General features: G+C 41.1%; 1 protein-coding gene and 5 long non-coding RNA genes across 13 annotated transcripts in view; all 6 read left to right on the top strand.

Moving 5' to 3' along the window:
* PRDM5 (PR/SET domain 5) overlaps positions 1-9,568 on the top strand; it is a 57,835-nt gene extending 48,267 nt beyond the window's left edge. For 2 of the 3 annotated variants that reach the window (XM_027659017.1, XM_027659014.1), the window contains exons 15-16: positions 3,891-3,995; positions 7,794-8,404. In XM_027659017.1, coding sequence (XP_027514818.1) covers positions 3,891-3,995; positions 7,794-7,958 — 270 coding nt within the window. In that variant the 3' untranslated portion in view covers positions 7,959-8,404. Of the gene's footprint in view, positions 1-3,890; positions 3,996-7,793; positions 8,405-8,515 lie in introns of those variants that run through there. The other variant, XM_027659015.1, reaches the window with a different exon arrangement.
* Positions 9,569-53,244: 43,676 nt separating this feature from the next.
* LOC113954498 lies at positions 53,245-55,438 on the top strand. Its single transcript, XR_003530241.1, has 3 exons — positions 53,245-53,390; positions 54,785-54,877; positions 55,226-55,438. It is a non-coding gene; the product is annotated as an uncharacterized LOC113954498 (long non-coding RNA).
* A 1,721-nt stretch (positions 55,439-57,159) lies between these two features.
* LOC113954496 lies at positions 57,160-93,831 on the top strand. The gene is made up of 8 exons (XR_003530236.1): positions 57,160-57,273; positions 62,263-62,421; positions 63,722-63,870; positions 64,261-64,428; positions 79,548-79,680; positions 89,253-89,346; positions 91,476-91,608; positions 93,622-93,831. It is a non-coding gene; the product is annotated as an uncharacterized LOC113954496 (long non-coding RNA).
* Positions 93,832-97,228: 3,397 nt separating this feature from the next.
* On the top strand, positions 97,229-111,850 carry LOC113954497. Of its 4 annotated transcripts, XR_003530239.1 has the most exons (6): positions 97,229-97,321; positions 102,980-103,091; positions 103,501-103,654; positions 107,556-107,645; positions 110,451-110,992; positions 111,579-111,850. It is a non-coding gene; the product is annotated as an uncharacterized LOC113954497 (long non-coding RNA). The 4 variants fall into 4 exon arrangements; XR_003530240.1 differs by lacking the exon at positions 97,229-97,321 and having other exon boundaries at positions 101,764-103,091; positions 103,505-103,654; XR_003530238.1 differs by lacking the exon at positions 97,229-97,321 and having other exon boundaries at positions 101,764-103,091; positions 110,451-110,640.
* Positions 111,851-112,578: 728 nt separating this feature from the next.
* LOC113954495 lies at positions 112,579-121,401 on the top strand. Of its 3 annotated transcripts, XR_003530234.1 has the most exons (6): positions 112,579-113,438; positions 115,349-115,543; positions 116,423-116,527; positions 116,845-116,950; positions 119,441-119,595; positions 121,373-121,401. It is a non-coding gene; the product is annotated as an uncharacterized LOC113954495 (long non-coding RNA). The 3 variants fall into 3 exon arrangements; XR_003530235.1 differs by lacking the exon at positions 115,349-115,543; XR_003530233.1 differs by having other exon boundaries at positions 115,349-116,527.
* LOC113954494 lies at positions 121,396-126,533 on the top strand. The gene is made up of 4 exons (XR_003530232.1): positions 121,396-121,437; positions 122,870-122,984; positions 124,106-124,222; positions 124,899-126,533. It is a non-coding gene; the product is annotated as an uncharacterized LOC113954494 (long non-coding RNA).
* The last annotated feature ends 17,646 nt before the right edge of the window (positions 126,534-144,179 follow it).

The following is a 144,179-nucleotide window of genomic DNA, read 5'->3' as shown; positions in this document are numbered from 1 at the left end:
TCTGCATCTCATGAGCAGGCATTAGAAGGCTTTCTGGGAGCAAAGGAAAGCTTTATTTTAGAATAATGAGAAGAAAATATTATTTTAATTTTTTTTTTGGTGTGTGTGTCCTGTAACATCATCATTATTCATGTCTGGCAGTGTCTTCTCACATTCATGTCACAAGTGTAAATGTTTACAAATAATATAAGATTTTATAGGCTTTTCCTTTTTTTTCTGCTGAATTCAGTAGAATATAAAAATACTAGCTTGAGAGTGATTAGATCCAGGATAGCTCTGGGATTTTCAGTGTACTTTGCATGTCAGTTAAAAGGGATTATTGAGTAACATTTTTGTAGTCAGGTTCACTTTCTGAGTGGTATAAATCTGAAATCATGTTAATAAATTAGCTTAACCAAAAAGTAAAGAATAAGGTTTCTTGAGTGTGACTTCAGCTCGATTTTAAATTGCTCTTTGAAAGAATTGCTAGAACTGTTTTTAACTCTCATTTATTTGAACCTTGAGCCAAAATTTATTTGGATATAATAGTGTCTAGATTATATGTACCTCGCCACTGCTGTTGAGCTCATGTAACAATTCTAAATTCAGATTGGATAAGTAGGTTGGAGACACTCCTCCCAAAGTCATTCATGTTTTACCTGCCTAAGGCATTTTACCAGGTTTCCAGGAACAACCACATGCACTAGTGCTAAGCTAATACACATAATGTACTTACATTTCTTAAGGGAGATACAGTCAACTACAGAGCAGTTCAGATATTCTGCATTTAAATGTTTCCGTGTGCCGTGCTTGCAGGATGCTCTGGACACGTGTTCTATGGAGCCACTGAGGGTGGTGCAAATGGCAAATCAAGGTGTGGTTTGTGATGCAGCCACGCACAGAGGAATGAGTGTGTATTGTAGGCACTGTTTGATTTGTCAGAGTTTTGAAAATGTTGATTTCCTCTCTGTTTTAACATAGTGAAGTGAAAATCATCAGAGATGGGAGCTTTTAAGTTACATACCAGTCTTACTGCAAAGCACCTTCCAGAATACCATTTGGGCTCTGCTTGGCCTTTCCTCATTTAGAGGCAGGAAGGTTGTAAATCCTGACTTACCTACTTCTATTTATACCTGCCATGCTTAAAACTGTGATATTAAATCACTGCAGTATCAGCTCCATCCTGCCTCTCTCGCTCTCCCCGCTCCCCTCCTCGTTTGTATCATCAATAAAAGAAAACACATGCAATCCTTTGGCTTTGCTGCCACCACAGTCATGGCCTGGCAGATGCTTTTTCAGCAGAGGGCAGATTTATAGTTCTAGCAGTTGCTGACTGCTCTGAAGTCAGACTTGGATGATCTTCGCGATGAGCTCCTGTTTTGTTGACAGTTAGCAGGTTTTTCCCTTTGCTTCGTGTTTTAAATGTGTCCAGCTTCCTTCTAATCTCATCTCTGGTCCCTGTTGTCCTTCTGAGGTGGCATTAACTTTTTCAGACCTTTTGGTGTGGTTTTTATCTCTTTTTTGTTTTCTGTTCACGTTTAGAGCAGCGGTGGTTATGCCAAGCAAACATCATCTTTTCCATGTTACACATGTTGCTTTCTCCAAGTATTGTGCAATGGGAATTTGATACCAAGGGGGGAGAAGGAGGAGAGAGAAAAGGAAAAGGCACAGAATGTTTTGGTTTTAGTCTGTGACAATGATGTCTTCTTTGAAACCAACAACAAAAAAAGACTTTTTCTGTGGAGATAAACACAGGGCCAAGTTTTGCTCTGGGCAGCACTGCTGATATTACTGAGACAGGCACAGATGTGAGTGGAGGGCAGCTTTGCTTTGGGAAGAGGAGGCTGCTGGGAATTACAATCATGTCTGCTGAACTCACTGGAATATACAGATGTAAGGGATCTAAAATTAGATCAAAGCTCTGGATGTGCTTAGTGCACTACATATGGGAGTTGGAATACAAATGCCAAGGGGGTGGTTGGATACACCTTTTTTTGCCACGGAGCATAAAACAAATAGCCAAACAACCTGGGGGAAGATATCCAGCCCAGGTTTGTGGCTTCAGCTTCCCAGAGCGTATAAGGGCTCCTTCTCCAGAATGGAATCCTGCAGTCCCTTTACCTCTGAAATGGATGAACCACTCATAACCCAGTCAACTCCTGAGGCACCTGAAGAACCAGGTGATAGAAGGGAGCGAGTCCACCCAGTGCAGTTTGTAGGAGTGAGTGTTTCCAGAGGTGTTTAAGATGTACACGTCCTATACTCTGCTTTGCACTTTCTGTGCAACAACCTACTCACAGAAAGGCTGTTTTTGGAGAACTCACAGAAATGTGGTTTGTGTTAACCCCAATGCAGAACCAATTAAGGGCTTGTTGCACAAACCTGCTTTTCATATGACTTATTCATACAATTCCTTTGGAAATGCAGTCCTGCTCCATGAAGCCTTCAGTCAGTCTAGCAAAGGTCCCTGTGACATGAAGTTTTTGGTCTAGATGATGGTTTTTTTTTTTTTTTAAGGTAGTTTGTTATGTTTTCCTTTATACTGAGGAATCGTGGGAATGACGCTGCCTCTTCTAGGAGAGCTCATGGGAGGGGACTCCAAAATGAAGAACCCTGTGTTCACCCCTTCTGGGGTCTCTGGACCTGCAAAGAGTGGCCCTAAAGAGAGACTGGGATATCCCCAGAAGAGCCCTAATTTATAGTCCACTGTGTTGGGTGTGTGGCTCGTGCTGGTGAATCCTGGCAGGATTCAGCAATATATGGAGACCTGGTTGTTCCCAACATACTGAGAATAGGGATTCAATAACCAGAGGACTTTTTCTCTTTGTTGCTTTAACACCTGAGCTGAGTTGTTCTGTCTCACTTAATCCTTGAGTTCCACATTATCTCCCAAAAGGACTTTGAGTTCACTGCCTGTTATTTTTTAATTCATAGATTTAACATTTTCATTGCCTGTTGATTTTTCAGTCATTGCTTTCAATTTAATACAGTAAAAACTGTTTACTTTGCCTAAAATACCCTTCTTCAGAACTTCAGCAATACAGAATTAGAGTCCATAGGAAACAGTAGAATGAAAGAAGTATAGTTGATTCAAAACTAAAGGTGCCTCTAGAGCATTAAAATTTTAATGAGACCATGTGCAGTGCCATAATGCTAACTCTTATGTTTGATTTATTTTGGTGTTGATTTCCATACAGTTCTTTGGTAACTTTTGTGGAATCAAGGTGGAATTACACCTTATGTAAATTTCTATATTCAGGAAGAACTTTAAAGAAAAAAAATCTTTACCTAAGTGGTTTTCCTTACATATTTCTAATTCTTTGAGGTCAGTGAGACTGTAACTTTTATAACATCATGTGCTACAGTAGCTGCTAACCAACAGCTCTAATAAAAATACAGATGGCTTGGTTGCTATCTGCACTTCTTTTGAGATTCTGCAGTGAATATGTGATTAACCTTCTGTCACCACTTCTCAAAAGAAGTTTTTGCTCTGCCACAAGCTTTCCTTGTACCTTCTCTTCCTCTCTTCACCTCTTTCCCTGCTTTGAAATCTACTAACAAACCTGAAGTTTGGTGGATAATTTTAAGCATTTGTGGAGGATGAAGGAAAGTAGACTGGAACTGTACGTTTCTGTACCTTTCAGGTGACAAAAAGCAGACTCCCAAAATGGCTGTGTTTGAAGGACTGGAACAGATAATTAATTCCTAAGTGGGTGTTGAAGTGGAAACTGTCAGGCCCCAGCTTTCCCAGCTTTCACTTCATCATTTGAAAGTCGTTTTCTGTTGTTTTCACTGACTGTAATCCCTTAGAGAGAATATAAAACTTGCACCATCCAGCATGGAATTCCACCCCTTTAATGACTCGGGCTCTGTGTTGACTCACTTTCACTCCCTGTTGTCATTCCACGCAGGAAAAGCCGTACCAGTGCTCGGAGTGTAACAAGGCTTTCAGTCAGAAGCGGGGCCTGGACGAGCACATGAGGACCCACACCGGAGAGAAGCCGTTCCAGTGTGATGTGAGTCCAGCTGGCCCTTTGTGTCTTCCTGGCTCCAGTGCAGCAGAGGGACCTAATTCCAGGGAGACCACGGCCTTGCACCTCTTGGCTGTGGCATAAAGTTACACTTCATCTGGCCTTTGATTAGCCAGACATTGAAAGGCCATTCAGGGAATTTTATGTACCCTCTCCGGTTGCCAAGAGCATTGCACACCCTCTTATTTTATGGGTTTGGATCCCACAAGAGTTATTTTCACCATTATTAATGCAATTTGGATGTTACAAGTTACAAATTCACGCTGGTTGGGTTCCCATATAAATTTGTACAACAGGTTAGTAGTTGGAGATTAGCTTATGTAGGAAAAGGTATCTAATTTATTACATGGAGTCTGAATGATTCTGATGGTGAATGACACAAATATTTCCAGTTTCTACTGAAACCTGGTCTGATATTTTCAACATCTGCTCATTTTTCTGTCATTCAGTGGAGCAATCTGGGGTGCTGTGCACACTCGCAGTGCTGAAATGGAGCCTATCAAGTTACAGTCCATAGATCACTGTCAGGTACCTTTCCTTCACACACCCCATTTGTACACGACATCTCAGCTTTTGGGAGGTAGTGGGGAGGCTGAATGTGCAGAAAATGGTGGGAAATTATGTCTTGCAGAACTGTTAAATGCCAAAATGTAAGCTGTTGCTCAAGGATTTAGGGGAAGGCATCAGAACAGGGTATAGAATTAGTATAGGAACTTTATGTTGTGATACTGGCTCTTAATGAATCTGTCACGGGGCTGCCAGGTTTCAGTTATGTCCTAGATGGCTCAGCCTGAGCAGTTGTAAATTTGCTCAGAAACTTCTGAAATTAGATGCGAAATTAGAATAACAGCTTGGCAGGAAGAGTTGCAAGGGTCTGTTAACTGTTCTGGTTTTTAGTGAATAATCTGATGTCATTTCATTGAGAATAAAATATATTAATTTCATGGAAAAGTTCAGCTAAAATATTTTGCTGATGTCTACAAGTGAGGAGATTTGCTGTATTCTTTTGGGATAATCTCAGTCTGGATCTAGATAGTACCTGGAGGATTTCTCTAACTCCACATCATTGTCAATAACTTCTTCAGATTGCTGTACTGTTTATCAGCTGCTGGCCAGCTTGCAGTGTAAATGCAGTTTTTCCCACACTGTGGATCCAAGATTCACTGATCTTGGATTCACTGTGCTTTTTTCAGATTGACTTGATGCGGTGTTTCTATATTATTCCTTTTTACTTTCTTTAATTTAAAGTAGGAGCTGCATGAAAACATACCTTCCTGCTTCAACTTTTCCGTCCGTTTTCCTCATTAATTAAATAGAATGTAATTTCTCAGATCACAGTATTTCTAGGAACAGCTGGAATCTGTGTCTAGTCCTAGTCCTTCTCTTGCACAGTGCATGTTACCAGATGTTTCAGTAGAAGTTACAGGAAAACCAGTAGTGGACAATTACAGAAAAATGTACCTATGGGAGACATTTATTGTGGGCTACCTGATACTGAATTTTCTTTTTACACTCAACTATTCTCACCTACAATTTTTTATCCTGCTCAAGAAAGCTGTAGATGTTATTTTTCTTATAATGACTTATGCCATAATAACTTATGGCAACAGCCTCCCCAGATTCTTAACTGTGGAATACCACATCCCAATTTTTTTTAGGCTGTGTTTTTGCTTTAAAAAGATTTGTTTCCAGAATCAGAAATAAAAGCAGTGTTTTCCTGTCTCACTCTCTCAGGCACATGGAGCAGGCATTACCATCCAGGACTGAGTTACATGTGAGACTAATCCTTGTACCCTGTTTGATGAAGGTGCTACAGTTTATTTATGTGCCTATTGCTGTGTCAACAGAACTTGGTGTGTCAAAGCTCTTGCACCCCACAGATAATAGTGGGAATTGAATATTCTCATTTTAAGATGAAAGTTCTAATACAGGTCACGTAGGAAAGTGAGAATAACTGAAATATGAAGGTACAAAATGCAGTTTTTCCTGATATATTACATTTCTGTCCTCTCAAGACCAGTCTGTTTTTTTACTAGAAGGCCAATTGAACTTCAGTTACCTCAGAGACAACAGATGATTTTCTGGGGGCAGCAGGGTCAAGTGCTGCCTGTCCTGGTTTCTGTCCAGTACAGTATTTCCCTGCACTCTGCCTCCAGTTGACCCTACACTTACTTTCAAATGTCAGTATTTTCCATCCTCCCTACTTGACAAAAACTTTGATCGTTTTGAAGAGACTGATTAGAGTTCAAATGCACATTAGCAAGAGTGGTTGTAAATCTACAAAATACCAGTCTTGCTTCAAAAATTGATATATGGAGCAAACTCTTAAAAAAATCCCCAAAACTTTTATGCATAAGCACAGCACAGGATGTGCCATGTCTTTAATAATCCTGTGCATTCCATGCTCTTTTCGAAGAAGGAAGGTAGCACAACATGCCAGAGCCTTGAAGGGACAGAAGGACACATAACAAAAGGGTGGCTGTTGCTTGGGTCTGAAAGAGGTGATTATACAGTGGGGGGAAAAAGTTGGACAGTTAAAGTTGCTGTGTAAAAGTCCTCGTTATTATGTCATGTCATAAAGCCAAAAATGTTCCATTGCAACAGCACATACAGTACCCTTGTCTGGGGAAACATTTTGGGGACAAAAACTTGCCTCTGGCAATTGCCCTTTTTATGGTCATTGTATGATTTTGCCTTAATTGGCATAAAATACATGTACTGGAGGTCAAAATTATCCACTCGGCTCTAGTGGTCTGTCTCGGTTTCCGAAGGAATCAGGAATCACTCAGCATTTTCATTAGTTTGACACCAATATGAATTTAAAGCTTTGTTTTTCTGAAGAGGGATTGTCCTGGGTTCCCTGGCAGTTGTGTTTTGTTTTTTTTTCCTGCATGAAAGAGATTTCTGTCTGGAATTAACCTGGAGTTTTAAGTTTGCAAGCCTATGGGTGTTCATTCTTGTTTAATTATATGAGTCTTGCCTGTTCCATTTGTCAAATCAGCAGCATACTTCCTTGTTGTTTTTTTTCCTTTTCCTCAGAAATTCATGCATGCAAATATATCCTTGCACGAAAGGTGAATATGACAATAACAGCATGGTTTTAGTTGAGTTGATGCCTTAACTTTTAATGCTAACTTTTCTTGGCTGAGCTCGTTCTTAACCTTTCATGTTGTTTTTTTTAACTTCAGCACTGGTATTTTTATAAGAAGTGATGGCTTTAGCATGGCAGAGTCCCTCTTACCACTGTACATTTATTCAAATGGAGAATGAACTGGACAGCTTGGAGGAAGGGAAGCAGCACACCAGATAACAAACAAAAGAGATTCCCCTTCATTTGCTAGATGTCTTCCATTTTCTTGGCCAGGCAGAGAGACACTGGAACAGTGAGGTTTCCTTCTTAATAATTATTAACCTTTTTTGCAATCTTCAGAGCCTCTTTATTCTCACTCCTCACTCCTTGTAACTGAGTGAGCTCAAATGTCCTTCTGGAGGTCAGGAAGGAAATATTTCATTTGAAGTCCCACTAGCAGAGGCCTGTGATGTTTTGTCATAATTTTTCTCCATCCCAGATAGAAAAATAGGTTTAAAAAGAAAACAAACCAGCAAACAAGAGTAATAATCTTTAAGGTGCTCTCTGAAGGAGTTGTTCTTCCAAAGACCAGCTCATTTACTAAACACTGCAGGTATGTGTGGCTGTGCCTTCAGTGATGTCACGTGAGGTGCATTTTATGTGCTCCAAGTTCTAACGCTTCGTTTGGCTTTGCCTTGCCTTCCCTGCCCCAGGTCTGTGATCTGTCCTTCAGCCTGAAGAAGATGCTGATCCGCCACAAGCTGACCCACAACCCCAACCGGCCCATGGCAGAGTGCCAGCTGTGCCACAAGAAGTTCACGAGGAATGACTACCTCAAAGTGCACATGGAAAACGTCCATGGGGAGACCGACAGCTGATTACGGCCTCGGGGAGAGGAACAGATCCAAAGCGCTGCATTTGGACATGTGCAGACTCCAGGCTTTTTGCCTGCCTTGGAGGAATAGTCAGGAGAAACAACTGGAATGTGATTTTTTTTTCCCCCCACTTTTTCAAAAATACTCTAGTAGAAAAAAAACAAAACAACAAAGAAAGACGTCCAACTGATTGATTTATAACATAACTTGAAAATAAAAAGTTGAAGATAAAAGAACTCGGGGAAAATTTTTTATCTTCATTCGAAAAAAGAAAAAAGGCAAAAAAAAAGCTTTAAGCAAACTTGTCTTTGTTAATTACATCCCTAGAAACGTAGATATTAATAGCATTACCTGGCAATCCTGGACACTTGCAACTGAACCCTTAGCTGTCTGCAATTATATTTCTGTATCTAAGCTGCAAGGCTCCATTAAAATTATTTAATATGAAACCACACAGAATGTGTCATTCCAATTGATTGCCGATTACATCCAGGCTCATTTTATCCATGTCATAATTCTGCATTTTGTTGTAATGTGATTTTGTCTCATTTTATTTACAGCTTTCTCATTGCTGTATGAAAGTCATTAACTTGAATTGGCTCTCAAGGTGCCAAAATGTACAAGTACAGAAGCTGTGGAATTCTGTCAGCATAAAGTGTGAGATAGAGGAGGATTTATTTCTTCTGGTTACATGAAACAAGAACTAAAGTGAAAACTTTGAGCAGTTCAGTTTGAGTGCTGTATCCATACTCCTCACTGTGGCTGGCAAGGCAAGTGGAAAGACATCTTACCAGAGTGGCTTGAGCAGCTACAGTTGCTGAGTTAACATGTGCTTGATTTCCTGGTGAACAGCTGGTTCTTCCTGCTCAATCAGATGCCCTGGATTTCTTCATCCCACTTAGCCACCTTTTTTTCCCCCCTTATTTATCTTCATGAGCACTGGGAAAAATGCTGCTTTACTACTAAGTAAAAATCAAATTCTTGTTATCAGTGAGTTTTTTACTGCAGAAAACTCTTCAAAAGAGTTCCCACAGGCCCTCTCATACCAGCCTGATAACCAAGAAATCTTTATCTACAAGGACAGTAAAACTGTAACTTCAGAGGGTTACAGTGAAATTCCTGAGTTATCAGCAGTTAATATTAAGGCTCTGGCATTAGCAAACTGTTCATACTCATTTTGGACCTGTCAGTGTTTTGTAAAATGTACTTGCAGTGGGACATTTTGCTTCTAGATTTCATGGGAAAAGAATTCAGCTTCTTTATGAACTGTAGCAGGGGCGTTTATGTGAAATGGACAGCATAGTTCTTTATCTCAGGGTAGATTCTACTCAAATCTTTTTATCACAGGGGACATTTGCTACTCAGAAGAGCAAAGACAGTGTTATACAGTAACAGTTGAATATTTTACTGCATTTAGTTTGCCTGTTGAAATGCATATGCTTAATTGTTTTAAAATTGTATAGGATTACTGCAGATTTTTGGGGAAAAGTGGGATTGTAAGTAATTCTCTTGTTTGTGAGAACATGCTAAGTCTTCATGGGACTTTTTGCTTCCTGAGAGGTGCATGAAACCTGGAGACATTGCCAGTTCCATACAGATAATTTGTTCCTATAAATCCAGTGTATTGTATGTGTGAAAGACAAATATAAGCCTTATGAAGTGGAGTAGAGAATACTTCCTCTCCTTGTTTGTGGAGATTTTGTTTGAAATGCACTGTTCTGATAAATTCTAAGTCCAGAAGACTTTAATTCATTGCTACAGTTATTATAAAAATTAATTTAAGTGTTGAGGTAGCAAAAGCAACCAGTACCATATACTGAGATGTGAGGTGGTGTTTTAGGTATATTTTTGTAATATCTGCAAGGAGACTTAGGTTGGTGACGTTTTGACACATCTGGGTGGCTTTTTTTTGTTGTTGTTTGTTTTTTTGACATCAATGAAATCAAGAATTCAGTTCTGGAAAAACCAAGATTACAGTTCTTTATATTTTTCTGTCTGTATATTTTTCCTTCTTCCATTTGGTTGATACAAACTAAGGCACGGAGGACAGCAGAAGGAAAAAAAAACCACTAAAAAAAAAAAAAAGAATTCAGAAGTGAAAGTTTCCTGAGCAGGGAATTTTGAGGGACAATGCTGTTAAAAAAACAAAGAAGGCTTTTTTTTTGGAAAGAAAAAGGATCCTGTAATATATTTAAAAATTTTGCATGAGGGTTTTGCCAGAGATTTTTACTTCAAAGTTATTACAAGTTTAGGGTTAATAACGGCTTTTGAGAAAAATAACTAATTGCTGAAAGTCAACTACTAAAGAGGAGAATGTACCTTTGTTTTAATTATTTCTGGATAAGTGACTGTAGATATATATATTAAGATTAATCATGCTGTGTGTAATCAGCAGCAGCAGTTAAATAACTGAAGCTTTGATCTTGGTAATGGCTTCAGTAGAAGAAAGGACAGACAGGATCCACGTGGGAGTGACAGAGCTCTGTGGGAACACCAGGAGGAGGTGCAGGAGGCTGCAGCCCTGCTCCAGGTGAGTGTCTCTTCCATAGTGTCCTCCAGGAACTTTCCCTTTGGGCTAAAGCAGCTCCTGCAGAGCCAGCACCTGGCTCAGCACCTGCAGGTGTTGCCATGGCAAGAACTACCCTGTTCTTTCCATGAGGGCCCGGAGTTTCTCACAGTCAGAGGTAATATGTTTCAGATTACTGAATTCATGGGCTGTGTAATTGATTCTACATGCAATGCAGACTTCCCATTATGCAATATATTTCTATTTGATCATAACCTTCTTTAAAAAAAAAAAAACAAACACAAACCAAAGAAACAAAGAAAAAATACAAACCATCAAACCCTTTTTCTTTGAATAAAAATTTCCACTGATAGCCTCCCACTTGGTGTTGACTTTGGGAAAAGTAGAGGATGTTCCCTTCACCTGATTTTGAGAAATGATAAACTGAAACCTGTTGGTTTAAAGGTAATTGTTAATTTTTTTAGAGTTGTAGGTTGGTTTGTTAGTCATTTATTAAAATACTGACTTTTCTATAGTAAGTTGTACCTTACTTAATAACATGAAAAGCTAGAGAGAGAGAGATGTTCCTGAAGTAAAGTGTAGTCACTGCCATTTTAGAAGGCTGTGATACTTTTCCCCACTTTCTATAATTTTCTGCAGATCATAAAATTCCATTTGTTCTCTTTACTTTTCCATTACAGTTGGCCCCTCTTGGAGAGAACTCGATCTCTGGTGTTGGGAACAGCGGCAGTCTCACTAATTCCTTTTGCTTTTCATTCTGATCAGATGTGTGGCCAAAAGGTGATACAATTTATTAATGTGATAAATATCCTTTCATTTGCTAACATTACCATTCTAGTTTGTCTGTATGACTCTGAAGGACTTGATGCATCCTTTTATTTTGAACTATCAAGTCCTGGTTAGAAATCAGATAAAGGAGGAAATAGTGTAAGTTAAAGTGTGACAGGCATTTTATGTTGTTTTAAACTGCAGCCTTTAATGCTCTGCTTATGTGTAAGTACCAGTACTGTTATTCTTCAAAGATCTCTGATTATATTTTAATATTTTAGTTTAGAAGATAGAGCATAACAGTCCTTCTAAAGTATCACTTTGAGTGGAGGAGCTCAAGTGTGCTGCTGTCAGTGTGTGAACGTGGTACAGGAAAATGTTTTCAGTTCAGTCACATGCTCATGGCACTGAAGTGTTGGGATTTTCTTCCCAGTGAGAGCTGAAATTTGCTTATTTGGTTTTTTAGGCAAGTGTGAGCTCAGAATACAGCAGCACTTACAGCTGTAAAGCTGTGTTCTTGAACACACTTGAATTCTGACAGCTGACTTTTGTCTCTTGTATGATCTGTGGCACATCAAGAAGATGGAGTAATTGAAAGATGTGCAACAACAGCTGAGAAGTTCTCACTGATCAACAGTTTCCTTGACCTGGAAAATTATTCATTGAATGTTTCAATCTGGGACTGCCAGTCTTAATTTTATTTAATTTAGTTATTGTCTACTTTATGAGTCTCTTTTATCCCCTGTCCCCTTTCCTTTGTAATCTGTTACTGAACCTGTAGTATGCTGTGAGCAAAGTCAGAGTGAACTGGCAAGCTCAGTGTTTGCAAAGTGTTTGCAAAGTGTTTGCTGCTCCCTGTCCCCCTTTGTTGTGTTCAGGTCCGTGCCTGTGGCTTTGCTGACATCAGCTCCCTCTCATGTTACACCAGGAGTGGCATCAGAGGCTGTGCATGGTACAGGAACTGTCACCACCCTCCAGTGACAAGGAAGCGAGGGGGAAACACCCATCCATGTCACTTGGTGGTCCAGTTGTCTCCATGGGCTCCAGCTGAGGTAGGCAAGACAATATCCATGGATCTCCATCACTGAGCACCTCAGAACAATCTAGACAGTGAGGTGGAGAAATGGCAACAAAGCCACTTAGTGTTTGGCTTGGTGGTAGAAATATATGCAGGAATGTTTTGATGCCCTCCTTGAAATTGGAATTATTATTCGATTTAGGAAAGAGAAAAGTAGTAAGAGTTACCCCCTAGGTTTTTGACAGGGTGTGGTCTCACAAGCCTTTCACCAACAGCAATGTGTGCACGTGCATAAGCTGTTAGATAGGTCAGATATATAAAAAGCAGTCTAGAATGGAAAGGTGACACCACACTTCTGTAGAGCTCTGAAACCCAATTCTGTGCCCGGTCCTGGAAATTAGCAGAGTTTAACTAAAGACTGGAATTTAATTCCATTATTTAGGTTTTCCTTAACGAGACGTCTTGGTAAACAGAGACTCCCTTCTGTACAAATGCAACCAGAAAATGTTTCAGTTTTAGTTTGGTATTTCTTTTGTTAAAAACAAACTGAAGAACAACAGCGAGACAAAACCATGACCTTTTATTAATAAGTTATGTTGCTTCTATGTAAGATAAATTTCCCATAAGCACCTTGATCTCAAACAAATACATGATCAGCTGTGGAGTTTCAGCTGTTGAGCAATGCAGTTAAACAGCTGCACTTCAAATATCATTGATCATGTGTTCATAACCTTCAGCTCTAAAATCCCTGAAGTAATGGAAGTGTCTCTTGGCATGTTTGAACAGCATCAGGTGCATCTAGCAAGTAGTAAACTGGGAGTAACTGGTTCACAATTTTCTTGTTCCATTTGTTGCATGTGAAGCACCTGTTCTTTGCTGAACAGTAATCGAAGAGAGGTTGTTTTCAGTTCTGTTTTTCTTTGAGAAGGACATTCAGCAAAAAGGAACCATTAATAAAAGTTGTTTGGGGATTTTGTGGTTTTGGAGTTTTTTTGGTTATCCTTCTACAAGGAAAAGACTGTAAGCCCTTAAATCCACAGGTTCATTTCCAGTTTAACAGCTGTTCAAACAAAACTAGGAGGAAGTGCTACAACAGGTAAGGTTGCTGCTGGATTAGAGACCTCCACTGCAGCATCAGCCAGGTTAACTCTTTGGTACTAATACTGGGATCGTTTTCTGTGTCATGCCTGAGACTTTAAAATATTCTTTAACAACCTTTACCTGCCAAATTCAAGATCATAATCCACTTTGCAAGAGACAAGAAGCACCAAAGTTGTTTCATGAAATCATATCTTGTTCTAAATATTTTAAAACATTCAAGCTCTTTTGTCTGGTATGGTCTGACTTTTTTAACATAGGTCAATCCTACTGTGATAAAACTGAGAAGGATTGGTCTCTTTAGTGGCTTCTATATCTGTATGCAATTTTTTCAGTTTCATAGGAGGTACACTGGAGATTGAATCTGCTGAGATGAAATAAAAAAAGCCCCTTGGGCATGGAAGAAAAAATTCGTTATTACAGATCTCAGTTTGTTTTCTTCCTTTATCACTTAGAACTATTAAAATTGTTAAAAACTTTGAATAATAAAACTAAGGCTGAAAATAGTTTTTTAATCAGATTCAATCTAGAAGGTGCAAGAGGAGGATGAATTATTAAATTAAGATACACTAATCTTAACAAAAAGACAAGATGCACACAGTTTTGTGTTTGCTTATTGGAACTTGCTGTTTCTAACCAGGGCCACTTGCTGCCTTTCCTTCTGGTATTAAGCCCAGAATTTAGTTTCTAACTAAATCTTGCCAGATGACAGCTTATGCAGAGGACAGTTTCTACTGTTTTCCTTTTACAGAAAGAAAAGGTTGTTGTATTACTCAGCTATTCTGGACAGAGGGTGCCAAGGTCTGAGCTTTCATATCCTTCCTTGTGATTAGAGCAGCCTTGAGCCATGTAAGGACACCTTCTGTGAAATCTCTTCCTATGCTTTTGTTTTCTCTACTCACTGTGTGTCTGAGAGCAAGTCCTGCAATTTTGAGTGACTTGGGATGAAAGTCTTTCTCAAATGAGTGCAATGGAAAGTTTCCTCTGCAGTGACGGTGCTTGTTGGTAAAACAGGCAGGTGAGGTTATCCCTTTCTAAACTAACTCCTCAACCATATCCAAAATACCTTGTGGGATAACAGGACTGGGTTTAGCTCTTAAAAGACAAGAAAATGAGACCAATGAGTCCTCTGTTGGAGCTATGAATGAGACCCGCAAACCAAAGCTGCTGTAAGTTCTCCTACCCAATCCTTTACAGTGCAGCAAAGATGGCTGGAAGCAGTGATTCATCTCCTTGCTTTGATACTTTTTGTCAGCTTAACAGTCATAGTAGGAGAAATAAGCTTGGAATGTGGCTTAGCATTCACATGAGCATTGGTGTAGAAAAAAACTATGAAGTCAATTATTTTGATTTCTTTTTTTGTTGTTGTTGTTCTGATTCTAAAAATCAGTCTGTAGAAATTAGGCCTTCTGTGCCATCACAAAGCTGAACATCACTCAGTCAGTCACTGGAGAGGTGGCAAAGGGGCTGCCTCTTGGTTAAGAGTTAGTTGTTCTCAGTTAAAGATAAACTACTATCATCCTACTTTGATTTCAGTCCAATAACTACCAGTTCACTATGGATGATGAAAAAGGTTCTTTTTTCTGAGTCATATTAACATTATGTATAGTAGTATATCTTTATCTTTTAGGATTAGCTCATGATTGGATTCCTTTTAAAAGACTGACAAGAGAAGATGGTATTTAGCCATTCAGTCACATACCATTCAGCAATATTAAAATGCCCTCAGGAAGCAGAAATACAGCTCTTAGCCAGCAAACAACCAGTTTCCAGTTAAATGTTCCAAGGCAAGATTTTTCCAGAAATAGAAAATTAATAGTCAGATTGTGGAGCCCTTATTGGTGATTGTAAATTGTTACTCCTGAGCATAGTACTGATCATTGTGTCAAGTTATTAGTCAGGTGAACACATTTATTAAACCTAAAAAGCCTAACATGTGTGTGTTCCCCAGCAGACTTGTTCATAATTGCTGGTGAATATAAAAGCCCAGTCAGTAGCCAATCCTGTAATTACAAATTTCCTGTGATTAACTGTGCTGCTTCCTAAATTAGAGTCTGGCAGATTCTGCTCAGGATATGGGCGACTGTCATGTCCACAAGGATGTTGTCCATTTTAGCCACAGTTCATCCCTCTGTCAATAAAGGATGAATACTTAAATGTTTTGCTTCAAAAGGTATTTGCAGAAAGATAAAAAGCAACTTATGAAGGCTCCTACTCTTAAAGAGTCTGGGGCTACATATTTGCTGTGCCCTCAAAATGGCTGTGGCATTTGGCTTTGCTTTTTCTGAAAGCACATCCTGGCTGGATAAACTGCTTTTACCATCTCTTTTTCCACTTGGTGTTCCTCATGCCATAATTTGAGAAGGCCCAGACATAAAGAACAATATTTTCTAGAAACCAAGCAAAATAGGTCAGAGATGAATCCTTGGGTCTGTGTTTCATTTCAGCCTTACCTTGGGTGAATCCACAGCTGCTGTAGATTTTGGCAATATATCTTCTGAGAAAACGTAAAATGTTTTCTTGTTCTCAATCTTGTACTTCCTTAATTTTTGCTTTGGGAAGTTGATTTATACTCATGTTAGAAGAAATGACTATAGTAAATACAAGTATGTGGTTGTGGAGTTCACCGTTTACAGCAAGCACAAGCAATATATTTAAATTTAAAAGTTGACATACGTATGCATGCACATGCACAGATCAGAATGTGAACACAGTAAGAAAGACATGTCTTGTTTTATTAATTAAACCTTTCATAATGACTGAACAAGACAAATCAGCTCCACCTTTATATTGGAAAGGATGAAAACGTGCTCTGTTCAAATTCTTCTTACAGAAACAAACCAACAGGACCAAACCAAACCACACATATTTGAGGTCTTGGGCTTCTTTTCATCTACTGTCTATGTGTGTCTTCTTTACACTCATCAGTTTACCTGTGTGCCTGCCCTCTTGTGGATTTTAAGTGTATTAAGTGCTGTAGGTTTTATTACCAAAGTTTTAAGACTGTGGGTCTTTGTGATGATCTTAAAACTAATTTGCATTATCTAGAACAAAAAGGGGCATAAGAATTATAGGATTCTTGTGCATTTCTTCTGAATGCATTATTTGACTAAAAGAATTGTTCTACCTCCACCCTGTGGTTTGGGAAGTTCTTTTGTTCTGTTTCTAAGCTGGATTTGTCAAGCTTAGCTGCCAAATCTATTCCATGTTGCTCTAATTCCCCTGCTGTCACACAACTGCTCTTCAAATTTGACTGTCTCAGGAAACCCTGAATCAAAAGGTAATGACAAGGCATATGAAATACCACTGATTTATTCAAAGCTTTGGGAACTTTTTCTAAGGTCGTAAGGTGAACAGATCAGAGCCTTCTACAGCATAACACTCTGCCAATGCCACCTGTAATTTCTACCTAAAACATTGCTGCGTGTGCAGAAGCAGTAAATTGCTTCAAAGCTGGAGGCCAGGGATCAGTCCTGTGCTGAATGCATCCAGCAGGATTAGTGTGTGTAAGCCTGCAAGGTAGAATATAGTAAATAACATAAAAATGGAAATCCAGCCCACACTTTGTTGTGTTTTTAAGCCAATGCAGTTTTGAATTTTGCTACAGAACTAGGGGAAAGATGTGTGTGATGTTCCCAGTGTGCAACTGGGAACAGAAAAACTCACCTAATGTGGAATGACCTATCAGACAGTATGGCTGTGACAACACAAAACACTTCAGAGAGCCTCTTGCATTAGATCTTGTGAAACACAAACAGCCAAAGGACAAGGAAGGAGAAGTGTATGGCATGGGGCCAAAGTTGGGAATGGAAGAAGTGGATTCTTGAGCAGAACTTTGAAGGAGGTTGCTGTTTTCCTCTCACTGTCCAAGGTGCTGATGGCACCTGAGAGATGCAGATGGGCTCTGCATCACAACGTTGGGGACCTGCCTTCTGGGACCAGTAAACCTGTGGGGAAGGTGGAGGCAGAAACTTGTTCTTATGAGTAGTGAGACAACAGATAGAAACAGAGTGATAAAGTTGTTGAAGTAAGTTTATGCCATTTCTTTGGCAGAGATCGCATAGACCGCAACTCCTGGACCCAGGAAGGTGCTGCTGTCGTGCTGTGACATGTATGGAAATGGAAGGAAAACGTTACTGGTTGTGTTTGATATTGTTTGTATTTGACAGTACAGACCATTTACATTCCTTGCTGTCCTTCTGTCCTGTGCTTTTAATTTAAGGCTGTTTTTGATATCCTTCATGCTAAGTAACAATTTACTTTGGAAATGTCTTGGGAGTTTTTCTGAAGTGCTACTTATTCTGAATTAGTGATAAAAACTTCTCCACATATTTTAATGCTGACAACAAATTCCCTTATTCTGCCAACATAACATTCTTATTTTGCTGAAAAAAACATAGTCTCTTGCTCGTTTTTGCGTCTCAGCTTTCAGCTCTACTAAATCTTTCAGTCACTTCTCTTTACATCTTTATTTTCAGCACATATAGGTAATCTGCAGGGTTTTAAGTTGTTTTAGCTTGGGTTCATTGTGGGACATTAATATAGCCTTGACAAGGTCCATGGTGTGGAACGCTGTGGTCCACAGCCCCAGTAAAGCAGCTGGGGGAGCGGAGCCGTGTCTGACGTAAGGCACACAAAAACGCGGGTCCCGCCAATTAATCACGGCACGCTGCCGACAAACGAGTGACAGTAATTGATGCAGCCCTTTGAGAGACAATCTGGAACCACTGCAACCTGGGAAAGCTCATTCATTTCTGTTCCTTTGCTGAGTTAGGGGTGAATAACAACCCTCACTTAATTGCTGCCCAGCGTTGCTTCATACGGTGACAGTGTCAGTGACAAGCCAGGAAGTCAGAGTCTAGTTAGAGCACTGTCTGGCTAAGTCTGCTCTACATTCTGTGCAACTATTGATGTTTTGTTTTCACTATATTGGCTGCCAAAGGGCTGATGCACATACATCTGAAGTGCATTTGAATGCCTAAACTTGTTCTGTTAGGTGTTCAACTTGACAGTCTGTAATAATCAAAATGTTTTCATTATTTATATTATACTCTTAGACTGGAGTGTCAGGATTTCTAAGATACCCCATAGAGTCCAGCAATAAAATGTGTGCAGTCTGACTAGATCTGATTTGCACTCCATGCTTTGTTTCAGGTGACTTTGTCTGGCTCAGGGTAAAGCCAGAAGGTCTTATGGCTGTAAGAAAATGTCTGACTGTTTTAACAGGCATTGTGCCAGACCAAGGCAACATATATTCCAACTATCTGTACTAAGGTCCTGCTTGCTGAGTATTCCTTTTCTTGACAGCAGGGAGGGAAATCAAGGCTCAGCCCAGAATCCCAGAACAAAGAGAGATTTCTGCTGAATTTTCTCTCCAGTAGGCAGTGGCTGCTTCCATCACATTGAGCAAACTTTTCTTCCAGAACAACAATAACCTGCCTTGGTTATTACTGGAGCGAGGCCAAAATATTTCACTTTAGTGCAATAATATTGTTGCAGCAAAAGAGCTGCTGAATAGAACCTGATTGGACTGTCATATTTGTGGGTTAGGGCCACCTCCTACCCAGTTTTGCTTTAGGTCTGCTGTTATTATCAGGCTGGCTAAGATAGTATTCACATCCCTGTTACTCCTGAATATGTTCTCTGACAGTTGCCTTTCCTTGCTTTCTCACCTCTTTGCTGCTGCAGCAGGACTGGTGTCATCCCCAGATGAGAAAAGAAGGAGGTACCGGGCAGGGGTGACATAAATAGCTGTGTGGGAAGATGGGGGAGTAGGAGGAGTGTTGAGGGCTTCCAGCTCATTGCTCTGGATGTTCCATTATGGAGAAGGACAGCTCATCAGGCAGTAACACTGGATAAAGGAACTGGCATGAGGGCAGACCTCCGTGGACTGTAGGAAAGAGGATTTTCTGCAGTTGTCTTGTAAAATTCTGCTGGCATTTTCAAAAGAAGGAAGAATTGCACCCACTTTATGGACCTGGGAACTGGAGCACAAGGCAGTTCATTGCCCTACTTGCTGATAATCCAAACATTTGCATCTTTCATTGACTGGAACAAGACCTGCAGAAATTTAGGACCTCTGTAAACCAAGGTGATTTCCCAACCTCTGTACTGATTCAGTGACAGAACAGAGTGGATGTCTAAGTGTAGATGTGAGGAGGGGAAAAGAGCAAAGCTGCTACTGGATCTTGTCTTTCCTTACACTAGAATCCCTTGCAGTGGCTCTGGCAATTTAGATCTTCCTAGCTAAGAACTGCACTTCCTCTGTGGCCACAAATGACAGATTTATTTTTTTTTTGTGCTTCATTTGGCCATATTTGCTTTTTGAACACAAATTTGCCTCCTCGGAGCCTGAAGTGTTTCCTCACACCACTCTTGTTGCTCTGATATTGCAGTGCAGTTGCTGGAATAACCAGTGAAGATGTGCTGGCAACAGGCTATTAATGTTGTTCTTCTCTAGCAGAAATGGTCCAAAAGTGGGGCTTTGCAGAGTAGGGTATGTAAACTTAGGAGAGAATATCTCAGTCTAGGAATAGAGCAGATGAGATGCACAGGGAACTCATTTCATCTAAGTTGAGGTGGTTTTCATATGAAATAGAGGGAACTTTAGCTGTTGCAAAAGTCCTGGCACACGTCAGGAGTGTTTCCGTGGAAGATTTGACCGTTGTGTTCTCAATTCCACTGAACCTTTTCTCATATTTGAGTGGAGTTCTTGGAATAGATTAGGTATGATCCCAAATCTGTTTCCCTCTTAGTCTTTTTTTCCCCTCTTTGCCTTTTCCCTTCAGGTTACTGTTGCTGTTGCACATGTCAACTTCTCAACCCTTCCTTTCCTGACTGTCTTTCTCTGTGTTTAGATCTTTCTCCAAGAAATCTGGAAAGATGCATTCATCTATTTTCCTTCCAAGCGCAAGAACAAAAGTGCAAAATGAGTGGTGTATTCCCTGCTGATTTCACAACTTGAACCAATATTTTTCCCAGTGTTTTTGCAGGCTTTCTCCAGAGGCACCTGCCAGATCTTGATCCCTACTCAAACTCTCAGTGCTGTGGCTATGCACTGCTGTGGATTACTAGGATAAGATGTGACCTAGGAAAATGTGACTGCCAGTGGTAAAACCAGGAATATTTTTCTGTAAAGGAAAGTTAACACTTTCTTTGCATCAGAGTTTTTTCTAACGTGAGTAATTATGCAGAGCTCAAGATACCAGAACATAGTTTTGTAGGGATCTTTGACACACCTTGTAATGTATTTTTAACTTTGATGCAATGTAGTTGTCACTATTACCTGCAGTAAAATATGCCTATTTTGCTGAACTGCTCAAATGCTGGGGTTTTTAAATCACATTTTTCTGACGTTTTCAGAGCTGCATGAACAGAGGCAGTCAGTCAGCATCCTTAGGTTCATTCAGAAGAGCACTGGAGACTGGCTGCTTGTGATTCTGTGTCCAAGCAGAAACTGGGAACACAGGTATCAGGACACTTGGTTCCTTGCTACATTTGTAGTTATCCAACATCTCAGTATTTCTGAAAGAAGCATAATGAAACCCACAAGCATTCATGAGAGAAGGAGATGTTGTGTCAGATGAGAAGGTATCAGGTCCCTCAGTTTGTACCTGAAACTAAGTGTGGCTCCACGTAGAATGTGATTTTGGTTTTTTTCTCAATATTATAGTAGTTCATTACTATGCTAAAAGACTTTCATTTGGGAAAATGTATTTGCTGAGTGATTTGTGCACTGAAACCTCACTGTCAACTGAAAATGTTACTCTTAAGAATTACACTTTTATTTGATGTGTGCACTGTGGTCTTCTGCTTGTTCTCTTTCACAGCCTTGGGGTGTTGTTTTTACTTTCTAGTGTAACTAGTTAGTCATTCCAAACAGTGGAATAGCTAAAACAGTTTAGATCAATAGTTAAGAAAAATGAAGATAAATACTGCTTGTAGTTTGTGGTTGATAAATGACGAATGAAATAATGGATTGGCCCTGCCATGCTCTGGAGGCTGTGGTAAAGCAAAAATGGAAGCTATTCTGAGTCAGCTGTTAGTCTGGACTCCTTGGGAAGAGTTTCAGCTGCACGAGATGGTTTTTTATACACAGTAGTTTGGATGTCACCTAACAAACCGAGTTCTCTTCTTGTTCTGACATGAACAACCGAGATTTCCTCCATTGCTGGCAGACTTCATTAACTCTGTGGCTTTTTTAATCACCCAAAATAGCCTCCACATATTGCAGTGTCCTTATTGGTGGGAAACATGACCTTCTCTCTGATACTGGGCCATCAAAAAGAATATAGTAAATTTTAATGTGTTTGTAACTTAGCCAGCATTTACATGAAGGAAAACAATGATCTTCTTGTTATGGAGATCATTAATGAAACATCAGCACTGGTCTGCAAATGCTACCACGTTGTGATCCAGCTGAAAAAACAGCCTTGTGTAACTTGAGGACGTTGCATAACACAGGAAGTGGAAAAACAAACTGAATTTTCAGTGGTTGTTTACATTTTAACTAGATCCCAGTGAAAAGTCTGCAGTGAATAGCTTTTTGAGTCATGTAACTTCTCTGTCCTCTGAAAGAATATCTGTGAGGCTGACTATGTTCCTTCTCGCCTGCTCAGTGCTGGTATTTGTGCTTGCCTTTTGTTGCCTTTCTCAACGCGTTAATCTGCTGTTTGAAATTCAAACAGCGTTGGGTTTTGGGTCGGTCATGTGGCACCCTTTGTGTTTCCTATTGGAGAAGGAGGCGAGTCCTTGGTAGGTTGGGATTTGTAGGTTATTCAAAATTCATCTTCCCTGTGCAGTCAGGCATGGAACTTGGAAATTTGCTTCCCAATTAGTCTCTTGAAAGATAAAAGCAGTAAGTCACGTGTTCCACTGAACTCATGGGAACATAATCATTTACAGAACTTTCTTGATATTTTTTATCTAACTGTAGTTTCAATGCCAGTACATTCAAGACAAACTCATTTCCCTCCAGTTCTTCAGTTCTGTCTCACTGTAGAAAGGCAAAAGTTGCAAAACTCAGCAAGATTTCAGGAAGAGGCAGCCAGTCAAAAAACTTTGCAGCTATTTCTTGTAAGGGCTGCCATTTTCAAGTGTTAAATTCCCATGAGGATCAAATGTGATCTGAGCCAAGGTTTTGGCATTCAAGTGTGGAACGTTTGTTAACAGCTTTAAAAGTTGATACTTTTAAACAGATTTTTTTAGGATGAGTTACAGCCCGTGGAAGTGTATCTTGTTATAAAGTTTCTGAAGGAAATTGTATCCAGGTAAAAATTGAATTTAAAGACTGAAAACTCAAAGATCTGAACTGCAGAATGGAACTGTCAGCTCTTGTTATGAGTGGTGTGTAAACTAACATATGCACAGAGTTCAGGAGAGCTATGTTGACTTTTTCTTAGCAGAAGATCTGATTCTGTGACCCAGCAGAAGGGGCACAAACACTGTTGGCCAGAAAGAGATTGCTTGGCATTGCCCTTCAGATTGATGTTGTCCTACATGTGAATTATTAATGGATAGAATTGTGAACTGTCTTTAGTGGAAGGCAATGGATATAACTGCTGTAAGCCATGGGGCTAACCCAACACACTCAGCCTGTATTATCTGCTTTCTTAAACTATGTAATATTCCATTTGCATTAAGTACTGTGGTTTATTTGATCAACAGAGCTCTCCCATCTCTCCCATCCCTGCCCCTTAAGCCACAGATGCAGCAGTGGCTTTTCAATTGAGTGAGGACACCACATAATTAATGGTTGCCTGGGGATTATTATTTGGATTTGGTTTAACTTAAAATTTGGCTATGTTTTTGTAATTATTTTTTCCTTTTTCCCCATGTGAGAAAAATCTGCTTTTGATATATATTGTTGCCCATGTATTTAAAATATGTGACAATATGCAAACTGTATTTCCAATGGTGCAGCACTGGCCAAATTCCAACCTGGGTCAGATTTATAGGATAACAGTGTATTGCATTGTTTTGTGTCAAATTCTTGGAGTGACATGACACTTAGTTAATTTTCACACCACCCCCCCATCTTTCTGTGTGTGAAAAAAATGTTATGAAACTCGGCAAAAAGGTGAAAGCTGCATGCTGCCTTTAAAGGGCTGATTGTTTCAGGGCAGATACTTGATCTTGAGATTTGCTGAGATTAACTGTGTGTGGGTTCCATTATCTTATTTGTCTTCTAGATTTCAGTCAACTCTGGAGTTGCTTGACAGCTGTACTAAGGGCTGTACACTCATCATAAGACAAGTGGTCTTCCCTGCAATTGAAGGAGAGAGAAACAAGAGCTGGATGTGAAGAACAATTGTATAAAGCAAAACATGTGCTTTGTGGATGTACATTTTGCAGTGGTTTTATTTTTACCTTTATGACATACACATTATATGACTGAATTTTGCCCTCTGGTTGTCCTATTTTGCAGAGCAATGGCCTGGGATAAAAGAGTTTGTTACAGCTGGGGATGTGCCAGTCTGAGGAGAGAGGAAGGGAAGGCAGGTGCATGTCTTTAAAGTATGTTTTTTTGTGGTTCTCTTTATCCTTGGAAAAACTGGTTTTATAACCCAAGTCTCTGAATCCCGAAGTGGCAAAGGAAGGACCCCTTAGTTTCCTCGTGAACCTTTGCTTCTGACATTACAGCAAAGAGAGTGTCTTAACAGTCAGATGGGACAATTTTCAGTGAAAAAACAGACAGTGCTTTTGTGCTGCACTCTTTTATTTATTTGTTGTCTGCTCCTCAGTTAATTCTCCTCTATTTCTCTGTTTCCAAATCTGAACAACAAAACAAAGCCTTAAATGATTGCTACACTGGAAAGTAACACATCAGAAATTTAGACCAAAAAATGGCTGCATGGTTTGTTTGTCCTGTAATTAATTAAAGGTGGATTTTTCTTTAAAGTATAAAACCAACCTTTTTTTTTCTCTTTTTTTTTTGTTATTTCGAAGAAAGAAAAAGGTATTTTCAGTGCAAAATATTGTTTGAGAACTGTAAACCCCTGAATGCCTTTTGTCCTCAAGTTCTTGGGAATACTTGGGAAACAGCTATGATCTAGAACTCTGTATAATTTACTGTGGCTATTTGATTCTGTGATCTATCACAAGCCAGGCTGCAGTAATTGAAGCTGAAGTTGCTTAGCCACTGGAACTGCATAAGACAATGGGGGTGAATGTATTTGAACAGAGTATGAGGGTTTGATCAAAGCTGTGTGCCTTATCAAAAGTAATTCCCTGTTGTAACAGGAGGTTGCCTGCTGGTACACATGTTTCTAACAGATACCAAAGCCTATTTTCTATTATTTTTGCAGGAGGATGTACTTCTGTTCACCAGCCCATCCTTCAGTAGAAGTAAGTTCAAAGCGATGTCGAGCAAGTGTCGCTAATCCTTTTGAATTAGTGCTGGGAGTTCATGAGGTCACTTGTAACAGTGATGTAATATGCAGAAAACCTCTAATAACTGAACATATGTTGTATGTAAAGCCAGAAGCAAAGTAAACTGGAACACTGACATGAAGTTGAGGGGGGTGTGTTCTGTATCCACATCAAAGGTCTCCCTGCCTTCCGCCCAGACAGCGACATGGGGCTGGAAATGTCTCTGTTTTTCTGGCTGTAGCATCAAACATCAGACTGTTGGAATACAGCACATTCAACTTGAACCTCTTAAAATGGGTCCAGGCTTGAGGAGATTTAGCATTGATGGCACTGTTGCAAGTAACTGGCTGTATTTTGCTTGCTTGTTTACCTCCCTTATTGTCACATTTATTACTGGTGCTATGCATTTATTGAAATCCCATGTATTGAGTACCATTCGAAGTTTTTGTGTTTTTTACTCCTGAATGGGCTCAGAGGTTGTATGTGGGAATCCCAATGCTTGTTGCAGTTATAGTAAAACACACAATGTCATTCTGCATTAGTTGACACCACTAGAAATTAGCACACTCTGAATTTATCATCCGTTGAACTAAGCAGAATGCATCCTCAGTGAACCTGATGCTTGATGGCATTCAGCCCTCTGCATTTGCTGCTTAGGTTTCTTTATAAATCTGCACGTGTAGTTAGGACAAAAGTAACTGCAAAAGGAGAGCCAAGACCTTTTAAGTTTGCTGTGATTTGGAACAGCCATGAGGTGGAACTCAGTAGCCTGTAGATAAACCAGCACTGACACTTGAAGCAGCAGAGCCTGGCTCTTGGCCTGAGTTAGCAAACCCACTGTTCAGGTCTTCTAAACTGGGAGAGGGCTGTGCAGCCCCAGCTAATGAGGTTTGCAGGTTGAAAGGTAGTTCAGTGCATCATTGCTTTGGGTGTTTGCTTTGGAGTCCTTTCTGCAGCGTAAATTCCTCTGATTTCCTTGGAGGGGGGACAAAATGTTGTCCTCTCCCAGGAATGAAATGAGATTCCCTTGACTGTAAGATGGGTCCTGTTGTTTGAGTACAATGATTCTTCGCTCGCCTGTGCTGGATGGAACTGTTTTATAACACTGCAAAAGGAGTGTAAAACCCATGGCTTACGCTGGGAGCTGTTTAATTGCACCTCACTGCTGTATTTATGGCTCTGTCTGAGTTTAGTGGAGCTTCCACTGCAAAGCAGCAATGGAATGCTTCTGGGAGTTTATGGCATATAGATGTGTAATACCTGTTTTCTCAGATGTGACTGGCAGTTTAACTGAGGACCTTTTTACGCATTGTTTGCAATTTGATTTATTTTGACTGTCAGCTGTGGTGAGCTCTTAGAAGTCATTCTGAACTAACTCAGGAAACACTTCTCAGGAAATCAGCCCCTTGATATGTTTGAGACATTAGTGTTATTCTCTGTGCTCAGAATGAACAAAAGAGATAGATTCTTTACGTTTGCTGGAATCGCTTCCTTTTTTCCAAGTGCAGGAAGAGCACTGTGCCTCCAAAATGGCTGAGCATTACTGTGTGCAGAACATGTTTGGAGAGCAGAGCATCAGTTGTCCCTAAATACATCAGCTGGAATTGGGTGGCTGTGGAGTCAGTAAGATTAAAATTCAGAGGCAGCATTGGCATAGGATGATTTCTGGTCCTGGAGCCTTCACGCAAAGAGTACAATATTCCTCCCCTCTAATCAGAAGCAGATCCTCCCCTCCCAGCTGTCTTCCATACTCTTGCTCACATTCTTACATTAGGAGTGTGGGCCAGGCAGTGAAAACTTCATTTCCCATAATATCTTCAAGGAAATCTGTGGGATTATCACCACCTGTTACCACCGTGCAGCACTCGGATGCTGTTCCACTCTGCAAGGTGAGGTAGGAAGTGGGTGCAAATGGGAATGACAGCTGCAGGAGTAGATGGCTGTGAAAGGGAGCCTTGCAGGTAGGATTTCTTGCCTTGGGATCACTATCTGGATATCTCAGGACTCTATACTTCAGTCCGTGTTCTCCGTTTATTTTCCAAGAAAAAGGAACATTTTCCAAGCAGTTCCAGAGCAGCAGCAGCTCACACTGGTGACTCCTGTGCTCTGCTGTACATTATCACCACTTAGAAAGCCTTGCATTTCAATGGAATAATGTGCTGTTTGGAGGATGGTTTCCACTCTTTGCGGATCCTACTTTTTTTACCAGAAAAATAAACAAAATAGGAACAATTAACAGCATAGCAAGTAATAGCAGGAATGTTTTGTCTTCCTGTCATAAGCCTGAATTGTTATAGTACAAGTTCATCTGGAAGTGGAATAGTTGTGTGTTGCTTAGTGATCTGAGAGCAAGTCATGAGAAGGTAAAGAAGACTTGAATGTTTTAAAACAAAAGAGGGTATATTCTTGGAAGAATATAGAACAAAATGCTGTTATGACCCCTTGCTTTTGTTCTCTTTGTTGCCTTGTGGAGGGTGCATAAGGATTCATTCAGAGATGCTGCCCCCAGTCCTGTGATCATCTCCACGTGGGGGCAGAGGTTGGTCTCTATCATTTTTGCTGGGGGGGGGGTATTAATTTTGGAAAGGTCTGGGTAACAGACTGCTTACATGTTTCTGGTCTTTCTCAATGTGATTATGGTGGGTTGTGCTTCCCTCCTGTCGCTGAGGAGGGGATTTTCAAAAGTGCTCTATTGGCCAGAGTCTGTTCCCATTACAGACAGTGGGGAGACTCTCCTGGGTGTATAGGGATAAGGTGTGCTGGTGGGGGAAGTCCACCAAAGTGAGCTAGAACAGGTAAAGTACAGAAGAGACCTGGAAGTGCTTTTATGTTTCCTCTCAGTCACCTGACATTAGCTGTGCCATTGATTGTAGCTGTCCTGGTTACCTGGCCATCACACCAGCAGTGTTTTATCCATAGCATAAAACATGAGCTGCACATAGGATGCATAAGTAGTGCCTGTCTCCACAGAAAAGTTAAAAGGAGAGGAAGCAGACAGCCTTGAGGCACTCATGGCTTTTCCTGGAAAGGACAGGATTTATATCCATCTGTTCTACCAGGGCACTTCATGCAGTATTTCAAGCCTTTTGGATGTTGTTGGTCCCAAGCAGCCTTTGTTTGAGAACTGCTCAAGATGTTCAGTGCTATCAAATGCTTTCTGAAAAGCTCTGAGAGCTAAAGGCTATTCAAATGATCAGACCTCAGGCATTAACCGCATTATTCCTTGAACATGCTTTTAACACCCAATTCATGAAACCCATGTGACCTTTCTGTACATTTGTGGAAACCTGGTAGTGCAGTCTGACAACCAGGAGTTTTTGCTGCCTTTCCAATTTTAGTTAGGGAAGCTATTAGCTGGAAATCCCTGGTATGGTTCCTATTTTTGGGATTAGTGTAATCAGATGAGTTTTCTGATTGTCTTGGACAATGAGAGTATTGAAGCATTTCTCTTCCAGCTTTCCAGTGTCATCAGTATTTGTCAGTGATAGTTGCACATTAACACAATATTCCAGATTATCTATGTTTTTTACTAGGCTCCCTACATGCATAACGAAGTATATCTCAACTGTTTTATTCATTGTTAGAAAAAATAGCACATTTATCAATCTACACTAATAGATTTCCTAGCCAAAGGATCAGAAGAGGACTTTTATTTTTTCCAGCACTGAGCCTGCAGATGTTTTTATTAATCAAGTTAATCTTCCAGGAACACTTTTTGTCTTCATCTGCTGCCTTGAAAGGCAAGAAGAAGTGATGCTGAGTTTCAGATTTGCTCAGTCACATTTATCTTGTATAAAGTTTCTGCGCACGACTGGGAGTTGCTGTGACAAATGTGAATAAAAGAGGGAGAGATAATTACTACTCTGCAATATTAAAAGGTATAATTGCAGAGTCAGTGCTACTGTCTAAATAAGCCAAAAGAGAGCCAAAAATATGCTCATGCTGCAGGGTTTGGTTCCGGATGCCAAAAAAGGAATTTGATCTTCCCTGTTGGTATTCCAGTATAATATTCTAATCCTGTCTCATTCCAGAGAGAACTGTGGTATTTTGATTTATTTTTCCTCTACAATAATAATAATCTACATTTCCCTAAGCTAAGCAGAGTTCCTGGAGAAGGATGCGAGGCCCTTGTCAGAGGACATAATTCCCAAGTCTCAAAGTGGTCCTCTGCCTACCAAAGTGAACCAGGCATGTTCTGGTTCCTAGGGACCTTTTTTCATTAGGCTCTGTGACAGAAAAATATTACCTTTGTCAGGAAAAAAAATGAAAGAAATCGTGTAATCCACCTCTGACCATCTCTAGTCCCAGCTATAGGTCCTTGGTTAGGTTTGCTAAGTCAGTTGTATCTGTCTGAAGCCATTTAATGCAAAAGCTGCCAGGATTATCTTCCCCATAGCGTGGCTGTGTTGGAAATAGGGATCCAGTTTGTCATCTGTCTCCGGGATGAGGGAGTTTGGGGAGTTCCTGGACTGCCAGCTGAGATTTAAACCTTGCTTGCTTTGGTGACAGCTCTGCTCCATCTGTTAGCAGTGGTGACAATCCCTGGGAATCGTTCCTTCATGCTCACAAGGGCTGTCTCTTTGCATTGAAGAGAATTAAGTTCTCAAGCAGATTTCAGGAAGGAAACACACACCTTTTAAAAATGGGCAGAGCATTCACTCATCATCTATCCTGATCCACAGTGAGAACTCCTAAAAGAAGTTAAAGCCAAAAAACTCACATCTTGGAACCATGCAACTGATGGTTGTTGTGAGGAACTGTGAGCATGGAGCGTGTTTGGGATGGGATTGTGACAGCGGTGACTTGCAAGGCCACAGAGTGACCAACATGTGGGAAAAAAGATTTTTCGTGTTCCTTGACCCTGAACTAATTTCCACACTTACAGGGACTGCAGACCTACTGGTGCTGACAGCAGATGGCTCAGAATATGCTCTCAGGAGAGTGGGAAGTAGAAGGAGAGATGGGATAATTGGGTTCATGCTGTTGGCCCTGGAATCCAGAGCTGTTACAGGCTGTGGAACGACGCAGAGGAAATGGTCGACCGCGATGGATGTGCGGCAGTAACGAGGTGAAATTGCATTGCCCTTTTCACAGAATTGCAAGTGTGTTAAATATTCCACTGTAGACAGGAGCAAATGAGAAGTCAGGGGGTCCTTGGATGTCTGGTAGAAATGTTGTTCATTCAACTCTGTAGCTGGGGCTGGACGAGCAGCGCAAAGCTGAGAACTGTCTTGAGTTTCTTTTGTTTATCTTTAAAAGTCTGCGCTTCCTCCCATTTGGCTTGGCCATTTTGGTGAATATATTCCACAAAGAAATAGGAACTGTGTGCAGTTGGAAGCATTTCCAGATGGGCTCTATGTTACAAGAGGGAATATAATCTGTGGGATATTTGTGAGAAGGAATATATGCCAATATACAGAAACAAAGGGTATACCTATGGCTTTTAAAGTATGTTTAGCATAGTAAATCCCCAGAATATGCCCGAAGGAATGGAGTGCACTCATCATCAGCACACATTACTGCTACTGTCACCCTCCAAATAAAATTTTCAAGGAGGCAGGATATGTGGAGTGACAGTATACCAAGGAATGCTTTGCCATCTCTCAAGCCACGTGGCAAAATTTCTGCTGGAGAAGTGATCTGTTTTGCTTCTAATCTTATATATGTAGAGCTGGGAAACACATACAAAGGGTATTACAGAACACAACATCAAAAAAAAACCCCAAACCCTGATGTTTTGGCTCTCTAAGCTTCCCCTGGGGGATTTTACAGAAACCATAGCTTCATGTCTCATTGCACATGTCTAAATAAATAGTCAAGACAAGCATTTTGCATAAGAGATGCTACGGTACAACAGCAGGATTAATAATTTCTTTGCTCCTGGCAAAAGCATTTCATAGCTCCAGTCATCAGCTCTAATTATTTGCTATAGTGTCTTGACTTCTTTGAGTATTGTTTACCCAACAGTATTTACACAGGAGCTCGTTTGTGAGAGGGTTTAGCATTTTTAGAGGGTGAAGTTGGTGTGTGTTTAACATAAATACAAATTATTTCAGAAAATGAGGGCAAGACACACAGATCAAAACTGGCTGTAAACTGCTGCTGAATTCACAACAGGGAGCTGGACTTACGTGGGGTTTAATACTTCAGATTCCTTCCCAATCCTTTTATTTTCTCTGTAGCAATTTCCAGCAAAACCTCATCTTATTTCCTCTTGCCGAGACAGACCTAAGCATTCCCTTTCTTTGAGAACATCCAAATTCCCTTAGGCAGACACCCAGGAATGTGTAATTTAAAAAAAAAAAAAAAGGCAGAGGAGAAAAAAGAAAAATTAAATAACTCAAGGGTAATCCTGCATTCATAACCAATTAAAAAAAAAAAAGAGACAAATATAAAATGTCCTCTTTAGTGTAAAAACTTTGTGGGTAGGTATTTACACTTGATAGGTGTTTGCACATAGTTGTACATATTTGATAGGTGAACATTTGCTTTACCTCTCATATATGCATACTACTACAATTTTACCATGTCCTCTTGCAACAGATACTGGTCTATGGAATGAGAAATCCAATTTTCAAAGTCAGTCTATCAAATTCAGAAGTCTTCTAGGATGAACATCAGCTAGAATTTCTCTTGTGACTGTTATCTCGTTATTTGTGCTTTCTGTTTCTGGTCTAAGCAGCAGATGATGTGCTTAAGCCCTGGAGAAACCTGCCATTCAGAGTTCTGGTCTTGATCTGGTATAAAGGAATCCTTTAATGGAGCTAATTGATTTATGAACAAGAGAGTATCCAGAGAGGCAAAAAGCAGGGAGAACTTTAAAACAGCAAGATTGCCATTTTTATATTCTTGTGTGCAGAGAGGACTAACAAGGCTCTTCCTCAGTCTTGGTTGCCTGCTCTTGTTTTGAGGGAGGGTTGCTGTTTTCATAAATCCACATGACCTGGAGGAGCCGTGGTGACAAAGATTCTGAGATCATCCCCTAGAGCCCTCTTTGTTCTGTCTCTAACAAAGGCCAAGGTATTGGATTATAACATAGTCCCTGCCATAAATTTAGTATTTCCTCTCTTGAAAGCCATCAAGTTAGGTCATACTGCCATTGTGTTCCTTCAAAAGTCTTTACAGCTGAAACCCTTCCAGAAGGTGAAAAATTAAATTTCCTGCCTGAGAAGTGCTGAGAGATAAAATCTGCCTTGGTTCCTGTTTCTCCTCAGAAATCCTACCACTGGATAAAAGGTGCCAACTGAACTTCAGCTGGTAATATTGGTGTCATGAACTGTTAAATGGAAGTTTTATTTCTTCAACCTCTGATGAATTCTTTTGGTGATGTATCCATCATTTTAGAAATGGTTTTGTATGTGAGATGAAAAAGAAAAGTTGTTGTGCTGATGAGAAAGGCATGTGCAACACCCCTGTAGAGCAGTTCAGATTCTATAACTCCAGATATATCCCTGTTTGCCTGGTCACTCCCTGTGTTATGTTGTTCCTTGTATGATGTGAAGAGCAAACTTTCGGAGCATGGAAAGTGTCTCCCCTGTACTAAAGTCCTGTCCAAGCTGGAAGCACTACAGTGACTTAAGTAGTCTTAAAGCTTAGGGTTTGACTGTCACTTGGTGCTGGAATTGTAGTTCTTGGATGTGTGCCTAATTGCTCCATTGTGGAAGACACGTGTCATGAAGGTGATGTTCTCCTGCCAGCAAGTTTTTGGCTTCAAATGATACAGCAGAAGTAAAAGTGTGAAGTAGATTCACAAAATTAGTCAAAGAACGATAAAAAGGTTCAGTTCCTCAACCTGCTGTAGACTTGCACACAAAGTGAAAAGTGGATTTTTTTCCCCAAAGCTGAAAAATTGGCCAGATTTTCTAAAAATACTTTTAGCTGTGATTTTGTGAAGCAGACATGTAAAGCAGATAAATTAATGCTCCAAACAATCAGCAAACATGATGCCCAGCAACACTTTTTCTGTGTCAGTGATATTCCTGAAAAATGGAAGGTGCAGTTAACCTCATATTGGTGGTTCTTAGCATCTCTGAAGTGGCTCAAGCAATGGCTTGGCTCCAGTGTGATGTACCCTTAGAAATGAGAGTGTTCTGTAATCCTGTTGTTTAGCGATGAATATTTGCGCATTTTCTTGGACTTGTTCCCATAATTTACAAGGAGACTGTGGAAAACCCCAGAAAATTTCTTGGCTGGGTTCACTCAGACAAAGTGAAATAAGCCTTTCAATTCCAAGATATGATACATGCTATTCCTGCTTTGAACACTGCACCTTCATCACATGTGACCTTGCTGTTTGATGACTTGGCACAGGGCTGCAGCATAATTCGATGATCCACTGAAAATCGTGATTCTTTCATGTGGAAAACAATAAAACGCATATGGGATCAATTATGCTTTGCTATTTCTCTGAGAATTCAAGCACCAGAAATAAAAAATACTGTCTGAAGACTTTGAATTTCCATTAACTGGAAACAGTTGGTATAAATTATTTTTACTGAAACTGCTCTACTGGCCCTGGGTAGTAAAAGAAAAAATAACATTGGCATTTGATTGACTTCATAGGTGCAAAATATGTCATGCTCAGAGGGAGCATAAAATTCCAGGTCGGGCAGTGGAATTATTTTATTAAATACCATGTTTGTCATGGAGAAGGTTGGAAAAATGGGTTTCCTGTTACCTTAATTCCTACTGCATCTCTACTGAGCATGGTGATCAAATATACTGGGTAATGAATATGATGAGTAGCTACCCTAAAAGTAGGAGGTGAGAAGGGAGGCTTCTAGAATAATAAGAATTTTGGTGGAAATCAAAGCCGAGTTATTCAAGGGAACAGTTTTACTGGCAATGTATTTCTAAGGCATGGCTTGGACCTGGGCTTTGGAAGTTTCAGAGCCATGTGTCCTGTGGTGCCTCACTCTTCCAGGGAGCATGTTCATTATCACTGACCCTACAGAAGTCAGGAACTCTGCAAACTGGGGGATTTTGTTTCTTTGTTCTTTGGCTTAAGATTGAATTACTCTGCAGAATCAAGGGTAATTCTGAGTGGCAGCATCTCAAGTCAATTGCAATCAAATTTATATTACTCTGGGTTTGTCTCAAGATTTATCTTTATTGCATTTGGTAAACAGCATTTTTTCTACAGGCTCTGTGATAGGAACAACTATCAAAGTAGTAGCTTGTACTCAAATAGAAAGTTAAACTGAGCTGATAGTAGCTCTCAGATAGAAATTTAAACAATGCCTCTGGATTTATGATGATAAAGCAATAAGCAATAAAGTGGTTGTCAGCCAGGAACTGAAATAGGAAGTTAATTTCCAGACTTCTAAATTTTCTCCACGAGGAACAGACTCTTATCCCTGTTAAATATGACTTGTGTAATTAAACACCACCTAGTATTAGGAGTTTAAGTGCCTATAGAGTTACAGTGTAGGTTTATTAAGCAACAGAAAGGGGCACAGATAACTCACCTGAGAGCAGCCCTTCTCCACCCTGTCCCTTATTTGGGTCAGTTGGTGAGAGAGAAATGTCATAAAATTAAATTACTTCTGTTTCCTCCAGCTGGTTTTAGCTTCAGTCCGGATGGCCCAATATACAAATGCTTTCACCAACATACCCAAGTTTAATGCTAATAAGAATATCAGATGTATTTGGAAAATGTTAGCATTTTATTTTCTGAAATAGCATCTGATAGTTAAAGTGCCATATTTTTTCCAGGCTTCTTTCATTAGAGAGACTGATGACTATTACTACAAATATCCCACAGAGCATTCAGTTTTGCTGGAAGGAGGGTGCAAATGACATGCCAGAAGCTATGCAAGAGAGATGATGCACATTATTCTCATTTTATGAGGTTGTAGATCTTGGGAAAAGCAGAGATTTATAATGCCACTCCCTCCAATAATTAAGAAAGTGTGTGTCTGATTTATGTATCTGTGGTGGGAAGCTGGGGTAATTGACTGAAAATATCACGGAAAACAATCTCTGTATTAAAATGATCTGCCCCAAACTCCACATCTTCTACATCAGTCAGGAGATAAAAGTTTCTTCTAGAAATGGAAGTGTCTCTCTGTGCTTTGGTAGTCAGCTGTTGTTTTGTCTTTTGTTTACAGTGGTTTGAAGGGAGCTAAAAATACGTGTTGTATTCAGTGAGAAGCACCCCATGAGCCATCAGCACGATATTTTGTAAATCTTGCCTTCTGAACGAGAACAGAAACCGGGTCGTGTTGCTTTACTTCAAACAAAGGGTTGGCGAGATTCAGGGGGTAAGGTAAGTGTAGTTTGCTGGTAGTTCATAAACATCATTAAAATAACTTGATTTTAAGAAATAAGTTGTTTTGTCTTTGGACGAAGTCCTGTTTTGATAACTCAGGAGCTGAGAACAGCGGCAGGTTTATGTTCTCTGTTGACTTGAGGTCAGGGACAACTGTGTGTTTGCAGATCTTGAGGGACAGTTTGGCAAGACCAAGTTATTTTTCAAGATCTTTGACACCAGATCTTGTGGTTTGTTTTTTTTTTTCCCTTCAATTACAACTCAAGATTCAGTTTCAAATGACTCGACAGCAAAATCCTGCAAGTAATTTGAATGAAGTATATTTTTTGTATTTGTTGAGTTACTTTGATAATTTGCCTTGTGCTTTTTTCAAGAGCACTAAAGGAAAGCAAGCCCTCAGTTTCTAGGGGAAATTAAAGATAAAATTCATCTGGTTTCAAGTGGAAGTGCAGGGACAGTAAGTTAATACTTCTTATTTTCATAACTGTTAATTAACACATCAGTCTGTGTTGTAGGATTGATAAGACCATCTCATCTGGTGATGTTTTCAAGGGAAAAACAAGTCTTAAGGTTGTGGATTTTTTTCCTCAAGTCCTTCTCCATTGTCTTCAGCAAATTCTGGATTTGACTCTGATCTCACTTTCAGTTGTTTCAGACCAGGAAAACTCCACTGATGCTAAATAATAATATATTGTCTTAATACAGGGTTCAGTCAGAAAATTAAAAATGGAGCTGCTGTGTGTCTCATATTTCCCACTGTTTGTGTCCAGTGTAAGTATCAGGAGTGCAGATCTGGCTTTGCCTTCTTTTTATGCAGCCTTACTCAACTTTTTATTAATTCTGACTTTCTAACAAATTTTCACAGGCTTCTTCACCTGATTCATAGTTCATGGGCATCAGTGATGGGATTCCCATTAATGGCAGTGCTAATCAAATATTAATTATTGCTAATCTAATAGCCTGGCCTTAAAGTGTGCAAGTAACCAACAATCTTTTTTATTGCTCTCTTTTTTATTTCTCCCCCGACAAGATAAGGGAAAAGAAACATCAAAAAGTTTTTGTTACTTACAAGAGAGCAGAGAGATTAAAACAGTGTGTATGGGTATCTATGTATAAATATGAAAACACAGCACCTGAATAGTCAGTTCTTTCTAAAAGGAATTCAGTTTGTATGCTAATAACTTCTCAATGTGCTATTTATATTCTAAAGCAAAAATCTGTAGCTGGCAGATACAGATTATTATAGTGTAGGTAAGTCTTTTAAACCCAAGTAGGGTAATCTAATTAAAGTGAGGCAAGAAAAAAATAAATGTTGCTTTGCAAGTTCATTTTCTTACATGCTTCTCTAAAGAAAGAAAGTATCAGTAAATATCTCTTAGATACATGATATGGCACTATCAAGTTTTAAAGGATTTTTTGGTTTTTTTATGGTTCTCCAGCATTGTTACTTTTTATTTCTACAAACTCCATCGAATTTTTTGACTGCTGTTACCTATATCTGTATTATTTATTTTCAATGAAGTGTTCTATTGATATTTTATCAGAGAAGGAAATACTTTGTGAAATAGTATGTGAAAACCTATCTGCCTTGAAATACATTTAAATCATGCAGACATAGTGGTTTATCCATACATAGGTGCCAGTCTGGCCACTGGCATAAGTTGTCAGGTATAGAATGCATTTACTGGGTGATCACAGCAAATTTCCCTCTTACTGTGACTAGCTCTGAGTTTCTCTCTCTGTCTTACCAGATGTGATCATCCACTGGCAAATGAAAAAAATTTAATGAAGTGGACTCCAAAGATAATATTTTTATGATGATGTACTTGTGTAAGTATAATTCTTCATTGTTATGAAGAATTTTCTTTCCTAATCTTCCCCTGATCTCAATATTTCACTTCAGATCTGTGCTCTCATAAAGATGTTGCTGGGCTGTGCCAGAAAGAGAAACAGATTTGTTCATCTGGTAGCACACAGACAACGTTACCAGGTATTCAACACAGAATTGGGACTCTCAAACTCTTGTGTCATTACAAATGAAGACAGACTTTTTCTTAATCACCTCTTTGTTTTCAGGACTGCTATGTGTCTTAACAAAGTGACAGAAGTAGCACATTATTCCAAGTGAAGTTTGTATATAGCCATGTCAAGTGTCTGTATACTGTGTGTTTTGGGTATGGCAGGGAAGGAGCCTGTCTCCTCTGAGCCCCAGCAGCCCAGCTCTCCTCACAATCCTGTAAATAAGAAATGCCAGCCATTAGGAATGTTGTGCACAATGCAAAGTACTTAACAGTACTTACTTAACAGTAAGAAGTTTCTGTCACAGGATCCCAGGGCAGCCATGCATGGGAGGATGAGACCTCCCAACAACTTGGGACCGGGTTTTATGGTCACCTGGACACAGTTCTGGGTGTTAAGCAAGGACACAGGGACTGGTGAGTACCTGTTTTGCTCCTTGCCCCGAATTACCTGCAGGATTTTTCTCTGGTGGTATTTTTTCCCCTCTTTCTGACTGAGATCCTTCTAAAGGTCGCAGGTGACAGACCCCTTTTCTAAACCTGTATTCTTGTGTGTCCTGAGACAGAGGAAATTATCTGAGGCAGGGGAGTGAGCTGAAGAGAGACAGGAATGCTGTGCAAGTGGGGTGAGGTTCCATGTTAGTCCTTTGAGAGAGAGAAAATACTAAGAAGGGCGGAGGGTTGTCAGAGCTGTACGAAAGTGCACTTCTGGGAAAGAAGGAAAAGGCATCTCATTGAGTAGTCTCATCTAAACATGTCCGTCTCTTCTTTATTTGTTCTTCTTCTGTATTTTATGTAGGAGTCAAAAGTATATTTGGACAGCTTGAATTAAATTCTGCTTTTTAGCTGGAGCAGTACAGCTGAATCCTTGTACATTATGAATTGGCACTGCTGCACTGAAATCAAGAAAGCTTTATTGATTTACATCAGCTGCTGCATATTCTTTACTAGAAAAAAAGTGTAATATATGTTGTAGATGTCCAGATCCACATTTTTTTCAAGTCAGTTCTTTAGACAGCTTCTTTGGGTGACTGAAATAAGCTGAAAAGTACATCAAAAAAATAATTCTATGAATTTAAAAGAATCTAGTCCTCCATGTGTCTCTAATTGGGCTATATGCTGTTACCACAGTAATCCTAAGGAATGCTTCCCTCATATATATATGTTCTAAACATTATAATATTTAGTATAGCTCCTGTTTTGAGGAAGGATTATATGTACCTAGTCTTGCCCAGAGAAACCACAGGATATGTATAAACAAGTGGTGTTTAAACTGAGGCTGAGACACAGAATTTGACCGTGGTGCTGATGGCACAAGGAAATGCAAACAAAGTTCACAGCTTTACAGGGTTTACTTACCAGGGCAAAAGCATCACACCAAACTGATTGCATTGATTGCATGCCAAAACCCACTCAGAGTCAGACCTGGAATTACCTGCCACAGTGCTGTTTTGGCCACAGACTTGGAGGAGCAGACTTTGAGGAAAGCGTCTGAGAGAGCTAAATCTAAACCCTGAATCAGAATTGGGGGAAACCAGAAGCTGTTGACCTGGAACAAAATGAATGTAATTGGTCTCATCTTGGGAGGAAGATCTGTTTTCACTGGCATGTTTCCTCCTCAGGTTGGCAAAGACCAGTATGTTCTGGTCAAAACTTGGAAGACCATAGACGGTCTGTGGGCTGTTGCCCATCTTTCATATGATCCACCTTCCATACCACAACAATTTTCTTGACAAGATAGCAGGGTTGCAAAAAAGGACTTTTTTCTATCATTAAAACAGTTCCACATTCCCTCCCCAGGCCTGGTTATCTCTTGGGCCAAGAAAGCTTCAGTTTGGGTGCGTGGAGCCAGGCACACGCTGCTTTTGGCTGCGTTTGCCAGGATTTGGCATTTATATTTCTGTCTGATTCTTTGCCTCCAGTGGTAGCTTTTCCTATTCTTACATTTGCATGTGAAAGGTACTCTGTGTCTTTTGCTGCTATCCTGCACCTTAGGCAGTTTGATAATGGCCTTTAGAAGGTATAAAAGAGGTTTCTTGGCATGGTGGATCATCCACACTGTGCTGCCAGGGCTGCACCTCCAGTGACAGCAGCACGGGAGGGCTTTGTGTCTTTACGTGTTTAGCCATAACTTCAGAGCATCATTGTTTCTCTGCTCCTGAGTGAAAGGGATGTGGGTTACAATGTTTTGGCACCCATTCCATCTTCTGAAAGATTCCCAAGGGTAAGTGAAGTCAAGAGAAGGATGGGCTTCTGTGGAGAGGAACAGTGTGCAAAGTGTGGAGAAGGGATGGAAGTAAAGTGTTGGAGAAGGCTTAGGTTAAACATGGCAGTGACTTAAGAATTTGCAGTTCCAACCTCTCTCTGTTTCCCAGAGTGAAAGACGAAAGGAGAGGTTTAACTTTCCATTAAAGCAAAAGCTTTCTAGTGATCTACATCTGGGAGCAGGCACTGGTGGGAGAACAGGGCTCTGAGCCTTGCAGGCCAGGAGGAGCCTGCTGTGCCCACAGAGGTTGAGGAGGATGCAGGACCAAGTCCCTTATTGATAAGGGTCATCTGCTCCTCAGAATACAAAGCAGAGGTGAATACTGGAAAAAAAAGCAATCCAAAAGATTGCAAAATGAAGGTTAATCCTACTGTTGAACAGAAGTCCTTCTGGCAGGTTGCATAAGCTGCCTCCCTTATCTGACAGTAGAACTGGCAGAGGAGGACAACTTAGGGGAGAATGAGAGTTTTGGGACAGTCCAGCATGCCAAGGCACTGCAGAGCTTCATGCAGCTGATTCCATCTCTCTGAAAAGAAAGAGGAAAAAAGACTCATTTACCTAGAAGCTTGGAAAATACCTCACAGTTACTAGTCCTGCAAGAAAGAGGAGATCAGAATGGGCAAGTGGACTTTCAAAACTCTAGAAAAGTTTGGCTTGCATTTTGAGTAAGGTTTTCTTCTTATTTTAGCTTCACAATGTCCTTGATCCCTGTTTATTTTGGCCAGTTGCTAATTAGTAATGTGATTCTTGCCTTGGATGGTTTATATAAAGTATCCTGCATTCTTGAGTGCCCAAAACTCTCACTGGCTTTAATGCAGGTTTGTGTTACAATTGCAATTCATAACTAGGTTTCATTTTAGGCATTTATATTTAGTTTTCTAAGGCTCTGTTGAGGGAAAAGATTCTGCCCCAATAATCTATATCCAAGGAATTCTGGTTGTATGGAACTCTGTATTTATCAAACAACTCAGCACAGTGGCAGAGCAAATCAATGCTGGGTATAAATGCAGTTCTTGTAAAGTATATGTTTCACTAAGTACCAAGATTATATGTTGCATCTCTGTGCCCTCATTTTATCTTGAATGTTACAATCATATCTGTTAGTTGTTGCATTTAGAAACTGGAGGGGGGGGAAGTCACATATAACAATGGGTCTCATGATTGTGTTAAGCCAGCCACAAAAATGAGGTCTAGCTACAGATTAGAAATCAGGGAAAACTGCTTTTAAAATATAGTAATAAAAATGCCATTATAATTTGAATCAAATCAGAGTCCTACCCCAAAAGGGCTACATTTAAACTCTTGGGTTTTTCAGTCCTTATCTGTACAACGTAATTGGAGGCTGGAAAATGGCAAATGCAATTCAATGTTAATTGTAGACAGTTAAGGTAAGATGGAACAATTAGTTGGAGGTTATGCCTATGTTGAAATATATATTTTTTATGTTATTATGAAAAGGAAAAAAAATGTGATTTGATCTATACTTTTACAGCCAAGTGACTTCTACAAGTAAAAATGCACTCACAGAATGACATGACATGATTTATTCCTTTGCAGAACTGCTGCTGTAGATATAAGCATAATTAGCCAGGATCTGAACTACCTGAACAAATAGTTAATTTGTCTCTATTTACACCTTCTCACCGAGTTTCAGCTGCAGACCCATGAATGCTGCCTCAAACTGGTGCAAAGTATAGGTGCAAATTATTCTGCAAATGAGAGCACTGAGCTGAATGCAAATTTAACTAATAGAATAGTCTGCCTCCATCATCTGGCTTTTTGTATGTTGCTTATTTTAGACTGCCGTCTCTTCAGAGTGGGAAGAGATTAATACCAGTTAATATACTTTATTATTCTGTATTTCAGTGCGTACCTTAAAAGACCAGTAAAAAAGCCTGAAGGATCCAGGCAATAATATGATGCTGTAACAACTGTTCCAGCTGCCCAGCTACTTTATTTTCTAACATAGAACCCATGTTTGTCCCTGGAAGATAAGATCTGGGTTTAATTATGCCCTTGGACAACCCAGTAAGAGAAGAAATGTCAGGAAGGGGGGATACTTCAGGGAGCAAAATATTTGGGTGAACTTTCTCTTGTGTATTTAGGGAAGCATAGGACTTGAATTTCTCTGAAACATAAGCAGACTTTCCTCTCCCCCAGAAAAACCTTGAGTAATTGCCATGCAGAAGTAGTAAATAATATATTCAGGAGCTTAATCCACAGTATTTCAGAGCACATGGCACTTTGCTTGTGCTCATGTCTCATCTTTGAAAAGCTGTGTGAGGAATTAATGTCAGCCATCAGAGTTCTTGAACCCACCTATATTCCTCTGGAAAATGTGTTTTCCAAAATGCCTGGGGGACAGTGACTGCCTGTAGGCTGTGTGCTCACCCCAGCCAGTGGCTCAGCTCCAAGGCACCCAGGACAGGCAAGCACAGAAGTCTTACCCTCTCCTCAGAGCCAAAGAGGACCAGCCATGCCCAGGAATCTCTCCTGCTCAGCAAGAGCCAATTTCCTATGTCAGCCTGCATCCCAATACACATTTGGACTGCCAACCCTTTCTTGTGTCAGAGGTTTGCCAGGAAAATTTATGGTTTCAGCCAGAGAACCATGTGTTCTGTGCAAATGAAAGCAAGTAGTCCTGGTGTTAATCATCTCACTTGTCACTGAGCAAAACAAAGCTTTTGAAGCTGATTCAGAAATTATCCTCACATCCAAATGCAGTCTTTGCTGGCCCTGCTTACCTGTGTCATGTTATTCCCAGACATACACAGACACGGGACTGCCTTGACTCAAGATCTAACAAGTACGTCCTGATTTTGTGAAAGTCGCTTGGAAGGTGGTGTTGAATCCAGACTATTTTATTTGTTTCGAAATAACTTGCTGGATAAATGCACCAAAACTTGGGAAACATGAGCGGGCACTGACGGCAAACTGCCCCTGGCTGTGTGGAACAGCGAGCCCTGCTTTCAGCCCTGCCAGTCTGCCTGGCTCTGGGACAACCTGCCAACCATCTTTAGCATCTTTAGTCCCTTTGCTACACACACATTGCCTTATTTTTGAGATGCAAACCAAGCACAGTTTAAAAAGCAAAGGATCCTGAAGGTTCTAGGGATTTACATCTACATTGCTCTTCCTCTTAGGGAAGCTCCAAGCCTTTTCCCATCTCTGAATAGCAATGCTTTGTGTCTGTCACTGTACCTGTCATTAGCTCATTGTTGGGGTTGGTGTGTTTGGTTAGTAACACCTGCTCATTCACCTGATTAGCACCATGCTTTAATTTCATTTAATAAGTATATTTTGGAGTCAGAATGATCTTCATCAGCCAGAATAATTTAACTTTGCCATGTAGAATTAATTAAGATGAAGACTGTCAAATGAAATGTAAAAAATAATCAGTGGTTCTCATTAAGAGATAATAATAAGACCTTTTTTTTTTGTTTAGCAGTTTTGTTTTGGTCTCAACATCAAATTTTAAGAGGTGTTACATGTTGTGAACATTCATTTTAATGCATTTGATCTCATCTGGCACCATACAAAGAAATAAAATCCTTAACCTTCATTTGACAACCAATAATTAAGAGTGTGAGCTTAACACTGAAAAAAAGAGCTTTAAGAATAGGTAGCTAATTTTAGGCATCCATCAGAAGTTTGACGAAATATGGAACACATGAAAGATGAGCTGAAGCAGCCTCTGTTGGAACCTAATGACTGGCTTCAAGAACTGAGTCAGCCCTGATACAATTTTGAAAGTTTTGAGACAGACAAATAGAGGAGTTGAAGTTCACTCCTTGAAGAGAGTGTCAGGGCAATAAGGGTTTAGGAAAACTGGAGGATTTGGATTTGTTTTATAAGGGAAAGTCCACCTTTTCTCTTTTGATAAAGCTGGATGTAAGAAGGATGGTGCTGGCTGATCCTACATGTTCCCTACGGCTAGGGCAAGAACTGGTTTGCAGGAAAAAGACATTTTGGTGGCAGGAAGAGCTGATCTCCCAGGACAGACAGCAATTCAAGGTGGCTGTGGAGTCTCTTTCTTTGTGGCTTCTTAAGAACAAGGCAGACAAATATCTCCCAGGAGTGCTGGAATATACTTCCCCTGACTGGGGAAACTACTTGGCACCTTCTCTCTGCCTTGTGCTGTGTTCTCCTGAGGGCGAGCAGAGTGTGGAGAAAGGCAGTGGGCATTCTTAAGGAGTGCACTTGCTTAATGGTATTGCCTCAGCCAAGGAGTCAAAGTTTGCTCTAAACACTCTAATTTCTTAGAACTTAAATAACAATCATAAGATGAAAGAGTATGTAGGTTAAAACACAGATACCTGTTGAACCAAGACAGACGTTGTGGACTGGAAAATAATTTTGCAAATATAAAATGTTGGCTATGTTTTCAAGGCAGGGAGAGTCTTCCTTCTTAAATGTGCAGTTGCTACGTGATGGCAGCATCATTTATTTTCTGGATTTCCTTTGTGTTGCATTTCCAGAGTTATGGTAAACAAAATGGTCATCATAAACCATTCAAGGAATATCAGCTTTATGGGGTTAGAGATGTCATCCCTATTGCCTGCAATTAATCCAAGAAATGAAGTCTCACCCTTTCCAGCCTGTTATTGGGCAGTGAGCCCAATGAAGTAATTTTCCTTTGATTATGCAGTCAGCCCTGAATGTATGAATAGATTTGATGACTGCATGCTGTGTTTTGTTGGTGGGTTTTTTATTTATTTTTTTTTAATTTATTTTCTGGATTTTATTCTGGCTGGAGGCAATACAGTATGTTATGCTACCCATCAGACTTGGCTACAGAGTCCAACTTGAAAAACATTGTTCTTTCCTTGCCAACTTGCTCAGCCTACGGTCACTCAGCCTTGTCAGCTCTCCTGGAAAGAGCCAAAGAAGACTTTACCAATGTTTCTTTCCCTTTTCCTTGCATTTCTTGGTTCAGATTGGGCAGAAGTTCTTGTGGTACCTGGCCAAGAGCTCTGTTGGTATCTCCTGTGCTCAGAAGAGGCAGCCTGGCCCTGTTGTCCATTGAGTGCTGAAGAGGAGCCAGGAAGAGAACAGTTCTTTCTGGTGGAGTAACAGGAATATTTGCTCATAACACATCTATGTTTTTATGAGCTCCAGCAAACTAAACACAGAGGGAGATGTAATTTCCACCATTATGCTGTGGCAGAGAGAAACAGCATGTCCTTAGGGCTACTGAACTACACAGGAGGAAAAAATACTGCTGGGAATAAAATCTTCCAAAGGCATCCAGGCAAGGGACAACCATAGAAACAAACCTGGCCTCTGTTTAGGGAAGGACTGGCTACCTGTAACTCTTCACCCCTTAGATACTCAGCATCCCTTGGAGGCCCATATGAAGCTGGTTCATACCAGAATCCCATAGATATATCCCTGGCCATTCAGCTTGATCTCTCTTATGTGCATTATGGACTCTCAGGGTTGGAATGTTTAAATTTCCTGGTAAAGGAACCCACGTTTCAGCTCTCTCCACCCTTTGCAGTTTCCACTTGTGAGAACCCATTGCACACCAATTTTGCTGTTGGGCATTTTGGCACAGCAAGTACCCTCCAGCCCACTCTGTGTAAGCAGGCCTCCTCCATTCCAGTGTGAATTCCAAGTAGGAGCTAATGGCAAGAGACTCTGCGCCTGCCTGCTCTGGCCGTGCCAGTGATACACAGAAGAGCAGGAAGTGGTGGGAGGGCACCAGAATAAGAGCAGGGCCATCATATAGATCTAGGCCATTGTTACAGCTCTAAAATTAGAGACATAATCATAATAGAACCCTCCTATTCTAACTTCATTTGGGTTCTTCTATAAGAACTGCAGATACTTTCACCCCACAAACTGGTGCTTGCACAAATCTTGAGGAGCTGCATTTATCTGCATTGCCTGCCAGCCATGACAACACATGTGGCTGGGAAGGGTTTTGTGTTGTGGCCAGACAACACTGCAGCTCATCTGTCCCTCCCCTTTTCTCCTTCTCTCTTTGCCTCTCCTCCTCTCCTCCCAATCTCGGTCCCACCGGGCCTTTTCTTTCAAGGTTTGCCACCAGATTTTCTACTTCTCTCCTGTCAGGCATTCTGCTTGTGAATTGCCAGAACTCTCTTTTCTTTTAAGTGTTCACTTCTTTCTTCTCCTTTTCTCTAGTCTTTCCTCTTGTTTCCCATTAAATCCTGTTTTGTGTGTCTCACTCCCTGTCCCCCCCCCCCCCCCATTTTCATCTTGTGCAGCTTTTGCCTCCAAGTTTCTGTAATTGCAATTTGTTTGGGTGGTGTGTGTGATTTTCTTTTGCTTTGACAGTTGTCTTTTGGACAAATGTTGATGCAGCTTGTGCTTCCAGGTAAAAAGTACAATACCTCATGAAAAAGAAAGTTTTTTATCCTATAAAAACACAGAAGTGTGAATTGATTTGAATATTTTCAAACTATGATTGCTTGAAATAACTTGTTTTCCATAAACTGCACAAGTTATTGTGAAGGAATATTGACAGAGGGAAAAAATTATTTTAGAAGTAAGGTTTTCTGCAGTATCCCATATTCCCATCTGCTTTTCAAAATGACTTTGAAATGGTCTGTTAAGCTGAGAGCAAATACAGCATGAGAAATGGTGTCCTCTCTTTCAATGCTGAGATATTTGTATTTTTAATATGAACTACACCATTATCAAAACTCTTCCTATCAATTGTTGAAAACAACTTTCTCCATGTTTGAGTAACGTTTTGTATTCATTTATTTATCTAGGATGAGGAATAGCTGGAACACGAGAGACTTTCCTGGGAATGCATCCAAGAAGGGCTGGTGGAGGCTCCTAGTTAATCAGTTTGTCAAAAGGAGGACTTTTTCCAGCCTGCAATATTACTCACTTAACTTTTCATTAGGCCTTTTAACGTGGGCACTCTTAAAGCAAGCAGCTGTGACACGGAAGTTTTAACTTAGGCCAGATCCCTTGGAAGTCCTGACTTTTCACCATGTGTCCTGTGCATTGCTAACCCACAGCAGCCACAGCAGGCTGAGCTCCCCCAGACCCCCTCACTCACTAGAGCCTTCCTCAGGGTTTGCTCTCTGTTTGTGTGTCATGAGTGTTACTCATAAAGGGTTTGAAGTCCCCAGGCAGATGTGTCTACTTCCACTATTAAAGTGGATTCAGGTGCTTGGCATGGCTGTCTCCAGGCAGACTTTCCCTTAAATGATTGATAGCTGCCCATGGTTCTCTGTCTGGATATACTCATGTTTATAGGGAAGCATCTCACACTTTTTTATTGATGCAACCTATTTTCACGTTCTCAGGTGACAAATTATGCCAAATGAGCTTTCTTACACCTACTATGATATGATAAGAAATTTTTAAGTCAACCACAGTCCTGAAAACATTGTAAAAATTTTAGTGATGTGAGGCACCAGGGTTTGATTGCCAGAAGATGTTGAATGAAGAAAGAAGAGAGACATCTTAGAAATGAACCTGAGTGGCGTTACAGTGAAAATCTTGTTAAGGGCAACAGGCAATAAAGCATGAGTTGAACCAAGCAATGACCATTAAGTCTAGTTAGTGTTTTGTTACTCTGGTCAAACATACCTGTTAATTAAAAAAAAAAAGCCTCATAAATGATATGGTAGAAATGCTACAGGAGAAAGTCTTCCCATTGTCTGCCTCCTTTCTCTGGCATTATCTTTGCCCTCCCTCTGGGCCTGCAGGGCATTGGTTTTTCTTCCTCAAAAACAAGAGGGTGTTTATGAAGTGTCACCATACCGAGGATAGAGAGGGCTATTGTTCCTTAAGCAGTAACTACCAGTTTGTTCCCTGGGTTCTTATTTTTATACTTTATAAACAGATATGCAATGTATTATTTGCTTTGGGCAGAGACTTGTAGAGTTTGTGAGACCAGGCTTAGCAGACTTGCAGACATGGTACGTGCAAACAGAGCAAGACATTGCACTGGCTGGGCTGAGGTCAACTTGAGAGAAGGCCTTGATGATCTAATCCTATGCAATTAATAATGGCTATATGGTGGCTCTTGCAATGGAATGGCTGGTTTCTTGATAAAGTTTATTTTGTTTGAAAACCAAGCTTATTTCGTGGCTTGCAAGTGGAGTTAACGATTTTTATTACAGCTGCACCACCTACTGTGTTGTGCTTTTCAGGTGCAATTGCTGCAGAGGAACTGCAAGTGGTGCTTTATGTCATGACAGAGTGGCTACTCTGTGTATTGGGGCTGCCTCTAGATAAAAGGTAATTTCTATCTCTGAAACATTTTACAATTTAATCGATGTTTACGATTTTCAGAACTGCTTTGGAGCTCTGAATTTGGAAATTCTCTGCAGCTCTGAGATTTTGAGGACAAAGCCAAAAATTACGTAGAGACTGAGCGAACTGATGCGTGAAAACAATTTGTAAAGACTGTTTCCCAAACAGTGGGATATAAGTGTAATCTGCATATATTTGAAAGATATGAGCACTTGAGTCAAAAGAGAGGACTAATGTTTTATCAGCCTTGGGAACAGCTGGTTTTAGCCATGAAGCAGAGAATGGACCTCCCCTTAGGAAGCTCTTGCAAGGGGTCCACAAGAGTCCATAATGGTTTTAAACAAAAGTTTTCCTGAAGAGTGAAACATGTATGATATGGTTTGTTTTCATGTGCTTGGAACTACTTGGATGCTTTTGAAGCTGTCCTGTGCCTGATAGCTTGAAAAACACCTGTCTTGTCAGGATGCTGCACACCTGTGACCTCCCCTGATTTTGGTGATTTGCAGTCTTTGTCTACCAGTTGTTCATTGTCATCTCCTTAACCACAGACAGCACTTGTTGCTTAATGGAAAGGAGCTTGGTCTCTTTTTACACCTTTGCTCCCTCAGTCCACGCAAGGAACTGAAGAACTAAATTTTTGTTTGACCCCACAGTTAAGGACAGCTTTATTTAATGACAAGGTTTTGTAGGCAGGACACTGAATTCCTTATACCTCTGGCACTACAACAGAGATGCTTTGTGCCAGTGCTGTTTACATTTAAAAAAAAGAGTTCCTCTAAGCACTATAAAAGCAACAAATTCCATACAGTAGCTTGTTCTATGTTTTTCCTTTTGTTTGCTTACTATTGTTAAGTCCAGATCATTTACTCCTTTAAAAGCTGACTGACAGCTTTCAGTTGTGTAATTCTCAGTGTGCTAAAGGCTGTTGTGTTGACAATAACTGAGGTAAGTGCCTTCAAACATTGCTCAGGAGGGATGGTTTACTTCCACTGGTTATTATTTCAGGCATGTTTGCAAAGGGGAGAAAAAAGAAAGGCAGCTGGGAAAAGGAGTGACGCAGTAGCTAGGGCAGGGTAAGGATATGAGGAAGGGATTAGTGGTGGGGGTGGAATGTAAGCAACCACCCCCAGAGCTTTCACAGAAGTGACATCAATAAATAGAGTTCATAGGTGGAGACCCTGGGTTTTGTATTGCAGGTGAGCAATCTCCTACTGGATCTACAGAATCCCTGAGGGGGCTGGAGTAAGAAAGAGGAAATGAAGACATATCAAATATGAAAAATCGTAACTTGGTCTTTGGCTGCATTGTTGTCTTAAGTCCGTCCATCACTGTAAGAAACCTCTGTGACAGACAAGGATTTGTCGTGGGTAGAGGCTGTATCACATCAGCCTTCTCTGCTGGTGTGTCTGAGAGGAATAAAGCTGGCTACATACGTAGTCCCACTTGTAATTAGAAATATTTTATAACCCACATCCCTAATGGAATCTGGGAGAAATTGTTATGACAATGTGTTCCTAATGTATTGCAAGACCACAGCGCAATAATGCTTTTAAACTTTAAACGTGCTGCATCTGATCTAATATTGCAACTCATCCATCAAAAATTGACCTTGAAGTCTCTCAAAGATGGCTGTTGCTGGAGTAAATGCTTATAATGAATGCTAGTGTTGCCTTGCTGAATGGGAAACAGTACTGTGAGTCCTCTGAGTGGCAAAAACAGATCGATAGTTTGTGGCAAGATATCCCCAGCAACATCTGATGGGCACTGATCTTATCTCTGGATATCGGTGCTGCAGTTCCCTGTGTCAAAAAAAGGTAGTTGTTAAAGTACCACCATAGAATAATTAAAACAGGAGCAGAGCTGACCCCACTTGAGACAGGACCAGCTGTACCTAAACCTCTGCACAGACACTGAAACTGGGAGCCTGCGACTGTTCCTGTCATGGCACTGGTTTTTCACAGCAATAAATAGCATTCCCATGACTGTGCGTTAGGGAGTCTTGTCTTCATAATAAAATCACTGCTATCCTTCTTTTTGGTTGGTTGGTTGTTTTTTTTTCTTGTTTTTTTTTTTGGTGAACAAAGCAAAAGATATCATAGAACAAATTTTACGACAGCTCAGCCGTACATTTCTGCTCTTACAACCAAGATAAATTTTATTTCAGGAATCACTGCATCAAACCCAGAGATATACTGTATTTGAAGAGTGAAAAGAAATATAGTAATTTATGGACTAGCCAATCTACAGGCTCGCTGATCAACAAAACGGGAGCTTTAAAGCATACAGGTAATGTTGGCCTCGTGTTTGAGGCACACTAAGTTTTGTTAACTTTCTTACGAGGGAATATCGAAGGCCTTGGTACTGAGAATGGACAGAGCAATGGCAGAGTGTATGAGTTGTGATGATTTGTTTCTTTTCCAGTGCTTTTGGGTGACACATTCTATGAAATATTAGTGAATTAGCGTCTCTCAGCTCAGCTATTGGAGCTGTTGTTTCTCCTCTGCAGGCATTTTGCTGTGTCTCTGTCACTGTATTTACTCAGAAATGTGGTTTCACATAGAAACACATAGAAAAAGAGAAGTTTGGGCTATGTATCAGGGAAGTGATTTTGCTGGAACAATTAAATTCTGGAAAAAACTGAAGCTAGTTAGGCAAAGTGGACACTGAGCCATTTGGGAAGCCAGCTAAGCATCACTGCAAATTACACAGGAAGGGAGTAATTCTGCAAAATGAAGTGTTGAAACTGGATAATACAAGTGCTCATTTCTGATGAGGTCCTTACTATCTATTATTTGTATAGAGATAGACAATGGTCTTGTTAGTAGTTCTGTGGAAAAAGAGAATTGAGACACCAGCAGTTGCAGAATCCCAGAGAGTAATAATTACAATTTTTAAGCCATTATTTCACTATTTAGGATTGTATTTGAAATGGAGAAAAAACCCTTTTGTTTGCTAATGAAGATGGATGGAATTTCTAAGTGAAATGTTCAGGTGCTGCTGATGGCCTTTGTTATGAGTGGTTAAAATGCAGGAATTGAGTCAATCCCATTCCCCAAAGCACACTGCAGTTAAACTGTAAGAATGGAAACTACTTGAACTACTACAGAATTGCCCACGTAGCCTTTGCAGGTGGAGTGGTTATCCTGTGTTTTGTGCACATGTATATTGAGTTCCCAACGGAAGTCCTACCTCTGACCAGGTTTTTGGCATTCTTTCTGATGGATCTTTTCTGTTTCTAAGCCAGTCATTTATGGATTTCTCCATTAAAGCTCCTACAGGAGAAGTGATAGAGAAGAAAGTAAGTTAAACCCAAGGCAAATGTGCATTTTGATTATTAGGACTTTCTTATTCTGAATTTTTTGTCACAGTTTTCAAAAACCATGTTAGAAGAGAAATAATTGCTTCAATATTCAGGTCTGGGAGTTTGGGGCTTGAATGCTTATTTTGACATGGCAATAATGGTTATTTGACAATATTTGTGTAGTTTGAGATATCTCAAGGCTGCACCTCCTTCTTTCACTACCTCATGTGTTTTACTTTTTGAAATTATTATGATTTAAAGGAATGTAACATAATTGTTGCTTCATTTAACCTCTGAGCTGGCAAAGAGAGAAGGATGGTATGGATGAGGATGATACGGATGATACAAGAATAAGGGTTTAAATTGTAGAGCACTAATTTAGAAACAATGTAGAACAATCTAGTACATGGTGAATGTTTGACTTTTTTCCTAAATAGATTATAATAACTCTGGTTGTTAAACAGAAGAGAGCTATCTAGCGGTTACAGATGTCATCAGCTTTTGTCCAACAGCTATCAAGGGCTGTACCCAACTTAAAAAGGTTTAAATTATCCAGGAATAATGCAAGGTTTGGGATTAAGCTCTGGAACATAAGAGGACAAATTCTGCCACATGCTATGGCTTTACAAACTCATTTTCTGAAATGCATTTTATCTCATTAATTGAAAATCTCATAATATTTTAAATAAAACTAGCAGCCAGTAGTGTGAATTAAAAGTGGTTATGCTGGGAAACAGAGTTGAATGAGAAGTTGCTGCGTTGTCATGGGGGATGGGAAAAAAAAAAGGCAGAATAGTTGGCAAGTGCCAGATAGGAAATTTGGCTACTAAACATTCCTCTTGTAGCAGTGAAACAAACCCTCCATGGACTGTGGCATCGTGTCCCTCATGGCAGCCCCTGGAGCCCACATGGAGAAACCCTGGAGCAGCTGCCAGTCACAAACAGCCAGGGAAAACTTCCTCACCCCACAGCTCCTGGAGCCCCTCACCAGCCCAGCCTGGCAGGGACAGTGGGAACAGTGCCCACACTGGAACACCCACAGCTCCTGGAGCCCCTCACCAGCCCAGCCTGGCCGGGACAGTGGGAACAGTGCCCACACTGGAACACCCCACAGCTCCTGGAGCCCCTCACCAGCCCAGCCTGGCAGGGACAGTGGGAACAGTGCCCACACTGGAACACCCACAGCTCCTGGAGCCCCTCACCAGCCCAGCCTGGCAGGGACTGGGAACAGTGCCCCACACTGGAACACCCCACAGCTCCTGGAGCCCCTCACCAGCCCAGCCTGGCAGGGACAGTGGGAACAGTGCCCCTCACTGGAACACCCCACAGCTCCTGGAGCCCCTCACCAGCCCAGCCTGGCAGGGACAGTGGGAACAGTGCCCTTCACCCTGCCCTGGAGCCCCAGAGAGCCCAGAGGCTCCGAGGCTCTGCCTGGGGGAGGCCACAGGGCCCAGAGCAGATCAAACCCAAGGCTGTGCTCCCCACACGATCCGGGCCCTCCCATCCCAACACCCGAGAGCTGCTCTGCCACAGGGATCTGATGGTAACTATAGAGTCTGTCTCCCTCTCTTTCTCCTCCTTCTCTCTTCTTGTTCCCTCTTGTTCTCTTTCTTTGCTCCTTTCTTGATGCTTTGGGTAGCTTAAAGCTGGGGGGATTGGGTTTTGATTTAAGGGTTGTGGATTAATGTGTACTGGGTCTGTACTGTGGTGGAATGTTTTGCCTGGATTGTGTGGTGCCCTTCTGAACTGTTGCCCAGTTCCCTTTTTTCCTCCCCTAAATTATCAGTACAGGTACCTCTTGGGAACAAGTGTGTGGGTTATTCTCTTGATGCTTTCTCAAGGTATTAAAGAACTCTCTCTCTCTTTCTCTCTCTCTCTCTCTCTATATATATCTATTTTAAAGTAAAGCTCCTGGCTGAGCCCCTGAGCTTGTGGCTCTGAGTCTGGGGTGTTACAAGTGTTTATGTGAACACAGAGTTGTGACTGCAGGTTCAGAGCTGTAGCAGGAGTTAATTTTCATTAATTTAGGGTTGTGTTTTGTCTTTTTAGGCTGTCGAGGTCTCAAAGAATCACAAAACTCTCAGCTCTCATCCTGGCAGGGAGATCAAGTAGAAATCACTCTGAAATATTTTAAATTCTTCTGAGTAACTAATTATAGTGACAGATTTTTCCAAATGGACTCTCAGTGCAAGGTATTCTATTGCATTATTCTCCTATAGAGACTTCCAGTTTATTTCTTTGCCCTCTTTATCTTATATCGTTCTCTGCACATGCTGTTACTTTTTTTGTGCTGCTTCATATTCCCATTATTGCTTCTTCCCTTGGTCAGGCCATTCCAACAAACACATTGCACCTGCTTAGATATCTTTAAAACTACCTCTACAAATCCCTAAATCCATTACAGATGCAAACCAGAGCCTCTCAGTGAGACACTCTGTCTTTTGGACACCAAGTTGTCATCAAAAATCTCACCATCACTTCTTCACCTGCTCATGTGGTGCCCAGCTGTGCCTTGTTGGCCCTGCACTTGCCTGTAGAATGAGATTTGCTGCTCAGAGGTGAGATTTCCAGTTCTGAAAAACTCCACGTCAGTCTCGAGTTGGCCCCTGTGTTTTCTTCCAGAGAATTAGGTTTTAATTGGGGAGAGGGGAAGGTTTTGGTTCTTCTTCCATGTGCCTTGAAATACAAGTGGGTATTGTAAAGAAAATATAGCTACATGAGGAAGCAGAGTGGTTAGAGTGAAAACTTCCAATCACTCTGGAAGCCAGGATCTTTACATGTTTTACATTACAGTTCACTATGTTAGCACTTGGCCACAATGCTGTGCAGCTCCTAATGCATCAGAGTTATGGAAACATCTGGGCTAAATAGCTTCATGCCGATCCACTGAGAAAATCCACCAAGGATTCAATACTTTTTGAGATATTTCATTTTCTATCTAGGATAGTAGATTGCATTATGCTTATATACCGATTTATGAAACACACAGGAACATCTTGTTTCTCCTTTTTGTTGTTTCTCTTAGTCTTTATGTGCCTACAGGGCACATCTGTGCTATTTTATTAAGAGCTACGTTAAGGCTGGGCCTTGGGTGGACACAGTGTGGGAGAGGGAGCAAAGAGGTTCCTTTTCCCTTTGCGCAGCCCATCCCAAGGCTGCCAGAAATTACAAACTCCTCCAGAGCCAGGAGTAATCCTTTGAAAGAAAGATGTTTCTGCTGCATCTGTCTCCTGCTGGCCAGGAGAGCTGGCTGACCGTGTGGGAAAGTACCAAATTACCCTGTTGCAGCCCAGCCAAGGTGCTCTGGTTGGAAACCCCTTTGCTGCAGGCATTGTTCCCACACACTGTCTGTCCCTGGCACGCCCTGTGCTGGGATTCTGCAGGAGCAGCACGTTCCCTGGCATCCTCTGACCTCCAGGGATGCTGCTCTGGGGACACCCAGTTCTGCTTTGGTGTGTTTGTGTCATGCTGGTACAGTAGCAACAACTGAAATCTGCTTTTAGATCTCTTGTAGGGCACACGCAAGCCCTGCTGACTGTGAGATCTGTAATGTTGTAAGTTGATCCCATCTGCTGTCACAAGGAGCTTTTGGTTTCCAAAACTTCCCTGCCTCTCTGAAAAGTTTGCATCCTGCACAATGCTCTGCTACATAACCCTTATAAAAACCTGATAGCGAGTATGACTTTGACCTGTGCCTTGCAGGTCAGTGTTGTGCATCTAAATGTCTTGAATTTTAGTCCAGCAGAGGATCCACGTGGGGATCACTCTGACAGCACATAAAATAACTGTCATTAAACTTTTATTATTGGGCAAAGCCTACATCCCCCTTCTTAAAGAGGTGAGGAATTGCTACAGACCCTTCCTTTTTCCCCCTGGAAGCATTCAGGTACTAGATATATCTTTTAATTGCTTCCTTCTGGCTCTGAAAGCTTAGCCTTCATCTGGTGTTCAGGTTGGACTTCAAATGAGGCGAGGAGCTGGAGAAGAGACATCTTGTGTGGAAGAGGCTGGACTGTCCTCATGGACTTACCTCCCAAGGTTACAGGTTTGTTTAAGTTTACAGCTTGATCAGGACTGAATCCCAGTCATGGACTGCAGATCTGCAGAGCTGAGGACACAGAGCTAGTCTGGTATGAGGATGACATCTTTCCATGTGAAGAAGAGAATGTTGTCATCCTTGTGTTTCTCTAAGTTGTCAGATAAAGCAAATTCAGCCATGCTTGTGTAGCATGAAGAATACATAATCGTTTTTTTAGGTCAGATCCTCCAGTTTTAGTCACACTCGAGAGCAGTAGATTAAACTGTTTCTCATGGTGGAAGTTTCTGAATAGTCTGATACAAATTTTCTGTGCCCTCATTAAAGGGATGATTTTCACCCATTGTACTGTTTCAGGCTGATGTCATAAACTCTTTCTCTAATGGAAAACCAGTTAGGAAGCAGAAAGAGGAGAGACTGCAAAGCTGGGGGCAGCAATACCAGCTTGTGACCCAACACTGACTGATGTGCTGGAACTGTGAACTTTGACTGTAGTATCCTTTCTCCCAAAGGTACTAATTTTGCAGGATGTAAGTAAGGACTTGTCTGTCCTTTAGGGAGACCCCTCTATTTTGTGCTGACTTGCTCTTCACCAGGCCAGAGAAGTGTAGCTGTAGGTCAAGAAATGTTCGAGGCAACCCACAGTGTGGGGAGTTAATCTATTTTATGTGCATATAAAAAGCTTTTATAGGGATCATTATCAACACAAACTGTTGTCTGATGTGCACTGTAAATAAAGTTGTGTAAATCATGGCAGCCTGGGCTCCTCCTGAGCAGTGGGAGACAGTGCAGTTCAGCACTGAGACAGCAGTGCTGTAGCACTTCAGGTCACTGGGAACTTCCCAGCTCTAAAAGAAGCCCTAAACAAAACTGTAAGAACTCTGTGATGAGCCTTCTGAGAGTGGGAGCTTCCCAGGGTGCGATGGGATTTTCTGGGATGAGAACAAAGCTCCTCTGTCTGAGCACTGGGCTCTCCTGGTGCCTAATCTGAAGCTGTAGACTTGGTCCCAACAGGAACTCGTTTCTCTGCTCTGTGTTCCAGCTGCCAGGCACAGTTTGTTGACTTTCCCCTCAGCAAACCTTGCAATGTGTATTCTAAATAAAAAAGTCTCCTACAAACTTGTGAAGATGAAAGACACCACTTCATAAGTCTTCCAACTCTGAATACAGGAAGAAAGAGCCAACGTGCAGCCACGGTTATATTTAATGCATTGTTGCCAAATACTCTGAGAATATATTGAGGGTTGCAGTGTAATTTTTGTGTGCACTGGAACATGGATGTGCAAAGCTTCCTTCTGTGACTGGGGTTTGCAATGACTTAGAATCTCTTAAAACATTTTGCCAAAGTGTGGGTTGGTTAAGAAAAAAATCATTTTGTTGGTAAAAATGCTATTTTTCTCTCCTTTTTTGGGGTCATGGGCCACCATGAAAGCACATCTCCCAAATCAAAAATTGCAAGTTTTATCCTTCCCTCTGTTTTTTCAACCTCCTTTAATTCCTTTCAGAAAGAAAAAAATAGTCATTATTTCATTTATTAAAATCAAGGAAAGCAGTTTGGCTTTTCTTTTCCTGCCAGTTTTAGCTGTAGTACAGAATGTTTCTGGCATCTGCTTTCCCCAGAGTCAGAAAAATCACAGGATGATGCCTTGCAGCTCTCAGTTGTTCTTGGGGCACCCATGTTCTCAATCAGTTTTCTCAGGAATTTGCAGATGGAGAAGCTGTTGTATGGATCAGTTCTGTTTTTGTTTAGAAATATTTATTCAAGCCTTTTCACCTTTTTGCTATTCTACAATGTCCCTGCTGAAATTGGTGCAGTGTCTGTTTGCAGTGTTTCGGAAAATATTACATGTAGTTTGTTTATCTTATAAGTATTTTAATGAGAAGAAATGAAGTTGTCAGCATGTTGAGTCAGTCATCTACGAGCAAACTTCATGGACGTTAGTTTAGGGACCAGTTGGATGGTGGGATGTTCCTGAGAGAGTCTCTCTCAGAGTGTTTTGTGGTGTGCAACAGAAATCTGGTGTTGAGAGAGAAACAGTGTGTCCTGCTTCCTTCACTGATTTCTTTTATTTGCCCTGTAGCATTGAGTGGGTTCTTTACAGCTGGCAGGAAGAAAACCTCTTTGCTTCTTGTTCAACTGTAGTGTCTTATATAAAAATTGGTATTCCTGGAGAAAGGAGACAGTTGCTCCAAGCTTCTCCAGGCCGTGTAGCACCAAGGTTGTTCTCATGGAACCTCCACATTCACGTTAAGAGATACATTCTCTGCATTCTTTGCTTTCCTAAGGGCAAGAACTTCCATGAAAAGCTGGGAAAAAGAACTTGATCCTACAGTTCAACAGATTCAGCCAATACTTGCCATGCCTTGAGATGGCATTTCCACTGGAATGCTGAAGGCACCTCAAGGTAGGTGGTGATTGTTACTTCTGTTTCACAGTTGGTAGAACGAAATCACTGGAGGTTTAAGTGGCTCCCCTGGAGATCAGATAATAAATCCAGGGCATGTCAAACACCCAGCTCCCTAGCTCTCACCCTTTGGCAGCAGTTTCATTTAGCAGTAAAGGAAAAATATCTCCAAACTCTCCAATTAGTCATGGAAGGAATGAATGTGCAGGAATCTCCTTCCCTTTCAATCACACAATTACTTTGCAGTGGTGTGAAGCTTTGCTGGGGTCTGAGTTCACAGGGAGAAAGGGTGACTGAGGTGAGAAGTGTTCAAACAGCTGAGCAAACCTCATATGCACTTGAAATTACTGCAGGGTGTGTAAGTTCATAAAAGCCTCATAACTGTGAGGTTTATTAGCCAGCATAATCATTTTCCAAGGGAAGCAGGGCGAGGTGGGTGTTAATTAACCCTCCACTGTACTGCATGTGCTGTAACAGTGGAGAAGTAGATTATTTCTCATTTTTTTTCTGCATGGGATTGACCCACACAGTCAGATGATGCAGAGAGTTATGTGGCTATAAAAACAAAGCAAGAACACAAAGCAAATCAAAACCCACCAGTAAGACACTAGGGTGTGTTATGTTGAAATGCTTCTAGTAGAGATAACTCATTATTAATGCTCTTGCACACAACAAGGGAGCCTTTGGGGAATGTTTGTCTGGGTGACTGTGCCATTTTTCTCCTTGACTTGCAAGAAAGCTGAATTCAGACTGGAGCTTATTCAGAGAAATGAGCGTGGCAGATCAGGGGAATGGATTTCAAAGCAAAATCTACAACTTCTACTTGGGATGGAGTGATTTATTTTTCTTATTTGAGTTTTGCTAGGAGGTTGATCTCCCAAGAGCATGACTTTTGTGGTTAGAATAATATCCTTGGTGGGCTCTCATGCAGCTGGCAAGTACAATTCACAAAAAGGTTGGATTTTACAGATTTTCTTTTTTTTTCTTTCTTTTTTGCAGGAGAAGTAATTTTTTCCGCAAGACTCTGAAAGAATTTTATAATGCATATAAATGGAGTTTATTAAGGCTTTGGCAGATCAGTGACCCATGCTAATTTGTAAAACTCATAACAAGTAGTCAAGTTTAGTATTCTTGGAGAGGAGGACTGAGAGGTCTGAGATTAAAATCCATTGATGTAACAGGTTGTGCACTTTTCCTGTGTGTAACACAAAAGTTGTGTTTCCTTTAAGGAAAAGACAAGGCATTTGTCATTTAGGAAGGTGATTGCCAACCTGGTTTTGTCACTTGAACAAAGGGGTTTCTCCTGGAGCTGAGTGGATTCACTTGCTAGTTTGGGAGACTAAGGGCTAATCCAGGACAGCGCTTTGGACACGTGGGATATCAGTGTGATTGAAAGGCCGGGTATTCAGTAAGTTTGCCTTGGGACAGGAAGCAACAAGGCAGGTATGGCCCTTAAGAATTGTTTGCAGGCTGAAGAGATTTCAAGTTTACCAGAAGGTGTTATATCACTCTATTAATTCCAGAAAGTTTCCAGAGAGTGATGAGAGACTTGACAGCAGAATACCAGGAATAGCAATCCAGATAAAACAGCCCTGGAGTCCCCTTTTTGTGTTTTTTTACCTTTCTCTTCAACATCTGTGCTTTTCCCAATGAAATCCTTGTAAAGGCAAGGTACAATAGACAACGATCCCTTGGTGGCAATGTTTCTCCTCCTAGATCTTGAAGGAAAACTAATTTTGGCTTCCATAGTTTATTTACTGACATTGCCAGTGCTGCTTGTAGAAGACCATAACAATATAGCACCGTGAGTAATGGGGCATCTGGGGGAATAAGGAGCTCCCAGCAGGATGGCTGATGCCATGCTGCAGGAAACTTGAGAGGCTCTTCAAATCATCACTTGCTTTTCCCCTGTATGACTCGCTGCTGTAGAGTTTCCAGATTCCCTTTGAATGGTGTTTCATTCCTCTTTGTGTCCTGTGGGAGACCAGAGGCTGCTTTATGGAGCTGGTCTTTATGGGGAGACTCAGTGGTGTCTCACTAGAAATAATGTACCAGATGCCATTGCGCAAAGATGGATTTCAGATTTACGTGGATGCAGTGGATAATAAATCCAGGTGACAACAAGGAAACATTAATAACCACTTGGTATAGAAACCTACTGAACTGACTCAGTCTCCTTCAGTAAAAGTGAGTGTGGTCCATAGATTTTGGTTATTCCAGCAAAGCACAGAGCTTAGTTTATCACATTTACAGTTTCATCTAAACTTGCAGAAAGGTTTCTTGGAGACTTAAGCTTATACATCAAAACAAAAACCTTGAAAGATTCATGACTTTACCAGTATTTTTTTCCCCATTCACTCATTTCTGTCAAGATACATTTTTTTTCCATCAGCTGAGGACAGAGGCGGATGAATTGGTATCCCTAAACCAGGAGAGGCTGTGATGGGTGTTCCCCTCCAGGAGGGACCTGTGGTTCTTGGCAGCCCTGAGAAGGAAAGGGGCGACCCCAGCCAGGGGAAGGGTTTCTGCTTTCAGTGCACCAGCCAGATTTTGGGCTCTACTGCCAAGAACGCAGATTTTATTGGTGCTGCAAAAAGAAACTCTGTTCAGGGGGCTTTAGTTTCAATCCCAGTTTAATTCAAGTTAATACTGCAAAGCATACCCTCCACTGCCCTAGTGCCATTTCACAGCCCCGGGTGGAGCTGCCCTTGTGCAGCGGAGTGGAAATGGGTTCTCGGTCTTTAGGGAGTCGGATTTATTATACCAGATTTGATGCACAAATGGGCAGATTATGTGGGTGGGGGAGAGATGGGGTAGTGAGAGGAGGGGCCTGGGATGTGGGAACTGGTTTCAATAAGAGCCAGTGTGAAATTTCATCCCCTTCTCAAGAAGAAACCAGCCTTTTCAAAGTCTCTCCCATTTTTCCGGGCTTAAAGTAAATAAGTAAATAGCTCATGCTTCCAGTTGTTGACTACAAATGGAACCCAGAACCAGGGGGTACAAAGGAGACTAAAAAAGCATTTATTGGCTTGAAAGAAAATATTTACAGATGGATCAGGATGAGGCAGGATTGGTTCTTAAGAATTCCCCCATTTGGTTTCTGTAGCAGAGGAAGCAGGTGAAGAATTTTGTTCACCTATTCCTACATTTACTCTATCCCAAACAGCTATGCCAGGTGCTGGAATGAAGAAATACTTAATTACTGAAACTTCCATTTACATTAGATCTAAAACCTCACTTTGTTACGTTCTTTAATTACCCAAGCCAAAGAAACACTACAGAGTGTATATTCCATTAATTTAGGCTCTGAGTCAGCAAGGTAATTTAATTAAGCACGAGTGTAATTCACAGCACATTAGAAGTCCCACTGAAACCTATTTCTGCTGTTCTGCAGTTGTTTCAAAGCTGGTTTTATTTCTTGACGCTCCAAGACAAGCCAAGCTTATTTTTTTTCATTTCAGCTCCAGTTGTGAGCAGGGGAGAAAGGCAATTTGAGGTTAAGTGGAGAAAAATTTTACAGAGTGCTTGGGGAAAAGCTGAATTTGAAGTAGCAGAGGATGCAGAGGAGCAGAGCATGTGTGGGCTGGGTGTTTCTCAAGCTGCAGGTGGATGCTCATTGCTGTGTGCCCAGTTCCCAAGGTATTGCTTGGATGGGCCTGGAAAGGAGGTGACAGGAGGCCACTCTTTATTAAATACCTAGGGCTGGGCTGTGTTGTGCCCCTCACTAGAAGTACAATGATAAAAACTTCTTTTTTGAGTGGTGGCAGGAACTAAATCTCTGCCTCATTGCTCACCTCACTTGCTGGGTTAGCTCGAAATGACCTGGAGAAGTCTCGTACTGCTATCCCAAGAAGGCTGATGAAGCTGTGGCAGAGGAATTGCCTGGATGAATTTCTGCTAAAGAGTCCTAAGGAAGCACTCCTCTTGGCATCAGCTTGGTTGGAATATGTATTTTTAAGATCCAGCTTGCTCAGAGTGTGGTCCTGCTCACGCTGAATGAATAACTCCATTATGTCAAAAAAAAATTACGACTGCATAAATTAGAAGAAACTTGGATCCTGTGCCTTTCTTTCAAGAAATTGTGAATGCAGTTTTGGGAATTGACAAATATTTGGAATATAAATTGAAAACACCAGACAAAATTTTTTATTTCTTGTTATGGCTACAACAATGTTATAACTCACTCTCTTTTGGCTTTAAATAGTGGTCTAGATAATTAAACATTTTGTTTTAAACCTATTAAAACCAGGCTATAAAAGTTAGTGCCAGTTTTATATAATATATAGAGAAACTTAGCCTATGTAAGATGGTTTTTAATTGAGGAAAATACCTAAGCAACTTCTTGGAAGTTTTGGAACATTTTGACAGAACTTCTGACCTAATGGTACTGAAAATGCTGAAAGGTTAGCATTTTAAACCAAATATTTTTTGTGTAAAACAAGAATAATCAATCATCACGTTAAAGGGGAATTGCTGTAACAAAGAAGCAATTTATCAAATGCAAATGCAGGGTTATGAATAGACTCCAAGAAAGCTCTTAGTTTCTTGTCCAGAGCTGCTTTCCCACCAAGTCAACATTATGTCACTAACAGAGTTGCTGGGAAACTGGGATACTTGCACGTAGAAAATTTGCTTGGAAAATGTTTCTATTTTGGGGTTTATCAACACACAATTCTGAAAAAGATTTTTCTCTTTCTCTCCCTCTGTTTCCCTAAAATTTCAGGTGGGAATGGTGGTGCCTCGAGTGAATACTGGTGCTTGGAAGCATTTTAACTTTGTACAGTAACATTTGAATGCAATGTTGTCATTTAAAAAAATAAGCTGAAAATATAATTCTTTAAAAATAGCACTGCTATACTTCTAAGCACAAAGAAAGTCCCTTCAGTTCTGCCCACTTATTTTAACTGAGTTGTTAGTTTAATTTTCAGCACATCTTTTGTGAAACCTGGTCAGACTGTGGAAACTACCAGGTTGCTCCTGTTTCTTTAGCTGCTCCTGGTGAAGTGTTTGTGAGTCAGCCAGGGGAACCCAGCACATTTCCCAGGGGAAAAGGCTCAGGAGAAAGACGGGCCAACCACTAATGAGGCATTCCCAGGAAACACAGAAGGGAGGGAGATCAAAGTGGAGCAGCTGGAAACCAAGGGCCAGGTGGGCACCAGAAGGAAGTGCTGAGCACTCTTGCTTTGGCAGTGGGCTGAGGCAGCTCAGAGCAAACACTTGTGTGTGTGTACAGGGAATGCACCAGCCAGCAAGGTCAGGGGGAACTTGTCAGACAGCAGCCAAATCATATTGCTCAAATTTATAATCCCTGGTATGCTAAAAGTCATGGCAGGGGTGCTTGTCTTGGTCTTGTCTCTGACACTCCTGCTCCTCAGTGACCTTGATGCTGTCCGAGGGCCTGGGGGCACAGAGGGAACTCTTCCCTTCCTCCCAACCACTCCTCACGTGTCCAGAGACCAAGACAAAGAGGGCTGTGCCCCTCGAACAAACAGCCCTAAGCCTTCAGCCTGTTCTAATAACCTCCTTCCCCAGACCCCTCAGTGTCCTTGTTCCTGTTCTCCAGGTTTTTCCTGTTGTGTCCACATCCTCCTGGGATGGTGGTGCCCACAGCTGAGCCGCCTGCTTCCCACCACCCAGCCAAGTGGGAGTGTTACACCATGTGTTCTACAGATGACACTTGTTTATTTTTCCCAGGACGGTTTTCCATTTTTTCCCAGCAGCATGATGTTGTTGACTCATATAGATGATTTAATACATTATAGCTCTGCAGTGAAATGGTAGATTTGTGGGTTTGGTTTTGATTTTTTTGCCTTTCTGACTGCTTTAATAAAGAGGGAAAAAAAAGGTGCTATAGGATCACTGGCAGATTTAGCTTATTTAATTTGCTGGGTTTCTCAATGCTAAGGTTGAAAAGCCACATTGACAAAAGTACCTGCTGGTGCCATAAAGTCACTAAGGGTGTGGTGGGCTATCAGAAGTGTTGTACAGCCCCTTCTTTTAATCAGTATCAGGTGAGAGGATTGTTCTTCACTTCAGGTTTGTCTGTCTTCACAGAATAATTTACACTGTAATTGTTTTTATGGGTCTGTAGTCAGAGTTTGAAAGTGGAGTTAAAAATCTAGTCTGTATTTACCTTTGTTTCTGGGAAGCAACAAGATTTCTGTCCCTTTGCTGTCTGTGTCACAGCAATTTGAACTTCTCTTCAGCACAAATGTTATCTGTGTGTCCAGGCCTTTTTCCTCCTGTCAACAAACCCACGTTGATTGAAGGCTCAGTTTTGTTATACGTGTTTAAAACTCTGTTTTACCTTGCAGGTCTACACAGGGGCCATTATGTCATGAGAAATATGACAGATAACAAGTCCTGCAAAGCCGTAATTTGTGTGCAGGCTGACATGTTTCAGCAGCATGGACAGGGAAAAAGAGGTTGTGGGTTTGTTTTTGTTTAGATTTTTAACACAGTTCGGAAACAGATGAGCGTTTAACCTCCTGAGACCAAACATATGTTACCGTGAAGTAGCAAACTTGCATGTTTGTTGCCCATTTCATGGCTGGAAGCTGAAGATGTTTTGGCGTCACCAGTTAAAGTTTGATAAAGGTAATTATTGGTGTGGAAGCACCCGAGCTGTTTGCCACCTTGGCTGCCTTTCAGTCCATCCCACTGAACATTGCAGTGCTTTCCAGTCAGACATTAGAGACCATTTCATGAATGCTTATAGTAACCTGGCAGTGTTTCCTGCTGCTGTGTGTGCACTGGCCCCCTGAATCCCAGGGTATTTATTTCTGTCTCTGTTATTTTCTTGTTAGAAAAACATTTAATACTCAGACTATGTCTTCTGCACACATTCAAGTGGTAAAAGGCCAGGGGGGGGAGAAAAATAGTCTTGAAATAGCACATTTTCAGCTCATGTTTTGTGTTTGGAATAAGTTTGTGGATGTTGCAACAGCTGTAGACTCTTGATTTAGTCAGTGACATGATTTCACTCAGCTTCCTGAGCTCAGCATGTCCCACTGTTGTTCGGGAGAGATACCGGCTCAGCTGGCTGCTTTTCCAGGCAGCACTGCTCTCCCCAGGCCTCCCCCTGCAGACACCAACTTCTGTGTGATAAGGAGAAGTTTTTAGCTCTGAACACTCATCAAAAACACCACTCCTCCGGTAAGTACGTTAAACTAAGGCCTCTGATGCCTGTCCAATTTGTCTCCTGCACTATACTCTTCTCAGTTTGCAGCTTTAATGCAGCGGGATCGGAAATAATCAGACTTTGAAACAGAACCATGTGGCTGAACACACAGCACAGAAACCAGAATGTTGGAGAATTGCATCATTATCTGTGTCAGACACACAGAGCAGCCCACGAGAGACAGCTTTGTATCACAAATGGGGTGGTGGAAATCCAAGTCAGTCCTCTCTCTCCCTGTCCAGAATTATCCTGGAATGGGTATTTCTGACTTAAGGGGAAAAAAACCCTCCCCATAAAGAATAGGGTGGGTTTAGTTTTTAGGACATTTAATGATGTACTGGCACATAGTAACTGCACTATAAATATAGTCTGAAAAAATATGAGCTTAGTTTGGAAGCTGCTCTCAGCTAAATTATGGGGTTTTGATCCTGACCTAAACTGATCCCACATGTTCCTGGATTCTCCCAAAGTTTGAGTGCACAGTAAATCAACTGTAATTTTTTCTTTTTATTGCAAAGAATGAACAGAAGAGATTGGAAATTATATGACTTTGGCATATGTTTATCACATGGTTTAGGATTGTTTGATATCTTTTTAGCTTTAAGATTTAAGTAAAGTTTAAAACAGGTATAGAGAATCAAAACTAGTTAACTGGCATTAGGTCACCATGGTTTCAAAAGCATTCAGTGCCTCTACAGAGAAGAACTAATCTTACAAGTACTGATGTGTTCTGCTCACACACACTGAGGATGTGAAGAGATAGTACCATAGTGGGGAACAGTAAAGAAGGAGGAAATATCAAATGACTTCCTTGGGAATAATTCCCAATGCTTTAAACAACAGCTGTTGTACCCCTGGGTTGTGCTGCTTCTCCTTTGCAAAATGAGTATGTTCAGTATTTATGCTTTTTTCCTCTTCTAAGGCCTTCTCTTTCCTCTTCTTCACTCCTTGTTGTACCAGCTTCGGTGGTGGTGCTATTTTGTACTTTTTCTTTGCAGCCCATACCTTGGATCCTTTTTGCAAGTTGGTTTTTTTTTTTTTGTTTTAACTGGAGAGTTGGTATGTCCTTTACTGGTAGTACCAAAGTATGGCTAAACTGTATTCTTGAACTTGGCTTTGCTAATGGACTGGCTTTCCCCTCTGAAACATTATGATGCAGCTGAGTTTTGCGAGCTGAGTGCCCACACAAGTCTGCTGCCATGTGGGCTGGAGAGCCAGGTTGTCTAAGCCTTCCTCAGTAATTACCAGGCAATAAAAGTTAACTGCCCCATAAAACCACATGGAAGAACCAAGCTATTGCTGGCTGGCCCTGCTCAGCCATCCTCTTCCTGTGTGCAGGATGTTTTAGGCAGGGGGAAGGACCAACCGAGGTCCCTTTTGGCTCTGTGTTCCTGGTAACTGGTGCCCTGGCCCTGGGCTGCTGGTGTCGAGGCTCAGAAGCACATCTCAAAGCAGGAGCTTTAAACAGCGCACCAGTCTGACCTAAGCAGTTCCTATTTTATTTGTCACAGAGGAAAAAAGAAGATAACTCACTCCTCTAACACTGGACTGTTTTCTAGACATCTTGAGAAATGTTTCAGTGATGCTTCAAAGCCAATCTACTGCAGCACTAAATAAGCTGCTGGAGAGTGAAGGTGTCTGATGTGAACCCAAAGACAGGGCAGCTTTGCAACTCCCCTAAATTTGCCATGACTCAAACTGGCAGAACTAGTCCTAATTCTCTAGTTCAGTAGATGTGCATAATGGCTTTGTGGAGAAATGAAAAATGTCAGGTTTCTGCCAACCTGCTCCCAGGATTTATATCGCCGTTGTGACTCCTAATTTATACTGCTGTGCTTCTGGTATCTTCTTTCATCATGTGTTTCTTCGGCCTCATTTTTTACTTCTCTATCAGATAACAATCCCATTTATTTTAGGGGGGGTTTATTTTTCATTTTTTATTACTAAGTAACTGAGATTTCAGTCTTCTTCAGGGGTTGCAAGTTTAAAAATGATGCAGAAAACTTTTAAGATGCAGGGTGGGTAGGCTGGTGAGTGGTAGAGTCAGGCAGTCAGAAAGGATCGTAGGATATCATTTAATCCATACTCCTGCCCCAAAGAAGAATATTTACACTAATGTTCCTAACAGAGGCTTGTCTGAGCTGTCCTTAAGTATCTCCAATAATGACAACCCTTCAGCTTCATTAGGCAAACCACTTGCCCTTCATGTTAGAAAGCTTTTCGTAATCTTCAGTTGAGTATTCCAGGATCCCAGAAATAACCTGTTTGGGGTAGTGCAAAGAGAATTCAGCTTCATTTCTGCTTGTTGCACTGGTTTTCCAGGAGTGTTGGAGAGAAGCCTACAATATGAAGGGTACTTTCAGAATGAAGTAGGTATTTTTGATCATTTTTGACATTCCCAGTGCTGGCACTGCCCGCAGACACTTGAGGGTCTCCCCTTTGCAGGAGGGGTCACAGCTCCGTGTTTCCTGCAGGGGCTGCCCATGGCTACACTGCTTCTAGTTAAACACCAACGAGCTGTTGGGCTGCAATCTAGGCAAGGGAGCTGAGAAGGGAAACGCTTGAGAATGCCTTGATTAATAGCATCCCTAAATGATAATGGCTGTTTTATGGCTTTTGTAAAGGATTGTAGTGTTTCTCATATATAAAAATAGACAAGATGTGGTTGCAATTAATGTAGAGGCTCTTTGTTGAAGCTGTTGACTGTAGGAAAGAACCCAAGGGTTTCTTAGGCTCCTCAGTTGTAAAACTAACTAAATACATCTAGGGCTGCCTTGTGTCACTCCATGGCATCTTTCAAAGCTGTAATTAGCAGATACCTAATGAGTTGTGGCTATAGCATGTGGATCAGATGACTCAAGTATTTACTCTAGGCCTCTGATTCTCTTTCTCCACACAAGGGAGAATAATTTGGCTTTAACATTTAGAGACTCATTTTCTTTGGTTGTCTTGCCTAGAGACTTCATTGTTTCCAGGACAAGAGTTTGTGTGTCAGTTCAGACTCCCTGGTTTGAAGCCTTCCTATTTTTTTCAGCCCACATTCCTTCCTTCCACAGTCTTTCCTTAGTCCCCTGGAAAACTTTGAATGTTATCTTTGACAGTCATTTCATACTGACTGTGCCTGAGCTGACCTTGGTCCAGAAATTTCCTAATTGCTCCCTGTCCTCAGCCATTCCACCGTAAAGAGCAAATATTCAGATGAACCAAATATTGACTAAATCAAAGGTAAATATCTCTGTTAGCTGTTCTTCTAGACAGCTGGGTGTTCCTGAAGACTTTTCAAAGCCTTTCTTTAAGGAATAACTGCATGACCTCAGCTGTGAGAACAGCAGTACATGTAGATCCAAACCTGCAAGTGGCATGTTGCAGGCAACTTGTATTGCATGTCCCTGAAAGGGATTTATTTCTGGGATCAGCACTTCTCTAGACATGTTTTCAGGGGACCTGAGCTGAACGTTCAACAAGTGTTTAATGAAGAAAGAAAAAGCTTGGGGGAGGTTACCCTGTGCTGTAAGAGTATCTGTTTTATAACAGCCATGCTTGTCACTATAAACATGATTGATTGGCTCTTCATCACCAGCCACTCTCTTAATTCTTCAGATGGTGGCAAAGATGAATAGGGAGTGAGCTTCATCCTTCTGGAAAGCTGGGAATTTAAGCAGTGCCAATCTCATGGTTGCAGGCAGTTGACTGAATCCCATGGGAGTTACAATCAGACCAGTAGTCCTTTTCCTAACAGTGATATTTAACGTGCCAGTCTTGTTTTCCTCTCAGCCCAGTCATATTTCTTTCAATGATGAAAACAAGGAGCACTTTTTCCTTTATCCAGTTGGCTTTGGTCTGTGGGCACTGAGTAATTTAGGCAATTTATAGAAGATTGGCTCCAAGTTCCCTCAAAATACATAGGTTTGTATTTACATCTCTGTCTATGACAGTGATTTGCCATATAGTCTGAAGTTTTGAGGGTGTGGGGTTTCTTTGGGTTTTATTAACCTGATACAAGGCTTTATAATTAACTCTTGTGACTGCTGGGAACACAAGTTTCCATGAACCATTAAGCAAGTAAATAATTTCTGCTTGTCAGTCAAGAAGATCTTACTGTTCTGTTGGTTGTTTTCAGATATATTTAATAGACTGAACTAGAGGAAAATGCCTCCTAACGAGGATCTTGCTTTAGAGATGTTTATAATCCTCACTATGAAAGCTTCCCCAAAATGATCTGTTTAGGATTTGTTTAAAACTCATGAGAAAATCCAGAACTAAAGCAAGTAATGAGAGTCAATTAATTACTTTGAACTATAGGGAAAGTAAATCCCAACATAATAATTTAGGCTATCAGCCCATGTTCTACAGCTGAACTGAACTGCACAGTGTTATTTGCAACTGGGAACACAACAGTATAAACTGCCTGAGCATTCCTATTCCACCAGAACTCACAGCTTCCTAAACAAATGGGCAAGGCTGGAAATGGTGAGCCTGGGAGATGCATGGCATGAGCAGACACTTTCCATTAATCCTCCCACCTCTTGGTGAAGCCCCTGGGCAAAAATATTTGTAATATTCCACCCTTTTCTTCCAAAGAGGTGACTCATGTCTGGGATCCTGCAACTTTTCCTAAAGGGGAAAGACTGAAACTCATGCTGTTATAGAACTAAATTCAGTGTTTTCTCTCCCTTAGGACCAACATTTTTAACTAAACTAGAAAACTGGCAGGTAGTCTATCGGTTTTCTGTCTTGATATTCCAAACCATTAAAACCAACAAAGCCTGACTCAGAGGAGGGACGTGGATTAATGACACAACTGTGTTTGCAGATAAATGGATGAGGTGACCTTTAGGTTCTTTCCCCTTTCTTGCGGTGACTGATGCCAAATTACTGTACAAGAAAAAAGCAGCTTCATAATTTACAAAGTAGCTGCTGAATTGTTCATGCAACTTTGTTCATGCCTGTTGGGAGGGTTTGGGTGTTTGTGCTGAGAGCAGTGGGCTGCTCCTAACCCAGCCAACCTTGGGAAGGCCCTCAGCCATTCCAGTTGAGGTGGGACTTAATCACCCTAATTGCCTATGAGGTCTAGGAGCACTGGGAGCTGGACAGAAGGAAGGGATTCATGTTTGTAGCTGCACTGACAGAAACACCATCAGAAACCATCAGTTACCTCGTGGGTTTGACAGCAGCTGCTGGGCCAGCCCGTGGCTCCAGCTCCACACTGACCACTGCAGGGATCCAGCCACACATTCCCATGCAGGGGAAGAGCAGATGGCCCAGCTTATGGCACTGGAAGGAGGCTTAGAGGACGAAGGGCAAAAATAAGTAGGAAATCAAGTTCTTTGCTCCTCATGAAATAAACTTTCATTATTGGAGTGGCAGTGCAGCCCCACAGGTCACTTTTTGTCAGGCTGAGATCCCTCTCGCCAGCCTGGTTTTCAAATCGGGTATCAGTTTGTCATGTGCACCTTTAGTTCTTTTCTCTCATACAGAAGGCTTAGTATAGATACAGTCAGGGATTTAAGAGTTTCTTTTATTTTAAACACATATATTGAAAAAATATATATATAATATTAGTGGAGCAAAGTCGTAACCAGTACTTCTGTGCCATTTGTGGGCATCAAAACACAGCAGACCTGCATTTTACATGCTATATGTATTTTATTGTCCTTCTAAGTTGTCTTCAGTTGATTTTCAAGATGGTCAGAGGTTGAAATACCGAGTAACTGTTTGTTTTGTGAATAGTATTCCAAGACACAGCAGCTGGCAAAGAGTAGTTAAATACCTTACTGTGTGTCTCTGCAGAGTGGATGCAATTGTAAAAAATAATATAAAGATCCCAATGCTTGATGTTACTGACAGATGAGTGAATGTAGCACCAAGCTGCAGCCAGTGAACTCCACCTTTCAGATTGTCAGATAAGCTCTTTTGAAATCCAGTGGCTGCTTGTAATGATTGTTCATTAACTTTTGAATTTTGGCCCCTGCATAACAGGTGGAGGCTGCTGTGACTAATGTTTTGGTGGTCTAGAGCAGGGTGGGATGTGCTGATGTAGGAATAAGATACTTTAAGACACAGCAGCCTCAGCTGATGACTGAATTTCAGCTTTTGGCCTGGCTGGGTTTTTTTGTTTTATTTGTCTAGGAGAGGGAGGGAATATTGAAAAAATTGCGCATTACAACAGTGAGCAGTTCGCCTAAGCTCACATCAGGAGACAAAGAAAGTCATGCCTAATGACTAAAACAGACAGCAGGTTGCAAATTTGGGCTTCATGATGCATTCCAGTCAGTAACATGAAAGACAGGAAATATCTTACATGTGCTGCCTTTGGGGAACAAGCGAAGATACGGAGGTCAGGCACGGCTCGGCTACGTTTGCTGAGAAATCTTTTCTAATAGTGGGCTTTTTCCTTTTTCTGTTCTTTTTTTTCCCCCCTGAGCAGTGTGGTGTTGCCTGCAAAGCAGTGGGAAGATCAAACAGCCCCTCAGGCAGCTGCTCACATTGGTCAGTGCCTCTGAGAAGGATGAGCCCATCAGCGGAGCCGAGCGCTGCTGTACATCACCGGCACGGGGAGGGGGAATGACCTTGAGCTCTTGGCCAAGTCAGTAACACTGTCAATCCATTATCTCCAGGTACTATCCAACAAACTGCTGCAGGCAGGGATGGCTCTGGAGCAGTTTGTAACTGCTTCAATTGGAAAGCACATCTAAACTCAATTTAGTGAAACCACTGTGACACTGGAAACCCCCACTGTTATTAGGACTGACAGAGCCCTGGGTCTGTGTTCCTTTATACTCTTGTAAAAATAAGATAATGCCCCCTCAAGTCTGCTGTTCTTTCTGTTATCAAAATTTGGACAAGTCACTAGTGGGAGTTTTTTTCATAAATCCTCAAAAGCTGTAAAAAGTGGCAACTTCACAGTTGCTATCCAAACACTCCATAACAGAGCAAATGACATGATGTGGTTACCAGCATTTTGGCTGTTATTTTTCCTACTAGAGTGACAAGTTAACGTTGGCTGTTTTGTTACTGAGGAGCAGGATCCTTGTTCCAAACAGCTGTCATTTAAAAAAGGCAAGAATAGAAGTGAAGGAATAAGTTTCATGTAACCAATGGATTTCTCTTGCTCATCTATTTAATTACTTCATTGTGATGAGTATGAGGAAGATTTTCTATATGACCATAATAAAAAAATAGCCCTTCTATGTCAGGAATAATACGTACTGAACTGAAGTTCAGTCTTGCTTAAGCACAAACCAATAACCAAATTCAGAATAATTTCAACCTTATGGACTAAGCGATGCAATCCCTGGCTTAGAGTGCAATAAAAATCTACCAGAAGCACAGAGAATCAGCAAAAAACTATTTTTCCAAAGTCTGGATTTCCTGTGCACAATAAATTGTCAGAACATCTCATGGCCCAAGAAGGTACAAATTAGGTTGTTGGTTTCCAGCTGCAAGTTATTGGTGTGGGGAATGACATGGATCAACAGAGCTGCTTGTGCACATCCATGTTTCCAGACTTTAAAGAGCTACTGACAAGGTAATTGTTTGATAGATGCAGCATGTTATGGGGCTGCTCTCCAAACAACACCAGCATCAATATTTGCTCATATTGTCAGCATATGAGCGATCTGCCCTCAAATTGTGTCTGAAAGCAACACGACCACATTTTCTCAGAAAAAGTTTCATTTGCATGTTCAGTGGAGAAAAATCTCTGTTGGTGATAACACATTGTGGTCAAGCTGCTCAAAATTGCTGAGTAACTTCTGCCAGACAAACGCTCTCTTGAGTGTGTTCTGAGAACACTGAGCACGCGCTGGGCTGGCAGAGCTGCTCAGTCTCCACATGAACTCTGGGAACCAGCTCATTCCAACTCAACTGGGATTCAACTTGCATTGCCCTGAGCAACACCAGGAGCTTCCTGAGTCAGTGAATAGGATCAGTTGTTTTAATTTGAACCTTTCAGAAAGCAAATCAGAACAAACCAGTCAGATCGATAGCATTGAAAATGCCCATTTATGTATTATGATGTTTTTGGTCTGCTTGCACTTTTCTCCATAATCATATTCTCATAAACATTTTCCACTGAAAGTATAATGTGAACAACCCTTTTACTTTTCCAATCCAGTGAACTTTTAGGAAGATGAACTGAATAACATTTCCATAAATCAGAAAGCATTAAATGGTACCAATGGGAGGGAACTTGTTTCAGCTTGACAGAAATTCTTCTTCTCTGTTGTGTTTTTATGCACTGGGGCCATCTACGGATGAAGTTATAAGGCAGTTTTCGTGCATGAGGTAAGAAAATGGTCAATACTAGGTTTTAAAGCATTTTAGGAGACTTTGACCTTAGCAGTGTATGTCTTGTTTGACCAGTAAATTAGAAGGGATTCCGCTTTATATTAATAACAAATGTAAGTGGGCTTGAAATTTCTCTAAAATGCCCTTGTAATAAATTCCACCTCAAACAGGTTTCATTGTGCTGCAAGTTTTCCATCGTATTTTTCAGCTTATGGGTGCATGTAAAATATTACATATTGTCCTTTCTTTAGTGTCACTAGTGCCACACTATTTAGGAAGTTCATTTGGTTGTCCTGGGGTTAAAGAAAGCCTAAACTTGTACTTGACACTCTTTCTTGTTACAGGGTCCTGCTTGCTTTCTACTCTGTAGAAAATGCATCAGTGTCATTGGTCTATCTTTCCATTATTGCCATTTTCCTATTTTTAGCATATTTTTCATTACTATGCCCTAATTCATGTTAAAATTCAGTGTGTCCTGTTTCCTTGACTCCAGACATCGCTCCTTGAAGATGCAGATCTGCTGAAAAACAATACTCTTTAAAAAGTAAACAGTTTCCCTTACTCTCAGACTAACATTAAAAAACAGTCTCTGAAAAGTTCTCAAAGGAACATGTTTAAAAATGAATGGGTAGACATTTGTCTTTGTAATGGATAGTGTATTTTTAGGTAGTATAAATTTTATAGAAGTCATAAAGTTTTATGAACTTTAACAAATGTCCTTCTCAGAATAACTTGGGTCTTATTGTCAGTATGTTACCTGGGAAAAGGCGACCAGATCTTTTCCTAAAAGTGAGGAATTTGCAAGTGGGAGGTTACATAGGTTTGGGAAGAGAGTTTAAAATCAATCCCTTCAGCGCCTGCAGCAAAACCAGTTGTGTGACTTCAGAATTCCTTTGGTTTTTCTCTAAAACCCAATAAACCTCTGTGCCAGGCAGGATTTGTCTTCTCTTGCAGGAATTTGTCTCCCTTTCTTGGGACAAATGTGACCTGCTCACTAGTCCCGTAAGCTACAAGTTACTGGAGCTGAACTTGAGGAAAAAACGTCCCTGGACTTGCTGTGTCCGTGTCCCACGTGCTGGCACCCAGCCCTCAGGTGAGCCTGCACTGAGCTCAAAATCCTCCAGTCACCTTGGGGTGCACACTGAATGTAATTGCAGTAGAGCCAGGGACACAGCCCATATTACAATTACTGATTCAAAGCCCATTACATTTATGGATCGATCCTGTGCAATGACACAAGCTCTGTGTCAGCAGGAGCTGGGAAGCAATGAGTTTTACCCTTTCTTTCCCCTGTTAACTTCAAACTGTTGACACGGTGCTAAATTCAGTGCGCTGAAGGTGTTTCCATGTGTCACTTCTAATAGGATACAGGTGTCAGACAATTTGAGATTATTTCAAACCTAATTTTCTTAGAGTGAAGATACAAACAGTTACACCAGAAGCAGATGTTGGGCCTTTCTCACCCCTCCAAAATGTGGTTTGGCATCCATCCATACTGAGTCTATAGGGAAAAAGAGAAAATTACATTTAATTTTGGCTTGCTTGGTTTCCTCCTTTCAAAATCTTCATGAATGTGCAATAAAAAAAAAAAACCAACAACCCATCCCTTTTCCCTCTGCTTACACAGGGACCAAGGATCTTGTTGCAAACAGATGGAGTACAGGCAGGTTGGGCCATGAACACTTTTCCACCTCCACACCAAAGCTATATGGTCCAAAATGTGGCATAAAATGCTGTATTTTCCTTTTTGCCCTCTTAGCCCTGCCTCTGTCACTGACCTGTCTGGTGTGCTGGTGTCGAACTGACAGCTGGGAAGCGGAGGGGGAGCAAGGACAGTGCCTAGACCACCCACTCGGGGTCCTGCCTCTGCTCCACCTCCACTGACCTACCTGGGGGTGGGCACTGGGACTCAGGAGAGAAGCCCTAAGAGCTTCTCCTTCCCTCTGCCTTCAAGCTGCTAGGATTTTCCCTGGATTGAAGTACAGTCTCAGCTATACACAGGGATACAAAAGCTGCATCGCTTGCCGGCACTGGGCTCTCTCTCCTGAGGGCAGTACATGTTCTCCATCAAGGGGGTCAATGAGTTTAGTTACACTTCATCAGAACTCTTGTAGGTGTCAGGAAAACTGAGCTCATAATCCTGATATTACAGCCTTGTGGGAAAGAAGACCCTACTCTGAGGTTTGCCACGTGAATTTTGGGTTCTGCTGCTCAAACACCTCTTTCTGCAACTGCCTTTACTAAATGAATCTTTTGACTATAAATCCCACGTGTGTGACAACTGTATTTAAAGCCAAATTACCAAACAATGCTCCAGTTTCAAGGTTTTTTGGCATCAGTATTTGTTGGTCATTCAAATGCTACTGAACAGCAAATCCTTTAAAAGTGAAGAGCCATAAATGTACCCTGGGAAGTAAGGGAGCAACATATTTGTATCATCCAGAGGAGGAAGGGCACGGAGTCCTCGCACAGTGAGGACTCCATGGGCTGGTAAATACAAAGGGAACAGTGAGCAGATGGTGGACAGGAGGCACTAATGCCACTGCTGGTCTCCTGGGGTCGGACCAGATTGCACCAGGAAGGGTCTCCAGGCAGCTCCTGCTGAGGAAGGTGGGTGAATGTGATCAATAGAAGGCATCAAGCGCTGGCTTGCGAATCAAAGGCACAACTGTGGAAATGCCAGTCTGCACATGGGGTTTGACTGAGCTGCCAGGAAGTTATCCAGAGGCACTGGAAGACCAACCCGGTAACAGGAAATGAATGAAAGCATTTCTGAGCGGATCCTGGGCTGTGAGTGCCGCTGGGGCTATTTATACAGGCAATTCGCCCCATTAAGGGGCTGCTCAGATGTCACAGATTAGCCACTGCCAGCATTAGTGACCTTTCTGCACAGTGCTTTAAGAACAAAAAGATGGAAATTCCCATTTTCTAAGCATGGTCCAAAAAAACCCCTCTGTGCTCTTGTTAAAGCAGCTGCATTGAAGAGGAGTGATTAGAACTGGCCTGCTTTTTTTTTTAGCTTGCACCTGTCTCTCATTCCACAGCTGAGGACACACTGAAATCTGCTTCCCTATAGGCCTGATCCTGCCTGAGCTTCAGGTGGTAATTAAATTCATCATCATCTACACCTATTTCCACTTAACCTCTTGAGGGGAAGAGCCACCTCAACACCAGCAGTTGCTGGAACTTGCAGGAGTGAGACACCCGCAGGGAAGAGAAGCTCTCCCATTTTTCCACCTCCAAAAGGGTGAGACTTTTTTTTGGTTTTCATTCTTACGGAAGTTGAGGGCTTGCAAAGGATGGGGGGTCAGTTTTGAGCAGAGTTTTGTGTCAATCTCTCAGGGAGGTTTTTGATTCTTGATTATTTTGCTTGGGTAGTTCTTGCACACTGGTCTCACCCACCTTTGGAGCTGAAGTTTCTTCATATTCCCTCAGTTTCTCTTCACCTATGAACATGCACACTACCAGGAGTTTGAGAACTAATGGCTTCAAAATTGTCATTATTAGCATTTTTTGTATTTCAAAACTATTAAATTTTTCTGCCTTTAAAATGTGATGGATGCCTGGGCACTATATAAGCCAATTAGTCTTTGTACAGTAAGTCAGACATCCCACATAATCTGTATTTCTGGGGAAGAAAATGTCGAAGTAGAACTTGGGATTGTTTTGTGACAAGGTGCTGAGGCAAGACAGCAGGATGCTCACTGAAAATTACTAACCAAAAACATGCATAGCCCTAAAACATGTCAAAACAGGGTAAGAATAACACATTATTGTCATATAAAATGCTGCTTCAACTTGGCCCAAAGTGTCACAACAGGTTTTATCACATGGTAGTTGGGTACAAGGCTCTTAAAAAAGAGTAATTTTCCAAGGGAGTTGTACCTATTTCTTATGTAGACTAATTTTACTGGTGTCACCGACTGCTTGAAATAGGAATAAAATTAGATTTTCGGAATAATACTTTTTCAGGCAAATGCATTTAATGTGAACAATATCCCCAAAAATAGCTTGCCACAGAATTAAAACCGAACTAAACAAGAAATTTAGGAAATATTTTTAGCGAAATTTTAGAAAGATGCCACATTTAGTGAAGTTTGGGGGTTTTTTGCCTTCTAAAAAACGTTGTTAATGTATTTTTCTTCTATAAAACTGAGGCAGTCATAAGGATTTTTTTAATTTCAGAGCAGTACTGGAACTTTGTGTAGTTTGATTCCGATTGCATGATGGAAAACGACTACTTTTGGCATTCTAATCAGCTAGTGAATAAATTCCCTAAAAACTGAGGATACGAACCAGAAAATGTTATTCATTAGTTTTGTTTATGGTTATTTAATTTTAATTATAATACTTTAAAGCCATTTAAGTCTGCAACTCCATCATGTGTAAGTTAATGTGGCACGTTTTGCAGAAATAATCAGGGCCTGGTAATCCAGATCACCGCAGAGCCCGTAATTAAATCTTTGATGAGAGATTCAAAGTGATTTTTAAATGTGCATGTGGCTCATAAAACACTTGAGAAAAGCTCTACTTTTGTCATCACGACTTCACAAATGTTCCCCTGGCATTGCCCAGGTTTAATTTCTATTCAAATTCAAAATGGAAATGTTTGTAATTGAGTAACTGCCTTGTAAATAAATATTGTCCGTAGGTAGGAAAACAAATTAATTCTCACATCAGTTTTCCTGTGCAAGGAAGATGTTCATCCTTCTGCCCCTCTGACAGCACAAAAATGGGGTGCAAAGGGGTGGTTTGGCTTGGTCTTTGTTTTCTGGAATCATTTCCTTGTAATTGAATTCCGTGTTTGAGACACTGCCCCGTGTTACAAGATGGGAGCTCAGGGTTTCCAGTGATAACAAAGGTGCCTGCAGGCAATTAGAGACCTCGGGGTTTTAGGAGTCTGGTCACTAAAATATGTTACAGCTCAAGGCATTGTTTAACAATCCGAGTCTCTTCCAGCTGTGAAACACTCCCATCATCAAGTAGGTCTCTGGGACTCCCTCAGGAACGGCAGGCTCTGCATCTCCAGCTGCTCAGAACAAAAATAAATCTCTTTGAACGCTTATTTGCCGTCACGTTGTGTGAGGACTTAGAAAGGCTGAAATATTTTAATCGTTCATCTCCATTCATCAAATCTTGTCGTTCCCGACAAAACTCCAAAGTGGTTTCAGCTGTGGGTGAGTTGTGGCTGACACCAAACTCTGTGTGCGGAGATCAGCGTCGTGGTTAAAGACGTGCCACACACAGGCCGTGCCTCTGGAACCGGAGCAATTCCTGCCCCTGCAGAGGCACCACACGGCATTCCACAGCTCCTTGTTACTTATGCTCCTGGCTGTCACGGAGGGATAACAGCTATTGATCACCAGCCTCTCCTAACCAGTATTGGAATCTCCTTCATCAATGGCCATCAGCCTTTGCTTCTGACACGTGGTGTTTGTTATCGCTGCTGTGATAACACAGAAATATTCACTGCACAGGTTTGGTTGGAATAATTTCTTAATGACAAACTCAACAGAACCTGTAGGTCTTGACTTCCCTGGGGTGCAAAGAAAACCTGTTTTCCCTCTCTCTTTTCTGAGCTGCTTGTTTTAAAGTGGGAACTGTTTTGTTTTGGGGTTTTTTTCGCTAGATTTTTAAATGTTATTGGTGACCTAAAAAGAAAGGGAATAAAAAAATCAAGTAAATTTGACTGTAGTTTAAATGTTCTTTGACCTCTTCCTTGATGGTACTGAAAAACATTAGATAAATTATTATATATACTTAAAAAACATTACGTAAATTATTAGCAATCGTGCTGAACAACTTGGAGGTGAGTTCTTACAGACTTAAAGGCTTTTTAGGTTGGCAAGTATTTCCAAAGAGACTCCAACATATTTCATTACACTGGTTTTCCTTATAGTGTTCCTCCTCTTTTTATAAGCCCTGTTTTGCTTCTCCCAGCCTTCCATCCTTCCAGAGCAACCCAGAGCCCTTCAGTGCCACACTTGTGATGTTGGACTGGTCTGGGATGTGCAGTCAGCAGAAGGGAAGGTGGGAACACGTGGGAAAACATGCTCCATCTCCCTGTGCAGAGATATCCCAAGTGTGCACCTCAAAGGAGGAGTAGTTCATTGCTGGCCAATCCCATGGTTATTGCATGAACACCTTCATCATTCTCTGCTTCTGGGAGATAAACTTCCCTGGACTTCAGGAAAACTTCACATCAGCGCTTCTTAATATCCTCTGTCAGAGGCACAAAAAGCCCTCAAATTATTTAGGGAGAAAAACCTTATCCCACTTCAGAGACAAGATAACCTGTGGAGGTGCAGAGCTTAGATTGTCTTCCCAAATGGATACAGCACGGGAATGAGGAATCAGAGGTACTGCACAAGAGTTATTTTGGAGGGGTTTTGTTTTCTTTTGAAGCACGAGCCAAAACCCCTTGCAGGCTCCTGTGGAAACGTTCACATTAACATCAGTTCTTAATTTTTCTGGGTTTTGGATCTATTTGATGAAGGACAGAGAATAATGTTGAAATTGCTATAAAATGTTAAAAATGTTTTGACCTGCTCTTGAATTTTTATATATGTTTTTTTAAGCTGTGTGGTTTCAACTTTGGTTTTATTTATGCCCACTGCTGCAAGTAGGGATAATAACCTGGGCAGTGCTGCAGTGGCCCTGTGACTTCACCTTCTTTATCAGTACAGTTTTCCACCAAATTTTCTGTAGCTTCTGAGATTTTTATTTAATTATTCTCTTCCAGAGAATATTTTTCCTGTATTGCTATTTCCAAGGGCTTTCTGTCTGATTTATTTTCTGTTTTCAGGACTCAGTGAAGCAGAAAAACCAAAAGTTAGTCTTCAGTGGTTGGGGAAAATCCTGAAAGTTGGCGGAGGTGGTCTCCGGATGATCCAGCCCAGTTTTTCCAGGACAAGGGAGCAAAGAGCTGGCAAGTGCAGGTAGGCTTCCTGCACTGAATGTACTGAGAAATCACCCTCACAAACACATTCCAACTTTGGCAGTGCTCAAGTAATGGCTGTTGCTGCTCCAGGGAGGAAATAATTAAAGCCATTTCTTGACTCTGACAGTTTGATACCGGTGGTTTTCAATAGCAAATTACCAACATCTGTACAGCAAAATGCAGCTACTGCAGCAATTATTGAGCGGGGCTGACCACAGAGGTGCTGGAATTGTTCATTTGCTGCATGTCCCCTCCTCAGATGTGACCCACAATTGAGACCTGAGCTACACACGATGGCAAACTGGGTCTCTTGTGTTAGAAATGTAAATGAAACCATATGGAAAGATGAATATTCCGTGAAAACCCCAGTGGCAAATGCATCAAAGGCAGAAAATGAAAGGCTGGAAAGACATCTCAATGGCTTTCTTAATTATGTAACAATTTCAAGTTTCCAGAGCAATTCAGAAGTAAAATTTGTACAATTCATTCAATTCCACAAAAATTATGGCTTTTCATTCCCACATACTGTTATAACTGTTTTGCATAGTAAACATACAGAGTGTGACTGTGCAAGCTGAAAACTCCCATCTAGGGCCCACAGCAAACAGCACAGCACTGCAAATTTTCACTGCTGGTGAAAGAAAAAGGTAGCAGAGAAGTTAAATAAGCTCTGTATATCCCTGACTCAAATATTTGATTTTAAAACACTAGCTAGAAAAGGTAATACCAATCTGAGCAGGAATGAGAGGCTGCGAGATGAAATATGTTTCTGAGAGAGAAGTGCTTTGGGATTGATAATAAAAATACTGCCTTCTTTCACTGCTTATGTTGTAAGTACGTGTCTGTCAGGGTTTTATATTATAATCCACTTTGGTCAGGGATTTACTGATGTGTAAAACTTGAGTTTAGTTTGTAAATTGGCACTCTGTCTTCAACTCCATTTCACTGTTATTTAAGCTTCTGAACCTGATCAAGGCATAGTATAATTTCCTATAAAAATATGCAGTAGTTTTAAATTAGAGCTTCAAACTTCAACAATCTTTTGGGTGGCCTGATGGGGGATAAAAATAGCTTGTACACCTATCAGCTGATAACTGAGAGGCTTTAAAATAGATTATAGTCTTCATGGCCCTAATCAGCTAACTAGGTGGTGGCAAAAATTACCTACAGACACAACTTAATTAAACCCTTACCTTCCTTTAGAGAGGAGAGAAACATGCTTGAAGTCCTAGGAAGTCACAGCATGTTTGTCAGAGTTAGATGAATTTAATTTAGATATTGATATGCAAGTGCCAGTCAACCTAATAATGCATTGAATTGATTGTACACAGGTATATCTTGAAGAGAGCATCTCATTACAATGATGTATTTTAATAATTATTATACTGCAATTTTCAGTCCTCCCTGCAAGCAGAGCATTGTGCAGGTTATGGTCAGATGGTGACTAACCAGCCTCCATCATGCAAGTCCTCCTTGTAAACCTCAGGCAATGCAGGTCATGACATTTTGGGTGGTAGTACAAAATTCAAGTGCTGTGCAGAGGAATTAAATGCAAACTAAGTAGACTGGGAAATATTTGTGCAGTTTTGAAGAGAGATTCTACTCTGCATTCAGTCAGATGTACATTACAGAGGAGAAAACAGCTCCTAAAACTCACTCTTGATCTTCATTTGACACGAGTGTGGGCAGAGCAAGCCAAGGTATCATATTCACATCAGTAACGCCCCGAGACACTGTGATGAGTTATTGCAGTGAGACCCCCATGAATCAATATTGATTGGCCACTTACTTTAAGGCTACTTAATTAAAACTAACAGGATGGCACAGCTCCCAGGGAAATCCACAGTGCTGTGATTTATGAGTGTGCCTGGGAGAAAGGAGGAAGGGCAAGGTGTAACAGTTCTCTTTATTTTGCAGTTGAGATCTTTCTCCGGTGAGGGTAAATGAACAGTTTAAAAAGAGGAACTGGATGAGGGCAATAAATAAACTAGAAGGTCTGTTTTGGCAGTATCTTGGCTGTTAGAGAGGAATTCTGGCTTCTTACCAGGGTACCTGACTGTCCTATTGCATATGAATGTCATCCAGAGCATCCAGCATGAAGCTCTCTCACGTTAATGTGAAAAGAAAATTAGTTCCCTGTAACTGGGGTTGGAGCGAGCACAAGTTGCATCACTGTTCTGTCAGGTTTGCATTTCTGCTGAATGTATTTAGTTCCACAATTATATCACATTTCAGCTATTTAGTCACAGTATCAAAACCTGGGGGAGTCCACCAAGCTGTCTTGAAGTGTATTTTCTCCTAGAAATCTACGTAGTCTACTCCTTATTTTTACCTATGTCTTGATGCTTTGAGGAGCAGTCGTTTATTTTGTGTCAGGCTGGTTTAGGCAACAAGTTGTACTTTCTCTGCCAGCCCTGTGAACTGTGTGTGTTTGTTTGACCAGAGTCATGCGTGAGATGCAGAGAATCCAACCCACTGTGTCACTAACGAAACCCTGGGGCTTTGCACCTCCAGATATTCCTGTTTCTCAGTGGACACTGGACAGGAAAAGTAAGGAAAATCCCACACAATGAATGCCATAAGGAATTGTTTCTCATCTGCTCATATTTGCACAAAAATAAATATAGGGAATTTTGCCTTTAAAAGTTGAAACCTTTGAATTGTGCTTAGCAGGCAGAAGTCAAGAAGTCACTTGCAACAGAACTGGGTTTGTTTTTTATCAGCACTTGCAATATCCTGAATCTCTGCTTGCTATTGCAAACAGTTTGGTGAGGGAGCAGCTGAGATGCCAGAGGACAATGTATCACTCCCTGAGGGGAAAGTCTTGGACACTGTTAAGATAAAGGCAAGAACAGCATAGGGAAGTGTGATTAGGCAGTGAAATGATTTCTTTATATTTCTCCCAGAGCAAGAAACAAACCTGAGAAAATTTTTTTTTCCATCTGATGCTAGAAGAAACTAAACTTTTTTCATCTCCTTATTGTGCTAAATGATAATTTGTGTTTTGTGAACATTCTAAATAAAGCCAGACAGTTCCACTGGTTTTAGAGGATAATGTTTGAATTGAATTAATGCTCTTGGCTGAAATCATCCACTCTGTTTTTTTTGTTAGTTTTGTATTAATTTCCAAAGACAGGCAGGCATCAGTTCTCTGTATTCAAAACACTGAATTTTTGAAGGTTTTGAACCTTAGAAGCTACAGAACTTGCTGCTTAAAGGATTTCATCTTGGAGTTTTGTCAGGAGTCTGAAAAATTATGCTTTGTTTCTTGAGTTGTCTATAAGGGACATCAAATTGTCCCAACAAACACGTATTTGTAAGGAATTCTTGGGAATGAGAAGTATTTTATATAATATAGAGTTTTCTTCACAAAATTATTTGAACCAATTGCTTTCTCATTCTTACCCTTCCCTCATTTTCTTCGTCATGCTTATGGCATCACTGTTATGACTCTTGGAGGGACAGTGGCTGTGACTTTTCAGGGAAGTTTTCTTTCGAAACTTTCCTTCTCCTAGTATTTCAGGAAGGAGAGTTGCTGGGAGAAAGAGTGTCCATGCTTCCCCAAACGTTGGTATGGAGATTTAACTGGGCAGAAGCCCCCAGACTCTTGTGTGGGTGAGCACATTGCTGGCTTGTGATCTGGTGTTAACACAGAGGCAGCACTAACAAACTGCAGTACCTGCTGGGGTGTTTCCATCTCCTATTAAAAGTAGATTTATATAAAGTAATATTTCTCTGCACTGCCATCTAGTGAAGTTACCACGCTCTGTAAAGGCTTTGAGACTCTCAGCTGAGCATTCTGAGAGTGAACTGTATCTCAGGGGCACACAGGGCTTGGTGCACAAAACAGAGTTCAGTGCAGAGCAGCTGGTACTGTCCTGAGGGGAACAGCAAATATTATGGAATAAGTGAGATACAATAAATGTAATCACAGAATTCTAGCAATGATTGCGATGACAGAGAGAGCCAAAAGGGTTTACTCATGTTATCAGAGGAGCAGGAGTGACTGGCAAAGCACAGATTCAAATCACTGAGTTTTAAATAAAGCAAGGATCAAATCTCTGCAGCTGCTGGAATGGTCCAAGTTCAGACTTTTTTGGTAGGAAGTACCCAGGTTTCCTGGGGTCTGTATCTGCAAGCCCACGGAGTGATGCCCACCAAAATCCTCACTGGAGTTCTTTGGCCTAGAACTTGAGTGACAGTTTTTAAAACAAGCTTTTGAGACTCTCAGTGATGCCCAGGTTGTGTTGGGAAACTCCCACCATGGGTGTGCTCTGAGTGATGGGATTTGCTGCTCCAGTGCCGGGGTGGGCACCTAACGGGGTCCTGCTGTGAGCGTGTTCCACCTCTCCATTTCTGCTTAGCTCAATGAGATTGATTTGGTTTAAAGATCCTTGACTATTTTTGGAACACACGAGTAGGTCATCCCATCGTTTCCTGATAGTGGAAATAGCTACAATAGGACACACAGCTCTGAAATCATTACTCTCTTCATGTATCATTTAGTGAGCAAAATCTCTCATAATACTCTTGTAAAAGTCATCTTAAAATCAGAAGCTGTTCCCAATGCAAGTTGAGAACGGACATAATATTAATATGATTTAGAAGAACTAAAAACTCAAGACGAGTGAAAACCAGATCCCAAATTTTGTATGTTATCCCTCAACCATAACTATATTAAGCATTATCTTAAAACATAAATGGAAGATGAGTTTATATTTTAAGTCGGGGTTCACTTCTAAAGTTTTTGGTTCCAGGCAGGACCTGTACATGCACAGACTTGCTGTATTTTCCAAAGTTGTGGAAAGGAAGTGAAGCAAATTTGTCATCTGGCAAATAAAAGACAAGTGCAGGGTGGAATAAGTTTCTGATTATTATTTGTTTTGGAGTGAACCCTATTTTAAGGTCTTTTTTGTTGAATTGTGTCATAAAGTGTAAATTACAGAACAAGATTTTTTAACTTTATTTGTTAAAGTGTTTGAGAAATCCATGAGCCTTTGAAAAAGCTGGAGCTTGTAGTTTTGAATGAGTTTGCTATATTCAGAAATTGGAGCCATATTTAAAGAAAAGAAAAATCCTTTATTTTACTGAAGAAAGGCTAAATAGGATTGAGCTGTAGCCACTACCCCCCTGAGCCAGGCTGACTGACTGAGAGAGGAGCTGTTTTACCTGTCTCTTGAGGCAATGAATTACTGTCTTCTAAATAATCTCAGAATGCCAGGGCAGCCAGACAATGACCATGCTGGGAATTATATGTAAGCAAACACTTTGGTTCATTGGCAACTGCACTGCTGATTTTTTTTCCATTTAATTTCCAGCCAAATTGCATTTAAGCTTCTTTGTTCAAGGAGTTCCCTTCCTGAGTTAGACACAGTTAGGTTTGAATGCTTAATTGCATGTTGCCACAATCCTTACAATTCATTTTTATTGGAAAAATGCAGTCCTGAGTGGAAAACTTCAACCAGTGCAGTTTGTTTATTTGCAGTTTCCTCCAAAGTGTTGCAAGGGGGTGGCATAGGGACAATCTGGTTCCTAAGCAGCCCTGTTATAAACAAGCAGCTAGAAAAGTACATTAGGGACTTAGAGCTGTTAAATGCATTATTGTTCTTAATTCTGTGCTGTAAAAATGTTCTGTTGAAAGGATGAATCCAGCTGATCAGGTATGTGAATACTGAGCTATGCAGAACTGCTGCAGTTGGGTTTGATAAAACAAAATGAAAGTTTCTAATTCTGTCAGTAACTTGAATACTGTCCTATTTCAACACAGGAAAAAAAGGTAATAAAAAATGAGACATCAAAAGTAATGAGACATCAAGAGTAACCTTTAAATAGTTTTCCAGTGAAAAATATATGGATTTTACTTCTAGCTCAGGCTAACATATAGTATTTGCAGAAATGGCTTGTTTTCAGTCAGACCTCTCTAATCAGGTGTCAGAACAGGGTTTTGTTGTTTGGTTGTTGATTTTGCTTTTCTTGGAAGTCATCCTGGCTGTTATATCCTCTCTTCCCGCTCTCCAACCAGGTAGTAATTGTATTCCACCTTGTACACAGGGTTTCCACTACATGTAAAAACAGTGCATATTAAAAAAACATTGGGAGAAGGGAGAAAGATGTAAGTTAGACACTGCAGGTCATCCTGTCACGTAAGAACAGTGTCAGGCCCAATAGCCACCTCACTCCAATCCCTGTACCCTAAAACCACCAGGAGGGAATACCTTAGGAATAAGAATTCCCAAGCAAATAGTGATAAAAGTAAAGGTTCCCAGGGAAACTTATTTGCAGCCCACCTGTCTTAGACTCTCCTGGTGGACATCACTGAAAAGTAATGTTGTAACAATCACTTCGTATTGGTCAAGAAGAGCAGAAGTCGTCAGCAATTTATTACTGTGCAAGTTTATTTACAGTTCTAATTTTCTTTCCATTTACTGAAAGAGTGAAAGGATTAAGTGAAATATTTTTACAAAACAAATGAGTGTTTTTTCCAGGAGGAAGGCAGAGAGATACTGCTAATAAGGACAGATTCCTTTGATGTCAGGCCTCACGCTGCATAAACTTGGTGGACCCATCATTTGTCTTTGTCATCTCATAGGGTCTTTTGGCTCAGGGCCAAACAATTGATATAGTGGAGGGCTTCCAGCTAAAACAACAGCCTCTGCATCTTTATCTTCCCATCCATCAGATGGCTGGTGGAAGATAGGGCTAATTTGTCACTCTACTCACTTGGAAAAGTTTGATAAATGGTTTAATTAGACCTTTTTCTTTGTGTTTTTTTTTTTTTTTTAAAGAAATCACATTTCTTGAGAACTAGAGGTTGGGAAAACAATGGCTAAGGATGGAATTAGAAAAGGAAAATATTTTTTTTTCAGTAAAGATGAGAGCAAACACAACCATTACACAAGTGGGAAGAGTACAGTTGGTGGGAAGGAGTTTCAAGGGGAAAAAACCAGACCACCCTAACACACAAATACTCTGTGAGCTGTGCAGTTACCCAAAGATAGTGCCTACTCCACTCCCAGCCAGAACTTGGCTTCAAATCTCATCCTTCAGTTTTGGGACAGAAGGAGGCTGGTCAAAGGCAACGTGCAAATCTTCTCCTCGTGGGTCAAGGACTCAGCAAGTCCAGATCCCAGTTTTGAATGGTCCTGCTCAGGACATGCTAAAGGTAAACATGAATTTGCATTTTCTTGTTTTCTTGAGGTAATTTCGTTGCTTATGAACCTACATGGGTTAAAACCATTGGTTTTGATGTTTTTCAAACTTTCAGCCAGAAAAAAAGAGAGGAAGAAACCGAGTAAAGTTCTGGTCTCAACCATTGTTTCACCCACCATGTTTGGATAATTATCCTCCCATTTTGCATGCATAATTGTGGCATGTATTCCCACATGTGGTGGATGTGTCTGTGACAGCTGCAAATCTTAAGTTAGATATGTCCAGGCTTTGTATTTCTAATCATCTTTTTATGTAACTGTTTCGTTTGGGTCACCAAGGGAGTATGTTTCTCCTTTCTCTGGTCTGACATAAATTAACAAAGCAAGAGACAAACTGCATCCTCCTTTTTTTTGATAAACTGTCCAGAAATTGGATGTAATTCAGAAATAATTTAAAAAGTCTTTAACCTCTAGGCAGAAACCTATAATAGTGAGGGAAAGACAAATATTTTTCAATTAAAAAGATTTAGAATCCCTTTCTCTGTAGCACACTAATCTGAAATGACACTGAGGGGGTAATAGGCCTGGTATTAGTGCTTCCCCAAGGAAATGTCTTATCTTTTGCACTAAATTAACTGTGTCTTTCTCACACATCCTAAAGCTGTCAGTTTGGGCATTCTGTGTAAGGAAGCTTCTGATTTAAAGTTTCTGAGAAGGAAGGCAAAACAAATGTGTTTATACAAGAATGACCTTTCATGCCCCAGTCTCCACAGCCCATTCTGAAGAGGATACACATTAACATTAAATCATTAACACTCCTGGAAAATCCACAGGGACAGGCTATGGGAGAAACCCCTCTGTGGGTCAGATCCTGGAGGTGAGATGTGTAACTGCAGCACATGCCAGGATAAAGTGATGATGGATTGGGATAACAGTGAGGCCTGGCAAGGGCATCCAGCACAGCTACAACCAGAAATGATCCCTCCTGACTCCTCGGTGGCCTGAGACCAAATAATCACAATGCAAATGCCACTTTGGAAGGGACACCTCTAATAAAACAGGGGAAAATGGTGTAACAAGGCATCTCCTGCTCCCGTGAGCAGTGTAATGGGGATGGTGGAGCTGTCCATGCACACAATCTGGGCCCGAGGCAGGAGCTGCCCACATCCCATGTGAAATGAAGACAAATTGTACCTGCAGCTTTAGATCTTCACTAGGAAACCTGATTTATCTAATTGCAGAATCTAAAAGTTCAGCAATGTTACCACACACATTGAGACGTGAAAAGTGCATTTACAGGATTATTTTTTGCATTGGAGGGAAAAGAAACGAAGCATTTTCTTCTGTATGAAGGAATGTCTTGGACACAAGGAAAAAAGGATTATTTCGATCCCTGTGTTACTGATTTGCTATTTTAAAGTAAGTGAATATATCCAATATGTTTGACTATATTTTAAAAGTAAAAACTGTCAGAAATAAAACTCGCTAAGTCTAGAGTAATTCTTTTTGATTTAGAGCCAGTTGTGGATATTAATATTTTAAATGAATTCAATATGTTTTGAATTGCTTTGCCACTTGGTTTACTTGGAAACTAAAACCATTTGTAACAAAACAGCTCAACTGCTTCTAAGTCAAACCAGTGTGTTAAGAGCATGTGAAACTAACACTTCAGACCATCAAAAAAGAAACTTGTGGATTATATAAATGACAATGATTAGAAACCAGACCTAAAACTCTACAGGTACTTGGAAAAGAAAAATAATTCTCCACATTTTCACCTTATGATTTGCAATAAGGTGCCTTTTTTTTTTCCCCCAGTCTTTTTTACTACACCTAGAATAGGCTCAGGTACTTTTTTACAGGCGCATTTAATACTAATAATGTGCATTTTAATATTTAGTACCATTTGCAAAATGAAGCCTGCTTTCAGTTTTGTTTATTCATAGAGTCACACACCTTTAGAAGAACCTGTTACGTGTGAGTAGAGGTGAACAGCTCCTAACCCGTGACAACCCCTGTACGGAAATCATGTCTAGCAGTCACTCCTAAGACATGAAATGAAGCAAACTTTCAATACTTCACCTTACGGTAGAGTGAGTTTTATTCAAACCAAACTCTTCAAGTGTTTTATTTAGACCCTGAGCTGAAATGAACTCTGTAAAATGCTTGCAAAATAGAGTTTTCAACACAGGTTTTCAAAATGATGCCTTCATTTTTATGCAGTGGCAAAGGTTACACTGAACAGAGAGCAAACAACAGCAAAGGACCAGATTTACTGAAGAGTAAAAAGCTGCCCGAATGGGTCGTAGGTGGAGTTCGGTCTTGAGCAAAGACTTCAGGATTCAGTCACAGTGCTGACCCACCATTGTGTCGACTACATATTATTAAGAATTAAATTAACTACGTTTTCTTTTCAATACAGATTCCAGTTGCTCCTGGAGTCACAAAGAAGGGAAGAGGAAGCACCGTGATGAGGGGATATAAACCCACGTGCAGGGACATGAAGCAGAGGACACGTGTGTACTCAAAATGGTTTATATATGTGTGCTCTGATCTTTAAATGTAACCCTAATGCTTATCACAAGTTAGTAATTGCTTACCAGAACCAGACTGGCCTTTCAGTGTAGCATCAAACTCGAGGCAATGAGGGCAGCATGAAAAAGAGCTTCTGAGTTGTCAATGCCTTGGACTCCTTTGCCTTTTCTTTGCCTGTAGAACCAGAAATGAATGTATTATCCTTTCATACTGCTTTGATAAATCTCATTCCCTTTAGGATTAAACATTCTTGAACATTTTTATGTCTCACTGAGCTCTTTCAAACAAACATAAGTTAATTCTCTAGCTCAACATTTATTCCCGTATAAGACCTAATTCCCCTTGTCTCAAGTGTTATCCTCGTCATGGTCATTTGTGCAGAGTGACCATTCTTACTCTTGCACCTGCTCTGACATGGCTTATCTGAAACTATTCTCTATTATTCCTCTTTGCTTTTCTAACAGACCACTCTGTCAGACCTATATATTTACACAGTAAACAGTTCATGTGCAATATTCAGTATTTATGTAGTAGCTGAGAGGAGGGAAGCTGCTGACAAAGTGCATGAAGGTGATACGGACTTGATAAAAGGTGAGGGTTTTGTCCCAGCAAATCTTTGTAAAGAAATCAGTGCTCAGGAACAAGGAAGGAATGATCCATCCCAGCTCAGACAGAGCCTGAAGCACATGTATATTCATTCAATAATTCCTCTTTTCACATGTAATCTTAAGTGATATGTCTTAGTGATGTAGCAGTCCTTGAATGAGTGAGATGGCACACCAGATGACATGACAAAAATATGAAGTGAACAAGAAGGAAAGCACAATTTGTGCTTTAGAGTATGACTATTTCAGAACTAATGGGACTCAGAAAAAGTCCCTGCTTTCTCCTCCTTGTGTGTGCTGTGTCATATAAACAGACTATAAATTCTTCTGTGATAAAGTGCAGTTCTGAAGTGCTGAGGTGCAACAGAGAAAACCAGTCTGCATTAAGATACATCTGATTTGTCTCTAACACTTGACCTGCTGTTTGGCTGCTGAAGGACCATCCTGTAATCGGACATGTCAAATTACCCCCTCATTTCCTTTAGCCAAGGGAAGCTGCTAAAGGAGGGCTCTGCCATACTCAGTTTAATTGAGATGATCATCCAAATGCACAGATGTTTATTCCGCTTTCCTCCGGTGAAGGAAGTGGGACTCTATGGCTGTGACATTTCCAGGACTCTGGACAGGGCAGGATCCATGCAGAAGTGCTCTCCCTTGCACTGCAGTATTGCTGCACTGTTGGAATTAACTCAGTTCTGGTAAGGAGGCAAAACTTGGGGGAAAATGTTGTCAGGTAGCCTGCAAAATACTTTTTCTCCAAGTGTCTTGGTTTTGTGACTCATGTATGAAGTTTACATTATCTGCTGTTCTATTCCAATTGATAGGTACATTTCTAACTTGTGTGTTGTATTTTTGCAAATTATGCATCTAGTTAAATCTGGAAGCAGATAACTAATTCCAAATGAAGTTAGACAGAGGTGACCTATAATTTTAAACTTCAGTGTTTTCATATATTAGTTTCCTATTAGATTTCATATACTAATTTTAGAATTTAACAGTGCCAGTGACTTTATACTTAAGAGTTGCTCCCTGCCATTGGTGCATTTTAGCTGGTTATAAATTCAGTCAAATTCCTATTCCATTTATTACCAGCTCAATGCATTATACAGTAAAACTGACCTCCTAAACCTTCCCAGGTAAAACAACCAAACAAAGGCTGCTGAAAGCTCTAAATATCTAAGATGGTTTAACTGTCCTTTAAGAAACTTTGTTCCAGTGCCTACATACATCTGCCCCCATTATAACTGTATTTTGGGGGGAGAAAAAAATCACCATTTGGGAGCTGTATTTCCTCAGGTAACATTCATAAAACACATAAAATTCCTCTTGTTTAGGCCAATGTAAGCTTGTGAAATCTGGAGGCTACTATGAAACATTTATAAAAATGCAATCCTGCAAAGACCTTTGCGTGGTGAATGCCAGAAGTACCACCGTGTGCAGGACATATTTTTAATATTGATAAAAATGGAAAAAAAAACATAAACTCAGCCAAATCTGTGCTCCAGGCTTGGAATGTGACCATTGACAACCTCTCAGCTACACAAGGAGTTCAAGGAGTGCATCACAGTTTGCCAGTGGCTCCCATGTACCTCTTGCTGCTCTCATGTCTGAATGTCACCTTCCCAACTCTTCTGTGTGGTAAGGAGTGATGAAATGTCAGTTTAACAGGGAAAACTGAGTTTCAGATATACAAGCACTCCTCTGTTTCCTGTATTTCCTCATACAATGAAGATATGATCCTGATTTCAGGACTAGTGATATCTCACACTGACACAGTGCCTTGAGAAAACAATAGGATAGGCTGGCACAGGTACGATAACATATTAAATTGATATAGCCAGGATAAATACCTAGAAATGCCACCATGCACTAAAATAATGTATCAGCAATGAATTACTGCAATTCCCACCTCCTTGAATTTCAGGCAAGGACTTCCATTTTCCTCCAGGGCCTCTCTTTTAATAGGGGAGGGGAGGGCAGCTGAGATTGATAAATAGGCAAGCAAAGCCACAAGTCAAATGGTGCAGGCTCCAGTTTGGATCTGCTGTATGTGATTCCAGCAGCCTGGAACAACCAGCAGGAATTGCTGTTCCCAACAGTGGGGCATCTCCACAGTGCAGGGGCTGCTGTGCTCATTTATCAGGTTTTATGCTGAGAGTCCAGGTTTTACAGCAATACAGGACAAAAGCTGAGTCTGCATATTGTCAAGTCCACATGGAGTTTGTTTGAGGATGCTGTGATCAAAATGGAGAGGTTTTGTAGTGAAGACACAATTAAATCATATCTGTCTTTTTCACAGAATGAGCTTTTACTGCTGGAATTACCAGCTGGGCTCCAGTCGCAGCATCACTAAGGAGCTCTTGGACTCTTCCTTAGCTCTCCACTGTTGCTTTGCTTCTATCTGGCCTAACAGGCAGAATGGAGTCTGGCCTGCAAAGTTATCATTAGAATGTCAATAGAAATATAATTACATTTTCTCCAGCAATGGAATTAGCACCGCTAGGAAACAAAACCATTTTAGGTTTCTCCTGCTGTGTTTGTATGAGCTTGGGGTCTCTAACTGGCAACAAGGGAAATTTGGCCTTTGTGCTCAAATAATGTAATGCTATGCTTTCCAGCTCGAGATGAAATTACTGCTGGTGGGGTTTGTGCCATAGGAAAAGAATTGCTGTTGCTAAATCTTCTGGTAGTTCAGACTGCTTTGCCTCCCCACATGAAGAGAGTTATTTACATGGCTTTGCATACCTAGTTATACAGCTACAACTTATGCATTTGTGTGTTGGTTTGGGATGTCTTTTTAGGATTGTTAGTGTGAAAGATGCTACGATGTGAATCATTTTAAGTGCAATTTCTATGGAAAAGAATATGAGCCTTCTGGTGCCCATTCCCTGTCTCTGTGAGCACACTCGTTTTCTAAGACTCTGGAGGTTGGTGAGGGAGCTCAGCAGTGAGCTCTGGGATGCTGCTCCCTACATCTCCTTACTGGGGACCCAGGGTGTGCTAAGGGTTTCCTGGCAGGCCATGTGCCCACATTTTTCCTGGTGAAGGCAAGGACTGGGGATTGCAAAGGGGAAGGGCTTGGGTAACCATAGACTTGTATTCTGTGTTTTAATGTACAAGTCAGTTAGGAAATAAATGAATCACTGGAGATTCCTGGAGTGTTTCTTGCACATCAGGAGATTGGCTTTTCCCTCAGCATCCCAGAAAACACAGTATTAGCTCAGAGTGATGGTGAGGAGCTAATTCTGCCTATAATTGTACCTCCTGTGCCAGTATTGCAGCGTTCTCAAAAATGGTCCCAAATGAGTTAAAATCACCAAACTGAAGCCAGTTTCTCTTACACATAGCCGTGAGCCTTTTTCAAAGGAGTCTGAAATTACACTGCATGATAGGTATTCCAGCTGCTCCTTCAGCCTTGTCCAACTGCAGTGATTTAGAGCAAAGCCTTCATGAAAGCAACGGGAAATTTGTGCTCAGTCTTGCCTGGCCAGCTGGATTCCAAGTGCAAACCAAGCCCTTGTGCTGCCCTTACTCAGGGATGACAGTACAAACAGGGTGGGGGTAGGTTGGCATTTTAGTTCAGACCAGAGTGCACTTCTGAAGCAAATTCCCTGATTTCTCCCAATTACCATGCTTGTCTTTGCACCGCAGGTCTGAGCACAGGAGCCGTACTTTGGGATGAATCCAGCATCAGAAAGGTGCTCCACAAGGACAATTCCTGTGCTCCAGCCAGACCAGACTGGAAAACCCAACCAGGTGTGCAATAGGGATGTGGGGCCCCCATGACCAGCTGGAGATCTGCTCCCATTTGGCTTTCCCATTACTTTCCAATGTAGATGGAACCATGTGACACCCAGAGTCCATCAGGAGGTAAGACATTATTAGTGCATTACAGACTGTTGTTTTTACTAAATAGTTTTAATTAGGCACTAGAAAACCTAAAATAATATGCTTATCTCAAATAATTTAAACTCAAGGCTTTCAACTTCTTTGCACAGTTCCTTTTTTCCCTCCTCAGCCAAAGAAGCAACTCTGCTTTTGAGACTCTCGACTACCATATGCATGTTAAAAAAAAAACAGACCTCTCTTTTTTCCCCTATGCCAAATGTGCTTATTTACTCCTAGGTAGAATGAATCTTGTCTTTAATTACTTTTATACCAATTACATGCTTTTAATCTATGGTTTAGTGATTTATCACTTACAGCTGCAGTGAGCAAAACATACATAGGCTGGGAAACACATCCCTTGTGTAGATGGTGCTGTAGGGCCTTTTTAAATCATGCCAACCCCTGTGAGTTACTAAGTAGTTTCTAGGCTTTGAACAAATGCGAGCACATTTTAGTCAAGGACATCATTGGCAACTCCTTATTAGGAGTATAAAAAGTGTAAAGCTCAGGAAAACTTGTTACAGAAAACTTAAGATCACACACTTTCAGGATTTTGTTCTAACATTCTGTATTGGTTTTAATCTTCCTCTTGTTTTTCTGCCATTGCTTTGAAATTGCAAGTGGGTAAAATTCCTTAAGTCAGGATAGGATGAATTAATTCAAGAACTTTCTAGGTATGTGGATTTAAATTTTTTTTGACTGATTTCTAGTATGTCAAAATCCTACACTTGTATTGCTCTCCTCTTCAGAACATGGGAAAATGACAGCATTAAAGAATTAGTCCCCAGAGCGTTATTATCCACTTCCAACTGATGGGGTACAAAGAGGCTTGATGGCTTCTTCAATACACTGTGGTAAAGCTGGGAAAGGAATCCAGATGTCCTGGTCCCTCATCCTGTCCCTGAACCACAAACCACACGTCCTTGCCTTATTAGTGACAATCACAGCACATGAAAACAGACTATTTATATCTAAATATTTCATCTGTTCTCACTCATTATTCCCTAACTCACCAATGTAATTGTGCTGGCAAGGAGACAATCCCAGTGAGAGCAAACAGATTGTTAGGTTTTCTGCTGAGATACAAGCTGCAGAAGACCAACTCCCAAATAACTGAGATCAAAAGGACCGTGTTTCCATTGAAACATCCTTGCTCGTGCAGCAGTGGGACAGAAGGTTTTGTAACATCTTCCTCGGCCGACTCTGGCAGCTGCATTAAAAGCACTGATCAAGAAGGGTTAACTTGGAAAAGAATATTAGCCCAGAATGAGTTTAGCCAAAGAGAAAAAAACACCCCAATAAAAAGGGGCTTTGGAAAGTTCTGGTTTTTGAGTATCATGGGATATTTAACACTCCTCCAAGTTTGCATAACAAGCAACTTTGGACAGAAAAATAAGACGACTGTGCAAAACAAATCCAAGATTCACATTTCATAAATATTGTTCCAAATTGCTTCAGTGATTACATCTTCTCTGATTAGCAAAAATCATGCTCAGTGTGGTGAAACACTTGCTTCCATGTATGGGGAATACCAAGGCACCTTGGGCAGGACACAAAAGTCATTGAGGATCCTGCTGCTGAAGTCAGCGACACCCCATTTCACTCTATATAAGGCTGCCTCATCCCAGGACTGAAGTGGCAGCTGCAGTCTGCCTCCCAGATGCAGACATTGTAGATATATAATGTGCACAGTCCTTTTTATTTCCCAGTGACAGGCAGAAGCGTGGTTGTGTTTGTCAGCATGTACACAACACGTACACTGGTCCTTCTCCACAGGATAATGGAGTTTATCACCATAAAGCTTTAGGTTACTAATTCCAACCAGACTTAGAGCAAAGGCTGGAGAGTACAACATTGATTCATAATGTTCAGTTTTCAAAAACCTATCTCCAGTTAACAGGAATATTTTGGCTGGAGTTTTCTGTCTGCTGACCATGCACTCCCAAATGTGGAGCACAACCAGTTGTATTTGAGAGCGCTGGAGGGAGAAGGCAGCTAAAGAGCTCTGTGTTTTCATCTATTACTAAGCCAGAAATACTCCCCTGTACATGTGCTCTTTTGTTTTCTCTTGTGCAGTGTTGGGTGACCTGGTACAGTCCCTGTACAATCGTGAAGCCCTCTGTTGTTTGACACCACGAGTGATATGGGCACCATAACCTCTGTGTGGCCCTGGAGCTGCACAGGAATGATTTCCTGCTCTCTGCAAAGGAAGATGCCTTCAGATTTTGTTAAATGATAACAAATAAGGAAAAGGAGGCCTCCCCTAGTTGTAGCAATCCTATCCCTCCCACTGGGCTTTCCTAGAGGTGGCAGAGTTGAAACTCCCAGGTTTTATTTTCAGAACATGATCATTTCTCATTTTGATATTTTAAAGTAAACAATTCCTGGTTCCCATGTATTATTCAAGGAGAGAGAAGTGGGTATCCAGTGCATAGATAATCAAACATCCAGCCTGCACCAGACAACCTTCTCAAATCACTTGAGAAACTTCCCTATTGCTGTTGTTATCATTCTCCATTCACTTCCTCCAATTATCCAACACTTCAAACATCATATCCCATGTTTTCCCCCCAGCTGTGGGGTGAAGCAAGCAGGAGCTGTGTTCCTTCCAGCTCCCCTGAACAGTGCTTGCCCACAGGAGAAGAGAGGGAGCTGCACAGATGCTGCTGGTATCACATTAATAGAGAAACAACTTGTTGAATGTAGACTTGTTTTCAAACCTTTCAGTGAGAAAATATCAGTTTCAGAGAGAGGAATTAATGATTTTAACCTGCCTATCATGTTCTTTCATTGCCAGCACATAAAATCATTATTGGTGTTTCAAGCTGCAAGTAGTAATGTTGAGGATATTTTCATGACTGCCAAAACATTTACATGAAACTGCTATTCAGATCAAATTATCTTGGAACTGCAAGGCGTGTGTGGATTCCAAATTATCCAGCTTGGAGAGGTTGCTGCATATTGAAATTACACAGCACAAACCAGCAAAACTATTGCTTCAGATTCACAGGAATGGCAAAAAAATAGCTCTTAAAAGAATTCTTATCCTTAAATGCAGTACAGTTACAGACACAGGATTTGACTGTATTTAAACCAGTATTTCACTCCCAGAAAACCAGAGCTTTGCACTCTTTGAGCCTGCTTGGTCCTGACTCTTGTTTCCACAGCCCTTTAAACATGAGCAGCACTGCCCAAAGAGAACAGTAGCACCCAAGTGATGCATTAGGAAACTGAAGCACAGAAGGTGAAGAGCTGGGACTGTTTGGGGAAATGACAAACTGAAAGCATGGATTCCAAAAATGCAGTGAACTGTCAGAGGTGCTCAGTGCTGGGAGGATCCTATTGACTATCTCACACTTATCTTTCAACAACACACCAGTTATGGAAAAGACTCAGAAATATCACCAAAAAGAGGACTGGGCAATACTGTGAATTTCAAGTCTTTGATGAACTATCATTCCAGGTATTTTGATGTATTTCCTTTGCATAATGTTCTAAATACCATTACTGTGCTGCTTTTCAATAAGGATTCTGTGCTGCAATGAAAGAATCATATGGCCACGTTAAAGATGTCCCCAAGAAAACTGTGCTTTCCTGGAAATACCACAAAGGTAATTTTCCAAGAATCACAGGAAGGACTGTCTAATTTAGCAACACAGGTAAGGGATCATTTCTCTTTAGCAGAGAGGGCATGGACAGATGAAAACACTATAGGCAGGAAAAACTAAAAAGTTTTAACAACCATCAGAAAAGAGTTTACTAAGGAAAGTGAGGGCTGTAGGAGAAATTCCTCACACCTGTGAAGAATATTGAGTGTGGCACTGGAGCAGGGTCCTTTGCCCTTTTGGTCCCTGATAACGAGAGATTAACATCTAAAATTTGTGTGCTTTTTCCGTGCAAGTTTGTAGTTGATTTGTTCCCATTCCTTCAGTGAAATATCCTGAAAAGCAACAAAAAAAGCAATAGGGTAAGACAGGTCCCCCAGATGTGGTGAGGAGTGTTCAATGGGTGTTTGTCTGCAGCAGGAAATAACTGCCTGTGTGCTCTTGCACTGGGCTGTGTTTTATCGTGGCATCAAATCACAGTGATTTCAGCATTAACTTGATACACAGATATTCTCTGCTGCTGGGTGTCCTGAGTGTAAGTCACAGATAAGGCATCCTGTCCAGAGCAATCTGGTATGCTTCTCTGGGAAAGGGAAAAGGAATTAAAGGAAGGACCATACTGGGAGGAAAGAAATGCTAATGATCTCTTCAGGGGCTGTGCTTTTCCCACTTCTTTTAATGTGCATGCAGTGTCAGCTCTGCAAGTAGAATATAGAGAAGAAAATGCACAGTGCACACATTCCAATTCATAGTCACCCTCTGTGTTTTCCATGGTATTTTCATTACCTGGTGGAGATGTCCATGTCCCCAAACACAGGTACAGAATAGCACAGGGTGCAAAACCAGAGCTCTGAGAATGCCTGAACTGGTGAAGGAGTGACAGCCACGTCACCCCTCACTGTCTACAGGACTGCTGATGTGGCAGGTCTGGCAGTGCTCTTGATGGCACCTGGGAGAACAGGGGGACATGGTTTCCCACATCATCATCTTTGTTACAAACTCTTGAGGCTTCCAGGAGGAAGCTCTCTCTTTGTCCTCCACGTTAAAGACAAAGAAATCTGAATTAGTGGCTTTGATTCAGGAGGGCATTTCAACACCTAATTTAAAGCATCAGATGAGCTCCAGTGAGTACAGGAAGTGTGGGGGCAGTCAGAATCACACAAGCACATATGTAAATATTTCCCTGGATGAGGCTTCAAATTGCATTTGGGAATATGGGCAGTTAGTGAAAAAGAAGAATTCCTTTTTTTTTTTTCCCCAAGAGCATTTAACTTCATTTTTCTTAAAGTAGGGATGTGTGAAAAGCTGCACTGTTGCAGATAAAAGTATATATAACGTGGTAGATTAAAGATTTGGATATTGATTTCTCAGGAGACCTTTTCCAGTCTAGACTCTATTGACATATCCTGCCAATTTGTTTGTCTGGTCTCCCTGTGAACATAACATTTGATACTGCAGGCAAGGTAAAGATCTTTGATAAGCTTGCTGCTTCCTGTGTTCACAATGCACTTTTGAAACACAACTTCGAGCTCCTCTGCAAACCCCCCCATCTTGCATGTTTTCACCATGTGCTTTCATGCTTTTCATTTGTGCACCCCGTGCCTTCATCCCGTGGTGGACCATTCCCAACTTTCAAATCTCCCGTGAAGAGAAGGCAACACCCCCTCATCAGGTTTACCCTCTGCATGGTGGACACACACTGCTGAAGTGGTAGGAGTTGATTGTGATCTTGCTTGTTACCTGTCTTCACCCTTTGGTAACTATTTGTACCAGTGCCAACAAACTGGAGACTTGGACAGGGACTGAACATAAGAAATTAAAGGGATTTCCACCAGAAAGATTCCAGAAACTAAGCAGATCTTCAGGGGGTGATGCTGACTCACTAATGGCACTTCTTGCAGTGCCTTTATTGCTTTTTAGTTAAGCACACAATGAGTCTCTATAATTAAGCCACAGGCATAATATGGGACAAATAACACATACAGCTTTTTTTCTGGTTTTCATTTTCTTCCTTGTAGTTATTACTGGGCCCACTCTAGTGGCAACAAGTAGACATGAAGAACAGTTGTGCTCGAATTTGGCCATTTCAGATGAATCTGTAAAATTCATGCTAGTTTCTGAAATGCCATCTTTATTGCAAGTTACATAAAGCACATTGTTTTCTAAATGCCTTCGTTAGTCCAGATATTTTGGTTTAAAAAAAAAAAAGGGAATAATATTTGGAATTCAAATTAAAAAATGACTTGACAGTAGGAGAAATATATGTGTGTTGAAATTTAGGGAGACCAGGTCAGTCATCCACAAGGCAAGCCATCTCTGTTTGGAAAAGTGTCTTTATGCCCTCCCCTGCATGGAATGAATGAAGTTCAAAGTCATGTAACCCAGTTGTGGCAAACAATCGTCAGACTAAATATCCAGACCTACTCAGGTTGACTTCCTGTGAAGAACCTATTATCAAAACAAATCCCTAAAACACTAAAGAAATCCATTCTTTTAGGAATATTTGTTTCTGTACCTTGATACTGTGATCTCCCCAGGTGGCAGAAATGTTCCTATTTTCTTTAGCAGCGTGGCTTGCTAGGGATAAACCTGCATGTATCCTTGTGTGTGTCTGGCATTAGCAAGTGCTTCACACCCTGAAGTTCCCCTGGGAAGCTTACTTCCCCTGGCTCATAGCAAGCTTCCAGGAAAATCAGTTTGTACTACAGATGTAGAGGAGCCTTTGTCGAAAGGAAATTCCTCCCAAACCACGGATAATCATTATCCATTCTGAATGACCTAATTATCTTCTGCTTTTTTTATTGTGTGGAAAAAGAAACAAGGAGTTTTCTCGCCAAGTCCCTCAGAAGTGGCCGAAATGCTCCGTGTCTAACGGAGATCACGGATTCCGGCCGCTGTCCCATTGTCCAGCGTGGGTGCCTGGGCTCGTAAACCAGACACTGAAGTGAACAGAACCAATTAGCCCCTGCTCACAATGGCAAAACCAGCTGATGTTCCCTTCACTTGAAACAATGGGAGGACCTGCACGGGCTGTGTAACTCCTTCCAGAGTGGGACCGTGAGAAAGTGAAGCCCGTAAATGGCCTTTCAGTGGATGAACTCCCGAGCAGTCTTTCATACTGTGAACTCATCACTCAGCTGTCTGAGGGTGGTTTTCTTTAGAAAATCCCAGTTCAAATGCAACATGCCAGTTCTCAGTGATAAACCCTTCTGCTGAATGATATTCTGTCTCAGCACTGTGTTTACCCCAGTATGGATTTATTCAGCAGCATCTTTTCCCTCCAGCCCTCTTTTACATTTCTTACCATGCTTGTTCCTCTTCCTGATAATCATGGAATAGTAACAACAACCGATGAGAGTGCGACAAGAACTGAATGTTGCTCCTAACAATGGCAGTGAGGTTTCATTTAAGATTTGGATGTTGAGAGAATTCAAGCAAAGAAGCTGATGAGATCGGAAATTCAAGCCCTTCCATATGAATTCAGTAACTTACTTCCTTTTGACCACTTTCTCCTCCACCTATTTGGAATCTTGCCACCACATCTAATCCCTGGATATCCAGAACCCAGCTCCTGGTAGCAACAAGGCTGAGTTCGAAAAATGACTGCTCTTCAAAGCTGCTGTACAGCACTGTGTCCCTTCCCACCTGGAATGTCTTCCAAGCATCTTCAGGCAACAGTTCATCCCTTGCAAGTGTGAAGTTCTTTGAAACAACGAGGCCTTTGCTAATGGCAAGGCACATGTGCCATGAACTTTGGGAAAACAATCCACAGTAAACAGGACCATTACTTCATTCAGTACCTCTGGCAAGAGTCTGTTGCCTTGGTCACCAGCTGATGCTGTGAATTTCCTGCTTGTTCCTCATAAGCATCATTTCTCCTTCTTCAGCTGCTACATTTCCCTGCAGTTCAGCACAGTCTGGACACTACAGCTCCAGAGGTCTGACTCCTGCCTGGGCAGGCCTGTTGCCAGCCACCTGCAGCTCGATGGTCTGTTGCTTTCAGAATCTGCTTCCTAAAAACCAATCTGAACTCAAATGAATTATTTCGTGACTAAGACTCACTAAATCCTTTGCAAGAACTAACAGTGTAGTCATCCCAGTACAGGATACTTGGAAGAATGGTAGGACTTTGTGGTCACTGAAATGTAACTATGAGGTCTCCCCAAAGTGCCACTGAAAGAATGAGGAGACAAATACAAAGAGGGGCCATATTCTTTATTATCCAAGAGATGGTACCAGAGAGCCCCTACCTCTGGATTATTTGTCTATCCAGTGGCCTGGGTGAAACAACTAATCAGATTCACTAGTTTTATGGTCATTCTTCTCTTGCTCACCAACAGATGGGAGCAGAGATTTCTCGACTCATGAGATTTTCAGGCTACAGCCCTTGCAGTCTTTTGAAGACTAAAAGGGGCAAAAAAAAGAAAACCAAACAATGACAATATAACTCATTCATGTGTCCACAGGGAGAAGGACATTGTTTTCTTTAGTGGCATACAAATGAGGGTTGTAATGGGAGTCAAATGGAAACCAGGAGTCAGCACTCTTGAATTCTTTAACCTTGGGAATCTCTGGTTTGGTATCTAGCGCTGGTCAAAGGTATTTAATATGTTTACAACCCCTCATTGTTATTTCCCAGATATAAGTGTGTTTTGCTTGGATCCAAGCCTTTACAAAAGCAAATAAACATGTCCTAAACTTCCATTCATTTTTCTTACAAGATCAAAGAGGAAAAGCTGTCCAGAAGTAAAAAACTAAGCCTCTAATGAGATGATCAGTGAATTGTTTCTCTCTTGTACTATAAGCATTTAAATTACAGTATTGCACTTAGGGCACTCTGCACTTCTGACTGGTGTAGCAGGATCCAGACAAATCACTTCAGAAATTAGCTTTCAGCCTAGGTCCCTGGCCTCTGACCTTTCATCAGAGACAAGCCAAATGCTGGCTATTAATTGTGCCTGGCACTCCTCAAGGGGTGGATACACCATGAGGAGTTTCCTCCCAGCAAGCAGCAAAATTTTGGATGGCAGTGCAGCAGCTGCACAGGTACCAGCTGTGTGACACTGCAGTGCCTCTCTGCACTGAGCACAGTGGAGTCTGTCTATAGAAGATGCTTACCTTGGAGAGGCAGGATGGTCCTGGCACAAAAGCTACAACTAAACCTGCACTGATTTTCAAAATCCCTCACAATCGACAAGATTCATGAAGGTCCTGAGTCACTGACTCAGGGAGGTGCCAGAACCTTTTTATAATCCTATGCTGTTTAAACTAGAAAATGCTTTTTTAAAAACCTATTTACTGATATGAGTTTGCATAGCTTGGGGTTTGTTTGTTAGGGGGAATTTTGGTTAATTCATAATGGGAATAGAAAGGATCTTGGCTTTGAACTGCATTTCTCAGCTTTTTTTCATGTCATTTGCTTTACTCCAGGGGATAGATCTCTCCAGCTCCCTTTCATGACATGGCCTGAAGCAGGGGTCTGCACTGATTTTTTTTTTTTCCTTCCCTTCTGGCAGTAACCCTACAGATACCACTCATCTTAACTAGCACAGCCAGAGCTGAAGTTGCCAAGAACTCTGGAAAAAAAGGGAGTAAAACAAAGTCAGCCGACTGCATGCGAAGGAGGAGGTATTTTGGAAGTTAAAAACTCTGATTTGTAGTTTGGATGCATTTGGAATTTATCAAAGCCACGTCTTCATTCTAGTAATAAGCTCTACTAAAAACCAAAATCCTCTACATAAAACTGGCTTTTAACTTCCTAATTTGACAATAGCAGCCTTTCTGAAATTATAGTTTCTGTTACTGTTGAGTTAAAAATTAAAATTAAAACCTTATCCTGCAAGACGGAGAAATTTCACACCTTTTTATACCTTTCTATAATAAGATGGGGGAGGAGCTCCACAAAATTCCCCAACAAAACATCAGATTAAGATACTGTGGTGATTCAAAATTTAAGTATGTAATGAAAGGGAATGCATCTTACCCAGCTTCAGCTGACTGGGACTCAAGAATTAACTATTTGTCCTACCCTGTCAAGGCAGAAAAACAGGTGTCTCTGGAGCCCTCTCCACATGATGCTATGGAGGGAATTTTTTACCCTGTGAAGAAATACCAGGGTTTTAATTCCCTGTGGAGAAAGCCGAAAGAAGAAGCTTCGACTCAACGCCCAGCTTTTAGATGCCTAAACTGAGGTGAGTTGAGTCCTGTCCCTGCTTAAGTGGGACCAGTTTTTTTTGAGTAATAGTTTCTATTGAAATTATATCAGTGGGAGTATTGGTCTTAAACTGGACAATCAGGCAAGGGAGTGAAGACAGCTCCCCGTGATGTGATGTAAAGTGCAGCTCGTGAGTATCAGCACTGTGCCTGCACTCGCGTAAGGAAAAAGGATCCACTTAATCACATGTTCTTTTTTTCACATACAGAAACATGATCTATGAGACAGAGCTAATGCATAAAACTCAAACCCTTAGCACAAGTCTTTGGTTTTTCCTGGGCTACAATTTATTCAGCACTGTGGAGGAGTATGGCTCCCATTACACATCAAAAGTCTTTCACAGGGAAACACTTGGCTCCAGATTATCACTGTGAAAGCCACACATTCCCGGCCCTCTGTGCCCCCTCTGATCCAGAGTAAGCAATGCCCAAAGGCAGTTGTGGCACTGGTGTGAGGAGGCTGCCCCACTCCTGTGCAGGGCACCGGAGCAGGAGCTGCGCACCGGCCGGGCTGCCCCACTTGGCAGCACGCGCTTCCACTCCACTGCCACACAGGCATTCCTCCTGCTCTGCCAGCCAGCTGCAGCTCCAGGCCCAGCCTGGGATTTGTGGTGAGGGGATTTTGCTTTGACAGCCCAATGTCATTTTGTTTTTACATAATCAGCCCTTTTTGTTATAAGCTGTGGGCTTCAGATAACAGCGGCAAAAAACTATTTCAAGTGGGAGCAGCACCCTGGGTACAGAGTGAGACAGAAAACAGTCAGAAAAACCAAATATTTCTTATTTCTTGTAATCACCTGCCTTACAGCAGTCAAATGTTGACAAGTGTTTGCTGATAACCGGCTTGCAGGAAAGGCGAAGTGAAGGAGAACAGCAAGAGAGGGTTTTTTGCATTTCTGATAAACCTCTAGTTATGCCCTTCAATGACAGTTTTGCCAACAGCAAAAAAGTAAGACAAACTTTTGCAATCTGAGGTGTCTGGAAGCAAACTCACACATGCCTTCCCTGTACTAGGCTTTTGTTTGGAGAACCTTTCCATCTGGACGAGTAGCGGGAACAGGAAAGCATTTGAAGCTGGGAAAACTACCATCCTGCTGTCTATAAAGCACTGATAGGATTTTTTTGTGGAGCCCTAAAGAGAATGACACGCCGTGCTTTTATTTTGCCAAATGCGAGAGCTCAGATGTTTGCAAGCAAAACAAAATAAGCTGAGGCATTGAAAGCCCTTCCTGAAATGTGCCTGGTGGCTGATGCCGTGGCACGTCCCCCAGCACATGCACTGTGCCTCATGTGGACCCCTGGGCACAGCAGCACCACTGCTGAGATCCTGCTCATGGCACCCCCTGCACAAAGGGGAAGGTAATTAGCAGAGAAATGACTATTGGTGCAGCTAGAAAGTAGACAAGTAATCCTTTGGGGTTTAGTTCATTGCCTCCTTGTTTTCAAACCAACGCCTAATCTTCCCAGACCCCACTCCATGGCTGCTCCTTTCTTCCTTTCTGTTCTCCTTCCCCCTTTTTGCAGGGACTATGGCTTATTCTGATTCACTCCGTTTCTTTCTTCCCAAACAGCCACAGGGCAGCCTGGCTGTTGCCAGGGATATAGCAAATGCATGTGACACCAGGCCACCAACAACAATCGAGCGAGTCACACTCATTCCTGGTGTAATGGCGCTGAAATCGGCACAGCCCAGCTATGAACCTGGATAAAGAGTTTGCTTTAAGGAAAGTGCTCTTAAAAATAGCTTTCAGGGAGAAATGTGCAGGTTTTACTTGTAAAATGGCTGTTGGCAAAGGATTTGTTGCCAAACTCCAGTCAGAGCACCACTGAGAGGTGGTAAACATGCCATTCTGACAAGGAATTAGCAGGCAACATAGCACTGGGGAAAATATTACGACTTTCTTCTTCCCTGACCTGAAAGAGCCTGTTAGGAGATTAGGAATCTCCATCTCTCAAAGGTATAGCTGTTTTACCAAAATTTAATTAATGAAGAATAATATTTTGGGAACAAGAGAAAACACCTCTGTAGGATGTGGACTGTTAGGAATAGATGGAAAGTTGCCTGTATAAACAGTTCAACAACTCTGGGATAAATTATAGGAGCATTTGTATGCATGATTGCCCATCTGTGTAAAACAAGACGTGCAGCCACAGACAGGAATGATGTGCAAGGCAGACGTGGGGCTGATGTTAACTTGATCCAGAACAGAAGATCTGTCCCATCACATCTGAGTTTGACCCAAGGAAGTTTAGATAAATCTAAATAAGTAAATAAATAGAGGAAGAGGCCTCAGTGAGAGGAAACTCAAGGTATGCTATCTACGAATCTGTTTCTGGGTTTGGGGTTTATTTAGACTCAAGTCAGATTTTGGACTGTTATTTCTCCACTTGAAGGTTTTTTGGCAGTTGCAGGAGGGCTGAAGGCTCAGATCCAGCGTGTTCCTTCCAGCTGCAGGCCCAGCAGAGGCCACGGGCACTGGCAGGGGTGTGGCGAGCTGGGGGACTTCAAACCAGGGATGCTGTCAAGAACTCTGCCTTCCACAGCTCCCCTCTCAAGCACCAGCTGCAAAATGTCAACACCACCTTCCTCAGAGAACACAATTAATTAAACCAGGCTTAATTAATTAGTGTCAGTAAAGCAGATGTAGCAGTTATGGTGGAAGTAAACAAATGTACGTATTGTAAATTATCATCTTCTCTGCAAAGGATTTGATCTGAAATCCCTGTGGCCATTTCACTCCTCCCCACGATGCTATTGGGGAGGCCTCTGGGAAACATACAGAGATAAACTGCTAATTGATGAGGAACTAATATACTTCTATAGGTTTATATCTCAGAAAAACAATCAGCAAACAGATTTGTTTATTAACCCCTTTGGACTTGATGGTGAAATACAATCCTGATATATAATTTCCATATCATGCAACATCATGTGCCACAACTAAGTCAACTGTTTAAAGTCTTGGGAGTTTTATTTGAAATGTTTTACACTTGAAAATCCAACTGAGGCTTTTGTATCATCTACCAGTGCTGTTCTTTGAAAGAGCAGGAGAAAATGTGTTTCATATACAGGTAATAATCAACTGTGTATCTTGGTCTGAGTGTGTGCTCACTGGAGCAGATTTTGGTCTGATTTTGCCCTACTGAGAGTGAGTAAAAACGATGCTAAACTTGGGTTGGTTACACTGAATGTAGCCTGATGTGAGTAAGGGAGAGCATCAGAACCCCACTGACCCAATGTACACCTCCCCTGAGGGAAAAGGGACACTTTTTATAATGTCAGTAGGTGCTGATGCAATGACAGCATTCATCCCTGGGCCAAAGGTTGAGATCAAGGGAAAGAAAAGGGGAAAAAAATTGGTGGGGTAATGAAACACCAGTAACTAGTGATTGTGAAGGTATTTATTATATGTGTCTGTGCAGTTGGTGTTCTGTAAAGCTGAATGTGAGTGTGAAAAAGCAGATGTGGAGCCACTCCAGTCTGGAGCCTTTAGACTGTTGTAAAGGCTCTGCAGTGAAGGGAATCTCTCATGCCTTGTAGATATGAGGATGATGCAAACTCAGTATAATGGACGCTGTAATACTGAAGCACACTTGGAAAATGCAGATACTTTACTAGGGTACAGTCATGTCCCTAATTCATGCTGTAAAGAAACCATGAAGGGGGAAAAATTCCCCCTTTCCTTGACGATGACTCAATGGATTAATGTAGGCAGCAGCATATGGCCAGGGAGGTAAGTTGCAGTCAGAGGCCAGTGCTCTTCCTGCCACTTAGGCTGTGTGGTTCCCCTTTGCCCCCCAGGATATTGATATCAATTAGTCTCTGTGGAAACAGAAGTTTCCGTGGCCCATGCCAAGGTATCCCTTTTCTTTGTTCAGCTGACAGCACTCCCTGTGCAAAGGACTGCCCAGTGACGGCCGTGTGGATGCTGCTGCAGGGGCACGGGCTGCTCCCACCAGGGGCTGCAGGTGAGTGAGGGCCCTGCTGGCACCTTCCTGGGCTTCCAGTTTGGTGTTACGGGCTTTGTGCTTGGGGTGCTTCTCGCTGTTTTCAAAAGACATGTCCGTCCGTGTGTCCTGTCTGTCTGTCTATCCATGTGTCCGTCCGTCTGTCTGTCCTTGTGTCTATTCGTCTGTGTCCATCCGTCCGTATGTGTGTGTCTGTCCGTGTGTCCACCCACGTGTCCATCTATTTATCTGTCCGTCTGTGAGTCCATCCATCCGTCTGTCCATGTGACTGTCCTTTCGTCTGTCTGTCTGTCCATCTGTCCTTGTGTCCATCCGTCCTTGTGTCCATCCGTGTGTCCATGTGTCTGTCCATGGGTCTGTCCATCCGTCCATGGGTGTGTCCATCCGTCCATCCATGTGTCTCTCTGTCCGTCTGTCCATCCGTCTGTCCATCCGTGTGTCCATCTGTGCGTCCATCTATGTGTCCGTCCGTCCGTGTGTCCATCCATCTATGTGTCTGTTGGTGTGTCCGTCCGTGAGTCCGTCTGTCCGTGTGTCCGTCCATGTGTCTATCCATCCGTCCGTCCATCTGTCTGTCCATCTGTGTGTCCGTCTGTGCGTCTGTCCGTGCATCTGTCTCTCCATGTGTCTGTCTGTCCGCTTGTCTGTGTGTCTGTCCGTCCGTGTGTCCATCCATTTGTCTGTCCCACTGACTGTCCATGTGTCTTTCCATCTGTCCGTCTGTCTGTCCCTCTGTGTGTCTGTCCATCTGTCTGTCCATCTGTCTGTGCATCTGTCTGTGCCTGTCTCTCTGTCTTTGTGTCTGTTTGTCCGTGTGTCCACTAAAAGCTAACCCGCTCTCCATAACATCTTGTCCTTCTTTTGTAACCTTGTTTTATATTCTGAATAACACAAGTGGTGGGGGGGAATGCAGTGCTCTGATAACAAGTAACTAAACATGCTCGTTTGTACAAAGTCACTGGTCAGATCGTATGACCTGTACTGATACAGGAATTTCTGCGAGCGAGTCCAGCACGTTAGTGCGTTACAGAGTCCGAGTACTTCTGCAGACCTTGTATTAGTAGATGCCCACAGGCATCACCTCTCCTGCCTCTTCCCATTTGCCAGTCCTCGTGCTGCACTCATGCCACGCTGGCAGTGCCTTTCCAAATGTCTGCTCTTTTTCAGTAGTCAGTGGATGAGAAGCCAAAAGCCAGTGGGCTGAAATGTGGAGGCCCAGCGGGGTGCTATGGCTGCAGCCTTTGCTACCTGCCTGCAGGAAGCTGAATAAGTTCCATCCTCCTGTCCTGTACGTTAACTGGCCCGGCCTCTCCAAGGAGAGGCAGCAGCACTGATTTACTGCACTGTATAAATGTGTTTATGGCTTGGCATGAGCACACTTACACTCGCTATTTTCCAATGTGGATTTCCAATAAGCCCTTTGCTCAAATGAGTCTATTAAATTTAGAGTGCCTGAAGCTAAAACTGAATTCTGAGAGGTAGCTTTGGGGGTTGAAGCCCAAAACAGCTGGGAAAGGCCCCTGGAGCCTTCTGTTAGTGCCTGTTGGGGTTGATATTTATATTGAGCAAAAATAATTGAAGAAGTTAAAGCAACCCTGGCAGAACACATCGCCTCAGCCTGAGCTGCCTTTTTACTTCAGCTGGCACTCAAACCCACCCGATTCCACAGGGTTATTAGAGCAACTCCCGAATTAAGCCAATGTGAAATCAGAATATGACCCGCTCCTTTCTCTCCTTATGGACTCAATTTCCAGTAGTCCCATTTCCCTGTTTCTGCACTGGGGTACAATAGCCTGGGGAGAAGCCCATCCAACCGTGGTCCCTCCCTCATGGGTGTGTTTTGGTCTCTGGTGTTCTGCGGGGCTGGGATGCAGTTCCCTCCCCTCTCCCAGCCTGGAGCTGTCCTTGGAGCCTGTCAGTGCTGCCCTGCTCACTGCTGTGACACTGTCATGTGTAACAGCAATTACCATCCCTGCAGGGACAGGAAATGGAGCAGAAAGTTTTAAAGGACCCCTAAGTATGGTCCATAATTACCTATACCTGCTCAAAATTATGTCTCTCCAACTAAGGAATAAGGCTGATTTCTAGTTGCTAGTAGTTAGGCTTTATTTGGAATAAAAAAGGAATGCCTTACTACCCATGGAGAAAAAAAAAAGAGATTTGTAGAGAATGGGATTAAATTAAAGAAAGTTGAGTTTAGGATGAACTCTAGGGGTAAACATCTATAGTAAATCTACTGAACTGTGGAATGATCTCAAGTGAACAATGGAGCCTCACAGTGTGAAGAAATAAAATTATATCTGCCAAAGCCTCAGGAAGGCAATGTCTGGGGAGGCAACATGGCCTGGCTGTGGCAGTGCAGGAATTGTGGGTATTGGGATTGTACACTGTACATCCACTGAGCCTACACTTGTCCTGTATTAAAGTCTGTGTGTATTTCTCAGGTAGGTACGACCTGCATAGCTTTAAATCCTGCCTCCATTTAAACTAATGGGAATGGTACAGGCTAACTGAACAGGAAGCCGTCAGAGCACACCAGTGACTCTGGCTGTCCCACCCTCAGCACATGATGCCTTAAAAATTCTTCAGACCTACATGAGTTAGAACGTGGTTATTACTGGATATTTTTGCTTAAGAAGTCTCCTCTTGGTTTTACAATTATCCATAGCATTCAACTCTAGTATGTACAGGTAGAAAAGAAGACACAAACCAAAAGCATTTCTCTCATTTGCTGGAAGGAGAGAAAAATACAACTGGACTTGCTACAGAATTAGAATTACTTTGGGGTTTTTTTTCCCCACAGAGTTTGTTCAGTTTCTGGCAGATAACAAGGAAGCATCTCCTGATCTGTAGCTGTCTGGGGAATGCCTTTTCTAGAGGAAAGAGAAGGTGAGGAGGAAGAAGGTTTGTGGGCTGAGTCTTGAACCTGACCTAGAGCTGTGCCAACAAATCCATGTGCTGTGTGTGAGTGGCCTGGGGAACAGGACCCTTGTAGGTAAGCAGGATTGCTTCAAAGATATGTGGTGACAATACCAATTTTCCTTTGTTGTGCAGAATACACGGAGCCCCTGGATTTTGTCCAGCCACTTAGACTGAGGCACTCAGTCGCCTGTCTCTGGCTCCCTGGCACCGACCACAAGGCAGTGCTGACAGGCTCTTTTCAAAAAGTCTCATGGTTTGGGTCTGTTCAGGAAAAAAGTGCCTCTTGCCACTCACCAGATATGCTGGAGGGCTCAAAACATAGACATGGAAAAGCAGTGGCCATAGCTACTGTCTTGGCTCCTCCCAGATGTTGGCTTTTCCATTCTTTGGGTTAAGACTACTACTGTTTCCTCTACCAGAATGAGGTCAGTGCCATTTATATTTGTCTTCTTTTTTTTTAATCTATATTTTTGGAAAGCTTGTCCTCTTGGAAAGTTTATCCCCTCTGATTTTTGCTTCTCCTTGACTGGCCCCACTTGCCTGGTAACTCCCAGTATTTCCCATCATGACTCAGAGTGGCTGGGGGGGCTACACCAGGGGAGAGACCCAAGTTCTCAGCAGAGCTCTGCAGCACAGGTTCCTCAGGGGTGTCTGATCCAGGCAAAATGTGCATCAGCCTGGGACGCAAGAGGAATCACTGGGATGGAAGCTGAATCTTTCTCTTTGTATTTTCTGCCTTTTCTCTGGGTTTGTTTTCTTCTCTTTTCTTCCTTTGCAAATGTCAGGGAAGCATCTGTGAGTTTCATGAAACAAATGTTGCCCATTAAAACCCCATTGCTGCCTGCCAGAAAGGAAAATGGCATCTTATTTGAAAACAATATGTAATTGTTATTGCTGTCTTGTTGCAAGTTATGCCCATGAAAAATGTTAGGAACTTATTTAGTAGCAATTGATGCTGAGGAAAAGCCTTACTAAAGCAGAAAATTAACTGTTGCAATATCTTTTACACAGCTTCAAACACCACAATGCAAATGCCTGGTCTGTTGTGCTCGTGGATGTGTTTATGATCACTTTGAGGATAAAATACAACACTTTTCCATGATGGAGACTCCAGTCCCAGCCAAGAGAGCACAACCACACCGGTGTAACAGACCTGCTGCAAACACACCACTGCCCAGGGTACCGCCTGCAGATCCAGTGCAGAGAAACTCTGCCTGTAAGGACAGTTCTTAACATAAACTGCCACCCTCAACACCTGCACTGCCAGGCCGAGCTGCTGAGTCACTTACAGATTGTTAATCTTGTTTTTTAACGTTTCCATCTCAATTTATTTTGTATTACCTTTTGGTTTACTTTTTTTTTTTTAGTTTTTTTATATTACAATTAGGATTCATTAACGAATAGTAATGGATTTTTACAAAGCAAATTGGGAAACACAGATCTTTTCTCTTGGAAACCCGGCATTAATTTGTGCACACAGCAAAGCCACTCTCTCAGTAGAACTTTAGCCACTGTTTTTCACAGTTACCAGCTATTTTTCAGGGAATATTTTATGTATTGAATGTATTTTTCCCCTGCAGACAAAACATATAAATCCATTTCTATCATAAATTAGGTAAGGTTTTTATAAACAAATATATAAAAAATATTTGTTATATAGCAAATTGTGGGAACCAGTATAAAGGTATTACCCTTCTTGCTTATCCAAGAGAGTTGGGACCTTAATTCCAAAGAGGTGAAATTCCTGCTCAGTGTAGAAGTTTACTTTTAACTACAGTGCCATAACAAACAGGAAAAAAGCTGTAGTAGAGTTTTAGCCATATTTTCCACCTTGTACTGTTACTGCAACTATCCCTTTAAAAGTCTAATGAGCTTTTTACAGTAAAAAAAAACAACTTATTTAGAATTTTAAAATATTTAATGTATAATTTAAAATTAAACCTCTCATTCTCTACTTGCACCATCTGAACCATTTCTATGGTGACAGCCAATGTTTCAGCCAGCCCAGAGCATTTCTTCTTTTATGACTTTGAGATGACCTGTGGAATGTATGGATCTTTAATACAGAAAAATGTTCTGACTAATTTTAAGAAGTGAAATACAGGCAGAATCGTGTCTGCCCATCTCATCCTACCTTTAATAAAATAAATATGACTGAGTGTAATGGCCAAAATCCCTGACAGCCTCAGGTTTGCCAGCACTGGTTTTCCATGTGCTTTCAGCCAGGGATTGGGAACCTTGGCTGAACACAGAGCGCTTAACATGCCTCAGATGGTGCCTCAAGATTTCCTGTGCACACGTGAGCAGACAGGCCATGGTTGGGAAAAGCTTGGGTTTTCCACCTTCCTCAAAACACTGGTGGAAGGGGAATTCTGCCTGTTGTGCTCAGCGTGTCAAGCCCTTTGCAGAGGTCCCATAAAGGCACCTCATTGCCTTTGCTGTAACACCTCATAACCCTTGTTAACTCTTCTCTTTTATGGTCCTGTAGGTAAGAGTTCATCTGACTGAAATATCCCTGAGGCAGCTGACAAGAAACCTTGAACTGCTTGAATACAAAACCAGATGCCTGCGTTCACTGTGGGGTGACCCTCTCTGGAGCAGCGAGGCAGAGCAGTCCCAGGGCAGGCGGGAGACTCCGGAGTGCCGCCGGGCTGATGGAGACCAGTGTTTGTCCGAGGATTATCCTCAGGCCCCTCATCATCACATTTTCGCTTGTTCTGTGTGGATGGGGACTTGATGACAATTCCCTGAAATTTCAATTTGGAAGAAAGAGCTTCATGTTTGACCTTTTCTCTCCAACGCCGTGTCTGCCTGCCTTGCCCACAGGCTTCAGATGGGTCCTGTTCCCCTTCGGTTTAAGGTCCAGATGAGGTGAGCTGGAGTAGCAATGCCTGCTGGTTTTTTTCTGGTTTGCTTTTGGCTTAGAGCGTTATCAGGCAGTCCCTGGGTTTAGTTTCTGCATTCGTTTCACTGCTTTCATAAAAGCAGCTCAGCAATTTCGGATGACCGATAAGGAATGAACTTTCTCTCACCCGCAGCTGTTCTGATATGAATTTTTAAAATCCCTCTGTACTGAACAAATGCAGAAGATACTATTGACAATTTTCAAATAACTCAAAGAATTTTCATACATAAATACTCAGAGTTCTATCTGAACATGATCTAAATGCTCTGAAAACTTCCAAAGGCCTCACAAGTATGAAGATACTTTCCTCAAAGTCACAGGAGGATTAAAAGTGAGAGAAAAAAAGACAATACCAAGAAATAGGCTGGGCAACAAGTTCCCCTGCAAGGCTTAGGAGTGATAGCAGTTGAGTCTAAAAACTGGTAACTGAGAAAGGCAACATAGAGATGGGAATGGAGCAAAGGGCTGCCTTGACAAGAAGCAATCCGGCAAGTTTTGACTCTACTGTGATTTTCTTCCCCCTCCCAAAAAAGAAGAAATAAAAAAAAGCCAAGTTATTTCAGTGTAAGCATATTAAATAACTGGCATCTGTCCTGAAATCTTGTAAAACAAATTGTAGCTCTGTGTAATTAGGCCGTTTGGATTATAGTGTCCTCCAAGATTAGACATCTCTAATGGGAGTGTTGACAAGCCCTTCAGTGTAGCAATGCAGTGGTGCCCCCTCAGAGAAAGAAGCAAAGCTCCTGGGAAATAATTAAAGAACATTTTGGTCAGCCTGTGATGCAAATACAGATTTTTCAGGTTTTGCAGAAATAAACTGGAAACCCAGAGAACATCACCAAAAGAGACTAAGGAGACTGAGTGATGCTTGTCCAAATGGGCCTGAAAGGAAACAAAAAGGCTGGGAAGACAGAGGATAAGAAGGTTTTGGAGTAGCTGCGGTTCAGGAAAATCTCTCCTCCCTGTCCTTCTAATTTTTTATTGTAGTCTGACAGTGGAGACAAAAGTAACCCATCTTTTCATTAATCCTAAACCCTTCTCCTTCATCTGGACAACTGACATCAATTATGACTTTGGATTCACATTGTACTAATTCGGAATCTTGCTAGGGAACAGTACTTGCATATCCAGATCTGTTATTTTCACCAGTCTATGCCTCTATTCTGTGTCAAGCAAAGCTTTTCTTGTTACCTTTTAACGGTGCTACAAATAGTAGGGTCTGCTCCTTACACAGATCATACTCGGCCAGCTCAATACTTCCAGCTGTTCTTCAGCTCTGTAACTTCTTGCTTCGAGAAGCAAATTTAGTGCAAAAAACATCAAGGAAAAACAAATATTTTAAAATTGATTTCTTAATTGTTGATGGCTATCTAACAAAGCCAACTTTTGGTTATTTTGGCAGTACATTAAATTTAGGAGGTACCTGTGGGGCATTTCTGGATAAGAAAACAGTCAAACTTAAATCAAGACTTGAAAAATCAAGAGTCATAAACTACAGGGAGGAGCCAAGTCACGAAGTCTCTTCTTTCTCTCCTTTCCCAGTCTTCCTCATACAACCATGATTCACTGAGGGAGTGTTTTGAACATTTCCACAACTGCAAGCGTTTGGGCAGAAGGAATGGGTGAAGGAAATGTATTTTAACAATTAGCCAATACACGGTGGTCTCTCCTGAAAAATTAAAAAGCAAGAAGTAGATACATCCAAGGCATGAAAAGGAGACAGGATGTTTAAATCACTTTTATAATTTTTTTGTACATACTGATGTTTAAACAATATTGATTAATGATACAGTATTTTTTCTAATGTACCCTAGAATCCCTAATAAGTGCTTGAGCCACCTGAAGGGATTATTTAATTTTTAAATAATTTCTGCAGTGAAATGAGGAGATCCCACATTGGCCTCATGAGCGTTCTTGCCGTTGCCCGTGGCTGGAGTTGCCTGATGCCGTGAGTTTTCTGTTTCATGGACCATTCTGAGAGAAAATCATGTGCTGAGGGAGTAACCCAGCAATGAAGGAGTAAATAGCTGCTCTGAAGATCAGCTTATTAAGAGGCAGACATCTGAATGAAGTGAGGTTCCTGGGGAGTCTGTGGCACCAGACATGCCAAAAAGGGAGGCATGAAACCCTGTTATGTGCCATGACCAAGCAAAAGGCGTTTTTACCAAGGCAGGATTGGTGGTTAATATTCTGCTCCTGTGCTGTGCTCACTGAAACCCTGGAGTGCTTTTGTTCATGATCTGGGTCTTGTGCAGCACATTTACATGTGATCAACTGTTGGAGTGGCTCCGTCACCTCAGTACAGAACAGGGCTCAGCTGAAATGACAAAGGCACGAGCTTCATTTGGGACATGAAGAAAACCAAACAAAAATATCACAACTTTTTTTTTTTTCTCTTTTTTTCTTTGATAAAAGCCTTAACAACAGCTTCCTTACTCAACAGGATGGTATGTCATATGGTTACATTACATCTGGTCAAAAGACTAAAGATGATTTAGCTTTTAACTAACTTTTTTTACTTTTAATTGAGTTTGTTAGGCGTAAATAGCTGAATGACACAGCGTTTGTTTAACTCAGCAATATTCACAGCTTAATTAAATAATTCACATGCCAGTCTCTAATCGTGACGTGAAAAGACCAAAAACCAAATTAAATAATCATAGCTCCCTGAGCCAATTGCTTGGAAAAGAGGAGCAGGGTCTGTTGAGACATATGGCAAACAATCTTTGCTGCAAACCAGCAAGCTAAAACACACCACTACTACCATGTGGTAAGAGGACATATCCTTTTGCACAATATATTTTCCAAACACACTCTCGCCAGGAGAAGCAGGTGTGTAACTGAACTTGGGTTTGAACAGATAATTCGAGTACTATGAATTGGAAGGAAAGGGAGGAAGCTGGGAAAGGGGATGAAATATCGTGAATTAAAATCGCAATATCCCTTAGAGCTTTTTTAATTGTTAACTTATAAGTTGGGAATTTGTGAAATGTGACAAATAAGGAAGAAATTGAGAATGCCTGCTGCGCTGAGATCTGTCTCTGCCAATATATGCGTAAGTAGAAACTGGTGTTGGAATTAACTTCAGTGGAATTAAGCACCCACACCGACTGGAGTGAGGAATGAAACCATAGATATAATTGCTATGAATTTGCCAAGGTTTGTTGTTTGTTTTGGTTTGTTTTTTTATATTATGGCTTTATTACCCAATCACCCTGTTGTGCTGCATGCATCCTGTATGCAAAAATTACAGATTCTGTGCCCAGCACCAAAATACAAAGAAGTCACCTTCTATTGCTGTGTTTAGCAGATATTATCGCACACAGGAACAATGGCAGTAACCTCAAATAACAACAGTTTTCTGTTGCCCAGGTTCTCTGCTGTGGTGCTGTTGTTTATGGTAATCCCGGTGTGGCACAGGCAGGACGAAGGATGTGTGCAGGGGAATATCCACTGGAGCCAGAACGGCAGGGCCTTGGTAAGTGAGCTGTTTGTTCATATTCTTCTACTGCGTATTTGAGAGAGTCAGACCCAAACAGAACTGCCAGGACAGAATATTCCTCTGAGAGGATGAACATGGGTTATGTGTCTGGGCTTTGCCAAAACGCTATGGAAACCACTGCTTCAGTTTGGGAATAAAGACGTAGGCACAAACACTGCCTCGGGCAGGGTGAAGACCACCCTTGGGCAGAAGTGTTTGGGAGCTGCAGTGGTGAAAGGATGGGGGTGTGCTTTGTTTTGCAGAACATTTGGGTGTGTATAACAGGCCTGTCTAAACAGAATTGGTGTGTCTGATGGCTGATCCAATATTCCAAGGAGGTCCTCTATTCAGAACTTGTTTTCCTTCCACGCTTACCCTACTTTGTGTATTGTGCTAGATTATACTGGTTTCATAAGTGGCAGTCACAGTTACTGTCCATCTGGATATGTTTTGAGGCTCTATAAAGTTTTAACAACTGTGAAGGGGGAAAATACAAAAATATGCAGCCAGTCTGAAGTGGTTATCTCGAGATTTACCCTCCTGTCTCCAGGAAGGCACAGAGCACCCTTCATAGTCCATGTAAAACTTATTTAGATCTGTACCTTAATAACACAGCAAAAAGCATTCTCTTGTGAGTTGAGATTATCTCTCTCAATCTGTAATCTCTTAATGAATGAAAATAATTATAATATTAAAGTCATACTAACACATCTCTACACATTCAATGTTGATTCAGGTCATGTGTAACTGAATCAGATACTTGGTTAACTCTTGTGTTTGTCCTATTGCTTGTTGTTAAATTAGGGAATTTTATACTTTTCAGTATCTTTGAATAAGATTTTGGTTTGCTATAAATTATTCTCATGCTATTTATGGAATGCCAGTCAGTTCTCAAAATACTTGTACATGCTTGACACATTTTTTTCACATTTAAAAAGCTCTCTTTTCCATGTTAACCCAGACTAAATTACCCTGTCAATCTTTAACTCCTACCTCTATGCTGATAGATTATGACATACATCTGGCAAGGCAAGATAGTTCTGCAAATAAACTACTCAGGTGCCCATCGTGAATCTGTGCAGTAGGGCTTTTGAGGTCAGAAGGTTTAGATTGGTCATCTCTAAGTGTAAAAGTAGGGCAGGTACTTGTGTCAGGTCAAAGGGACACAGGGCTTTGGGACTGCACCTCTCTCAGCTCCTGCCTTTGTGTCATCAGATAATTCATGGCTCGTTTTCCTCCGGGGCCTGGGCTGTTTGTGTGTGGCTCAGCAATCAGCAGCGCTGTGGTTTATTCCCAGCCGTGGCACAGAACAGCACAGGACACTCAGCACCACTTTTTGCTCAGCCCTTCCCATGGATTGTGGTGACTGCAGCCCACGGCTCCCAGGAGCTGCCTGTGACCCCGCTAATGGAGTACAAGCGCAGAGCCACCAGTGCCAGGTCTGTGCTGTGCTGAGGTCACACTGTGAGAGGAGATTTATCAGCACAGCATGTCCAGCTGGAGCTGCAAGCAGAGCCTTTCTGCTCAGCAGGTGCTACAAAAGGACTGGCACATGCCAAGTCCTGGTGCCCGGAGTGCCAGTGCACTGCCCGTTACTGCAGCCCTCAGTCAGCTCCAAATCACCCTGCGGCCCAGCTCTGCTTTCAGTTGTGCTGCTCCTGATGTGTTGATGAACACACAGGAGAGGAGAAGCCAAATTACACAGAACTGTCTTGTTCTGATGTATTGGGCAGTTAATTGCCAGCGGCCCCCAGAGCACAATAATACCTGTGCTGAGAACAGTGTCAGGGCTCTTTGCACAGCAGCTGAAGCCGTGCCTGCAATTCAAGTGTGATTTAAGTCTCTCTCGTTCATGCCCAGCTTTCTGGTACTTCAGCCCTTGGCTATCCCACATAGGCCCATATATATTTTTTTTTTGCCATCTTCTGCTGGGGTAGGGGGGGAAAAAGTTCCTGTGAGACTATCACAAGGCAGAGGTGCTGTTAGGACAGGGAAGGATTTTCCTGTAGGGTCTTAGTGCCCATCTGTAATAATTGTTTATGAGGGTTTGGAGGAAACAGAGGCCTGGGCTAAGCAGAAGGTTAGTGGTTTGGAAAGCTGCACAGCCCAGTTACTGGCAAATCTTTGTTTGATCCATCCTGACAGGTTCTGCCATACCATACAGGTGGGTATTTTTTTCTAGTGCTGTAAAATCACTGTCAGGTCATCAGCATTCCCACAGTTTTCCAAAGTACTTTTGTATCTGCCAAAGATTTCCACAGGACCTCTAGGCCTATAGGATGCTATATAAGCTCCTTTAATGGAGCATGTAGTGCTGAACTGTGCTCTGCTGCAACATTCCCACTCAGAGGAAGAGGCATAAGGAATGAGGTGGTCCCAAGAGTTATAGCTTAAGAACCATATTAAAGACCTCTTAAACCATCATAGCAAAGTAAACCAATCTTTTACTTACACAAAAGCTTTTTTTCCTTTCACTGTTCACTTAAGAAAATTCCATATGAGGATCCCAGAGTAGAGTAAGACACCGTGAGGAGATTGGAACCTGTGCCAGCCTGCAGAGGCCTGTCCTCCAGCTGAGAACAGCTCAAGTGCAACGTGTGCTGGCCGTGTGTCCTCCTGTGCCTTGTTCATTTTTCCTTTGGGTGAGTACCTATTTCCCCTCTTTTTTTCCTAAACCTTCAAAAAAATTTAAAAAAAACGAGATAGATTCAGTTCACGTATTATTTTGTGAGCATCTTTTTTATCTCTGGGAGTTGGAATTACTGCCTTTGCCATCTAATAACATAACAGAAGTCCTGAAAATAGGAAGTGATGTCTCAGATCCCAGGGCTGCTTTTGCCACCCCACAGTGATGCTGCCCTGCTCTTGTGCTGCCCTGCTTTGCTGAAGGTTGTGAGAGCAAAGCTCCAGCCACGCTAAAGGATTTGAAGCAAAACAGGTCCTTTTATTTTCAGATCATCTCAAGGGCCTTTGAGAGCAGGAGGAAAGCAAATGACAGTTAATGGATCTGGGAGGGCCTGACCTGAGGATAAGGTTAAGTGGTGTAATAATCTCCATCCTGAACTTGGGGCTGTGGAGCAGCTTCCCTAATGTGGTTGGTCACAAGGTGAACCACTCTGAGCAAACCTCACAGATTTTCTGCCCACACCACTTAGAGCAAAGCTCAGGGTTCTGTTAAACACCTGAATCCTCCCCTAAAACACTTCCTTTTCTTTAATTAATGACTACTTTCCTCCACATTACACTCACTGATAAACCTGACATATTTCTGTGCACTGCCCTTTCTTTGGTGCTCTGATTTTTTCACTTCCAAAAGCACAGTGTATCATATTTTCTAGATATAAAACATTTCTTAGTTAAATTATAGGCTTTCTTCTTTGAGAATCAAAGAAGTTAATGCATGAGTTCTCTTTGTTTGGCTTTGTCGTGAGGGAAGGGAATGGTCTGGCTGAAGAACTGTTTCTTTTGAGAGAGTGTTGGATGGCCATATCAGTCAGACTTTTGTTTTTCTTTCTTTGCCTAGAGAAACTCTGCAATTCATTAGCTAGTTTTATCTTTCTTTCAATGTTCTCTTTATGCTTGTTGTTAAGACCAGTGTAGGCAATATTATCCACAAACCTCATTAAGGAAAAATGTTTTAATGTCCTTCTCTCAGAGAAATGACACATATTTCCAGTGCAGAAAAAACAGCTGAGCTAAATTTGGAATTTCTCTAAAACAAGAAAGAGACTATTGGAGTCTCTTCCCAAGAGAAGAACCCACGAGGATTTATTCCCTGGTGACTTAGGAATTATTTATTTCCAATATACAACGTCCCAACTCAACCCAACCATACTCTTGGAATATTATTGGGCTGAAGAAGCTCTTTAGCTTTCAAGGCTTAACACTGACTTACTCTCCCTGAAGTACAATGGTGTTGCAAAATATCAGGCAATGGAACTGATAACAGGATCAGTCAAAAGAAACACTGAGGTAGGAGACCAGCACTTGGTATGTAGACAAGGAAAGCCTTGGACCTGAGCGAACAAAAGCAGAGGGAGCCTGAGGAATAGGCTACACAGCCAGGTAGATGGCCAAGAGAAATGGAAAGGAATGGAAAAACAGAAAGCATAAAAACAATCCTTCAGAGAAAAGTCACTGATCTCCTAGTCAGGATGAAAAGGCTACTAGGAAATGGGTGGCAGCCACAATCAAAAAGTACTGTATTTGTAACAGAGGTACACAGGTATTTTACTCTGACTTGTCCATGATTTGTACAGATAAGAAAAGTGCAATCAGAAGATTTTGAGAGATTTACAAAGTAGCTTCCTCTTGGAAGTGTTCATACGAGTGAAGGAAAGGCAGGAGGGGATTCAGAAGTGGATGCAAGTTGTTTACAAGGCAGGCATTAAAGTCAGCATGCTTTTGTTCTGTTTGCAGGCCGAAAAGACATGGGAAGAACCTCCCACAAATAACATGGAATTGCTGTCTGCTCGTGTTCTCTGGTAAGTGCAGCACTTTCTTCTAATTTAGGCTGTAGCTGTCATGGCTGATGCTTTCAACCCTGGGAATCCCCTGTGTGGCCCTTTGAATTGGCCAAGAGAAGCAGTGTACAAATACACTTTCAGGATCTTGTGCCAAGGGATCTTCTCTCCTAGTTAAGCCTCAAAAGGTCAGGGTATCTTCAGTGTGGTTGATTTCCCTGAACTGAGGAGGAACACAACAGTGCAGAGGGATCACACTCCCCTCACAGCCCCAGAATGATTAATAACTGAGGTGCATTAGGCTTTCAGGTGGACACAGAGAGATTTTGTGTCCTTGATGTCTGTATTTTATGGTATCATTAGACCTAGTAGGAGCTCACCACTCTGAACCCCTTGTCAGTGGTCATGCCCATAGGCACATCCAAGCACCTTGATTTTAAGTTCTAAAGCATTATATATCCCTAGCAGGAAAAAAAAAGTGAAAGAAATAAATTCAGTATTAAAAAATACCAATAAGAAGCATAGCAGAAAGAATAATGAAAGATTGGAAATGATTTATGGGTGTAATGGATCACTCTATATATCTTTACAGAAAGAAAGTATCCAAATTACCTCAGCTTTAACAGTCATATTCCCAGTGACTGCAGAGGAAGAACTTTTAAATGTACGTGTAAGACTGGAAATGGTTATAAAAGATCAGAGGCTTTCAAAATTCACTGTGTACCAGGTCTAGTGAGCGCAGTGCCAAGAGTAATGTATGAAATCTGATCTGACAGTTTCATAATTTTCCTTTGTTTGAGGAGATCCCCATGCAATGCAGACGTACAGCATCGTGCCAGGACTAAGAGACATGGTTAGTGGAAAGGACTCGGAGGTAATGACCACTGGGCAGTTTCTCACTGGCAAAATATAAAAAGAAAATGAAGAATTAAGTCCATTAAGAAATCCCAAGGAACATGGTTTAGATTAAAGGACCCTCCTTTCAGCCAGGAGGCTGGAAGGTTCATGTAGCACTGCTCGTGCAGATGTTTGGAAAGTATTTCACAAACTCTTAATTTTGGAGAGTGCTTCTAAAGGCTGTTGCTCTTCCGCTGCTCTGTGCCACCTCCAATTTATCTTAAGCATAAAATAGGAAAAAAACCCAGAAACTACAGCTTCTAGTTAAATAGGAGAGGTCTTTTAAAAGAAACACAATAAAACATAAGATGTTATGGTCCAAATCCTGTAGATCCAGTATCTATAGTAGGCTGGCAGGTCTCCTTTTACCTATGAGCAATAAAAATGAAGTAAAAGCAAATCTGTCAAAACTCAGGGAGTTTAATTCAATCCCTGGGTTCATATTGGCTACATGTGAACAGTGCATACAGCAGTAAATTGTTATACTGAAGTCCTGGGAGTTCAGACTTCGTTGTGTGGTTTGTCTTTAAAAATCTGGTTCTATATTATGCTTCAGGTAGTGATTTTTTACCAGGATTCTGTACCTGGCAACAGTACTTCAGTCCATCTCTGCATGAATCCAGTCCAGCTCTGAATATCTTGAACACTAAGCACACAGAAAGGTTACTTAGGTAAGATCTCGAGTAAGGGAGTTTGTGTCTGGGCCAAATTCTGGGCCAATGCTCTGAGGTTCTGCTCATTAGTTTTGCAACTTTTTTGTTAAATTCTGACTTACACTTGACAAGGAGCTTTGAGTGTTCTTCAAGGTGAAGGGTGAGAGCTCCTTCTCTCAGACAGAAACAAACCTGGTTCCTGGTGCCAGTTCAGCTCTGACAAAAGGACAACCCAGCTCTGCTGATGTTCTCTATACTACATTTTCCTACAGGAGAGGGGAAATGCTGAATGTTGCTGTTCCCCTGCCTGCTCCCCCTTTCTGACCCTCTGCATTTTCGTGCGTGTTTTCTGATCATCTCTCCAAGTCTCCCCCTCATTGTCTGGAGAAGGTGGTACCTAATGGCCATTCCCCAAGGAAACAGTTTCTCCTTTCCTAACCACATTTCATTGTCCCAACTGCAAGATGTGATGAGAGATGGCTCTTGTCCTAATGAAAGAGTGAAGGTTCCATTGACTTCACCGGGGTCAAAACTTCACCCTTTAGGACCTATTGGTAGAAATAGGAGGGAATTTCCATTTTCACAGAGAATCTGCAACCCCTTAATTGTGTTGAAACCTCCAATATTTCCTTCGTGGGGCAAAGTTCATATCTTCTTTCAGATGAATGTGGTGGCTGAGCGTCATCTGCTGCTGCAAAACCTTTAAAAGTCACTTAAAACTAGAGCAGGCATAAAAGAGAAGCAGGGTGGGAAAGGGTTGTTTGCTATTAAACACCAACACAAACCCAGCTTTTTGTCTGTGCCCTTCCCCCGTTTTGTTCACACACTCCTCTTCACCCTTCAGACAGCCTTAGAATGCTAATTTTTCTAATCACTTGGAGAATAAAAACTATTATAGAAATCAACTGAAATATTATTTTAAACCCTGTTTAATGAGATTGGATCCACACCTATAAATAAAATCTTAATCTTAACTTCCAAGACAAGGGTGTGGGAAGTACCAATACAACCTGACACATTCAAATTCAAAGCAAGTATTTGAAACCAGTTTCAAAAAGGGTTGTTTAACACATACTGGCAGGGGGGGGATTTATGAAGAAATGGTTTTAAATAAAAGTCTAATTTTCCTCTTTTCACAGATGTTTAAGATTTCTCTTCACAAAGTAGATGATACAGATGCTCAGGAAGATTCAGTGAAATGATAGTGTAATGATAAAGATTTGATTGTGCTAGTCCACCAGTTTGTGAACTTTAAGGTACTCAATTATTCTGATTTTCTCAGGGTAGAATCTGTATGCTTGTAACCCATGGTTAGCACTAATAACAATATGAAACCCTTCCCACATCAAAGCTGTGACTACATGCTTTTGTCCGTCCCAATGGTTTGAGAGAAATCTTGATAAATCAACATGAGTTTTTTTCTTTTTCCTTTTTTTTCTTTTCCTCTTTCTTAAGTTTTGTTGTCTTGATTAGATAAAAAATAATAGGGGGCTGTCAATCTGTTTTCTTTTCAGGTCTTCTCTGCCTCTTTCTAAATTAGTTACAGCCTGCTTTTTGTAGCTTTATAGCCAGCCTGACCTAATTTAATTACCATGACTTGTGTGGCTTAAAGATAAATAGTTTTATTCAGTCTGCCTACTTTTGTATAAGTTTTCCCTTTCACACATCTCTCTATATTTTGGCATTCAGAATTCTTGTCCTCTGTTCTCGGGTAGGTTAACACAAGGTTAGTTTATAGCATTGTCCATATTTTCACACAAAGGCCTTTGATGCAGTCAGTCCCTGTCTGTGCTGGGAGTCTTTGTGGGACACAAATGAACACGAGCTGGGGAGGCACGGGATGGAAAATACACCCTTATACCATCATGAGGTGGAAATCCTCAGAGCTTGGTCCTATACCAACACTGTCTGGTTTTTTTTTTCTTATTTTAGGAAACTACTTCAGAAATCACATCTTGGGATTTCTTCCCTACAGATTATTTTAAACTGTGCCATAAGCGGGCGGAAGAGCTCCAGCAACATGACTTTGTGTAAAGCACTTGTCTTCTGGGACAGCTTGAAGGCATTTTCATACTTCAGAGATATGTCCCCAATGTACAGATCCCTGCCAAGAACATGGACAAATCCTTCTACTACTGCCCTGCTGGCCACCTTGGAGTACAGAAAGCAAGCAACCAGCTTATACAACTGCAAAATCTACTTAAAAGAAGGGATTATCATGTTCCTTCCTCTCTAGGGAAAGGGAGAAAGACTGACCAGGGAAACATGACTGATAGTAAATGTTTTGGGGGTTTTTTTTAAATAATTAAATATCTTACATTCCCATAATCACTGCATTGTTTTATGATCTCACAGGTAACATTCAGAAATCATGACTGATAGGAAATGGTAAAAAATTATCAAATCTGTTCCATTCCCAGAATCACTGCACTTTTTTATAACCTCACAGATTGATAACATTCAGAAATCATGACTGAGAGTAAATGATATAAAAAAAATGCAGTCATTCTGGGAATGTTGAGATTTAATAATTTTTTAATCTCACAGATACCATTCAGAAATCATGACTGATAGTAAATGGGTTTTTTTAGAAATGATTAAATCTGTTACATTCCCAGAATTTTTTAATCTCACAGAAACATTCAGAAATCATGACTGATAGTAAGTGATAAAACATGATTAAATCTGTTCTTTCCTGTAATTACTGCATTTTTTTATAATCTCACAGATGATATTCAGAAATCATGACCGATAATAAATGGGGTTTTAAAAAAAAATGTTTAAATCCATTACATTCCTGTAATCAATGCATTTTTTATCCTCTCACAGGTAACAGTCAGTATTCATGACTAATAGTAAATGATAAAACATGGTTAAATCTGTTCCATTCCCATAATCACTACATTTTTTCATCATTTCACAGGTAACATTCAGAAATCACGATTAATAGTAAATATTTTTTTTTAAATTATCTGTTACATTCCCATAATCACTGCATTTTTTTATGATCTCACAGAGACCATTCAGAAATCATCACTGATAGGAAGTAATAAAAAACTATTAAATCTGTTACATTCCCCTAATCACTGCTTTTATTTTCTGTAATCTCACAGATACCACTCAGAAATCATGACTGATAGTAAATGATTTCTTTAAAAAAAGATGAAATCTTTTACATTTCTGTAATCCCTGTGTTTTTTTAAGACTACCTCCATATATGTTTAATCTATGAATATTAAATACATTTTGCAGTAGTTTAAAAACAGTTCTGTTGAGACTTGCTGCAGTTTTTAATACAAATGTAGGTACCTAATTTAGTGTCATCTCTGTGTCATGTTGATGCTGCTCGAAGAGCCTCCGGCACTTTTCTGGAAAGGCACCTTCTTGGGTTTAAAATGAGTATATTTGAGGTCATTAGGAAAGGAAATTTCCAGCACTAATTCTGCCCTACCACAGGTTTTAACAGAAAGAACAAACCAAAGAACAAAAGGAAACCCAACAACTGTGTTTGATGAATCCATGTGCAATATTTTTGTTACCATGAAATAAAACACCAGACACCTTGAAGTTGCTCTCCTGTGTTTAATTCTTCTGAGCTACTTTTTAAATTGATCTCTCAGTACTTGGTCTCTTCCCACCCTTGTTATTAAACTAACAAAAGCAGTTTATACCACCACACTATAAGCATAAAGTAGCAAAATAAAAACTTTCAAGCATTTGCTTCAGCCTGTTGGACACATTTACCTAAAGTCACATTCATGTTCTATTAAATAAAATTCCATACATACCATTTTATTTCAATATATAAAAGTAAATGTAATATTTAAATGCCTTATTTCAGCATTGTTGGTCTGTTTATCTGATGGCAATATTCCTACACAGCTAACATGACCCTAACCTGAATAATGGTAAAGCTCCCAGGAAGCTGATTTGCTTCAGAACAGATGATAACATTCCTGTAGGTGCAGGAAAAAAAAAAAAATCACATCCAAACCCTTCATATAAACTTTTCAAGAAATATTGCAATCCTCAGCAAAAATCAAGTAAGTTAACACATTTTGATAAAATTTAAAACTTCAGGGCCTGAGGGCATATTTCTCATACAAAGAGGGTCACCTGCAAAGGAGGAATTCCATGAAATCCAGTTGGAGATTTCTGACTGGTTCATCTACTCTTCCCAGTTGTCCTTTTCCTATTTAATGGTATTTACTTATTTGGACCTTTTCCTTGACTGAACTGTATATAAACTCATGAATAAAAGAGGCCAGTGTTTGACAGGTAAGGCAGCTGCTATCCTTGCCTTTAGACCTACCTCTTCCCTGTGTGCCATTGCCCCTGGAGAAAGAAAAGATGAGCCAGAAGGGACAGGGAAGCAGTTCCTGAATGGCTCAGGCTCAGTTTACTATGGTAACTTATATCTACAACCTGATAATTTACAAAAATGAACACTCTGTATGCACCAGCAGTGGATAAGAACAGCAGAAGCAGGTACACATAAATTAGGATAGCAAATACGTGTGGGACACAGAAATCTGTGCTGAAGGACTGAAATGAGAGTTACCTGGGCTCCTCCAGAGGTTCTGCTGACAAAAGCAAAGTGTTCCTGCCAACAGTGATCAATCACTTCTGCTCTCCTTTCTAGGAAGGTGAAAAATCTGTTTCTTTTATGTGTCCAGAGTATTTTGATTTGAAATGTTTCACAAAAGGTTACATCTTCCAGTCTGAGAGCACAATGGTCCTTGATCTCATTTGGTGTCTGTAGATGATTTCATTTCACCTAAAAGCAATATAAGAGCCACCACAGATGAATTTTAGAAAAGGTCATTCCTTATTTACATATCTATCTTTGTTATACCCTGTACAAATATTATGTCAGAATGAGATATGCCAGGAGGAAAAAAAAAAAAGTACAGATAATTCCCTGATCTGAATGTGGATCAAACACTGGCTGCATTTGGCAGAAGTGCACATCTGATTGTTAGTGCAGCCAGATTCCAGGAAATAAAGGGCAGAATGTGGCACAGATTCCACTGCTCTGATCGTGCACAGAAACCAGTTGATATTTTGAGGTTCTGAGGTTACAACATGTGGCTCTTCTAAAGCACAGCCTGCAACCTTGAGGGGTTTGTTTTGTTTTCCAACTGGAATCTGACATGCATGGCATGTGAACATTTGGAAGTCATATTGATCACCATGCATTACATATAATTGCTTTAACTTTTATAGCATGCAGTCATTAAACTGACTTCCATAATAACAGAGCACTTAACAGAACCCTTGCCCACATGTGACCCAATAAAGAGGAATAAATGTGGTGTCTAACTCTACAAAGAGTGTTTACTGGAGTGTGGATGGATACACACCCCTTCTAAATCAGTGGTGATGCTTCCAAAGGAAGGGCTGGAGAGGAAGCAGGTCAGCCTGTGATCTGTGAACAGATATACACACACATAAGGACAAACTATTTCTGGCACACTCAACATTCTCTGAACAGCAGGGAGAGATCTGATATGTGAAACAGTAGGCCCCAGCCAATTAGTCTGTGGCAGATAAGAACCTCTCCTTAATTTGTGCTGTTGGGTTTATATGTGGTTGTTCCTCTCTGACTTCACCAAACCCCAGTTTTTATCAGCTGGGATGCTGGCATTCTTTCCAGGTGCAGCAAGGGGTTTGGAAGGAATGAAGTATGATCTGGGGGCCCTGCTTCTGTCATAAGGGGAGCAATGCTTTTGTAGTTCTACTCCTCAAAAAAAAAATCTGTGAACAAGAGAACTAGCTCCTTTATTATCCACACAAGTGCACCCTTTCAAAGCATCACGGGGAACTCAACAAGTAACATCCATTAATATCTGACAGCAGCAAGACTCAACAAATCAAAGACTTGGAAATCTGCCTTGCCAGAGTGGTGCAGGAAAAGTTCCTATAAAAATAGTCAAGAAAAGTTAAAAAATCTCCTACATCATGAGTATCTTGCATTGCTTTTTATATCTGCACACTGCTGCATTCCCAAAGTTAAGAAAAGTAAAGTTCTTCTAAGCCAACATCCCCAAGGCACATAAAGACCTGTGGGGCAATGTTGTTGAGATGGCAAATTCACTCCACACATTAGAAAAACTTTTAAAATTTTAAACTGGTACTTGCATTATTCCACTACATCAGCAAAAGCAGCACCTCACACTTTTCTCAGTAAGAATTTAACAGCATGAATCTAAATTTTCATTTGATGGAAAAAAACTCAAAAAAACATTTACAGTCCTTTTTGCTAGAGAAAGAATTTTTTTGAGGCCTCCCAGGAGGGATTTTTTTCTTTCTCCTTGTTGTTGTTAACTTGATTTATTTTTACATATCCTTAGAAGCTGCAGTCAAACATCACACAAAAAGTGTTTCCAACAAAAGAGGTTCATGCTTCTGGATAGAAAACAAGTAAAACTCAGATTCAAATTCCTCCTTTACTTCCGTGACCCAGGGCAGCTCCTGCTGCCTTTAAAGTATGCAGTACTTCTCCTGTCCCTGGTGATTGTTATTAATACAGTTTAGGGAAAGTGCTGATAAAGATCAATTCCTTACCCAGAAAAGAAACATTAACTGCTTCTTTCATGTCTTCCATGGCGAGTGAGCAGCTACAGTTTCAAATGATCCCCAGATGTTTAGGACTTCTGGTGCTCAAAAGCAGGGTAGGTTTTCTCCAGAGCCAGGGTGGGTATTTCTGGTTATCCTGCACACTCCAACCCCTTGTCCTCAGAAGAAAATGTAAAGGTCAAAGAAAAAGCCTGTGTGGTGTAGAAGTCCCCAAGGAAAAATAAACCAAGGATGGTCTCTTAGCATTGGCCAACTTTAGCTATACCTCTGCACACTGAACAAAATATTGAAGGAATTCCTACAGAGATGGGTATATGAACACTACAAGCTTTTCACTTAGTTACAGGAAGATTTAATGATTCCAGTAAAAGAATAACTGCTGAGGTCTCTCATAAAAGCTATTCTATTTTTCTGGTTCCTTACAGCGGTGTTTTTCTTTATTCTTTCTCAGAGCTTGGACACAGTACAGTCCACCTACATTTGTAAACATGATTACTAACAGAAAAATGGAAAAAAAAATATTTCCTCCTTAGCTACTATAAGAATAATAAGAACAATTTTCATTCTACTTCTCTTTCCTTTGCATTTTGTTCTAATTATTCCCTGGTGATATGAAGACTTACCTTTACTAATGCTTAGTCCCATTGGAAGCAATTAATGCTGATAAAAACAGGCATTTTCCAAGAGTTTTAAACAGATTATTGTCTGAAGAGCCCAACAATTCTGTTGTTATCATAACCAGGTAATAAAGACAGAGGAGGAACATGCCATATAGGACATTAAAATACTTTACCTTCTTGGTCTGCACTGTTCCTTTCCCTCTCATCTTCTGAGGAGCACTGCCCAAAAGATTTAGTGCTGCATGAACAGCAGAAGCAGAGACAAAATGTCCCAAATCATGGTAGGACCCAAACCCAATCTCTCACACCTGCTACAGTGTAATGACAAACAAAAGCCCCCAATCCTGATTTCAGAGCAATTATTCTGACTGAGCACTCAGATAACTGAGCTGGGCTCCTCTTTTTAATGAATCTTTAAAGATGCCAATCTGACTTCATTAGATCAGACCATTTGGAAATTAAGCATTTACATGTGTGGTTACACTCTTTCTTTCATGCCAAATAGGCAGGATTAAAACTGACTTCTCTGGTCACGTGCAACGGTCACAATTAACCAAGCTGTTCAGTCTCTGCAGGATCAGAACCAAAATACTATCTGAATGGTATTTTTAAACAGAGGATGACATTATTTGACCACATTATCTTAGCTGATACTGAGAAGGTGTTAGGATGGCCTCGCATACAGTGTGTTCCCAGTGGGAGCTGGGAGGTTTGAGTTAGACCATGTTAACAGAGTTTAGTTCTCCCAGTCAGAAGCGTGGCTCAACATAAAGCTACTCTCTGTTCTACTGCAAAAATATGACACAGGCAAACATGCATTTATGAGCAGAACAGTACCCAGTTCACGTGTGAAACATTTTAATATGTTAGCATATAAATGTTAGGAACGTTGAGTTAATAATCTGTTAATCCTTGACTACTGTTAGTCACGGGTTTGTTCAAACTGAACTCTAAATTCACTTAATTCAGTAACTCCCAACTACATACAATGTTATTTTTATCAAAATCCTGTTACTTACTGATATAATTCACTCAGCTTGTCAAAAACAAGTGGAAATACAAACACCACAGACAGAGGTCTTCCAGTGTAAAGAGGCCAATCTTCCTGTTGAGAAACCTGAAAGAAACAATGAAGTGCATCACTGATTCTCTGTTTATTGGGAAAAGGCACATTTGTAAGTCTTAAGAAGTAAATGCAAATTGGAACCTCTCTTCCATAGCCCTGAAGTGGAATTGTGGGAGAGACCCTAGAACTGTGCTGACAATCTGGTATTGCGGTTCGCTGAGAGAAAATGGGAGAACAGCTGGAAAGCAATTTCATTAATAATTTCCACCCCGTTTCTCCCTCTTGCAATTCACTTCATTTCAGGCTTTCTTTCCCCATTCCCAAGTCTTCCACATTTTTGTTTTAGCACTTCAAGAAATCTTTCATCTAGAGATTTCCCCTTCTTTCCCCCTTCTTTGGCCTGTTTCATTTCCCTCCCAACTCTACCTCAGGGGAAATCACTGTTCACAATTAGCTAGATGGCTACAGAGGAGAAACACAGAAAAAATTACATATAATAATTACAAAATTATTTTTTTAACTTAAAGAATTGCAGAACTTTCTTCAATGAAAATCAATTTCATTGATGGGGATCCTACTTCAAAAAGAAATTGTCTTGTTAATTAATAAAATTTTGCTCCAAAATACCAATCCCCTCAACTATAAATAAGCATGGGACCACTTGGCTACTTGTCACCAGCTTCCCAAAAAGCATCCTTCTGTTTGCTAAAGTAGTTACTACTCTCAGATACTATTAAACTGAAGAGGCTCTGGGGCTTTTTAAATATTCTTTCATGTCCGAGATTATTAATGTGTCCTTTTTAGGTGTTATTTTTGTATAGATTAGCTTGTGTTTCCTGCCTGAATTCGCAATGAGGCTGCAGCTGCAGTGTGACCTCAACCTTTTTTTTCCCCCCCTCTCTTTTTTTTAATTTTTATTACTTAGCAGAGATTTTAAGATAGGAAATAACAGGAAGCTTATTGGGCTTGAAGACAATCCCTACTGGTACACACTTTAGTTGGGGTGTAGCTGTTAATATGTCTGGGACCTAACTCCCCACAAGTAAAAGTCAGCCAGAGAGCCCACTGACTCAAAGCAAAATAATGATGAGGGTAAATGTCCTGGGATCTGTAAAATCACCTGTGATGCTGCAGTTCACCAAACTATACCTAATTTAACAACTTTCTTAAAATGTACAGACTTCTAAACTAGAAATTAGGAAGAGCCGAAACAGAAAAATGTGGTGGAGATGGACAGGATGATTGTGAAATAAAATAAACAGGCTTTAAGAGAAAGCAGAAAGCTCAGCTTGTCCTTATATTATTTGCAAGTGAGCACACTTTCTTATAATAAATATTACAAATAAATAAATGCTATAAATAAATATATATATTAAGAATAAATATTATAAATAAAGATCTCCACTGACCACATTTTACATGAAATTGGAGAACAATCAGTTATTTATGATAGAAATGAGTAGATGAAGTGCTTTGCAGAAGCTCACAGAACCCACTGTAACACTTTTGGCTCACTGGCCACTCAAACAGAACCTGAACACTTCAGAACGAGTTAACCCAGCTCAAGAGTCTTTGAAATCGGCTTTTGTTTGTCACCCATAGGCTCTCATGACTCCTCCTCCTTTTCTGCACACTCTATTATTATTCATGATCAGTCAGCAGCCAAGGAATTCCTCTGGGTTTCAGTGATGAAGTGCTTCATTTGGACTAATTGTTTCATTTACTTTAAAAGAACAAAGAAATATGTCAAAGCACATTTACTCTTTGGGGGCCACTTTTGGATGTGTGTTGCGAGTTTTTAAGGTTTTTGGAGTTGAAAACTGAAGATTTAACTTCCAAAAATACTTTTAAGTCAAAGCATCACCCACTGCAGATATTAAAGACACATGGTGAAGAGAGCACCAAAGTTCTTGCATTTCTGCTGCTACACATTTCACCTGAATGCCACCGATCTTCCCAGAGTGTCTTGGTACATCTCAGATATGACACCACGGAATTCAGGCTCTTCATCCTCTGCTCCCTAAACAAAAAACTGATTTTATTTCCAGTCCCAAACTTCTGCCCCATTTCTGCTGTCCTGATGTCCTCCTGTAGCAGCTTATCCTGTTTCTTTCTCTTCTGTTCCCCTCCCAGCTGACCTGTGTGTCACCCTGGTCAATCATCTCTAACTCATCTGCTGCAAAACATTAAACTGTATGTTCACCTCATTCATCATGGGCTGTAAAAATGTGCTTCAGGTTTGTCCAAAAATATATTTGAAAATCATTATTTTACTGTGTACTTTTTCCTTGGGCTGTTCCTGGACTGGTATCCATTTACACTGCTCTCCAGTCTCCCATCCCAGGGCCTGTGTGCCTAACAAATTAAAACTTTAGTACCAACAGAATGTAATGGACCTTTTTATTATGAGCTTTTATGGTATTATTTCCTTACTGTATCAGTACTCCAGAAGAATATGAAACTGCCTTTCACAAACCACTCTGGCTGTATAAAGACCTGAGCTCCAGCTCGTACTGTAAGAAGCAAAGAGGCTTTTGACACTGTAAGATAAATGGGATGGAGCTGTCCAGGATCTCTCCAGGAACCACAGGGAGATCTTAGATAATTTGCCACCAGCAGGTGAGGTGAGTCCCACACAAGAGCAGCCCTTCCTCACTTCTCATGTGATCACCTGACACTTGAATACAAACTCCCAGTCTACTCCAAATGTAGAGGTGGGCAGAAAGCTAACAGTTATATTTAAATGTTAGTCTGATATCAAGTTTCCAGTTAAATAATGAATTAAAATTTGATCTGATTTGCTAATGTATAATTTTCTTTAAGACCTATTCATGTTTCAAAAGGGATGTATGTATTAATTCTCAACTGTAATATCACATCATTCCATCTGTCCACCTTTCTACTATTCCATGTTCCCACAGGCAAGGAAATACTCAGCTTTTCACTTCCCTGGTTTTATGATTTCCCCCAGTTTCCTATCCTCAGGTTTACTCAAGGCAGCTCCCTCAGATCAGCCACCTTTTTCTCACAGAAAACCAAGAAAGAGCCTGAAGCTTTCCTAGTAAAACATACATATCCCCACCTCAAAACCTTGCTGAGTACAGTTTTTTTGGTTTTATTCTTCATTCATGTTACTCTAAGAGTTTCAAGGAAGTAGTTTTTAATACATTGCAATTTTTGAACAATTTTTGCTCCAAGTCAACAGGTTTTGTTTCTTTACCAATTCCAGACTCTATTCCCACCTCTTTAGTTTCTGTCTTTCTAGGCAAAGAAGTAGTTTGTCAAGGTTTTTGTTTTTCTTCTTTTTTTGCCTTTTGTACAGCCTAACTCTTCACACTCTAGCTTCCTTCACATGGTATTTGCAATGCTTTGATCATTCCCTCCCCTCATTATTTTGTTCCTCCACTGGGAAGGATACATTAACACCAGAAACTTTCCACTCTAGGTAAGAGGGCAACCTTCTCCTTGGAGACGCTGTCTGTCCTGTTCAGTTTTACATTTTGCCTTGTTATTGATATTGACAGTGAACACTTGGCTACTTATGGAAATTGGGGACGTAATTCTCACCATAAAACATTTGCTGCAGCAAACTCAGCCCAGCAAACAAATTGATGTATACGAGGGGAACAAAATAAAAGCTATCAGTGGGGCACAGGCTTATTTTATGCAGATGTACAGTTTGCATATTATGGGACTCAACAGCACTCAAGTTTCCAATAAGTCCTTTTTTTTTGCTTGACCAATTTTGTTCATTACTTACAGCTCCCTGCAGAATTCAGAGCTGTTATTACGAACATATACATTACAGAAGGAACACAGCCTGACATGTATAGCTGCTTAATAAGGTTTTCATCAGCTGCTTTTACTGACATTTTTCATTTCTCTCATGCCCTGCTTTTAATGCCCCAGTCTTCATTTGATACCATAAAACAAAAGGAGTGGAGTATTGCCACAGAAAGTGTTCATGGCTGAATCTAAAAAGAATCACACACTGCACTTGAAGCATGAAGGCTCCATAGGCTTCCTGTTTGCATATGCAATCTACACTGGCAAAGTTATCCTCTTTTCCTGTATCAGATCAACCCCATTAAAAGAAAGCATTCTCAGAGCTTTGATTCATAATTGAAAATAATCCATAATGAGTTTTAAGTGTAACTGTCAAAAGCAAGCCTGCATATTCGTGCAAAGAATTCTGTGCTATTTTCCAAGGACTGCACTTGAGAAACTGCACACCCCTGGCTGATGGTCAGAACCTGCCCACCTCAAAGGACACCAGTCAAAGGAAAGTGTCCTTTTATCACTGAGGAGTCATTGTGAAGTTCTGAATTTTGATTATTTGAGGTAACAGAGTTGGCAAAAAACCCCAGTTCTCTATCCTGCCAAGATGTCAATAAAGTGAGTGCCTGAGGGTTGTCAGTTCAGGTCCATTAGGACCTGAAGCAAGTTCAGTCTGGCTCGAGGACACAGCTCTCACTCACACCAAAAAGCATATTTAGGTGGCACTACACTTACTGAAGAGTGGTCTGTACCCAAAATCAAACTGTTTATCACGATCCAAATATTTATAGAAAAGTAAAAACCTGCTAATTTTTTCAACTCATGTCAGCAGTAGTGGTGTCTGTATACCCCTGTCAGCCACCCTTTCCCAGCAGAAAAGAGGCTCATGAAGGTCTAGTACATATTTTTCTGTATGTTTTCTACTTTGCTGTGGGGTGTAACTCCTCAACATGAGATGCCTCATGATATGAAGAGGAGAAAGACAGTGAAGCCTCACACTCTGTGGTCAAAGGAGGTGACCAGAAAGCTTTCCTACTGATGCAAACCTGTTGCAAGTTCACTTCTGTTCACCTCAGTGGATTTCCATCAATACCCATTCTCACTAAGCCTCTCCTTTCCTTAGCTCACAGTTTGCCTTTGTCCCGGTCACCCTCTACCTCCAGCAGTTGGGATAAATGAGGGATTCAGATTCCCAACCCCTTTACTTGCATTTGGAATAGGCTATGGCATTCTGGGCAAATGTGGTTTACTTTCTTGATCCTCTGCTGGCACCTCAGCTGGCACCAGGAAAACTGAGCTGCCTTTGCTCAGATCTGATACCCAGCACTGCTCCCAGCACTGCCAGAGGAGGGGTGTGTTGAAGTGCCCTGGACAGCTTTGGAGGTGCCAGTGCCAGCACACCTCAAAACCATCTAAAAAATAACTCTCAAGATGTGTCCAACAACAGCACAAAGAAAAGCTGTGAAGGGCAAGGGGGAAGCTGGAAGAAAAAAAAAACAAGAGGCTAAAAAGTTGGGAGCTGGTGTTAATTATTATAAATAGTGCCAAGTGCAAAATCAGAAATAAGTGTGGCTAGTAAATTATCCATCTCGCAACAATCTAACTAGATTGTCAGGAATGGAGAGAATTAAAAAAGGCCCAGATTTCTACTCTGCTGTTCATTTACTCAGGCAAGAAGCAATTCTGAACCTCAGTTAGATGCCAGACTTTATCTGCCTATAATGGAGCTCTTCAGGTCCAAGTCTTATTAAAATTAAATGGGTATTTTGAGTGTGTTTTGAGTCACCTCTGATTGCTTTAAGCTTTGGTGGTATTGTCAGACCAACAAACCCAACAAACCCAACCTAAAAATATTCAAGAAGTATATATTAATTACTTTTTTAAAACCTGTAATTTACAGTGACATTTAACCCATCTTTCCAGAGCTGCAATTTGACAAGTATGTAATTACATCTGACCAGTGATAATCAGGGAGACAAATAAAATAAGGCACATTTAAGGTGACCTTTCTTAATTGAACTTTGCCTGCAATTAATTATCCACTGTCTGGATGTATACTATTTACAATCAAGAAACAATTTATAATAATCTTCTATGACTACAACATATTTTTCTAAATGAAAAATGATATCATGGGTTGCTTAGTTTCTTCTGTCCCAACTCAACAGGTGTTTTGAAAAATAATATACAAAATTTCAGCTGAGGGAAAAGAGGATTCAGTACAGAGGGTAATAGTCTGCTTTACAGGAATTTTAAAAAAGTTAACTGAGTTTGATCTGGTGAATGCACACTCTTATTTTAGAAATTAATGGAGTCATTCTAAGTCTCTCCATTGATTCCAGCCCTGGGAGCCACTTGGCTAAATGGAATTTGTTAGCTGTGCAGCATGACATATTAATTTATACCACCAGGTCTGACAGTCTACCTGGGAGGCAGAAAGGCTGTAATTTAATATTTTAAGGTGTATTATGCTCATTAAATGATATGTGTACATTAAGTGAAGGTGGAAGTTAACAGAAATCAATTTTTCTATAATAGAATACAGCGTAAACTAATTGAGAACTAAAGGAATGTGAGTCACCACAGTGTAACAAAATATCCTCACATCTACACATGGCCCTTGGGAATTGTCACCTCATGCTCTGTGTGACAGATTCTACAAACAATGGGCTTTGTTGTCTGAGGTGACTCACCTGGAATTAGTCAATGCTTCTCAGTGAAGCTAAGGAATGTTAATATTCTAAAAAGCTCAGTGATGCGATAAATCCTCACACTGCATTTACAGTATTGGCATAATGTTTAATTTTAGCATCTGTAATGGTTTTCCACTTTATGTGTAAGAAAGTGACAGAGAGGTTACAATTGTACCTCAAAACTGTGGATTAAAATCTCTTTTTCCTCCTCTAATCCCAAAACTAAAATGACTTTGTTTTCTGCACTGATCCACTGATACCTCAAGACAAACAGATATGTATCTTTTTTTCAATACATGTTTATTCTGTACATTCCTTAGAACAGATGATTTCTAATGGCAGCTGAAGGAAACAAATTCTGTAAAAATTTGCATGCAGTAAATTTACCCAGAAAACACTGGAAAAGATGCCTGGGCCTAAAAGCTGCTGAAACCCAAAGGAACATTTTGATTCCAGTTGCTTTGGATCAGCCTACGAGTGCAAACTACCTTTTGCATTTTGTAAATAAGCATTTTAGAATATTAAGTCATAAAATACTCCTGCTTTCTTGTTCATTACAGTATCACCTTCCTTACATTATTCCATTTCCAAATTATACATATATACACTGTCCTTCTTCCACAAGAGGGACTTAATATATTGAGACATCCCAGCTTTCCTATTATCCTTCATACTCTCCCCTATTTTGGTCTTGGCTCCACTTCTGTCCATTTTTAAGAGAATGTAACCCAACTGCACCTCTTGCTAACACCAGATTTTTGGAAATGTATTTTAATGATTCTGAAATTCCTGACTCCTCTCACCTCTGACTGAGATTCAGAGTTTCCAAAGGCAGATCCATGTTCTCCCATCAGAAACAGAGATTACTCCCTGAACATACTCAGGTTTCCGTGCATCCAACACAAACATTTAGCAGTCCCTTGGGAATTGTGCTCTACCTTACAACTGTGACATGGGTTTTTCTACAATGCCAGTGGGAACTCGCATTTTAACACCTGTGTGCTCCAGTGGTCCTGGAGAAGAAAATGTCCCTATATGAGGAATAAGCACAATTAATAGATATTCCCTAATTATAATTTCCATGATACCTGAAGTAATACATCTTAATGTGGCTTCAAAACCACATGTCAAGGGAAGCATTTAACTTCCACCTGTACTTGGATGTACAATCCACATGACTGAATGCACAGAACAAGAGAGCACCAATGAAAAACCATTAAACACCTCACCAACCCCTTCCATGTATAATCATTTCCTTCATAGTAACCATGATGCAAATTTAAGCCTGGCAGAGAGTCATTCCAACACAAGCTTCCAAATCCCTGCATGCAGGATCTAAAGATCCTCTTGACCTTCACAAGCAATTTTACTAAGCAGTGAGAATTTTCAGAATTTCTTTTCCTCAAAATAAAACCTGAATAACAGAAACAAGAGTCAGTAAAACACCTTGACTAGTGCCTAAACATTACAGAAGTATTACCTTTTTCCCTGGTTGGGGTTTTTTTTTTATTTGAAAAGACCTGTGTCAAGTAAAATCCTTTCTTTTCAGTCTGGAGCAGAATAAGAAGTTATTACTCCCTAACAGCTAGGAAGCCTATCCAATTAAGGAGGCCTCTGTGGGACACGTCAGGGTTTCCGTGCTGGCTGTCGTGGAGGGCAGTGATGCCGATGGAATGCGAGCACAGGTCACATTTACCTTCCCAAACCTCGTCCCAAATGGAAACAAAAACCAGCTGTGACCAGTAGAAGTCTGATTAATTGAGAGTGGCATCCTTAGCCCGGTGCTGGTGACCCAATGACTGGCAATTGCCCGGGGAGGTTTGAAGCCTCGTGTCCTTCCCAGGGCAGCAGCCGCAGATACAACAAAAGTGCCTGGTTCGATCCCATTAGCCCACTGCTGTTTACAAATGTCGGGATCACACAGGGCCTGCCCGTGGCTTGGCACACACAGACACCATCAGCCCTGGCACTGGAGGCTGCTGACAGACTGCCAGCCCCTGCTGCAGATGGTGGCAGCACGAGAGCGCTAATTACCGATGACATTAATGATGAGCTAACCTGTCCCTCTTCAGCTAATAAACAGATGGAATGTGTTCCCTATTAATTCCACCCCCCCCCCCCCCCCCAGATAACAAATTGTTCAGCTTTAATGGTAGAGAGCGACAAAACCAAATTATCTGTTCTTTGGAGAGATTTGTTTTCCGCTAATTGTTCTAAACAATCAATAAAAGAATTACAACTGGCATCACCCACTGAGAAGAGAAGCAGGGAAGTCAAAGTCAATTAGCTTCCTGTAGGATGATGCACTCACACGGAAAGAGTCATTACAACAGGGTGTAGAAGTCAAACTGCAAAGTGTGCAGCTCCAGGAACAAAGCAGACTTGGATGGAAAGTCTAACAGAGGGCTTTCACATACCTGTCAGTTCTCCGTATAGCACTGCGGTTCCCAGTTTTCCTTCAGATGCTTCCAAAAACTGATCACAGAGAGGATCATTGGATCTTAGGAGCACACTAAGCCTTCAGAAGTCATGACTGAGAAACATCTCATCTACAGAACAAAAAAGAACAATCAATTCACTTTTGTATCATTTGTATTGTAGTGCAAATATGATAAATATTGAAAAGCTGAGGACTCCATGGTGGCTACTGAAATATTATCCAAGTGGGCAAAAGAGCTGCCATAGCTGACTTCCCAGCCTTTTCTTCACTATTCTCAATGAATTTCCCTCACCATGGGTTTCTGATACAACAATATACACAAACACATACATATAGATATATAAATACACACATATAAACACAAACTGACTATTCAGGTTGAATAGTTTAACTAACAGCAATTGGATCAAATCAGCAGCCATTTAAGAAGGACAAATCACCTCACCTAGAGGTGTTTGAAAGACATGTAGAAGTGGCACTGAGGGATATGGTTTAGTGGTAGACTTGGCAGTGTTTGGTTTACAGGTGGCCTCAATGATGATTAACAGGGTCTTTTACAGCTTAAATAATTCTATAATTCTATGAGCATTCACAACAGAAAAAAAATCAAGTACATAAAATAGACCTATCCTGTTGGAATAACTTCTCACTGCTCTTTTATCTCATTTTCCTCAAGTGCATGGAGCTTTAGATTTACTTTTATTGTTTAAAACATTATTCATGGATTGTTACTTCTAGTGCATTCAGTTAAGAAATTACCATTCTAACACACTTTGTGTTGATCATAGCTCACCCTGTGCACTGGGAGAATCAAGTCCCCATTATTTCACATCAATTCCTTGCACCCCACAGTGACAAAAGCTTAGTATCACGTATTTTGCCCTTGAAAACTGAAATCATAGAGGTCTACCTGAACCCCTGACTGATTTAACTTCTCTCCTGGGCTGAGTTCCTGACTCTTCTAGTAAGGACTGGCACTGGCACGAGCTCCTTGAGTGACAGTGCTTCCCTCTCCCAGGCCTTTCCATCAGGACACTTTCCTGGGCAGGTTTATTTTTCTGCAGCAATGTCTCTAATTTTATACAGGGTAAAAACTGCTGGCCACCCGAGGTCTTAACACACTGAGCAATGTTTGCAGAGGTGATGCAATGCAGTATTTGAAAACACATTATCTCCCCACTTTATGCAGTTGCACACAAAGGAGTCCACTGACTGTTTCATGCCAGCACACTTGCAAAGGCATCCAAAACTTCTTTTACAGGCCACCTACTTTTCCATGAGTTATCAGAAACAACACAGGCAGCCTATTTAGGGGGGAATCACAATGACTGGCTGTTCTGGGCTGGGAAAGGTTTCCATCCATCCTCACAGCTCTCTTTATGCAGAGCTTGTAAATAACAACAGGCACAAGCCCTACGGCCACTAATTTAGCACCACATTGTGACTCCCTCTGTTTCTTTCCATTTGCCTCAAGCAAAGTCAAGTTCTAGTGACCTTTTTTGGCCAATATATACGAAACTGGCTGGTGTGACCTCGGTGCTGTTTTGTACAGAGCATTAAGTAAGTACCTTGCACAAAGCAAATAGTACAGTCTGACCATGAAATTCCTGTGACTTGGGCTTGTGTTGGTTTGCCTACACACTGATGAATAATTGAGTTTTGTTGAAAGGGAAAACAAACATTTTGTTTCATTTTGTTGCAAAACATCACTAATCCAGAGGCTATTCTGCTGCAAAGCAGCAAAAGGAAAAGGAATGAAAAAATTATCACATTTAGCAGTTCTCAGTTTTTCCTCCTTCACCGAGATTCTGGTGAAATGAAGACAACATCCCTCCATGGCCATATGGACAACAGTCAGTTCAGCCACCTGCATAACATGCTCTATTTTCCTCTGCAAAAGAGAGCATGTTGTGTTTAGAGCAGAAACTTGATACAGGGGGAAACATCTCTCTCATAAAGACTCTTGTTTACAAAGCCACTGACAAAATTTTCAAGATTGCTCTGGATGCCTTGCTTACTTTTCCAGCAGAGATGTTTTCTTCCTGTGCTAACACAAGACAGATTTCCACTGAATGTCAGCTGAGTGCTAACATTTGCTCTTTACAACATATCCCTCTAGAGATGAGACCAAATTCTGCATTCCTGCTCATTTTGGCAACTCCTGTACAAGTAACAGTTGCACTATGCCATTCTGAATCACAAGTTTTGCTTATAACCTGTAGCACATATTTAATTTCCTGAATGCTGGAATCCTCATATTTAATCTACACATACCCACGGTGGGTATCTCACAAAACCTAAGTCAGCCCTCACCGTGCAACTTCAGTTCTTCCCTCACACACAAGAAGTGTTTACACAAACGAAAGGCAACCTTTTATCATACTTTTTGGGGTCACCTGAAATGCAAACTGCAAAATCAAATTCCTACTCACAGCAAACCAGTTAATTCCTCTTCCTGCACTCTGCTGCACTTCCCCATGCACACAATGTGGTAATTGCTTTTGCTTGACTTGTTCCAACAGCCATTTTCCTGATGTGACAGCCAGGGCACTAATATATTTATGCCCTTTGTAATCGGCCAGCGCTGCTTGTAATTAGGTGCAAAGTTAATTAAGTGCAATACATCTAATAACTGCCTGCCAGGAACTGTAAAGTTTGATTTAGCACATGAACTGTCAAGGTGTCAGAATGGTGTGTTAAAAAATAAGTTGCTAACAGAGAAACAATCCTGCCACAAGCCAGGGAAAAGCACTGTGACAGGGAGTGAGCTGAGGAAAGGGAAAATTGAGCCAATAGTTGCTATTTCCAAGACCAGGAATGACCCACCTGTATGTTGGAAAGTTGTATCTTGCTTAACTGAACAACAAACGAAGGTATTCTTTTATTTATTAGCCAATGTCTTCTCCTACAGACAACCCTTCTCTTCAAAAGGCATACAGATGGTATAGAGTCTTTTTAAGCCTGTAAATGTCAGTAAGAGAACAGATTTGATTTTTAAAAAAATTAATGCATAAACAGGATTACAAAAAGAACCAAGAGGGCCTGGAGAGTCACATTTCATGTTTAGGGATCTGATTTTGTTTTATTGCACAAATTACAGCTTTTCTTCTACTGAACCTAAGAGAATATTCCATATTCTTTTTCCTTAAGTTCAATTTTGATTGGCTCAAACATTCCCTTCACCTCCATTCCTGTATGGTATGAACTGCAAAATGACCTTTTCCTCATGCCAGGCATTCAGAGCAGGTGAAGAAAAAAAGCACAGCTGGTCAACAGGGGAAAAAAAAACCCCAAACAACAACCAAATGACCCGAATTCTACACCCAGAATAATGCAGGACTAGCTGAACATCAGATTGGGAGTTCCAGGGAGCACAACTGATGAGCTGCACATGTCCCACAGCAGCACAAGACATGTGCACAGCCCAATAACACTTTGATTATTAACACACACACAGATGTATGAAGCTCAGAAAATTACACCTGTAAGATATCAAGAGGAAAAGCACGGGCAAGGCTCTGAAGCTTTTTTAGGCCAGCAGATGTAAATAAAGTGCTGGAATTTGTCCACATACAGGATAGCTCACAGACCTTCAGAAATAACCTACGCTCAAGGGCAACACTGCTGCCTCCAAAGAGGTCACCAGCAAAGCCTTCCTCTCAAAATACGTCCCAAAAATCCCTGTCAGATAAGCCAATCTTTGTGGTTCATCATCAGGAATTGATATTTGATCAGGGAAATTATGCTCTAGACTGACATGAAATTAATAATGCTTGTTGTGTGGTGCCCAATGACAAAGGTAAATGCTAATAGCTCTGAAATCCTAATGAATGCCAAAGTGCTCTTCCCAGCTTTGATTAGTGCTTGTGTTGTGCAATTATGCTTTTCTATAATTACTGTGAATTACCATCATGATATTATTATTCTCATATTTTCTATTCCTCTGAAATTCTCAAAATTTCCTGCAGCTAAAAATGGATTTCATTTGCATTATCACAAGCTTTGACTGTTTAATGAAAAATAATTCCATGCAGACTC

The sequence above is a fragment of the Corapipo altera genome, unplaced genomic scaffold (genome assembly GCF_003945725.1).
Source record: "Corapipo altera isolate COAL_440 unplaced genomic scaffold, ASM394572v1 255, whole genome shotgun sequence".
Classification (NCBI taxonomy): domain Eukaryota; kingdom Metazoa; phylum Chordata; class Aves; order Passeriformes; family Pipridae; genus Corapipo; species Corapipo altera.
Note: the sequence above shows the minus strand (reverse complement) of the source record. Positions and strands in the feature narration are given on the sequence as shown.